Genomic DNA, 144,179 nt, shown 5'->3' with positions numbered 1-144,179 from the left:
TCGCAAAAATGCGTCTAAAGCTCTATTCTCTGCTTCTTTCAATAGAACTTCATTCGCATCTTGCGTTAACTCATACGTGTGCGCATTCGTTCTCCTAATTCTGTCTGAAAATTCTTCTACCGTTTCACCCGTTTTTTGCATCATCCTCCCCAATGTTTTCCTAAAAAATCTGGCACTGTTTTGTTTCCTAAACCTCTGCAATAATCCCTCAGCCAACTCTGTGAATGTAGTAGCATCCTTTAACCCTTTGTTGTATGCCACATAAGTCTTTGCGTCACCTACTCACCGTGACCTCGCCATTTGCAAACACATTTCATCCGACCAGCTACACAGTCTAGCCATACTACGTACGTCACCAATGAAAACATTCACATCCTCTGATGTTTTACCCGAGAAGGAAGGTATCAAATCAGCCGCTGAACAATCTGCCACACCAGAAAAACAGTACCCTTGCATTCTACACTATCGCTTCCTGAGCCTGATTGAGTATTTTGCAACAACTGTTGCTCCAACCTCTGCATGTGCTGCTTTTGCAACTTATTTTGTTCAATCAGTTTCTTAACTTGCTCTGTCAATGCGACTATGGCGTCACTTGTCCCAGTTGCAAGTGTCTCTGGCATTTTCCGTGTGGTATACCTCACCTCACAAAAATAAAATTGTATTACCCAGAAGCAAGTCAATTCCTAGCACGTCTAATGGCAAGCCATCTAGACTTACCGCATTGCCCCGTTACATGACCATAAAAGCCACACACATCACAAGTACTTGGTACAAATTTATCGCAAGGAGCGACGTGACCTGTCAATCCACACACTACACATTTAGATGGTACTAAGTTAACGTGACTATCATTCCCACGAAACTGCGATAAGTCTACGGGGCTGCTAGGCCTTTCAAATGACGCTCTCACATCCGTTAACGTTACCCTCGACATATCTATCTACACCGAAAACATGGAGAGAAGGCAGTTGCTGGACTCACCCTATTCGGTGTTTCTCGGTTGCTCCGCACGGTGCTAGTCAAAGTCGTGGCGTGGGAGCGCCTGACACCACTTGTTATGGCTCTGGGCCACTTGTTACGACTTCTGAAGTACTTGTTAGCAGCAGACACAGTGGCTGCGCCAAAGACTGAGACGGCGTGGAGTTTTACAATTATTTATTGTGCTTTCTTTACAATTTCTCCCTCGTCGTCGCAGCCCAGCCCTGCGGATCCTTCCGCCTGACTGCTGCTGTGTAGATTCTCCGACAATGCGCGTAATGCGCGCCACCAGTGCTCTGCTGATGTCAGGGTGCCCTGTGGTTGAGATGAACTCGTCGCCGCTCGGCAGCCCAGTATGGCACCCCCACGGAGCCACATCGCCGTGAGGTCAGGTGCCGCCGCCTGCTGCACCGGCGGCTGGGAAGCCGTCAGTCGCGATGTCCGCGAGCTCCCGTCATGGACGGACCACGCGCCATGGGGCCGGATTGCCGTGAAGTCTGGGCGTCAGTCCCCGGCGGCGCCTGTGACCAAGACCGCGCTGCGGCCGGTCCTGATGCAAGTTCTCGCTGTAGTTAGTCAGCCATGGTGCTGACCGGACTCGGGCCGACCCCCAGAGCTGAAGTAGACATCTGGCGGCGAACGGATGACTCCTGCGAGCTGGGACAGACTTCCGGAATAGTCACCTATGAAGACTAAACATTCGGACACGGACCACGTCCGTCCTCAGATACGAACTGCCTCCTAATGGCTTCTGTCCGTTGCTGCCTACGCTCCACTATTTATATCCAGCAGGAGGACGTCTTTTACCCTCGGTGGCAGCTTCCTGTTGTTACTCCCACAGTATATTGCAGCGTAACTTAGCGTGCTGGCCTCGCTTCCCTTACTCAGCACTCTCCAGGCTTTGCTCGGCGCTCGGTCTGCGTGCGTCCTTGCATCAGCCGGTTGGTAGAATGCAACTGTCAGCATGGCTATCTGTGCCACGCCTACTTCGCAATGCCACGATCGCCTCTGTGTTGCCATTCTCCGCTGCGTGAAGCAACGCTTACTACATGTGGCCGCAACAGTAGATAGAGAGGTACAAATTGACACATATGCTTGGAATGACATGGGGTTTTATTAGAACCAAAAGAATACAAAAGTTCAAAAAATGTCCGACAGATGGCGCTCCATCTGATCAGAATAGCAATAATTAGCATAACAAAGTAAGACAAAGCAAAGATGATGTTCTTTACAGGAAATGCTCAATATGTCCACCACCATTCCTCAACAATAGCTGTAGTCGAGGAATAATGTTGTGAACAGCACTGTAAAGGATGTCCGGAGTTATGGTGAGGCATTGGCGTCGGATGTTGTCTTCCAGCATCCCTAGAGATGTCGGTCGATCACGATACTCTTGCGATTTCAGGTAACCCCAAAGCCAACAATCGCACTGACTGAGGTCTCGGGACCTGGAAGGCCAAGCATGACGAAAGTGGCGGCTCAGCACACGATCATCACCAAATGACGCGTTCAAGAGATTGTTCACGCATCTAGCAATATGGGGTGGAGCGCCATCCTGCATAAACATCGTATGCTCCAGCAGGTGTTTATCAGCCAGGCTGGGGATGATGCGATTCTGTAACATATCGGCGTACCTCTCACCTGTCACGGTAGCAGTTACAAAACCAGAATCACGCATTTCCTCGAAGAAAAAAGGCCCGATACCGGCAGATGTGGTAAATCCAACCCATACCGCGACTTTCTCGTCGTGCAATGGAGTTTCCACGATAGTTCTAGGATTTTCGGCAGCCCAAATTCTGCAGTTGGGGGCGTTGACAGACCCTCGGAGCGTGAAATGAGTTTCGTCGGTCCACAACACGTTACTCAACCAATCGTCATCTTCCGCCATCTTTTGAAACGTCCACACCGCAGATGCCCTCCGCTTCACTAAATCGCCGGGTAACAGTTCATGATGCCGATGGATTTGGTACGGATAGCATCGGAGGGTACGCCTCAGTGCCAACCAATCAGTAGTGTATGGAATGCCGGTGCGACGTGCGACTGCACGAGCGCTGACTTCCCCGTGCATAGACGAACCCGCTACAGTCTCCATTTCTTCCTGAACTGTCTCATCAGCATTACGTCTTGTGCTCGGTTTGCCACTACGGGGTCTATCGTCTAAACAACCCGTGGCTTCGAACTTCGAAAACATTCTCGCCACAGCCGCATTTGTCAATGGACCTTTACCCGTTCCAATCCCCTTCCTATGGCGATAGGATCGCAACGCTGAACTAGCACATTCCCCATTCTGATAATACAGCGTCACTAAAAGCGCCTTTTCAGGTAACGTCAACATGCTGCGACTGCTGGCGCATCTGGTTCTCTCTCTCATTACAGCTCTTTTTTATACACGATTGTCATGTGCAGTCACTGAAGTTTTGCTGTCCAGCGCCATCTGTCGGACACTTTGTGAACTTTGTTTTGTTTTTGGTTCTAATAAAACCCCATGTCATTCCAAGCAAGTGTGTCAATTTTTACCTCTCTATCTACATTATTCCGTGGTTTATTAAGTTTTCAAATTTATACTGACTTTTTGATCACCCAGTATTTTGGCAGATTTTCACACTACTGCGTCGCCTAAATTTCTTAATTGTCTGCTCTTCTTCCTACAACAAAGCTCAAGCGTTTCCATATAATTAATAAATTTATTGATGTCCTGCCTGGAAGAAGCAATAATATCTTTAACCCAGTTAATAGGCGACTTCCGATATAGACCCTTCATTTTCTGTTCGGGCTGTAACTTATTCATCAAAGACGACAAATTCATATCTCACCTTAAAGCAAATCTTTCCACACTTTCTTTCCTGGGATTAAACTTTTGCCCCAACTATTTTACAGCTCCATCTGCGTTTGTTTACCCCAATATCCTTTGAAAAATGCTTCCATAAATTGCTCTAACGTGCCATACTGCTCAGCAGCAGTGACATATCACGTCCTGGCATTCCCCACGGATTTCTATGTAATAAAACAAATCTTTTGCCGATCAGTCTACAAACTAGGCAACACATTTTCAAAATTCAGCCGGCCGAAGTGGCCGTGCGGTTAAAGGCGCTGCAGTCTGGAACCGCAAGACCGCTACGGTCGCAAGTTCGAATCCTGCCTCGGGCATGGATGTTTGTGATGTCCTTAGGTTAGTTAGGTTTAACTAGTTCTAAGTTCTAGGGGACTAATGACCTCAGCAGTTGAGTCCCATAGTGCTCAGAGCCATTTGAACCATTTTTTTTCAAAATTCATTCGGATCGATCAAAATGTAAAAATTGTCTGTTTGTAATATCTGTCACTTCCGAGGTACTGTCACCAAATTACAACCCACATTGTTAGTTCCTATTTTAATCTTATGTTCTACCTTAGGTAGACTGTTGTCATGCTCATACAATTTACTTTCTACAGTCCCAATTTGATTAGGCAACTGATCTACATTACTTTCTGCCACTTCCACACAGTCAGACACAGCCTTCAGAGATCTTAAACAATTTGAACTTACGGCATTAATTTTTCTATCCTACGCTCTATGGTAGTTTTCGCAAATTCTACAACAGCAACGTTCCTGTACATGGTGGCAGCCAGTCAAGGAATATTTTAGGGGATTGGTTTAAAAAATTTATTTCAAAGGCCCAATGAAATCTTTACAAGTGTTCTCCCCGAGTAACTTACGCCGTTCGTACGTGTCACAAGTCGCTGGTCTTTCAAAACCGAAGTAGTTCTGTCCAGATAAAGCCGCAGACAAGAGACGCCTTGAGCCCTCTTCTGAAACTGCTAGCGAATTCACGCCGTTGATTTTAGCCAATAGCGTGCGCGGGATACCGATCACGTGTGCGGACGCTGGAGTGTTCTGCGGAGCCGAACACAGTTGCTTCTCTCTCTTGTACTCGTAATCCAGACCTCGAGCAGAACAGACGCCTTTTTGGAAGGCAGAGCCTCTGGCTCTGCTATTCACGACCGGCCACCAACGTAAGCTAACATGAACCGCTCGCTTCCCCTCCTGTTGCCCATTTCAATTAATTGTTCGACCTCCTAGACTGGCCTAAACCTGGTAACTTCCGACTACTTGTATACGTACCCGGAAATATATTCTCCTTATTGTAGCTAATTTTCTGTTTTGTCATTTAATGGCAGCCCTGGATGCCCACCCTCAAATGCTGACCGCTCGCCCTTCTGCACCCTGTCGTCACGAGGCATATGTAACAACAGCCTCCCCCCTTTCCCAAACCTTTATTTTTTGTAAGTACAGAACTCTGTTTGTGTGGCAGTTGGTCACACTGTTATGAACAGTGCTTCACGCGCTGTGTGTAAAGATGCGCACGCCGCGCTGAGGTGCCGTTGAGAATGGAGCTCCCGTTGGATGCTACAGCCAAGTGCGAAGTACGCGCAGTTATTCGGTTTTTGAAAGCAAAGGACACTGCGCCGATTGAAATCCATCGCCAGTGGACGGAAGTGTATGGTGAGTAGTGCATGGATGTCAAAAATGTTCGTAAGTGGTGTGGAGAGTTTGCAGCTGGTCGGACCGAAATTCATGACGAAGAAAGGAGCTGGAGACCGTCAATTTCTGAGGAGACAGTGTTGAAGGTTGAGCAAAGCATGCTTGAAGATCGGCGGATCACCCTGGATGATCTCTCCACGTTGGTTCCTGAGGTTTCCCGAAGCACCGCTCACAGAATTTTAACGGAAACATTGAACTACGGGAAGGCGTGGGCAACATGGGTGCCACGCATGCTGACTGAGGACCACATGCGCCAACGAGTTGATACTTCCCGCGCATTTCTTCATTCGAACAGGACAAGTTTCTGGACTCAATTGTCATTGGTGACGAAACCTGGGCATACCACTTTACACCAGAGACCAAGCAGAAGAGGTTCATAACTTTCTGAGCAGAATGGCGGCGAGCTGGTATGACATGGTCATACAAAACTGCCACAGCGTCTATAAAAATGCATCGACAGAAATGGTGATTATGTCGAAAAATAACTAAATGTTCCAGCTGTAAACTGATGTAAACCATTGTAGAAATAAAGAGGTCTATATATTTAAAAATAGGAGACCTTACTTTTGGGATTGCCCTCGTACATTTGGTGACCAAAAGTGGGATCTTATACATTTACATTCCGCTCGATTTTCTGAACATCCTTTTTAACTTGATCCATTCCTTGCTTGTTTCCAATGACTACTTTTTCGCATTCTCTGTTAACTGACCTTACACATTTTCTGAGGACTGCTTACATTTGTTCTCAACCTGAGAAATTCTCTAGTCCACTTTGGTGTCAAACAAATGCAACTTTTGCTCCCACATTTTCTTTAAGTCGACTGCCTGGCGTCCCAGTTTTACATTAGTTTCACATCTAAACTTTTTAAGCTTACCAGCCAAGCCTAGCGGCTCTAGACGCTACAGTCTGGAACCGCGCGACCGCTACGGTCGCAGGTTCGAATCCTGCCTCGGGCATGGATGTGTGTGATGTCCTTAGGTTAGTTAGGTTTAAGTACTTCTAAGTTCTATGGGACTCATGACCTCAGAAGTTAAGTCCCATAGTGCTCAGAGCCGTTTGAACCATTTTTACCAACCAAGCTATTAATACTACCAGACCGTTTCTCAGTTTCATTATGTAGATTATCAGTCAGCTGTTTAAGCTCACTAGATTGTCATGTAATTTGTTTAACCAAACTTTGTTTTGCTTCCATAAAAATTTTATTCACCTCCTTAAAACTCATTTTCGTAGTGCCCATCAGCATAGCAAACATTTCCTGCATATTCCCTACTCTACATTCTTCACAGGATACTTCCTGTTTTCTATTCTCAACAGGCATCAGGCCAAGTCTGCCATCTGCTTCCACATTTTCCTGTTCACCTACATTAAACCGACTAACATCAAACATGTGAGTAATACTAAAATCGTTTAACTAATATACTGTCAAAATTTAAACTATCTGCCATAGTTTCATTTTCTGAACTTTGTGTTCCAGTTCCAACTCGAGAGTTGGAGATAACTGAGGTACATTATTGATTGAAACATCATCGTTAACTACACCCCAGCATGTCTTTGCGGCAGGCCTTGTGGCCGAGCGGTTCTAGGCGCTTCAATCCAGAACCGTGCTGCTGCTACAGTCGCAGGTTCGAATCCTGCCTCGGGCATGGATGTGTGTGATGTCCTTAGGTTAGTTAGGTTTAAGTAGTTCTAAGTCTAGGGGAGGGATGACCTCAGATGTTAAGTCCCATAGTGCTTAGAACCATTTGAACTATGTTTGTGCTTTTTGTGCAGGACTGCTTGCCTGTCTGGTACCCGCATTAAAATGAAAGTTATCCCCTTCTTTCACAGTTACAGAAGTGTCATTCACTTCCATGCTAGCAAGTACGCCCGCCTGTATCAGAGGCCGGAGTCGTCAAGCTGACAACGTCGTAGCCTGTGACGTCAGTAGGCCGGCTAGCGTGACCAGCTAGGCCGAGACTGAAGTTTAGATTTCGTCGAATGCAGGCGACGTGTCAGATATAAATACGCAATCACTTTCTTCTTTTGTAGATTTGGTACCTATAAATAACACAGTAACCTATAAAAGCTAATTTCTCGCAGTATTACGCCGACTTTACGTCGGAATTACGCATTTTATTCTCGTTTCCTTGCAACGATGAACTTTTCAGAAACTCACATGTGCTTCATAGCAGTATATTATGACGTTTCTTACCCGAGATTTGGAGATACAAGTTCAGCAAACAATTTTGTGAGGTGCCTACTAACATTATTTGCAGACTTGCAATTATTTCAGTCTGTTATTTGAAATGTATTATTATGTTCCTTCCTATATAAATGACAAACTAATATAAAAGTTTCTGACAGCTGCAACATACCTTTCACACCTTTATATATGAGGGTGACATAATAATAATAATTTTTAACGAACGTTTTTTGTGTATTGTTCATTAGTATGTTAGATTTTTTTTTAAATCACAGGTCATACACAATCTATTTAAATACTTTCACACATCTTTCTGAGTCAGAATGAACTGGGGACCTTGCTGTGGGATTTGCATAAGAAGCATGACTGAAATTTATCAGTGCATTAAAGTTCATTTCATAGTGGCCACCTGCTCCTTGCCAGTACTAATCAGAGCATTTAAGGACTGAGGTTATGGGTAAGAAAGAAGTTTCATAATTTTTTGTCAAAAGTTGTGTAATGTTTTTAATTTTCTATTAACTCCCTCCTTCTTGTAACATATTAAATGATCATTTTGGAGTTTGGTATAATTATTTAACAATATGTTACACATAATGGAAACCAGCTTTTTGTAGATATCAGTAAGTGGCCTTCCACAGAGACATGAATCTGTTACAAATATTTGCAGAGAAACATCTGATTGAACTCCTTGGCCAACCAGATTGAGTAGTAACTGATTTTGATTTTGACAAGTGAGGAACTTTGTTTCATACTCTTCAGATATTAAAAGCTGCATAACTGTATATACAAAAGTGCCAAGTTCCACAACAATATCTGATGGCACAGTCAATCCACTTCGGACAAGGTTATCAAAATATTTATCTGTGGTGTGTGTGCCTAAAACAAAATCAGTGCATGTTGTACAACTGAGCAATTGTGTTGTTTTGTGTGCTGCATAACCACAAACATACAGAAGCACAGATTGGTGTACATCAACATTTTGATTGCCTATGTTCAAAACACAGACGTATTCACGTCAACATTCGTTGACATTACATCTGAGATGCTTACGGCATTCATTATTTCTGGAGAAAATTTTACTGGGCCATATTTGGCACACTTTATTCCCAAAACACTCATTACACGCAACTAGTTTTCAGATTCAAATACCTGGGTTACAGAAACATTTTAGTTTGCACCTGATAATTGACGATACCTACTAAACTGTGATTCCAAATTATCAGTTTGTAGTTTTCCCGTCAGAAGATACTGCACACCTACACCACTGAAAGAATATTCAACAACTTTTGAAATAACAGAAGTACTCTGATACAATGCCTGATGTGTGTCTGTGGTCAGACAACTGGTAGTGTCCAAAGCCCTCCATCTCTCTAACCAAGCCAAAAATTTGTCAAGAAATTCAAGCCTATCATCAGAAGCACTAGTGAAAGGTAGACACAATTCATTTTGTTTGTGAATTCCCTTTGTACAGTTCTTAACATTAATAATATTCCACCAACGGAGAATGATTTCAACAAAGTGTACAGTTCCTGAATTTTCATCATATCCAGCTTTGAAGCCTGCAAGTGTTGTCTCATTAAAAATATTGCACACAAGATTGACATTTTGTATTTCTAAGCTACTGGGATACACTGATTTGTGAGTCAATTGAGGAGCTAATTTCAAAAGCTGGTTGAGTTCCTTTTTGTATAGGTTCTCAATATCTGAAAATTTTGCCATTAGCAGATCATTGGATGTTGAGTCAAAATGGGGAAATTTAAATGTTATGTCACTGTCCCTCTGGTTCAACCAGTTGTTCCTAATACTTTTTAACAAACGAACAGTGTCAAACATTACAAATACAGGGAAACCACATGACAGAAAGGAATATGAACTGCTGGAATTTTTTACCAATAGTGAAAACATATTCCTGTTAATTCTGTTGTTATCAGATATAACAACAACAACAGTCAGACCACACGAGGAAAGAAACTGCAACACATTAAGTGTTAATTTATGGAGATCTGAGCCTGACAACTGTTTGACAGGAATCAAATGAACAACTTCTTTGAAACTGTCATATAAAGATGATGTGAGAAAGGCAAGCACAGATGGGGCATTATTTTCTGCATACCCATGGAGTTTTCCCCCCTTTAAACTGAATACATGGCTTAACATAAATTTCATCCACTTGTAGAATTACAAATTTTTCTCTCTCATCTAATTTACCCACAACAATTTTAAGAAAATGGGCATTTTGTGATTTATTGGTTGGACATATCTTCAGTGAAGATGAAAGCTGCTGAATGTGTTTCACATGTGGTAAGGTAAGTAGTCCACTTGACTGGAGTGCTGTATAGCATGCTGGAGATTGGTTGTAGATGATAAATGCATGCATCATCATATCAACCGAATATGTACACTTATTCATTGCCAACAGATCTATCTGTTCCAACAGAAACAAGAGTGTGGCACAGCAATTTGGATTAGCTTCTGAATGCAGAGTAAGTTTCTGTACAATATTCTTTAATTCATTTAAAAGAGAACTAAAAGCGGATGTGTAGCTATCGCAGTTGATATCTCTTCTCAAAATATTTTCTATTTGTGACCATCTGGTTACTCTAAGTGAGGAAGGTAAAATCCAACTGAGCTGCTCATGTGACAGAATGAAACCATTCACACACACACTTGAAATGAGTTTGTCATTAATTTCCATACTCACTTTGACCTGAGGAATGTCTTCAGAAAAATCTATAGTATAAAAGAATATCTTATTCTCTTTAACACTAACACTCCACTTTCCTACACTGTTTATTCTATCCTGGTACTCAGCACACAAACACTGAAAATTTGCAATAATGTCCTCATTTAGCATGGCTTCATTCTTCTCCATCTCTTCATGGCGTGAACGCTTCCTTCTTATTTCTGGGTCACACCTTCTTGGAGGCTGCACCTTACTTAAATACGATGGTAACCCAGGGAATATTTTTGGCACAGCTTCTGGTAAAAGCAATGGCCTTTGACGAAGAAACTCGTGACAGTTCCCATCAGAGTCCTTGTAAACCTCCACTCTTGATACATCACATTCTACAAAATGTTTAATGCAAACAACACTTCTATTTGATGGAGCCCAATCCTTTCTGGGGATATTTCTTGTCCATCGTTTTCTGTTTTCCTCTTCAGTAGTGAATCTGCACACTGAGATGTAACCCTCTTCCTTGCTAGATTTGTAGTTGCTGTTGCAACCAGGAACACAACATTTTTCTGGCATCTGCAAATGCAAATGATGCATTAATTGCTAAGATCTTAAATCAAAATACTATGATGTAAAAATAGCAGATGAGAATTTGAGTGGACTGGTTTTTTCTACTGCTTGGACATCACGAAACACAAGTCTACAAATAGAATCAAAAGTGTAGAAATGTTTATAATACTAACACAAAATCACTTAGGAGAAGATTCTGATACTCAACTTACGAATTCAAAACTTTATTTTCAAATTGTATCTAGAATATAGTAAAACTTTTGTTGCAATTGTGTAGACGTAAGTCGTTCACATAGCACACTTGTACATATAGATGTAAAAACACTACATACTTCACAGAATTGTATACTTACATTGTGTTATATCTTCGACTGTAGTCACGACTACTTGCTATAATTTTTGCAGAGTCCAGTATAGCATAATTACACTGTAATGTCGGATAAAACAGACACCGCGAAAGTACATAAACAACTGCTTCCGTTCGCTACCTTATAGCCGCAGCCATGCGGTAGGCCTTAACGTAACGTTGCCACATTTCAGTCCTCCGGCCTCTAAAACAGGCGGCCGTGTAGCAAGTCTTTTAATATAGGCGTACAATAAATAAAATACACTTAACTTGTCGCCAGTTGTCTGCCGTGGTCGCAGGGTGTCATATCTTGCGCTACTTCGCCTACACCGACCGCCACAGTTCTCGTATCCCAGACAGCCTGAATGCAAAGCTGCTTTCCCCAGCTAGCGGGCGAGATATATACGGATAAGCCGTCGGATCATACATTAATATTCTCCCTAGTATCAGACCGTGGGGAGGCATGGACTATGACCCGACTTACAGAGAACCATTAATTTGAATGGATCGTGGGGAAATTTGGTAGTAATCGCAAAACTGGTAAATAAAATACTTAGAATTTTGAAAGTAAACAAAGATATATTTTCTGAAACTTGAACAGAACAAGGTTCTCTTAACGGAGGGCACCCTCCACTGTCATAAGAAAAACGGTTAGAGAACGACATATAGAAAATGCGATTGACTTACAACAATACAAGCTGAAGTTGAGAACAGTTCGGAGAGAGAATACTGAACCATGAGGACTAGGTTTTGTCAACAAAAAAAGCGGATCGCCGACTTCGGTGAACCTTACCGCATGGCTGGCGCTGCTGCTCTCCCGTAGTATCGCGAAATACTCACGATCGCCCAACGACCGGAACGGCAATGGAATCCGAGGGTCATTACTGAACTGTGCCCGAAGTAACTAACCGTTAAATTTTACAGACAAGAAGCGGTCACGGGCGAGGCAGCTGCTGGTGATCCTTCCTAGAAGACGTTGCAGAATGCCCTGGCGGCAGTGCTCACAGGTTTTGTTAGCTGGCCAGTACCTCACGCTAGTATGCCTTCGGCTGAAAAAGTAGTTCTGGTGAGAAATTTTTGCGTGGTCAAGCGGCTAGCTGCCGCCTGCTGGGCCTTAGAATTGTCCCCTCGCTCCCTGCCCAGAGGTTTACTAACCTGGTGCAGCCTCGGCCTTTGGAACGTAAGTCTTTTCTCTATTGACGCGCGTCTCTAGACCAAGAATTACTTTTGAACACATTATCCGAAAACTGTCTTGAGCAGCTAAATCGACAGCCAACGCGTAATGGAAATATTTTAGATCTGGTAGCCACGAACAGACAAGACCGCATCGACGGTGTCAGTGTTGAGACAGGGATTAGTGATCATAATGTTGTCATTACGACTATGGTTACGAAAGTTAAAAAGTCGATCAATAAGGCTAGGAGAGTATTCTTACTAGAAAGAGCAGATAAGCAGTTGTTAACATCCCACTTAGTAAATGAATCGACTTCGTTTACTTCCGGTACGATGGACGTGGAAGAATTATGGGCAAATTTTAAACACATTGTAAATCACGCATTGGAGAATTATGTGCCGAGAAAGTGGGTTACGGACGGAAAAGACCCACCGTGGTTTAACGGCGCAATTCAGAGAATGCTCAGGTAGCAAAGACAGTTGCACTCACGGTACAAGAAAGATCGGGAGAATGAGGACAGGCAGAAGTTAGTAGAGATTCGTGCTGCTGTAAAAAGAGCGATGCGCGAAGCATACAACCACTACCACCGTCATACCATAGATAAAGATCTTGCTGAAAACCCAAGGAAATTCTGGTCTTACGTAAAATCGGTAAGCAGGTCGAAGGCTTCCATCCAGTCACTCACTGATCAGTCTGGCCTGGCAACGGAAGACAGCAAAACGAAAACTGAAATTTTAAATTTAGCATTTGAGAAATCTTCCACGCAGGAGGATCGTACAAACACCGCCGTTTGAGTCTCGTAAAGATTCCCGTATGGAGGACATAGTGATAGACATCCATGGGGTTGTGAAGCAGCTGAATGGGTTAAAAATAAATAAATCGCCAGGTCCTGATGGGATTCCCATTCGGTTTTACAGAGAGTACTCTACTGCATTGGCTTCTTACTTAGCTTGCATTTACCGCGAATCTCTTGCCCAACGTAAAGTCCCGAGGGACTGGAAAAAAGCGCAGATGACGCCTGTGTATAAGAAGGGTAGAAGGACGGATCCTCAAAATTACAGACCAATATCCTTAACATCGGTTTGTTGCAGGATTCTCGAACATATTCTCAGTTCGAATGTAATGAATTTCCTTGAGACAGAGAAGTTGCTGTCCATGCATCAGCACGGCTTAAGAAAGCATCGCTCCTGCGCAACGCAACTCGCCCTTTTTTCACATGATATCTTGCGAACCATGGATGAAGGGTATCAGACGGATGTCATATTCCTTGACTTCCGGAAAGCGTTTGACTCGGTGCCCCACTGCATAGTCCTAAATAAGGTACGAGCATATGGGATTGGTTCCCAAATATGTGAGTGGCTCGAAGACTTCTTAAGTAATAGAACCCAGTACGTTGTCCTCGATGGTGAGTGTTCATCGGAGGCGAGGGTATCATCTGGAGTGCCCCAGGGAAGTGTGGTAGGTGCGCTATTGTTTGCTATCTACATAAATGATCTTTTGGATAGGGTGGATAGCAATGTGCGGCTGTTTGCTAATGATGCTGTAGTGTACGGGAAGGTGTCGTCGTTGAGTGACTGTAGGAGGATACAAGATGACTTGGACAGGATTTGTGATTGGTGTAAAGAATGGCAGCTAACTCTAAATACAGATAAATGTAAATTAATGCAGATGATTAGGAAAAAGAATCCCGTAATGTTTGAATACTCCATTAGTAGTTTAGCGCTTGACACAGTCACGTCTATTAAATATCTGGGCGTAACATTGCAGAGCGATATGAAGTGAGACAAAGATGTGATGGCAGTTGTGGGGAAGGCGGATAGTCGTCTTCGGTTCATTGGTAGAATTTTGGGAAGATGTGGTTCATCTGTAAAGGAGATCGCTTATAAAACACTAATACGACCTATTCTTGAGTACTGCTTGAGTGTTTGGGATCCCTATCAGGTCGAACTGAGGGAGGACATAGAAGCAATTCAGAGACGGGCTGCTAGATTTGTTACTGGTAAGTTTGATCATCACGCGAATGTTACGGAAATGCTTCAGGAACTCAGATGGGAGTCTCTGGAGGAAAGGAGGCGTTCTTTACGTAAATCGCTACTGAGGAAATTTAGAGAACCAGCATTTGAGGCTGACTGCAGTACAATTTTACTGCCGCCAACTTATATTTCGCGGAAAGACCACAAAGATAAGACAAGAGAGATTAGGGCTCGTACATAGGCATGTAGGCAGCCATTTTTCCCTCGTTCTGTTTAGGAGTGGAACAGGGAGAGAAGATGCTAGTTGTGGTACGAGGTACCCTCCGCCACGTACCGTATAGTGGATTGCGGAGTATGTATGTAGATGCAGAAGAAGACACTCCGTTTAAACTTGAATCTTTTCAACAGCGTCCGCTGTACCGTACAATTTATTAGTTCCTTTCAAAATAACGTCAGCCATGCGATGGGGCGGTAAATAAAGAAGCGCGGTTGCAGAGTTCTCAGGAATGTGCATATGCAAATGTTCGTTAAAAATGTTAGTGCAAATTTTTGGCTCTCACGTAAGTCTCAGGGGATGATTTTCACACTTGGTACATTAGTACACTATTCCACACCTGCACATTAGTTATAGTTTTTGAATTAATATTCATGAGTACAGTTTATGCTAGGGAACAAAAATTAGGCGATTATTATAGCAAAATCAGTTTTTCACGACACAGTTCAATCACTTTTATGCTAGGGAACAAAAATAAGACGATTATTATAGCAAAATCAGTTTTTCACGACACGGCTCAATCGCTATTTATTGGCGTTGTCCTTTTCTTTCACACAAGGAAATTAGCACTGGTGAGACGGTTTACAGTTTTACTTTTATAATAATTTGACTCTGAGCCCCCAATAGCAGTAATGTAGGCTGCTATAAGCGAAAATTACTCACTCAATTCGACCATAACCACAAGTCCCACTGTCCTCTTTGTTCTGACAGTTTTGGCGCGAAATCACAGTTCGCCACATATTCACTTATGACGATGTATACCTCGTAAATCGTACTCACACAAATAATTGTAGCACTTCGAGTTCATAAAGTATATGCTTGCACACTTGCACGATTAAACAATACTCTTTGTCGAAATAAATCGGAGCGAAAAAGAATTCTCAAACGACCACATGGGCCACCCTCAAGTGGGGCTTGCTCGCCACCCACCCTCCAAAAACGACTGACCGACTGACCCCTGGCCAAGATGGCCGCTCGCTTATATAGGCTCGGATGTCCACCCCGTGGTTATGCAAGTACCAGTCTCACCAGTTAAGGTTACAAATTTTGATACATACATCCCTCGACAGATATAAGTACCCATCGGAACCGCGCTAAAAAGTACATCTTATTTAATATGTTACATTAATAGGATTATTCCATTGCCCGTAAACAAAGTTTTAGTTTTTGCAAAATTTCGCCACTTAGCACAAATTTGTTTGTTGACATCTGTGCTGCAAAGTTTTAACATAGAACTGCATATAGCACCGTTTTTATTTTGCTATGAAAGCAGTACTGATAGCCAAGAAAATCGGGTTAAAAGCTGTGAGCTGTCTGGGGAAGTTAATCTTGCATTACTGAGCAACTGTTTCACCAGGTATCCTGTCTAGCTTACCAAATTCCCAACCAGACTAACATTAATTATAATCTTTTAATAGTCATACGACAACCGGTGATATATATATATATATATATATATATATATATATATATATATATATATATAAAAGAGAATTTAAATAAAAAGAAATAAATCAGTTTATATTTGGAAATTTATTTTAACATCGATCATTGAAATTTCAGCATATTAAACATGAGTCATAACTAAGCTGGTGCCTTATTTAGGATTGTGAAAATGTGAGTTTGTAATCTTACGGAACACGTCAAATATGGAGCCAAGATTGGGAGACTGCATACAACACTGCATTCATAAAATAACACATGAAGAACGTTGAAACATATGCAAGAAGAAATTAACCACAACCAACCGATTCAATTTTCACCCAAAGAAGTTACGTTCGTAGCACAATCCTGTCCGTCATGTAATTACCACACACTGGTATAGTAAATTCATACTAACTCTCTGTGAAATCTTCCCGAAAAGAATAGCTGAGGGCTACTTTGATGATTACACCACATGCTTCACGTGGTCAACTTGGTTTACACAAAGAGTGTAACTCCACAATAATTTTGATAATTAAAATAAATTAGATCGAAAAGCAATTTACAAAAGAAAAACCTCGAACTGGTTACTAACGTCTTACTATTAACCTGATGGGTCAAACAATAGTATAAGCACGTGGTACTGGTCTCACAAAGTACACCCCACGTGGGTTGAACATAAAGAAAAGTTGCTATATTGCAAAATATTGTCAAGTCGAGACGTTATAATCTAACGCACATTCCCATTTAAGATTGATGATCTTAGTTAGAGTTACTGATCAACACGTGGTTCCACTTTACTCACAAAGTAGTGACAAAGCAACTACCGGAAAATAATCTGAACTTCACACGCGAATTACACTGTGTTGCAGTTTAAGATAACATTAGATATTTTAGAGCTAAACCTGAAATAAAGGTGATTAAATTTTCAGTTAGGCTGAACTTAAGATATACATTGTCCTACGGACTTAGCATACACGCGCTTAGCCGGAGATCTTACCACTTCAGACGCTCGCCACGGACAGCCTGTCTGGTCCCTTCCTGAGGGGTGGCTCACAAATACAAACGGAAGTGGCCAGAGGGGCAGCTTCCTATACCAACATGACAACGGACGGACAGGACCATACTAAGGATAGAAACCTCTTTGCTTTTATGAAGCGTAGCTACCTGTTCCGACGTTGGTCCTACTGTTCTCTAGCAGACAGGCTTGTCTGCTACCCTCAAGCATGCAACTAGAAATACATTTGCTCGTTCATCCTCTCACACAGAAGGGAAGGGGGATGACAGTATCTTATCATATACAGTATATAAAAGAAAGCTGATGTAGGTTCCGTATGAGACTGTGTGACATGAATTACATATATACTGTGTTTTAAAGTGTAGTAGTGTGACAGATCGTTCTCGTTTATGTGTAAAAGTAACACGTTCCACTACTCAGTCTCCTTCCAGATAGTCAGAAACGCCACAGTAAATTTAGAAGAGGAATTTATGCCGTAAATGACAACAGATTTAAGAAATCAAACATGAAAGGAATCCACCAGAGACCTTTCAAGTGTATAGTATGACTTAACTAGTTTAGAATACGTGTGATGCCAATCAAAATATTATATAGTGCCGTTCTTTACGTCCTGAATTTTCTATTGAATTTTACAAACAATTTACCATCAAACTTTGTTTATTGCTCTTTACGGGCTTAATTATTTATGAATCTTAACATATAGCTACGGCACTCGATCCGCTATGACGAAACGTTTTTAATGACTGCTCGCTCATCCCTGTAAGTTGTAATTTACTATTTTTATTAATCTTTCAATATTCGTGATATTAACCGAGTTTGAGGTTACTATAACTTTTACGTCTCGTGACTTGAAATAAAGATCGATCTTTCAGAAGGTGCATATTGCTGACCACAATCCACTGCCGCATCGCTCCTCACCGTAAGTTACATAGTTTTCGCGTAATGCGCGAGAAACCAATCAATGCCCCAAGCTGCGGGCCACGTGGCAGAGACCATCCCACCGACCGTTGCAAATCTCGCACGGGCGCGCCACGCGCTACCGCGAATCGCGCACCATGTAGCGCGCTCGCTCTCCACAAAGCAATCCTCGCATACTAGAAACATTCCTCTAGCAACGGGAGGTTTGTACCGTCACAGCCAAAATCTGTTTACAGCGGTTCTTCTGTATCTAGAACATCATTATCATAAGGTTTCTTTCCTTTCTGTAATTATTTTGGCACTTTAATTCGCACTTGTATTTTTATGTAAGTCGAAATAAGACTGATACGCAAAATATGGATACAGTAGCGGTCTGGTCCTCCCCAAAGGATCCCGAAACTGTCGCCTGATCTGATATTCATTCTTTGTTCCCGGCCTTGCGCTCGTCGCGGCACGTGGCGTCCTTGGGATAGATTGTAGTATGACGTTTTGTAGTCTGCAGATTGAATCTCCGTCTTCGACCCCTATCCCCTGCCTATGTTGTCGTCAGCTGTGGTCTGCTCAGCCGGGTGCTGACTGCAAAATCTGCCACTGTCATTTGCTCGCTGTGCTACACTTTCCTCGTTCTGAACTACTCTCGATCCGTTTCGACCTCCTACAGCTATTATATTTCCCGAACGGTTATGTACCGTGCCGATCCACCGCAGCTTCCACTCCCATGAGTCTTACCTTACCATCCAATTTACTAAAACACTGAAATATCTCGGACTAACTCTTGATCGCCGACTAACATGGAACAATTCAAAGAGAGCCCACAATTGACTAAAACTACTAAAACCATTAAACGGCTGAAGAGGGAGATTAGGGAGATTGCACCCGTGCATAATCCTCCACTCCTGTAAGACCCTGGTCCGACCCATTCCATGGCATGGAATTCCGCTCCTCCTTCCTTCTACGAGGCGCATTCAAGTTCTAAGGCCTCCGATTTTTTTTCTAATTAACTACTAACCCGAAATCGATGAAACTGGCGTTACTTCTCCACGTAATCGCCCTGCAGACGTACACATTTTTCACATCGCTGACGCCATGATTCCATGGCAGCGGCGAAGGCTTCTTTAGGAGTCTGTTTTGACCACTGGAAAATCGCTGAGGCAATAGCAGCACGGCTGATGAATGTGCGACCACGGAGAGTGTCTTTCATTGTTGGAAAAAGCCAAAAGTCACTAGGAGCCAGGTCAGGTGAGTAGGGAGCATGAGGAATCACTTCAAAGTTGTTATCACGAAGAAACTGTTGCGTAACGTTAGCTCGATGTGCGGGTGCGTTGTCTTGGTGAAACAGCACACGCACAGCCCTTCCCGGACGTTTTTGTTGTAGTGCAGGAAGGAATTTGTTCTTCAAAACATTTTCGTAGGATGCACCTGTTACTGTAGTGCCCTTTGGACCGCAATGGGTAATGATTACGCCCTCGCTGTCCCAGAACATGGACACCATCATTTTTTCAGCACTGGCGGTTACCCGAAATTTTTTTGGTGGCGGTGAATCTGTGTGCTTCCATTGAGCTGACTGGCGCTTTGTTTCTGGATTGAAAAATGGGATCCACATCTCATCCATTGTCACAACCGATGAAAAGAAAGTCCCATTCATGCTGTCGTTGCGCGTCAACATTGCTTGGCAACATGCCACACGGGCAGCCATGTGGTCGTCCGTCAGCATTCGTGGCACCCACCTGGATGACACTTTTCGCATTTTCAGGTCGTCATGCAGGATTGTGTGCACAGAACCCACAGAAATGACAACTCTGGAGGTGATCTGTTCAACAGTCATTCGGCGATCCCCCAAAACAATTCTCTCCACTTTCTCGATCATGTCGTCAGACCGACTTGTGTGAGCCCGAGGTTGTTTTGGTTTGTTGTCACACGATGTTCTGCCTTCATTAAACTGTCGCACCCACCAACATACTTTCGACACATCCATAACTCCATCACCACATGTCTCCTTCAACTGTCGATGAATTTCAATTGGTTTCACACCACGCAAATTCAGAAAACGAATGATTGCACGCTGTTCAAGTAAGGAAAACGTCGCCATTTTAAGTATTTAAAACAGTTCTCATTCTCGCCGCTGGCGGTAAAATTCCATCTGCCGTACGGTGCTGCCATCTCTGGGACGTATTGACAATGAATGCGGCCTCATTTTAAAACAATGCGCATGTTTCTATCTCTTTCCAGTCTGGAGAAAAAAAATCGTAGGCCTTAGAACTTGAATGCACCTCGTATCACGACCTACAGATCTTCAAACGCCATGCCATCCACCTAGCCTTTCGGATTCGCTTACCCTCCCCCATCTGCATCCCCTACCAATTTCCCCAGCCTTCTCTTCCTTCTTGAATGCCTCCGAATATCCAACGTAACCCATAAACTCGGCACTGCCTGACCCCTACGCCTAGTCCGTCCCCCCCTCCCCCCCCTCCTGCTTCACCCCATCACTGAAGCTGGTACTCGGAGGCTCCACAGTCCCCAGCACTTCACCTCCACACACTTCTCATCCTCTCACAATGAAACTGTAATCGCCTTCCCTTACCCGACTACGAAATCTGCCCTGATATATACGCATCCTACTAGATCTAGGAGATCCCTACTACCCACCCCTCCTCAGGGCCCCCTTCTCCCCAAATTCTCTCTATCTAGTTCCTAAGTCTTGGTTCAGAACCGCATTCCTCTCCACTCTTCCTTCATCCCTCCACCAAACATCCACCCACACAAACCTCCACGTACACAATACCTTTAAGTGCCATGTTCCCATGACACCCACTCAACTGCATCTACTCAACTTTTTACTCATCTATGTACCTATTTTAATCAGTCAACACATCGGTCTTTCTGTCTTCCTCTATGCAACCGTCTAAAAAAGAAGCACTCCGTCTTCAGGCCACAAGTGGCCCATCCTCAGTTGAGGATGCGGATAGGAGGGGCATGTGGTCAGCACACCGCTCTCCCGTCTGTCATGAGGGTTTTCATTGACCGGGGCCGCTACTATTCGGTCGAGTAGCTCCTCAATTGGCTTAATGAGGCTGAATGTACCCCGAAAAATTGCAACAGCGCATGGCGGCCTGGATGGTCACCCATCCAAGTGCCAGCCACGCCCGATAGCTCTCAACTTCGGTGATGTCACGCGAACTGGTGTACCCACTGCGGCAAAGCCGTATGCAACTGTCTATCTGTTTACATATTCGTGTGTGACACTCATTTTCCATTCCTCTGTTTCTATATTTTAACTAATCACCAAATCAACCTTTTATACAGGGTGCTACAAAAAGGTACAGCCAAACTTTCAGGAAACATTCCTCACACACAAAGAAAGAAAATATGTTATGTGGACATGTGTCTGGAAAAGCTTACTTTCCATGTTAGAGCTCATTTTATTACTTCACTTCAAATCACATTAATCATGGAATGGAAACACACAGCAACAGAACGTACCAGCGTGACTTCAAACACTTTGTTACAGGAAATGTTCAAAACGTCCTCCGTTAGCGAGGATACATGCATCCACCCTCCGTCACATGGAATCCATGATGCGCTGATGCAGCCCTGGAGGATGGCGTATTGTATCACAGCCGTCCACAATACGAGCACGAAGAGTCTCTACATTTGGTACCAGGGTTGCGTAGACAAGAGCTTTCAAATGCCCCCATAAATGAAAGTCAAGAGGGTTGAGGTCAGGAGAGCGTGGAGGCCATGGAATTGGTCTGCCTCTACCAATCCATCGGTCATCGAATCTGTTGTTGAGAAGCGTACGAACACTTCGACTGAAATGTGCAGGAGCTCAATCGTGCATGAACCACATGTTGTGTACTTGTAAAGGCACATGTTCTAGCAGCACAGGTAGAGTATCCCGTATGAAATCATGATAACGTGCTCCATTGAGCGTAGGTGGAAGAACATGGGGTCCAATCGAGACATCACCAACAATGCCTGCCCAAACGTTCACAGAAAATCTGTGTTGATGACGTGATTGCACAAATGCGTGCGGATTCTCGTCAGCCCACACATGTTGATTGCGAAAATTTACGATTTGATCACGTTGGAATGAAGCCTCATCCGTAAAGAGAACATTTGCACTGAAATGAGGATTGACACATTGTAGGATGAACCATTCGCAGAAGTGTACCCGTGGAGGCCAGTCAGCTGCTGATAGTGCCTGCACACGCTGTACATGGTACGGAAACAACTGGTTCTCCCGTAGCACTCTCCATACAGTGACGTGGTCAACGTTACCTTGTACAGCAGCAACTTCTCTGACGCTGAGATTAGGGTTATCGTCAACTGCACGAAGAATTGCCTCGTCCATTGCAGGTGTCCTCGTCGTTCTAGGTCTTCCCCAGTCGCGAGTCATAGGCTGGAATGTTCCGTGCTCCCTAAGACGCCGATCAATTGCTTCGAACGTCTTCCTGTCGGGACACCTTCGTTCTGGAAATCTGTCTCGATACAAACGTACCGCGCCACGGCTATTGCCCCGTGCTAATCCATACATCAAATGGGCATCTGCCAACTCCGCATTTGTAAACATTGCACTGATTGCAAAACCACGTTCGTGATGAACACTAACCTGTTGATGCTACGTACTGATGTGCTTGATGCTAGTACTGTAAAGCAATGAGCCGCATGTCAACACAAGCACCGAAGTCTACATTACCTTCCTTCAATTGGGCCAACTGGCGGTGAATCGAAGAAGTACAGTACATACTGACGTAACTAAAATGAGCTCTAAGATGGAAATTAAGCGTTTCCGGACACATGTCCGCATAACATCTTTTCTTTATTTGTGTGTGAGGAATGTTTCCTGAAAGTTTGGCCGTACCTTATTGTAACACCCTGTATTTTAACTTACGTAACTGACAGTTTGTCTGTTCATTGTGCAAAACGTTTAATTTTGTTAGCCGCCATGTCCTGCATTTATATTATGTTTTTAAAATTTGTACTCTCATGTGGCTGAAGAGCGGCAGGTTGTATCCGCTGACAGCCCATCCCCTACCTATATGGAGAGGAGGGCGGGGGCATGAAATAACAATAAAGAAAGAGAATTATGCGCCATGTGTTGCTTGACAGCTAAGCAATCCTATTCGAAGATAACAAACACGTCAGACGATTAACGCACCCACGGACACAATTAAATCTCAAAGCACCTAGATATCAACCAAGTGAAATTAGCACACAAGGTAAACACTGCACCCAAATCTAATTAATACATGCGGGAAGACTGCATGGCGGCCTGGCAGAGCAGGCTCCAGACACTGCTCGGTGTGGTGTCGCGTCACGTCTACAGTAAATTTCCACATACCGTGCGGTGTCCACCCCCTGTAGCTGAGTGGTAACTGGTACTGTACCTCAGAGTGTTCAGTCAGAGACCTGGCGTGTCTCTGTAATAAAAAAACTGAGAGAAAAGCTCAACAACGAACTTCAATGGATGTCATGTGACGTCCGCTTCGGCCAAATACAAAAAAAAAGTGGTCAGCGCGACAGAATGTCAATCCTAAGGGCCCGGGTTCGATTCCCGGCTGGGTCGGAGATTTTCTCCGCTCAGGGACTGGCTGTTGTGTTGTCCTAATCATCATCATTTCATCCCCATTGACGCGCAAGTCGCCGAAATGGCGTCAAATCGAAAGACTTGCACCCGGCGAACGGTCTACCCGACGGGAGGCCCAAGCCACACGAACTTGCGGTGATTTTCTGCAGCCACGCCTGCCTTGCTGGCAAACGCATAATGTCCCTAGACTGTAAAACCTGTAGAATAACCAATCGTATTAAACGTATCTAAATGGTGCAACAAAAAGTTTTTTTCAAAATGGTTCAAATGGCTCTGAGCACTATGGACTTAACTTCTGAGGTCATAACTCCCCTAGAACTGAGAACTACTTAAACCTAACTAACCTAAGGACATCACACACCTCCATGCCCAAGGCAGGATTCGAACCTGCGACCGTAGCGGTCGGTCGCGCGGTTCAAGACTGTAGCGCCTAGAACCACTCGGCCACTCCGGCCGGCAGTGTTCTCAAGTTCCAGGTTTTAACTAGCTACTGTATTACATGAGATAAAATCTTTGAATGAACATTGTGACATTTTCTTACTCCTTTAACACAAATTAATCTCTAAGTCTGTGTTAGTCTGAAATTACATTTCCGATATTCACACGCAGTCGCAATAACTCGTAATAGGCAACTTATGGTATGCACCTTAAGCTGTTAGCGAAAAAGTTTACAAACGGATGTCCGAATTCTCGCTCTGTATCCCACATTCGAATGTTCAGTACTCAGTTAACGACTTGCGCAATACGCCACGCCGGTTTTGTGTTTACAAGGACCACATCTGTAACGATAAAATCATGACTCATTTTGGCATGAAGTTACTTGCTATCGTTAAACTGCCGTAGGTGCGATGTAAAGGTGCTACGCCTCATTTGCAACCTTACTAGTGTCACAGTAAAAAAGTACGAATGTTAAGTACTCTGGCAAGAGGTGTACTCGCGTGTTTTACACTTTGTGTTGCAGGCCTAACGGGCACTGGGTGCGTAAACGTGCGACAAAGCGTCGCACGGTTTTGCACAATAATGTGCAGGTAAAACAAATACGTGCAGAGTAATGGGGGCGGTATTACTGCGAGCGAAACGATCGCCCGTTGGATTGCATTGTCGGGCGACTATGCACAGGCTTCAGATAAGTTTGACTTTCTGAGCCAGTCGCGCGACTAAGCGGTGGGCAGCGAGAAGCTAATCAGGCGGGTGCAAACACGAAGGTGCTTGTGGGATCAAAAGACGCCTCAGTATCACACGAGGAACGTGAATTACAAGTTGTGGGAGGAAGTAGCTCTGGAATGAGAATGGAGAGGTAATTTTCTTTACTCTCGCTTGATGAGCGTGTTGCCACTTCCACGTGGGGTTCCTTTGCAAAAGAAGGTGAGGATACGTACAGAACTGTTGAGCGTCCTCATATGGGAACAAGAGCAGCTGACCTTCCTTAAAAATAATCAAGTTTGTCATCTGAAAGTTTCGTGCATTCTGGACAGATCACTACAGGCGGGAACTGTACTATGCATTTGTCCTACACTTAATTTTATCCTCAGTGAAAGTTTAGTTTTTACGAATTCGCCTTTACATTATCTTTGGACTATTTCTTTTGTAAACGTCTGGTCTTTGTTGTTGTCGGCCATTTTCACGTGAAATAAGCAAAATTGGCGCATTTGGGGGACTGAGAATCCGCATTTCGCGATCGAGAAGTCTCTTCACCCTCAGCGGGTGACTGTGTTGTGTGCAATGTCCATTCACGGAGTAATAGGTGCAATACTCCTTGATGGCACAGTTGCTTGCCGAACAGTACATGAAAGTTTTGGAATTTTTAGATCATCCCCATCATAAAAAGTAACCCTGACTTCGACAAGATGTAGTTCATGCAAGACGGAGCTCGACTCCATCGAAGCAGGAGAGTGTTTGATGTCCTGGAGGAGCACTTTGGGGCTGCACTCTGGCTCTGAGGTACCCAGAGGCCACTGGCACGGGCCTCGATTGGCCGCCATATTCTCCAGATCCGAACACACGCGTTTCTTTTTTGTGGGGCTATATTAAAGAAAAGATATACAGCAATAACCCCACAACCATTGCTGAGCTGAAAACAGCCATTCAGGAGGTCATCGACAGCACTGATGTTCCGACACTTCAGCGTCTCATGCAGAATTTCGCTATTCATCTGCGCCACATCATCGCCAATAATGGCGGGCATATCAAACATGTCATTGCCTATATCCGAGTGTATGTAGTGACGTATATATGTTGAATAAGGCGTGTGCGCGCTGTAGTTCGTAACTAATTTACGTTTGTTTCATATAATTCAGTAATTGTCACCCTGTATGTACTAGTAATGAATAAAGCGCTTACCTTCAAATGAGTCTCAGAAGTTCTTCGCGTGCAGTAGCTTCTCAGAAGTTGCTATATTTCTTCATGCGATCCTTAATGTGAGACAGAAGGTATCCAGTGGCACATTTACTGATACTAAAGTAGACGAAAGAGTGCTCATCATTTTCTTGGAGCTGCTTATATAAATGAGCAAATTCTCCAGACATATTTCTTTTGTATATCGTTTACCTATTCTTGCTTCCGTCTTCTGTTTCTCCGTGTAGTAAGTCCTGGCGTGTCCTATATATATACACTCCTGGAAATTGAAATAAGAACACCGTGAATTCATTGTCCCAGGAAGGGGAAACTTTATTGACACATTCCTGGGGTCAGATACATTACATGATCACACTGACAGAACCACAGGCACATAGACACAGGCAACAGAGCATGCACAATGTCGGCACTAGTACAGTGTATATCCACCTTTCGCAGCAATGCAGGCTGCTATTCTCCCATGGAGACGATCGTAGAGATGCTGGATGTAGTCCTGTGGAGCGGCTTGCCATGCCATTTCCACCTGGCGCCTCAGTTGGACCAGCGTTCGTGCTGGATGTGCAGACCGCGTGAGACGACGCTTCATCCAGTCCCAAACATGCTCAATGGGGGACAGATCCGGCGATCTTGCTGGCCAGGGTAGTTGACGTACACCTTCTAGAGCACGTTGGGTGGCACGGGATACATGCGGACGTGCATTGTCCTGTTGGAATAGCAAGTTCCCTTGCCGGTCTAGGAATGGGAGAACGATGGGTTCGATGACGGTTTGGATGTACCGTGCACTATTCAGTGTCCCCTCGACGATCACCAGTGGTGTACGGCCAGTGTAGGAGATCGCTCCCCACACCATGATGCCGGGTGTTGGCCCTGTGTGCCTCGGTCGTATGCAGTCCTGATTGTGGCGCTCACTTGCACGGCGCCAAACACGCATACGACCATCATTGGCACCAAGGCAGAAGCGACTCTCATCGCTGAAGACGACACGTCTCCATTCGTCCCTCCATTCACGCCTGTCGCGACACCACTGGAGGCGGGCTGCACGATGTTGGGGCGTGAGCGGAAGACGGCCTAACGGTGTGCGGGACCGTAGCCCAGCTTCATGGAGACGGTTGCGAATGGTCCTCGCCGATACCCCAGGAGCAACAGTGTCCCTAATTTGCTGGGAAGTGGCAGTGCGGTCCCCTACGGCACTGCGTAGGATCCTACGGTCTTGGCGTGCACCCGTGCGTCGCTGCGGTCCGGTCCCAGGTCGACGGGCACGTGCACCTTCCGCCGACCACTGGCGACAACATCGATGTACTGTGGAGACCTCACGCCCCACGTGTTGAGCAATTCGGCGGTACGTCCACCCGGCCTCCCGCATGCCCACTATACGCCCTCGCTCAAAGTCCGTCAACTGCACATACGGTTCACGTCCACGCTGTCGCGGCATGCTACCAGTGTTAAAGACTGCGATGGAGCTCCGTATGCCACGGCAAACTGGCTGACACTGACGGCGGCGGTGCACAAATGCTGCGCAGCTAGCGCCATTCGACGGCCAACACCGCGGTTCCTGGCGTGTCCGCTGTGTCGTGCGTGTGATCATTGCTTGTACAGCCCTCTCGCTGTGTCCGGAGCAAGTATGGTGGGTCTGACACACCGGTGTCAATGTGTTCTTTTTTCCATTTCCAGGAGTATATATATATATATATATATATATATATATATATATATATATATATATATATATATATATATATATATAAAGAAAAATGAGATAAAAACGTGACAACCTCATCAGCCAAAAAGCCGACTGCACTGATTTCGTCGGACGACATCGTGAGCAAAGGACACGGTGTTGTCGCGCGGTAACATGACGCACAACAACGTGCGACCACCTGTCCCATATTTATTCATCCAGTGGACAACTGACTGACCTTAGGTTTGTTTGACGTAAGGGGAGTGTCACGGATATGTTGATAAACCTCAGCTGGCAGACATTTCAGGACAGAAGCCAATTAACCCTCTGAAGAATCTAAGAGTGTTGATATTTCACTGAAGCTCGAAGACGAGGGTTGACTTCAGTGCGAGATGCTTTTAATAGTTTCCACAACATAGCTCTGTCTCGAAATCTAGCAGAAAATCCGAAGACTGTGGTCGTTTCAAAGTATACGAGCGGCAAGACATTATCAACACTTTCGCTTCTCGATAGCAATTATAATATTACCGATGACACCAGCACTAAAGTGGAGTTACTAAACACTATTTTTCCGAAATTCTTTCACCAAAGGAGACGAAGTACACATTCTGGAATTTAAATCAAAAACAGCTGCCGACATGAATAACTTTGATGCAGATATATTTTGTATGTCAAAGCAGCTTAAATCTCTTAATAAAGGAAAGTCCTCTCGTCCAGATTGTATTCCAGTTAGATTCCTTTTAGAGTGTGCTGATAGAACAGCTCCATACTCAGAAATCATATACAACCGCTGGCTGGACGAATGATCCGTAACTTAAAGACTGGAAAGTTGTATAGGTCACACCAGTGCACAAGAAAGGAAATAGAAATAATCCGCTGAATTACAGACATACATGGTGTTTTGCAATTCATGTTGCACACTTCTAGAGATTGTAGAGGGGAATTAGTAGATCGAGTTTTACGTAGGAACCCATGTCTGCAAACGCCATCCAACGATGCTACAAAGCATCAAAGTTATAGGCGCCGGCGCCTGCAAATGTATGGATATACAGTGTGATTCCGTGATGACGTTGCAGACTTTCTAGGATGATGGAGAAGGAAAACCATGTCAATTTGAGGTAAGGGTCCTTGTAACGGAAACCGTTCTCTCATACTTCTGACAGTGGACTACGAGGGTGGTTTGAAAAGTTCTCGCAACGGAAGAGAAAAAAAGTAATTACATCTACATCTATGTGATTACTCTGCTATTCACAATAAAGTATCTGCCAGAGGGTTCAATGAACCACCTTCAAGCTGTCTCTCTACAGTTCCACTCTAGAACGGCGCGCGGGAAAAACGAGCTCTTAAATTTTCTATGCTAGCCCTGATTTCTCATATTTTATCGTGATGATCATTTCTCCCTATGTAGGTGGGTGCCAACAGAATGTTTTCGCAGTCGGAGGAGAAAACTGATGATTGAAGTTTCACGAGAAGATCCCGTCGCAACGAAAAACGCCTTTGTTTTAATTATTGCCACACCAATTCACGTATCATGTCTGTGGCACTATCTCCCCTGCTTCGCGATAATACAAAACCAGCTGCCCTTCTTTGTACTTTTTTGATGTCATCCGTCAGTCCCATCTGATGCGGATCCCACACCGCATACCAATACTCCAGAATAGGGCGTGTAGGGAAGCAGCATATTCACGCCTTATAAAATTCACATCAGTCTTTCCATTGTGTGCCAGCCTAGTCCGCTGTAACTAGCTCTGACGTCATAAATATTGCGCAATACTTTAAAATGAAGTAAATAACTTGAAACGTTTCTAGCATAACAGGAGTAATACAAAATCAATATGTGTTGGATATCAGTTCAATAACTTTAACCATTTTCGAAATTTGGATGTTTTTCTGTAAAAATCATTGGCGCAACAGAAAAGAGCTAGAAACTTAAAAATTTATATTTAGATTCCTTTTGCATAATAATTTAGTAGAAACAGTATTCTGGATCTCACAAATTACAATTTTAGTTGAAATTCATGATTTTCTGGTTTTTGTCTTAGAAATTAAGGAAGCAAGATAGATTAAGTAGGCGAACAAATAAAGCTAGGATGTTTAAATTTAAGTAGAATGGAGATCCGCTATAATCATAAAAATGTGAGAAGTTTCAACAGAATAACTATAAAACTATAGCTATAGCGTATCTCCAAAGAGCAAGTTCAGAGCTCGTCTACTGCGTGTAGTGCAATTAAATCAATTCTCTCGCCCAAAATATTTGACATAGCCACGTCAGACTTTTATTATGATTACTTACTTGTGTACTGATTGCACAATTAAATTGAAAGCTTCATCGTCCATCAGCAAAGGAAGCAATGATTTATTCGATAACTTAAAAGTGGTGCATTACTAGCCCAGCGGCTAGTCGGGAGAGCAGACTAGATCAGGCGTTCCTTTAGCCGTCCGCACCGCGGCTTTATATGTAAGAACGCTGCGCCAGGAAAGAAGGCCCCAGTTCTTTCCAGACGCTGATTAGCGCATCACCTGTGCCGGGAGTCGCGTGGAGTCGGTATCGTTGATATAAACAGCCTCGGATGCAGTAATAAGTTACTCGGGATACGCGTAACCATGAAATCGTTTTCGAGTGAAGTGTTAATTTTGGGATGACGTTAATGATCTATCTTTAGTTTGTGTATGTCGTATTTTGACGTGCCGCCGCAGGACAGACATTCTACCATTATTAGCGTGGCGTTTGATGAACATTATCATCAAATTATGGCGAGCATTCACTTAAACATTTAATTTGAACAGTTATAGTTGCATCAGCGCATTAGACTCTGAACTGCTCTGGTAGTTGGATTGTGTGGATTCTTTTTCGTCTGTGACTTTCAGAATATAGTGAACATTTTAGAGAGAATGGTTTTTGATTATGAATCTACTAATTCCTTAGAGCTATAAGCTGTAGCTATAAATGCATTTCTCAGATGAAGTGGGCACTAGGAATTCTAATTACAGGCTTCACGTTTTGCTAATCACTTTCTGGTTGCCAATATTGTAGGTAGAGAGCCAGTGTTGAGAACGGCAAACAACAGCATTAAATAAATAAGAGGAACATTAACAATTATTTCACCCTCCGCCCCACAGGCGGAAGAGAGTAGTGTAAGCAGTCTCATTAGTATATCTGTTGCACCTTCTAAGTGCTCTGCCAATGAATTGCTTTTTTTGGTTGGCTCTACCCGCAACATTATCTATGTGATCGTTCCAGTTTAGGGTATTTGTATTTGTAATCCCTAAGTATTTAGTTAAACTTACAGCCTTCAGATTTTTGTGACTTATCACGTAATCGAAATTCAGCGGATTTCTTTTAGTACTCATGTGAATAAATTCACACTTTTCTTTATTCAGGGTCAATTGCCACTTTTCGCACCATACATATACCTTATCTACATCATTTTTCAATTCGTTTTGGTCATCTGATGACTTTACAAGACAGTAAATGACAGCATCATCTGTAAACAATCTAAGACAGCTACTGAGATTGTCTCCCATGTCGTTAATATAGCTCAGGAACAATACAGGGCCTATAACACTTCCTTAGGGAAACGCCGGATTTTACTTCTGTTTTACTCAATGACTTTCCGCCTATTACTACGAACTGTGACCTTTCTGACAGGAAATCACGAATCCAGTTACACAACTGAGGCGATATTCCTTGGGCACGCAGCTTGGTTAGAAGACGCTTGTGAGGAACGGTGTCGAAAGCCTTCTGGAAATCTAAAAATATGGGATCAGTTTGACATCCCCTGTCAATAGCATTCACTACTTCACGAGTGTAAAGAGCTAGTTGTGTTTCGCAAGAACGATAGTTTCTGAATCCATGCTGACTACGTGTCAATAAGTCGTTTCCTCTGAGGAACTTCATAATGTTCGAATACAAAAAAATGGTTCAAATGGCTCTGAGCACTATGGGACTTAACAGCTGAGGTCATCAGTCCCCTAGAACTTAGAACTAATTAAACCTAACTAACCTAAGGACATCACACACATCCATGCCCGAGGCAGGATTCGAACCTGCGACCGTATCGGTCGCGCGGTTGCAGACTGAAGCGCCCAGAACCGCTCGGCCATTTGGGCCGGCTGTTCGAATACAGTTTATGTTCCAAAACCCTACTGCAAATCGATGCTAGTGAAATGGGCCTGTAATTCCAGTCTTTTGGTACGGATCTTTCTCTGAGCGAGCGGTTGTATATAATCGCTAAATATGGAGCTATTGTATCAGCATACTCTGAGAGGAACCTGACTGGTGTACAATCTGGACCGGAAGCCTTGCTTTCATTAAGTGATTTACGCTGCTTTGCGACACCGAGGATATCTGTTTCTATGTTTCTCATCTTGGCAGTTGTTCTTGATTGGAATTCGGGAGTACTTACTTCGTCTTCTTTGGTGAAGGAGTTTCGGAAATCGTGTTTAATAACTCTGCCTTAGTACTACTGTCATCAGTGACATCACCGTTGTTACCGCACAGTGAAGGTATTGATTGCGTCCTGTCACTGGTGTCCTTTCTTTTTTATGGTTGTAGGAGTTATCTATTCAGCCTAGTAGCTACTGCCTTGTGGTCGCTAATCCCTTTATTCGTCACGATACTTACTATTTGCCCAGGATTATTTGTTGTTAAGAGGTCAAGTATGCTTTCGCAACCATTTACGTTTCGAGTGGGCTCATGAACTAATTGTACAAAATAATTTTCTGAGAAAGCGTTCAGAACAATTTCGGATGACATTTTATGCCTACCGCCGGCTTTAAACGTATAATTTTTCCAGCATGTCGAGAGTAGACTAAGGTCACCACCGACTATAATTGTATGAGTGGGGTACCTATTTGAAATGAAACTCAAGTTTTCTTTGAACTGTTCAGCAACTATATCTTCTGAGTCGGGGGTGTCGGTAAAACGACCCAATTAATAGTTCAGTCCGATTGTCAAGTACAACCTCTACCCATACTATTTCGCAGGAACTATCTACTTCAATTTCACTACAAGGCAAACGACCTCTGACAGCAATAAATACTCCACCACCAAATGTATTAAAATCTATCCTTTCTGAACACTGTTAGTTCGTCTGAAAAAATTTCGGCTGAACTTATTTCCGGCTTTAGCCAGCTTTCTGTACCTATAAGTATTTCAGCTTCAGTGCTTTCTATTAAGGCTTGGAGCTCTGCTTCTTTCCCAACACAGCTACGATAATTTACAACTACAATACCGATCGTTTCTACAACTACTGTGTTTTACCTGCCCTCTTTTAGATGGACGCCCTTTCTGTGGTTCCCTGAGACTCTCTATCCTAAAAAACCGCCCAGTCCCTTCCACACAGCTCCCGCTACCCGTGTAACCGCTTCCTGTGTGTAGTGAACTCCTGACCTATTTTATATTTTTCAGTGTAGTCTCCTTGCAGATTAATGCACTTGGCCCAATGATGTTCCAATGCCTTGAACACGTCTCGAAAATGAGTTTCCTCCTGGCCTGAAAAATAGTTGTCAACTCCTGCTATCATTTCTTCGTTTGAAGTGAATCTTAGCCCACCAAGAAAAAAATTGCTCTAAGCACTTTGGGACTTAACATCTGAGGTTCAAAAATGGTTCAAATGGCTCTGAGCACAATGGGACTTAACATCTGAGGTCATTAGTCCCCTAGAACTTAGAACTACTTAAACCTAACTAACCTAAGGACATCACACCGATCCATGCCTGAGGCAGGATTCGAACCTGCGACCGTAGCAGCCGCGTGGTTCCGGACTGAAGTGCCTAGAACCGCTCGACCACAGCGGCCGGCCCATTAAGAAAAGTTTACAATTTTGGGAAGAGATGGAAATCTGACGGAGCCATATCAGGTGAATAAGGCGGGTGTGGCAACAATTCACACCTTAATGAGATTTTCACTCTGCAGCGGAGTGTGCGCTGATATGAAACTTCCTGGCAGATTAAAACTGTGTGCCAGACCGCTCCGTTGCAGAGTGAAAATCTCATTCTGGAAACAACCGCTAGGCTGTGGCTAAGCCATGTCTCCGCAATATCCTTTCTTTCAGGAGTGCTAGTTCTGCAAGGTTCGCAGGAGAGCTTCTGTAAAGTTTGGAAGGTAGGAGACGAGATACTGGCAGAAGTAAAGCTGTGAGTACCAGGCGTGAGTCGTGCTTCGGTAGCTCAGATGGTAGAGCACTTGCCCGCGAAAGGCAAAGGTCCCGAGTTCGAGTCTCGGTCCGGCACACAGTTTTAATCTGCCAGGAAGATGCAATTCATACCTTAGTTGCCGGCTGCGGTGGCCGTGCGGTTCTGGCGCTGCAGTCCGGAACCGCGGGACTGCTACGGTCGCAGGTTCGAATCCTGCCTCGGGCATGGGTGTGTGTGATGTCCTTAGGTTACTTAGGTTTAAGTAGTTCTAAGTGCTAGGGGACTTATGACCTAAGATGTTGAGTCCCATAGTGCTCAGAGCCATTTGCACCATACCTTAGTTCGTGTAATTTTGCCATGGCGACGGCAGATGTGTGCGAGCCCGCATTGCCTTGATGGAAGATGACTTTCTTCCTTGCTAAACCTCGCCTTTTTTCTCGTATCCTTTGTTGCAAATTGTCCAGGAGGTTAGCACAGTATTCTCCAGTAACTGTTTGCCCAGTGGGGAGATAATTTACAAACAGAATCCCCTTCGCCTCCCAAAACACTGATTGCATGACCTTTCCCGGCGAAATAATTGTCTTTGCTTTCTGTGGTGGCGGAGAATCAGCATGTTTCCACTGCACTGACTGTTGTTTTGTTTCTGGGGTATATTAACGCACCCAAATTTCATCTGTGGTCACAATCCGGCGCAAACAATTTTGTTCGTTTCTCCTAAAACGGGCCAAACATCGTTCTGATATGTCCATTCTCATGTGTTTTGGATCCAGCGTCAAGAGTGGCGGAACCCATCTTGCAGATAATTTTTTCATTTCTAATTCTTCAATTAAAATGTGATATACGCTTTCAGATGATATCTGGCAAGCGTGAGCAATTTCATGCACTTTCAATCGGCGATTCTCCATGATCATTTTGTGCACTTTTGCAATGATTTCTGGAGTAGTGACCCATCTTTGCGGATCATCATCTAAGCTCTGCTGATCAAATTTAAACTCATGTGTCCACTTGGCAAACAGTTGAATATGAAGGAGAAGAGTTCCCCAATGTATTCTGGAAAGCGACATGAATGTCCTTTGCTTTCTTACCTTTCTTTACGAAGTACTTAATCACAGCTCGAATCTCGATTTTTCCCGTCTTCGCAAATCGCTACGCGGGAATAATAATAGAGCCACGTCACCACCACCACAGCTCTCTGCCAGGAGAACTAATGTGGCACGTGTTTACAGGCAACAGTCCAATGAATATCACGTGAACAACTCGTTGAGCTAGCGCTAACCTCTCGTGGTGGTTCCGAGAACTTTTCAAACCACCCTCGTATGTGTACTGGTACCGCAGATTTTAGAGTATGTAACTTTCAGAGGTGCTAGCGTGGACCGAAACAAAGAAAATGTGTCCAGTATACATTGGCTCTAAAATGCATACCTGAGGAGCTTAGCACTTGTTCATCTTAGCTACTGTGAAACGCATCTCCTGTACTCAACAAGTGTTCATAGAGCTTAAGGTATGCATTTTAGAGCCCGTGCTTTCTGGACATTTTTTCTTGGTTTAGTCCGTACTACCACCTCCGAAAGTTGCCTACACTACAATCTTAGCAACAACAGTCGCTGTACATGTATTCCACCGTCATAGGTATCAGAATAGTTTTCGCGTATAACTTTCGACTCGTTCATTTCCGGTACGGGGACCCTTACCTCAAATTGATGCATTTATCATTCTCCATTATCCTAAAAAGTCTGTAACATCATATGGAATCACCCTATACATACACACATTTACAGACGCCGACGTCTATAATTTTGACGCTCTGTAGAGTCGTTGGATGACGTTTCCGGACATGGGTTCCTATTTCACACTTGATCTACTAAGCCCCCTCTACAGCCTCTAGACGTGTAACATGAATTATGAAACATCCTGTATATTACTGACATTAAGCTGCAGTAAGAGTTTGGTGCATACATTGTGTTCGAAGATGATGAATTACATCGAAGAAAATAATCCACTGACACATAGCACAAATTCAGAAAATACAGTTCTTGTGAAAGACAACTAGCTCTTTATTCTCACGTAGTAATGAGTGCTATTGATAGGGCATCTCAGATCTATTTCACACTTCTAGATTTCTAGAAGGCTTTTGATACCGTTCCTTCCATGTGGCTTCTAATGAAATTGCGTGCCTGAGAAGTATCATTGCAGTTGTGCGAATGAATTCGTGATTTCTTGTCAGGAAGCTCAGAGTTCGTAGTAGTTTACGGAAAAGCCGTCGAGTAAATCAGAAGTGCTACCTGGCGCTCCCCAAGGAAGTGTTATAGCCCAGTAGATGTATTGTGGGTGTTGGGGCATCAAAATTTGTCATCGATGACGTCATGAGATTTCCCCTCTCTCTCCCTTGTCTGACTGAAGTCAATTGCCCTATGTATAAAATGGTGCGAAATTCACACCTTGGTAGGAAATGAAAGTGGTGGGAAGTTCAGAAAATAGCCCAATTATGCTAGTGTATTTTCCAACTCCTGTGGAAGGCAGCTCTTGTTCTAAGTATAAGCTTGCGAGAAATGCAAGCTGGCACATTGTCATGCTGTCTGACTTGGAATATTGGTAAAGACTGTGACGTAAGAATCCAGCTCATTTATGGCGGTGTAGAATTTTGGTATACTGCCTCAGAGTTGAAATACTGGCCGTGGCTTTACAATGTCAGAATCTTGCTAAAACCTGCTGAGCGTTTTCCAGCAGTGTGGAATTCTAGCATACTGGCCCACACTTGAGATACTGGCGTTGCTCTACAGTGACGTCAGAATCTGATATGGGTGACCTGTAATACAAGATAGTCATCGACATGCCAACGAGGGTATACTGGGACAGTCTCTGTGTCGTCAGAATACGATTTCTGGAATACTGGCCCTGGCTCTATAGCATTAGAGATAAAGGATGGTTGTGCAGGTCCAGGCCTGTTTGCTGGACAAAGAATGTCTTGCTTGACATAGTAAGACGTGTATATTTCTATTGTCTATTGTCAAACCACAATTTATGACAGATTTTTTTAATTTATTAGTAGGATTAAGTAGGAATAATTAATATTTGTCATGTTGGAAATATTTGTGGTAGCAGGGAATGTCTGCACCAAAGTATTGTTGGCAAGAGAGACCGCACATTGATATTGTTGTGGCGTAGCAAGACAGCCACGCCACGGAAGTAGCCGAAAGGCACACGTTTAGTTCACGCAGGCAAGAGATAGGTCTGTAACAGGATACGTAATGAATGCTATAAAGAAAAGTACGTAGCTTCTGGAATACTTAACTTTAATCCATCCTTGGTACATCGCTATTGACGATATAAGTGAGACTACTAATGGCGCCTTGCTAGGTCGTAGCCATTGACTTAGCTGAAGGCTATTCTAACTATCTGCTCGGCTAATGAGCGATGCTTCGTCCGTGTAGTCGCTAGCAAAGTCGTCCGTACAACTGGGGCGAGTGCTATCCCGTATCTCGAGACCTGCCTTGTGGTGGCGCTCGGTCTGCGATCACACAGTGGCGACACGCGGGTCCGACATGTACTAATGGACCGCGGCCGATTTAAAACTACCACCTAGCAAGTGTGGTGTCTGGCGGTGACACCACAGATATAATTTTAAAAAGGGCGGGAGAGACAGCGTATGGATACATTTTAAGAAAAGAGCGGGAAAGACCGCGCATTGATACATTTTGTAATGGTAGCAGGGATTGTCTGCACCAGAAAGCATTGTTGGCAGGAGAGACCGCACTTTAGCGTTCGTAGGAAGTCAGTAGTAAGCGAGATGTGAAGCGAGTTGGTAACAGGTCTGAAGCGAGAGGTTGAGAGGAGCAGTGTGCCTGCCAGCCACCAGCTATGATTTACAAGAGATTATAAACGGATGTACAGAGACATCAGCTAACTATTATCATAAGAGGAACTAATATTATTGAATTAATTTTTTGAGAAACTAAAGACTACTGAAGGTATGTTTGCGCATTGCTAGTTGTAAGATTATTATAATAAGTAAGTACCATTTGAACGTTTGTAAAATCATTCCATTCAGAATATAATTAATTTTTGCCAGAAATATTGCATTACTGATTCTAATCCATCTCAAAAACCATCAACATAAAACTTTGCAAAAGTTTGTTGTTGTCAAGGAAAAGTTTAACGATGAATTACATAACTTCAGTCAAATTAATTGAAGAATGACTTCAGCTTTTGCTATTAAAGAATAACGTCAGCGTTGCTATTAAAGAATAACATCAGCTTTGGTAATAAATACAGCCACTTATTATGACAGCCCACCAGCAGCTAATAGAGTATAGTAAAACAGAGTAAGTATATTCATCTCGCAGTTCGATGTAGCAGTCAGATGGCGATCCGGGAACAGTAAAAAAGGTAAGGAACAGTTTTGGGTTATTGCAGGTAACGACTGAGGGCCACGACGATGACACATTCTATGTTTCGTCGAAACAATCAGAAAATCACTTTTAATAAGCAGCAATTAAATTTGTATGCGAAGATTGAGAAAAAAAATAATGGAAGATTTCATTTGTTATTATTAAGCAAGAGACAGAAATCCTAAGGAAAGTTTGAGAGGTGGCAGAAGCCCCCTCTCATATTTCTATCTTACTCTGAGTAATTCGACTTTCCAGTCTAATTGCATGCGGTGAAAAGTTGCTACTCCTTCACATGCGGACTTCCCACGCAGCGTCTCTCGTCACCCGGGTGGTCCGGTGACAGGCGGGCACTGCTGATCTTGAGAGGGTTAAGCCGACGGGTGTGAGGGAGTCGAGTGAATGCTTTCCAGACGCCGACATTGTCATAATAGTGGCGGAGACACGCCTGCAGGGGCCTGAAGGAGCGGCTGGGCTAGAGATTCCGTTACTTCGCAGAAGCTTTGCGAAAACGCTTTCTGGCGGGCTACCAGTGAGTCGTGGGAATGACTTGTGTTCCCAGGCAGTCTTGGCGGGAAAATTCCCGCGTTTTCTGCAAAATCGTAACTGTGATTGGCTTGCTTAGGGCATAGCTCCATAACGTAGCAAAATCGGCCCAGAAATTGGTAGTGCTTCGACAATAGAGTGGAATTTTCCGCCTGTTTTCGAGTTGCTGATTGGAACGTTTAACCACGGTCGCTGTTGTGGAGGCGGGAATGTTCTGTGTTCGGTTTGTATGGGTGCTCTTGTGGTAATCGGCTCTCGCCTTTCGCTCGGAGTAGGTTACAAGACTGAGCTCTCGCTGCTCTGGACAACCTGCCTTCATTTGGCTGTCTAATATACTTTTATTTAATTGTAACTGTTTGACGAAGTTGCTGAAGTTTCGACTTCAACGTACCTTTCCGAGTACATTTGGCATTTGAGCCTTCTGCGTACAAGCGGCCTATGTTGTCTGTCTTGAGCAGTTTTGGCTAAAGTTGACTGTATCAGAGTTACTGTATGACTTTACTTGTTAAATTCAATCACTGTACCGTCAGTGATTGTGTGGCGAGCCTTTTCGTCTCTCTCAGAGGCGCATTTGTATTGATAGGAAGTCTTTAGTCTGGAACAACCAGACCAGGATAATTTGTTTTGGGCTATACTTGCGACATTATCATCACCACGACGGGACGTCGAAGCAATCAGCCATCGCTTCCGGTACGCCAGATCGTGTTCTTGCAGTTAAGAAGCCAGCTTGGTAATGTATGTCCGCAGCACCGGCAGCTTAGGGAATTTTGCTAGGTGATAATCAGAGCTCAGCAGAGCGCGCCTGTTCGTCTTTTCTAACTTTGTTCTATCTTGGGTTTCATTGTCTGAGTTCTCACTACTGTAGCAGCAACTAATGTTGGGTTGGCTGTGTGTTTCTCTTAAGATTTGGGTTGCAAGGAATTGGCTCCACATACCACTTCATCATAAATATCACAATCTAGTTTATGGACAACTTCACCTTGACAGCATTTATTGGAGTATCCAATTTGATCCAATTTGATGTATTGTAAATGTTTCATGTGTTTTGTTTATTATTTTGAGTTTAGTCATATTAAATCAAATTGTTATTTTGGACAGAGCTTTCATTCTGTTAAATGGTAGAGGAAACCTTTCATTTCTCAATATGTTAATGAAACTTTCCTTTATTTACAGTCAGTTCGTGTTTCTTCTTAATCCATGTGCAACAGCAAAAGTCGGAGTTAGAATAAGGGGGGGCTTAGAGCATCATTTACATATGAAAATTCTAGAAGACTTTAGTGTTAAATACACTGCTAGCCCCGGTACCTTGCATAAAATGGCGACCCTGCCAGGATATTTCCTGTGAATCGCTGATAAGCAAGCAGTATTATCAGTAGGAACACTCAAAATTTTTTACTTAATTTTTTTTGATTAATACCCAAGTTTTTCTGTTAGTTCTGTGTTTAGTTTTTAAGTAGCGGCGCATGATTACAGTTTTTGTTTTCAGTGTATATCTTTTTTTGTTCATTGTTTTTTGTGTTTCTTTGATGTGGTGTCCATACCACATCGCACTTTTTCGGATTTGTGTGTGGTTTCTGTACCACATCAAATTGTGCTTGTAATTACAGCATTGGAACAGCGTTGTTGAAATTTTAGGTCTATGTGTAAAATACACAGAATAGATTATTTTTATTGTGCATTGTAGATAAATTAGTTTTTCATCAATGACCACGAGAAGTAAGGCACGACTATTATCGAGTGAAGCTAAAACAAAAGAGGATAGCATAATGGATAAGGGGCAATTTATTGATGGGGATAGGTTCGGAGATGAGATGGGCACATTTTTAGCACGACAGGATGACAGGGTCATTGATGAGGACGGTGATTTGGACGCGATCTTAGAGCAACGTCGCGGCCGTGATTATGATAGTGAGGTAGAGGATAAAACAGAGACAGGCACACAGGTCGAGACGCTAGCAGAAGTTTATAATCAAACGAACGAGAGCAGACAGGGGCCAGCTCGGTCACGTCAGAGCTCTAGCGCCCAGGTGTCCAGAGTTACATCGCCCATGTTTGAAGAGGATCAAAAAGATGACATAAACCCAATACTGAGCTTCCTACGATCAATGAAAGAAGAAGGTGACGAACAGCGAAAGAAGGAGAAGGAAGAAGCTGACGAACAGCGTAAGAAGGAGACTCAGGCAATAATTTCGCATATAGGAGAAATTCGAGGGGAATTACTAACAATAAAGAAAGAATGTGGACAAGTAAAACAAATGTCAATGGCTGCACAAAAAGTAGCAGGCCTGGCCAAAACGGCAGCAATAGGGGCAATGAAAGTCGCGGAAGCAACTTCTAAACTGGAAGGGCGCTTGCGACGTACAACACAATCCCACTCAAAATCCCTAGCGTTCTTAAAAACCCAAGGTAATATCGCGGTTGCGCACACCACGAAACGAATGGAAGAAGTAGAGAGTCGGATAGCAAAACTAGATCAAAATGGGCATACGAGCACTGCGCGTTCGGATACCAATGATGGAGTACACAGAATTGTGTCTCCGAGGAAAAGCCCGCCGTGCTCTAGCCCAATGACCGGGTGCGGAACTAAAAATGCACACGCAGAAACAGCGAGTAATAGCTCCAATAATTGTAGCCCACTTAGGAGAGTGAATTCTGAGTGCAACTTCCACTGTGATACAGAGGTAGCACGTCACAGTTATCAGCAAGATAGAACAGGACACTCAGCAGACGTGCAAGTATCGGAAATGAGTGACAACACCAGTGCAAGGATCAGACAGGATTTTGATCACAATCACTTCCTGTCGATACTAAAATTCCAGAAGTTCAAAGAAAGTGGAGGGTCGATGCATCCGAAGAGCTGGGTGATGCAGTTTACAAATTCATTATCGGCATCGTGGCGAACCAAGGCAAAATTAGAATTCATGTGTGGACACATCGAAGGCCAAGATGCGGGGGTGTGGCAGCGACGTGTCGGACTTATCAGGAATTTGTTGGTGCATTCCTGCGGACCTACTGGTCAAAGGAAACGCAAGACAGGATTAAAGAGGAAATAATATTTTGTCCTGAACTGGAAGTGTCCGGGCATAGGAGCGCAACCAAATTTCTTGATGATTTACTCAAGAAGAATCAATTTTTAGATAGTCCATATAGCAACGGAGAAATCATTAAATTTTGCTTTTCCAAATTGCCAGTTAGGTACCAACAGACACTTGTCGGGAAGTGTGGATCTGACATAGAAGCATTCAAGAGTCTATAGCGCGAACTCGAAGTAGTCTTTGATAAACAAGACGCAAAGGACAGGAAGAAGGGTCAAAGTAACAAATACCACGGGCCAAGAAGGGAAGACGACAACCGATCGCATAATGGCACTGGTCAGTTAGGAAACCAGGGTTACGGAAGTCAAGGTTACGCTATTCAAGGTTATGGAAACCAGAGACACGGAAACCAGAATGTCAGGGAACAGGGTCAATCTAGACAAGGAATCTGGGATAGGAGGAATAACGAACGGCAAAGCGACCGTAATTGGAGAAAGCGAAACCAAGGACAACAGTGGAGCCAGGAGATTGAAACTAGACCCGCAAATCCTAATGCACGTCGGAGGAGGGGGAGCTTAACAAGGGATTGACGCCAGACTAGTGCGAACACAGGCCAGCGGAATTTCGCACGTAATCTCTGACCTGGCCAACTACGAATGATAAATTACGAAGATTTATCAGAAATCCTGCTCGAAGAACATAAAACAACTCCTCGACAGGATCGGCAGCCTCTTATCACAGTAGCAATAGCTGAAAAGAGTATGAATGCGATAATAGATAGTGGAAGCTACATAACAGCAATATCTGAGGCAGCATACAAGAGGTGCTCTCAGGAGGTGGACTGGCCTGTGCTATCAGTTAAGAAAACCAAAATAAAAGGGGCATTAGCGGGTAAATGTACGGAGGTCACCCAACAAACAAGACTGGAATTCTCCTGCCAAGGACACAAAATAGAGTATAACTTCTGGATCGTGCCAAATCTGGCGATCGACATGATAATAGGAACGGACTTCCTAAATGAGCATGAAGCGATAGTTGATCTAGGACGAGGTGAAGTGGTTTTGAGGAAAGGGAATCCCGTCCACATTAAGTTCGACGACAAGCTGATCCCAGCTCAACTATCGTCTAACTGTGTACGGATAAACTATGCGTGTCTGAAAGACAGAAAGGAAGAACAGGTCGACGATGCGGGTAGGGGAGAGAACACGGATGAGAATGAAGTCGGAATAATAGGAGAAATAAAGGAGAAAATAGGAGAAAAAGCGGAAGCAATAAAGAATATAAGGTGCGACCACAGCAAAGAACTTCATAAATTACTAGTAGAACATGCGGAGGTTTTCATTCCCAAGACAGGATCAATAAAGAACTTCCAATATGAATTCCGTGTACGTCCGCACAACCAGTTTCGTGTGCCACCCTACCCAATCCCCTTGGCATATCGACAGAAAGTAGCAGGTGACATTACGCCAATGCTGAGTGATGGAATAATAGAACCTACGGCTTCAGCCTATAATAACCCGTTAAGAGTAGTCGAGAAGGCAGATGGTAGTATTCGTTTAGTCTTGGACTCGCGACAAATTAATACCATAATAGAACACGAAACAGACAGACCGGAACGATTAGAGGAACTCTTACATAACTTCCATGGAATCTCAATCTTCTCATCAGTTGATCTAAAATCGAGTTTCTGGCAGATCGAGCTCCACCCAAATTGCAGACAGTGCACAGCCTTTTTAGCATTTGGAAGATGTTACCGGTTTCGTCGTCTACCATTTGGTTTGAACATTTCGTCTGCCGCATTCATTCGGGGGCTGGACGGCATACTAAGCGATAATTTGAAACGTCATGTCACCAGTTATGTGAACGATTTGCTGATCGCGGAGAAATCTTGGGGAGAGCATAATGCGGTCCTCGGTGAACTCCTTGCGACATTCAAGGAATACAGAGCGACTATCAATATCGAAAAATCGAATTTTGGACGTCCTCTGTCAAATTTCTAGGACATATCATCACGGGTGAGGGCTTGCGCCAAATCCCGAAAAGATCGAAGCGATTGAAAAGTTTCCCATTCCTACGACAAAGAAGCAGTTAAGGAGGTTCTTAGGGATCATAAATTTTTACAACCGCTTTATACATGTCAAAACTCAGAGCAGTCCTAGGTTGCATCAACTTACAGGAAAGAAGATTCCTTGGGAATGGGATGAGGCGGCCGAATCCGAATGGAAAGCATTAAAATTCGCATTATTACAAGCACCCATCCTCTCACACCCTAATTTAGCAGAAGAGCTTTGCATAGTAACGGACAGTTCATACTCAGGTCTGGGTGTCATGGTGTTCCAAGACTATGTACATGAAGGAAACAGGGTGTGGAAGACAATTGCGTTTGGTAGCAGAGTACTAGCCAAGAGTGAGAGGTATTACCCAGTAACCGAGTTAGAGGCGCTGGCTATTGTATGGGCGTTTGAAAAATTCAGATACCTTCTGTTTGGTCGCAAGAAGAGGGTCTACACAGACCACAAGGCACTCGAGTTCCTGATGACTGCAAAGCTTAATCACAGGCGGCTCATTAGGTGGGCATCATATCTGCAGCAGTACAACTTTTCAATAGAATATATCCCCGGCAGTCAGAACATTATTGCAGACGCCTTATCACGGTCACCGATCGGATTTGAGCACAACGTGGAAGAAGATCTGGAGGAAAATCACTACTGCCTTTTCTATATGCAGAAAGTAGCCTTGGAAAATTTTATTACCTGTAGTACGCAGGACATCAAGAAGGAGCAAGACAAGGACCCTGCCCTAGTGTTATTGAAACAGAAATGGATAGACAGAAGACACGCCACCGTCAGGCAGTTCTACCTCTTGCGGGAAGGCATAATTTTCCACCGAAATTATGCCAATGACACTGAATGGGGGGGTATGCATCCCTGAACACCTAATAAACAGGGTTATATGGCATACTCACCTCAGCTATGGACACTTCGGACCACGCAAGTGCAATCTCAAGCTAAGGACCATGTGTTACTTTCGAAACATGGAGCGTCGAATTCGGAGGGTACTGTCGGTGTGTAAAGACTGCCAAAAGGCTAAGCACACCACTGTGAGCATGCAGGCACTATTATACCCAATCGTACTGACCAAATTAAGACAATTAGCGGCAACAGATTTGATGGGGCCTTTGCCAAGAACAAGAAGAGGATATACTTACGTATTAGTGTTTGTTGAACTAACGTCCAAATACGTTACCTTTACGACACTGAAGAGGGCGACAGGACAAACTGTATCACGAGCCCTAATCCGGGATTTCCTACCACAGGTTGGTCATGTGAGTAGAAAATGGTTCAAATGGCTCTGAGCACTATGGGACTCAACTGCTGAGGTCATTAGTCCCCTAGAACTTAGAACTAGTTAAACCTAACTAACCTAAGGACATCACACACATCCATGCCCGAGGCAGGATTCGAACCTGCGACCGAAGCGGTCTCGCGGTTCCAGACTGCAGCGCCAGAACCGCGCGGCCACTTCGGCCGGCCATGTGAGTAGAATTATTTCTGATAACGGGCCACAGTTTAAGTCAAAAACATGGAAGGAGACGTTGCGTCGATGTAAAATTGATCCCATTTTTATAGCTTCACACCATCCGAGCTCGAATGCTGCAGAACGGGTTATTAAGGAACTCGGAAACTTGTGCCGGTTGTACTGTAACAAACAGCACACGACATGGGACGTTTTCCTTAAAGACTTCGAGGAGCTGATCAATGAGGCACCCCATGGGATAACAAAATTGGCACCCATTACAGTACTGAAAAACCGGATTCCTAAGGACTTGATAACCGTGGTCGTAAACTTCTCACAAAGGGCGCGAACGCAGCACCGAACCACAGTGTATTTGGCTCTCAAGAGGATACAGGCTGCAGCAGAGGTCAGGAAGAGACGTGCCGACAGGGGAGCTCGTCTACGACACTTACAAATTGGACAAAGGGTGCTCGTGAAGTCTTTCCGACTCTCTAACAAACAAAAAATGAAATGCCAAAAATTTTATTCTGTTTACAACGGCCCGTACCGTATAAGGAGAACAGCTCACCTCAATGCTTATGAATTGGATACGCTTAAAGGAAAGAAGTCCATAGGACTCCACCACATCTCTCACATAAAGGAGTTCGTGGAGTAGCAGTAGTGTAAGTGGTGTACATAGTAGAATGGGCAAATACATGAACCTTGCTATAGTAGTAGTGTAAGTGGTGTACATAGTAGAATAGGCAAATATATGAACCTTTCTTCGGGGAACAATAATCTTTGCATTAATAGATTAAGATTGCTAAAGTATTAACACGCTGCGTTGTCTCGGATAAGAATTTACTGCTGCTATCCTTTTTTGTTTATGTTCGCGACTTCCAATGTCGATGGAGTAGGAGACACTACCTTTCCATGAGCAATGTTTTTGTCCTTTGCTGTCTGGTGTCCATGTTGAGGGATAATGATGAGTGAGGAGATGTCGCACGAACGGGCGCATACAAGAATGTGCTCTTAGAAGCGTTCTGAGAAGTCGTGATATGCTCCATAGCGGCCACAACCAGTTCGTGAGACGTTCATACCAATGCTTGCAGGTACGCCTCAGTGCACTGCAAGATTGTGGTATATTGCGCGATTTCGAGGATGAATATGGGCAGTATAGTTTTTACAGTGATGCGCCAGCATCGTTGTCTTGCAAGTCGGTGTGAACCTGTGAGCGTTTGACTCCAATGGTGCCCTAGACGGTAGAAATGCGGGCATAAAGCCTACCATGCCAATGTGCTGGTTGGGGATTTAGCGTGCTGCTTGTGACTGTCACAGATGAATAACCAAGTAATCATACTTGGAGATTCGTGACATACTGTGTAGCTGGTGTGTGGTGGGTGACGGAATCCTCAACAGGAACCAGTCCTGGCTTGGTCATATTGCGTTGCCTCTGGAAAGGTGTGCTTTGATCGCGAAAACCGCATCACATAGAAAAAGAAGTTGCAACTATAAATTTATTGTATTGTCTTGTATAGCCATGGCTAACCCAGTCTCTGGAGTTTCAGTGAGGCGTAGTGAGAACTCGGAGGCCATGTCGTACGGCGCGCACATCACTGTCGTCGTCAATAGCGGCGAGCAGCGAGACATCTCAGCGTAACAGGAATCATGTAAGAATATTGTAAAAAAAAAAAAAAAAAAAAAAAAAGGAGAGTACCATATACTAGGATTACTAGGATAAGTTAAACTTTAGGATTTAACAATAACTAGATCCTTAATAGTGTGGGGGTTTTCTACCACAAGTGTTTGGCGCGCGCCTGTTTGGATGCTATTTTTCAGGTCACCAAACCACAGACCCGAGATGGAGGGACGACGGGCGAGCGAAAGTAGAATAGTTGCATGTTCTTTATAGCACAGTAAAACTTCGACCTGCATAATAACATAATTTATTCAAAAGACATAGAATGTAGATCGTTGGCAAACGGTAGTTAATTCTTGAGCATGTCTACTGTCGATCTACATAATTAATAGTAATATTAGTGCAGGGCCTGCACATTTAGTTGTTCATTCAATATAGCATCACACACCATGTACAGTAGTGAGATCGGTCTCTACACAAATATCACGATAGATTATTTCCATGTCTATATTACATATACCAAGATTTTGTTATAATGATAGCCATAGATTGATAACTATAAAATTAAAATAAGAGTGTCTGAAATGACAGACCATCAATGTATCGTTATGTAAATTTATTATTACATAGAAGGTCATGGGAAAAAGTTAGGCATAAGATTTTTGTCAGAACTGTGCAGATGACGGGAATCGTGGCAATGCAGAGGCCGGCCGGAGCAAAAAAACAAGAGGTCATCGGCTATCTGCAAGAAGGGGAGCGTCAGCGCGTCACCTGACGAGAAGGGTGCAGCAGCATCTGGTCCTACAAGCTGGCCGTATACCTGAGGGATTAGGCAGCAGACAGCCCTCGCCGGGCCACAAGCGAAAGTGTGGCTGGCCGTTGACACTGACACGCGACCAGCACGCAACAGCCAGCTAGCTCTCCAGACGTGGCAGCCGTTTGGAGGGATTCCCTGCGGCAGTCCACGTTGTCGTGAGTACACGAAGATCACATAAGGTGTCAGAACCTGCGCCTCATGTGCCTCAGGACAGAAAGGGACGCTATATAATCACCTATTTCAGTGTTTACAACTCACTAGCATTGGCCGATCTGCATACACAAAGCAGTATCGTTCCACAAACTCTAACAAATGAATTGTCTCATTTCTAACTTCTCCTCTCACTTAGAGAGCAGTTGTAGCAATCGTCGCTCCTAGTTGGATCCTATCTGGATGACCTCACACACTTGTGGAGTCATTCCACATCCCTCGTCGAACTGCAATATTGGGAAACGTAAAGTACTGTCCAGGGAGAGAAGACACCTGGACTAGTGATGTATCCCAACTAGTAGACCTCAGAGACAATTAATATACGTGAGGAGAGCCTACCACTATGTCTTCCTACCGTACTCCTGTGATCACATGCATGGGTCTTGCTGCAATCTCAACAGAGTACTGCAGATGCTCCAGCACACCCTATTGCTGTTGCAACAACGTAGCAACAACAGCCGACGTTTAGCCCTATGTGATGTCAGTACTGTGGCCCCATCCCAAAAGCCCCCCTCTGATGCTCAAGACATGGAACCACGTGCATCAATGCATATGACTCAACTTACCAACCCCCTCAGAGAAACTAACGAATTTGTGAAGCGCTTCGAATATTTATAACAATGTGATTTAGTGCCTCATTCTCAGCACAGTTGTGAACATTGTGCAATGTGCAAGCACAACTTGACACCCCATGAACCTTGTGTTTTTCTTAAATTTATTTCTTTAGTGTTGTTTTTGTAATGTATGTTATACCTTGTAAGTGTTTGTGAATTTGCGCTGTAATTCTTATGTAAGTGATAGAGTAGGGCGCACAAATTATAAATTAATATATTGTTCTCTACACCATGTTTTTTTGTATTCTGTATTTTTTGTTGTGTGTATGCAAACAGTGTGCCTGAAGTCCCCATAAACTGAAGCAGATACCACCACAGTCATTGTGAATGGACCATCAGTTCAGGGAACATTTTGTAAAGGTTATTCTTGCTGCAGGGAGACAGAATGAATCGGAGGTTGTAATTAGATTCTGAAATCTCACAAAGAGATTGTTAACTTAAATATTATCATGTGTGATTGAGTTCAGGTCAGTTTAACGAATGAAATTGTTGTAACATCTTGGGCATTTAATTGCGGAGCACTCCAACTCTGATTGTAAAGAATAAACTGCTCCATATTTGGCTCACGTGCGCGGGCCATATTTAGAGCGTGAATGTCTGTGTGAATCGGTGTTTGGAAGGGGCTCCCTGAGTATGGATGTGTTATGTGAGTGTTAGAGTTCCATATTAAGAAGGTGAAGTTGGCTACATCATAAATAATCCTCCCTCTATGAGCTGCATTTTTCAGTTACAGTGATTTTTTTATAGAGTGCGGCATGTGGAGTCAGTTTGTAACATTGTTCTTGGGCGATTGACTCACTACCTTGCTCCTAAGTGAGCCATCCGCTCAACAATTACAAACTAAAATGGCATAGGGGCTATGAGAGGTGGCAGAAGCCCCCTCTCATATTTCTATCTTACTCTGAGTAATTAGATTTTCCTCTCTAATTGCATACGGTGAAAAGTTGCTATTCCTTCACATGCGGACTTCCCACGCAGCGTCTCCCGTCACCCGGGTGGTCCGGTGACAGGCGGGCACTGCTGATCTTGAAAGGGTTAAGCCGACGGGTGTGAGGGAGTCAAGTGAATGCTTTCCAGAATCCGACATTGTCATAATAGCGGCGGAGACACGCCTGCAGGGGCCTGAAGGAGCGGCTGGGCTAGAGACTCCGTTACTTCGCAGAAACTTAGCGAAAACACTTTCTGGCGGGCTACCAGCGAGGGATGGGAATGACTTGCGTTCCCAGGCAGTCTTGGCGGGAAAATTCCCGCGTTTTCTGCAAAATCGTAACTATGATTGGCTTGCTCAGGGCATAGCTCCATGATGTAGCAAAATCGGCGCAGAAATTGGCGCCAAGAATCTCCATTGGTGGAATGGTAGTGCTTCGGCAATAGAGTGGAATTTTCCGCCGGTTTTCGAGTTGCTGATTGGAACGTTTAACCACGGACACTGTTGTGGAGGCGGGAATGTTCTGTGTTCGGTTTGTATGGGTGCTCTTGTGGTAATCGGCTCTCGCCTTTCGCTCGGAGTAGGTTACAAGACTGAGCTCTCGCTGCTCTGGACAACCTGCCTTCCGTTGGCTGTCTAATGTACTTTTATTTAATTGTAACTGTTTGACGAAGTTGCTGAAGTTTCGACTTCAACGTAACTTTTCGAGTACAGTTGGCATTTGAGCCTTTTGCGTACAAGCGGCCTATGTTGTCTGTCTTGAGCAGTTTTGGCTAAAGTTGACTGTATCGGAGTTACTGTATGACTTCGCTTGTTAAAATCAATCACTGTACCGTCAGTGATTGTGTGGCGAGCCTTTTCGTCTCCCTCAGAGGCGCATTTGTATTGATAGGAAGTCTTTAGTCTGGAACAACCAGACCAGGATAATTTGTTTTGGGCTATACTTGCGACATTATCATCACCACGACGGGACGTCGAAGCAATCAGCCATCGCTTCCGGTACGCCAGATCGTGTTCTTGCAGTTAAGAAGACAGCTTGGTAATGTATGCCCGCAGCACCGGCAGCTTAGGAAATTTTGGTAGGTGATAGTCAGAGCTCAGCAGAGCGCGCCTGTTCGTCTTTTCTAACTTTGTTCTGTTTTGGGTGTTCATTGTCTGAGTTCTCACTACTGTAGCAGCAAGTAATGTTGGGTTGGCTATGTGTTTCTCTTAAGATTTGAGTTGCAAGGAATTGGCTCCACATACCACTTCATCATAAATATCACAATCTAGTTTATGGACAACTTCACCTTCACATCATTTATTTGAGTATCAAATTTGATCCAATTTGATGTATTGTAAATGTTTCATGTGTTTTGTTTATTATTTTGAGTTTAGCCATATTAAATCAAATTGTTATTTTGGACAGAACTTTCATTCTGTTAATCGGTAGAGCAAACCTTTCATTTCTCAATTCGTTAATGAAACTTTCCTTTATTTAGTTAATTTCTAACAAATTACATTATTGCAGGTGCCAAACTCTTTTCTTCTCCACTTGCAGGGTCGATTACAGTCAGTTCGCGTTTCTTCTTAATCCATGTGCAACAGCAAAAGTCGTAGTTAGAATAAGGGGGGGGCTTAGAGCATCATTTACATATGAAAATTCTAGAAGAATTTAGTGTTAGATGCACTGCTAGCCCCGGCACCCCGCAAGTTTTCATAGGTTGTTGTAGAAGGGAAGGTTGCGTAAAAAAAAAAGAGTTATAGAGGAGACGGGAAGGTTTCAATATATCTTCCCAGCTATTATTCACTCAGAGGTGTACGGTCAGTGGATACTCTTTCTCCTAACGCTAACTTCGAATTTGTCTATTTGCATCTTTATTTAAACAAACGCTGGTGCAGGGAAATGACACAGGTGGTGCCACGCCAACTAGAACAAACCCCCCTAAGTTAATGTGCAAACTGTATGCTGTGTAGTAGGAATACTTGCGTCTTTGTTTAAACAAATACCTTGCCAAGGAGAGCTCCCTATTTTGCGGACACAAGGTTCATTATCACCAGATCGGTCGAAAAGTCCGCCTCCACTTTGTCCGCGGTTCCTCTGCTAAGAGCCAAGCTGTCCTGGTGTCGTGCTACCGTCCACCGGTGACAGCTCCATTCAGAGGGAAACCACACGCATACTACCGATTCGATAACCTGATACAAAATGTAGCATATACGAGGGTTGGAACTTTAATAGTGGCAACTATTCATTTACAGCTCTTACAAAATAGATACGTGTTTCAAAGTTTTACTGAGCTTCAAAGTAGTCACCAGCATTGTGCATAACCCGTTGCCAGCGATGTAGAAGTCGTAGGATACTCTTAGCAGTGCCATTTGTGTTGACAGTTCGAGTGGCGCGGTCTATTGTTCGACGAATTTGTAGGAATTCTGAAGCGAATGTCGTGAAGTGTCTCCTTCAGTTTAGAAATCGAGTTGAACTCACGAGGGCAGTCAGGAGAGTGCTGTAGGTGGTATAGCACTTAGCAGCCCCATCAGTTAGACAAACCAGTAACAGCTTGCACTGTACGTGCTTGAGCGTTGTCCTGCAAAATGATGGTCAGGTCCTGCAGAAAATGTCATCACTTGCCGGCCGAAGTGGCCTTGCGGTTCTAGGCGCTGCAGTCTGGAACCGCGAGACCGCTACGGTCGCAGGTTCGAATCCTGCTTCGGGCATGGATGTGTGTGATGTCCTTAGGTTAGTTAGGTTTAATTAGTTCTAAGTTCTAGGGGACTAATGACCTCAGAAGTCGAGTCCCAAAGTGCTCAGAGCCATTTTTTTTTTTTTTTTTTTGTCATCACTTCTGTCTCTAAGCTGGTCCTAAGTTGTATTCCAAAACAGAATAGCATAGATACAGAAGTGACGACATTTTCTGCAGGACCTCACCATTATTTTGCAGGACAATGCTCAAGCACGTACAACGTTAGCTGTTACTGATTTGTTTGACTGATGGGGCTACTAAGTGCTATACCACCTACAGCACTCCCCTAAGTTAAGCCCTCTTGAGTTCAAGTCGAAGGAAATACTTCACAGCATTCGCTTCAGAACTGCTACAAATTCGTCGGACAATAGACCGCGCCACTCGAACTGTCAACACAACTGGCACTGCAAAGAGTATCCTAAGACTTCCACATCGCTGGCGACGGGTTATACACAATACTGATGACTACTTTGAAGTTCAGTAAAACTTTGAAACACGTATCTGTTTTGTACGAGCTATAAATAAATAGTTACCACTATTAAAGTTCCAACCCTCGTAAGTTCGGATTTCCGACGCTAGTATGCTGCTGTGACAGCACTGCAACCACAGACTGCATGACTCGAGTTAAAATGATTCGCATCATGAGCGCATGAGCGAACCGTCTATAGGCAAGCCGATTTCTTTCATGCCATCAATAAGAGACAGCACACGGCCGCGTCCCCTGTACTGCTATTGTGTATAGACCGGAGAAGAGATAATAGTGTTATCAGGTTCTACTTTTCCATAAATAGTCATTTACGTAACGCATTTTGTCCAGGTTACTTAGACTACGTCTTCATTTTGCTGCAACCACTTACTGATTTTTCATACTAGCCGCAGATTAGATCTTGACAGTTTTTCATATATTTTCACCTTACCAATGGATCACTATGGTGTCATTTGAATAAAATTACAATGAAATTCAGACCTTTAGCTGCTTACAGGCGTTGATAAATATCAACGGGAACAGTTGAAAAAGTGAGCCCTGACCGGGACTCGAACCCGGGATCTCCTGCTTACATGGCAGACGCTCTATCCGTCCGAGCCACCAAGGACACAGGAAACAGTGCGACTGCTGGGACTTATCTCTGGCACGCTCCCTGTGAGACCCACATTCCCAACTTACTGTCCACACACTACATTTGTAGTGCCCCTGCCCCTTATACTCATTAGACAGGGATAATTGGCAATCTTCTGTTAGACTAGGTCAAACTTCGTGCGTTATTAACTTCATAAATATTACTATTAATTCGTTCATAAGAGGTTTCACGTCCCCCGGAAACCACGGTATATTCTCCCTCTCTACGCCGACCAACCATATTTTAGTCTTTTGTAGTCCAGCACGGAAAGTTTGCGAGGAAAAAAAATGGTTCAAATGGCTCTGAGCACTATGGGATTTAACATCTGAGGTCATCAGTCCCCCAGAACTTAGAACTAATTAAACCTAACTAACCTAAGGACATCACACACATCTATGCCCGAGGCAGGATTCGAACCTGCGATCGTAGCTGTCGCTCGGTTCCAAACTGTAGCGCCTAGAACCGCACGGCCACTCCGGCCGGCTCGATTTATTACTTCGTCATATTCCTTATTTTGTTAGCTGGGTTTCTTTTACATCTACTCCTCTCATCATGTTTCGACACTCGATGAAACAGTAGTCATACGTGATCGCAGACCCACACTGCACGTGGATGTCAGATTCGAAGTCAAAATGTTACTGTTTCATGAAGATTCTGGTAAGATAGTTTCGAAGTATTCTTTTACTCTCTTTTTTTCTTTTAATTTGTTGGAATCAAGATGTGTGAGGTCAGGTGATCGTGGCGGCCACCGAAGCAACCCATTTCGCCCGATCCAACTGTGTATATATCCAAAAACTGATGGACATTAAGGGACCAGCGAGCTGGTAGGATACGATATCATGTTGCAGGTGTACCAGTTGCAGCACAGCGAACTCTTGTAACATGACCAGGCAGACATCGTTGTTGACTCCTCGAAAAGAAAGGACCAATGATGAAACTGTGCATGAGTCTGCCCCACACACTGACAGTGGGACTGACTCATTCCATTTCGCGTGTAATATGAGGACATTCTGATGTCCACATACGAACGTTATGACCGTTAAGTTTGCAGCATAGATGAAAAGTTGATTCATAGGAGAAACAAAATTTTTCCAAGAAGTCATTGTTTGCGCCAGTCTCGTCTATCATGTCTACTGCAAAGTGCAGCTTTAGTGCCTGAAAGCTTTTGCACATTGTAGGCATAAAGACATAACCTCTTATGTAAGAGCCAAAGTCCTAGCCGCAGTGGTAACACCGGTTCGGGTCAGATCACCGAATTCAAGCGCTTTCGGGTTCGAATGGGTAACCGTCCGGGTTTGCCTGGCGTTGTTGCCAAGCGGAGTGCACTCAGCCCTTGTGAGGCTAATTGAGGAGCTACTTGACTGAGAGGTAGCGGCTCCGGTCATGAAAACTAACAATGGGCGGGAAAGTGGTGTGCTGACCATATGCCCCCCATCCCCTAACGCCTATCGGCTGAGGATGACACGGTGTTCGGTAGGTACCACTGGGCCTGTTCGGACGGAGTCCTATGCAAGACTTTGTGCACCCCTTGAGCACGGTACTTCTAAATCTCTGGCCGCCGTACGCATTCGAATGCTGCAACGCTCTGTATCTGATCGGTCACGACTCGCCTTTTGAAGGGAGGACAGAGCCGCTAGTGTCCGGCCCCACATGGCTCGGCTTGGTCACATACTTGCACCAGGTCTCCAGATACGTGAATAACCAAGCATGACCGGTCTGCACTGATGTTTCGTCTCCTCTCACTTAGCCGCACTGCACAAACCCAGTGCCCTTCTTTCTCTCTTTTTTTTCTTCGTCTTTCTTTCTTTTCTCTCACACTCCCTCTCTCTCTCTCTCTCTCCCTCTCTCTCTCTTTTTTTTTTTTTTTTTAACACAAAAGTAACGTTTGCAAGAACGCTTGCGTGACCGTAATTTGGTTTTCAGTACAGCCACAGAAAAACAGTTTGAATCCAATCAGAAGATTTATTCTGCTTGTCAGTAATGAGAAACTAATACACTTTAAGTAAATACTATTCCTGAAATATAGGATACGACTATTTATATAAAGAAAACATACGAAGAACATTATACGAGGCAGCCCTGGTAGATACTTTTTACTCTGAAAAACCACTTCACACTTCATAATCATCTCCAACGTGCATTCAAATATGGATATCTACTTCACCTGCAGTGGAGATTATGTTATTATTCCAGTCCTTGAAATGATCTCTCTTTCTGGTTGGCGATGTCACTGTGCTTGAAGGCTCTGTGTTAATAAACAAAAGAGAGACAGGTGATAGAAAACTGCATGATAATGTACCCGAAAAAATATATTTTACATTGATAAAATATTATACCAATTATAGTACTTCCGCTTGGGAATAAGACACGACCGGCCGGGGTGGCCGAGCGGTTCTAGGCGCTACAGTCTGGAACCGCGCGACCGCTACGGTCGCAGGTTCGAATCCTGCCTCGGGCATGGATGTGTGTGATGTCCTTACGTTAGTTAGGATTAAGTAGTTCTAGGTTCTAGGGGACTGATGACCTCAGTAGTTAAGTCCCATAGTGCTCAGAGCCATTTGAACCATTTCATAAGACACGATGTACTAAATACACAAAATGATTACTTCAGTGATTGCACGTAGTACCTGAAAAACGAATACACTTTCAGCGCAAACTACTAAGAATTTCCTGCTTTTAATTTATATCAAGCATAATAACACCAGGGAAAGACGGCCAAACGAACGTAGCAGTTTTATGTTTGGAAGTAATTACAACATTCCCACTTAGGAAAGTCAGGTCTTGATTTTTAATCCTTTGTACCTCCTGTTAACAAATGAGTATCTATCCGTATACATTAGTTAGGCTAGTTAATAAATAATCTATTCTTTCCTCGTATCATACTGAAAAAGTATCTGTAACTACAATAACTTAACTCGTCTCACAGTCATTTTCATTGACGCTGTAGATTTGTTGTCAAACGAAAGAAGAATTAATAGTTATAGGTTCTTCTCCGTCGTCTAATTCACCTGTGGCCTCTTAAAATGGTTTCAGGAAATCCACAATTCTTCCTCAAACCTCATTATCATATCACTGTAAGCTGTAAGCAGAATTTGCCGCCCACTGGCCGAGCGGTTCTAGGCGCTTCAGTCCGGAACTACGCCGCTGCCACGGTCGCAGGTTCGAATCCTGCCTCGAGCATGGATGTGTGTGATGTCCTTAAGTTAGTTAGATTTACGTAATTCTAAGTCTAGGGGACTGATGACCTCAGATGTTAAGTCCCATAGTGCTTAGAGCCATTTTTGTAGGTAGAATTATTTCCGTCACTAAAGCAACAGATTCTTTATATCGAGTATGTAAGGACTCTAGCATAGCGTACAAGCTGTTCCAGCGTATACCAACCTATTACTTCAAAAGATGATTTCAAGGATAAGCAGATATCACTTTTCTTCACTTACCGTATAACGAATTCCGGAGTATCTATTATTGCTGCGATGTTCGGGGCATTATTTAGTACTAATCTTTCTCATCGAAATTGCAGCTCGGTACTGTTATAATGCAAAGTGCATAACAAAGAAGCTTTTCGTGATTTTCAAAAGCTTTTGTTCTGTTGACATCCTGGTCGGAGCCAAAAAAAAAAAAAAAAAAAAACGCAGCATGTCGGCCGAAATGTTCCAATCAGTCTTCTATTTCACTTTTAATAGTTGTTTTCATCTTTTTATCTTCCGTGAATTTAGTCGTAGGTAAAGCGTTATTCACAAGAGACAAAATGTTTCAAATGGCTATGAGCACTATGGGACTTAACATCTGAGGTCATCATGAGAGGCACCCACATGCCTTGCTCATACTGTGGCATCAAGCAGTCAGGCCTGCAAGATAAGTGGTCTGCCAAGCGAGTGGACTCATTCTTATTTATCGAGTAACATGAACTCTAGTACTCACAATTAAGTTACAAGTTATTCTCTTGTTTGAATATTACGCAACAGAGACGCACATCTGACTATTAGTAATTTACACAACTCTGACTGCTCACTACGCACTGGCAATACCACATTTTCTTTCTTATTTAACAGCTTTGATCAACACGTGGCCATCGCACTGAATATGAATGGCGCACACTTTATAAACTCTGGATATCATGACAACATACAATTCGAAGGAAAAGGCCACCAATCTTTTTCTTTTCACTATCTTATTTATTCCGATAAATTCTATAACCTAAACACACAAATTCTATAACCAACAACAATAACACATGAGAAATTCCGCCCAGTGGGCATGGCTTTACATTGGTGATTCTCTATCTTACGGTCTCGTAATTATTTAATGCTACAGTGCACTTTCTGGATAGGATGGTGGATCATTTGCTATATCTCACACTTCGACTCTCACAACCATCATCATGAAACTTTCCTCCAGACTGAGCGGTACAAAAAGGAACATGCATAATCCACTGCCTATGAAACTATCTTGTTACTCTCCCATGCCAACCACACATACTTACATTTCATGAAATACATCACTCTGGCAACATACAATACAAAGAATAGTCACAACGTTATAATCACATCACTTTCAGCTTTCCCACTTCAATTCATATTCATCCCAGTTTCACACGACACTGCCCCACTTTGTAACTTTTCTTTCCTACTATGAACTCTGGAGGATATATGCACGTCTTCCTGTGCAATGCAAGCCAAGTGGCATTGCTGGATAGACGGCTGACTCACCTTGCTTCACTCTCAGAGTATTATAGTTTGAATCAAGCGTCACACGGAAACATAACACGCAAAGTAATATTAAGAACATATTCGTCACACACGCGAGTCCTCAACTGATACCATGGACAAGTACTTCTCTTTATCCTTTGTGTCATACACAGATTGAGTCTCACACAGTACTCACCACGTGGAAGTAGTCGTCTCTAATTTCAAGTCCTGCACATGTCATTTCTTAAATATTTCCAACTTATAGTACACACGCTAGTGATTCAGCTTAACTTAAGCAATCAGAAGTATTTCAACTTATGGCTACACGTGGTTTCTTTGTGACCGTTGGTCACTTGCAAAGATTACTACGATCCCCTTAATATTACCTTACTGGCATTTAATTCTCCTCACAAAAGTTCCTGAAATAGAGAAATTATTATTCCAAACTACTCGTAAGTATCTCACATGCACACCATGTCTCCACTGTTTTGTCTTTACGGAGCACACCTAATACAGGTCTTACCAACACTAGATCCAACGGCAGAGTGCTGAAAACATGGCCGTTCTTCAGGTCCTCTCGCACCTCTGCCAAAGTGGGGGAGCACCTTGCTACCGTATTGGTCAGCCACATTTCAGGCGCTCAAAGCTCCAGTAAATTTCATCTCTTTGGTTCCACCAAAGGTGACCAAAGGATCTTCTCAAAGATGATCATATATTCACGTTCACTATCTGCGGTTAGCAGACGACCATACATTCGTTGATTTCACAGATCTCACCAAACTGGATGTAGGGATTTATTTTGTGGGAGTGCACATGTGATAAATTAAATAAATAAATTGTCATTCTTTCCCACACTGGCATCCGGCTTCGCTGTATTAATTGAAATTGATTTATTATTAGAAAAAATATGTTGTACTGACAAGAATAACGAAGAATGTTGTACCTATTTTCAATGTCGGGTGGTACTGTACCCTTTCACCACCGGCTACCCATGCAGAAAAAAATGGCACTGTATTATCCTTGCAATGCGAGGGTAGTTCCGAACCTTTTTTTAAGAAAGCTATATTAGAACAAACGTAGTAAGTCATCATAATAACCAGGAGACCTTAGCCCCTGGTGACCTCAAATAGATGGCCAAATGCTGTTATTTACCAAATTATTGACACAGTTGTTGCATTATTGTACTCTCCACAATCTGGAGTAACGTACACATACAAATTTACAACGATCCAAATGACAAAAAAAACATTACGTCATACAAATAAAAAATAATGGTGAGATAAAAATTGCTTAGTTACCGGGATCTCCGTTATTTTTAGGAGTAATCCAAACTTTAATAATCCTAAAACAAGTAAAAAAATACTAATTGTACTCATAAAATTTTAAATAGCTCACTGTCCAAACACAGAACAAGTAATCTGACATTCATAAACTGCGTTGTAATAATCTTTACACGGCAATGTCTAAATACAAAACAAAATCAACAAAAGAAAAAAATTGAGTACACTAGTTACATGTAGAATGTCAGGCTCCATACCATTACTCTAAAATGTACATCAAACCTACAGAGAAATTAAACTGAGAAAAAAAAACAATCTAAGACATCATGTCATACCTTATTAACTATCATCACTTAAGCAATTGCCACCACTACTCGACTGTGAGTTTAACCTTATCCTTGTCCACCAGTACAGATACCTGCTGCTGAGCTAGTCAGTACATCAACTTTGATCAATACACGCCGTAAATAGTTTAGCAATAAGTGCTTGCATCCACAAGTAGCTCTCGTATTTTACTCTACTGCTCATTTCTCTGTTGTTACATACTTAGACGACAAGAACTTGCATTTCGACTAGCCTCCGTTACACTTCAGTGTGAAATATCACCACTGTGATAATGAAAATAAGTGGCTTCAGTCAACACACCAACAAGATTATTACTGTCCACGACATCAAAATGCATCAGTTAATTCCGATATTTGTTGTGCAATGCAAACTCTTGTCCCCTGTGGCAACCTTACTAACCAATGCAACAAAGGCCGCTACGTTAGTATTACGACACTGGCTGCTAATTAAAACATTCTTGTACCAAATATTCTAATAAACATGCTACGTGAACTTGATAGCCCAGAACAAACAAACAAAAAAAACACTAACTATTCTAAATACATATGTTAATGAAATACAATTATACTTGCTGTCCCTGCAGGAATGAAACATATAAAAAATTTTACACAATTACAAATACATTATTCCCTATCTTGCAAGTCACATGGAAACATTTCATTCTGTGATTTTCTTGGGGTCAAAAAGTTGCTGATAGTTTTCCTAGAAACACTGTCTCGGTGTCAAAGCTCTCCCATGGCTACCCGGACGAAAGTCTTTAAGTCACTCAAATCGGCATTTTGAACACGCACTGAACAGTAAAGTGTATCTCACATTAAACACAAACGTCATAGTCACTCTCAGAGCACCATCCACACGAATCTGGTCGTCCAGAAATGGCCCTACAACTACTATTACCCACGGTCCTGTCCTTTCAGTTCATGGTGTAATTAAAAGTCTGAAGTTCCAACAAACAGCACTTATTCCCGCACCAATTAAAGAAATGACTCCTACTACAAATGCAAATATCAATGTCCAACTTTAGTTTCTTGCGTTCAGGCAATGATTAGTCACCAAACGACAACTGTCCTCTTTAAGTATAACAAGCGTCCCACATGCAATTTACAAAGCACACTTAACAAGTCACTGCCAAAAGTTTATGGATCCCACCGTTCAGTGGTCAAGACAAAACAAAACAATCGTCTTGTCTGCTAAAGACAAAATCTTTTCCACCACTCACACTGTGGAAACACCACTCCTTCACTTTCCAACTTATTGAGACACATGAGCAGTCATCTTGTTTCATAGCTCCACAGTCCAGTACTAGTTAATAGTTGCTGTTAAAAAATGCCCGCCGGACTCTGCCGCAAACCGTTCAGTCTGCCGTCGCGCCGCCGCCGCGCGAGCCATTGAGTAGAAAAAACCACCCACTGTTGCCTCTGTGGGATACTGTCTCCTGTCGTAAGGGTGGTAGAACTTATGAATGGCCAGTGGTACGTGCGTGTCGCCCCAGACCGTTGACCTGCTGTAGTGGGCACGTGGAGTGTACCTCGACCAGCAGTGGAGTGGGGAGTGCACCGGCTCTGTTGCCTCTCCCATGGCGACATCAGCTTGGCTTACGTGGTACAGGCGCGTTCTGTGTAGCCCCTCAGCGCTACGACACCCAATCAGTCAGACCCTTCCATGCATCTCGCAACATTACAGACAAAAGGATATTCTTACAGTATTTAAATACTCATTGATTACGTGTATGATTTATTAGATACATTGGTAATAAAAGAATCTTTGTTCTAAATAACATAAAATCATACACCCTAGTTTTCTACACATACAACATCAACATTTACCCCTTTTCTATATACAGCCCACACTTGTGCCACTGATTGTACCTGTCGTCCCTCATACATAACATGAAAGTGTTGAAACAAACAAAAAAGGAATAAGAAACAATCTATACAGCTCACAATTACAATATCAAATAGTAGACTACTTTAACATCCTATCACAGTGAAAATATTAGAAACTGCTGATTCTAAAACTACAATATACAACACACATTTGTGCTTGTGACAGACTGAAACTAATACCACTTGAAAGTGTTCTAACAAAAAAAATAAACAATCTATACAGCTCACAATCACCTACCACACAATGTTAAATAGTAAACTACTTTAACATCCTAACACACTAAACATTTTAGAAACTGATGACTCTAAATCTGCAACATACAATGCACCTTTGTGCTTGTGACAGACAGAAATTAGTACTCTTTACATATTTTACCTTTTATTATATACAACAACATTTTTAGGACATGTATGTGCCATCCACATGACGTCATATCATGACCTGCCATCGAAGTTCATCCAAATCCAACGATAAAGCACAATAATGTTTTAGTTATGGATCGGTAGCACCCCCTTTACACGAGTGTGCGCATTGATCACACTACTCTACGACTCTCACTCACCAGACATCACATTTTCCTTCTCATTCAATCCATTAATACACTAACAGAATAGGTCTAGAAGTCAGCTAAACTTCTCAGGGAAACACGAGTGCTATCTGTAGCTCCTTCTAGGAAAAGAAAGCTAACTGTCCACACTGAGTGTAGATATTATAAAACATGTTTCCTCTGCACCACTCCTCTCCCTAGCGCCACTTGCTTCACCCACAACCTGCACCCTGATTTAAAGTCAACCAAGTTACAATGTCAGCACTATACCTATTGTTTGTAAGTCACTTGATTGCTGAACTCCTTGCTTGTGAACTGACAGAAATTGGAAGACTTCTAGCTGCTAATACTCTTTGTTGACCACTCCCACTGTGGTGTCACCGCCAGTCACCACACTTGCTAGGTGGTAGCTTAAATCGGCCGCGGTCCATTTAGTACATGTCGGACCCGCGTGTCGCCACTGTGTGATCGCAGACCGAGCGCCACCACAATGCAGGTCTCGAGATACGGATTAGCACTCGGCCCAGTTGTACGACGACTTTGCTAGCGACTACACTGACGAAGCCTTCTCTCATTTGCCGAGAGACAGTTAGAATAGCCTTCAGCTAAGTCCATGGCTACGACCTAGCAAGGCGCCATTAGCCTTACATAGCAAGTGATAGTTTGATAGTTATAGTATGAAATGTCTCATCCGGAATGCTGTATTCACAACAAGGATAAATAAAAGTTAAGTATTCGAGGAGCTGCATACTTTTCTTATTAGCATTCAATACTTATCCTGTTCCAGAATTCACGCCCGTCTGCGTTAGTTAGCTTCCATTTCGGCCTCCTCTATCTACAAGGTGTTGGCACATTTACCAATACATCACCCACTAACAATAATAATCAATATACGGTATATTATAAAAGTAAGTGTACAATGTGCGTGCCGCTAAAACTCAGAACAAGTTTCGGTACGATCAAGGGAGTTACATGGTGTGGTACCCCTCTGTCCCCATCTATGAAGAAGGTTCCCTTTCTTACCACATTGACTGCCGTGATGAAATTTCGACCATGCGTTGCTATGCCACATTGAAATCACGAATATTACTTCTGAAGCTAATTGATGTTTTACATCAGATGTCTTCTTTTGAACATGTAGAATTAAGTTACTTCAGGTAAAAGACATGAGCCATATAAGGCTCACGTGGCTCAACAACAACATTTGTTGTAGAATCATGGAACATATTTTGTGTTCAGACATAATGACCTTTCTAGGCTCTGAGAAGTGATCTGCAGAAACCAGCCCGGTTTTAGGAAACAGCAGTCATGCGAGACACAGCTCGCCCTCTTTGTGCATGATATACAACAGGCTCTAGATACCGGCTCCCAGGTTGATGCCATATTTCTCGACTTTCGAAAGGCGTTCGACTCAGTTCCGCACTGTCGCTTGCTACGAAAAGTGCGCGCTTACGGCCTATCCGATGACATATGTGGTTGGATAGAAAGTTTTCTAACAGACAGGGAACAGTATGTCGTCCTGAACGGGATGACTTCAACAGAAGCAAGCGTAACTTCAGGTGTGCCCCAGGGAAGCGTAATAGGTCCTCTGCTTTTTACGATTTACATAAACGATCTGGTTGATGGTATTGACAGCGGCCTTAGACTGTTTGCCGATGATGCTGTAGCCTACAGGAAAGTAGTATCACACGAAATTGTGAACAAATCGATGAGGATTTGCAGAAAATAAATGCGTGGTGTAATGACTGGCAGTTATCTCTCAATATTAGGTAGTGTAACCTACTGCGTATAACAAGGCGAAAATCCCCATTAATGTACGAGTACAAAATAAATGCCCAGTCTTTGGAAGCGGTAACGTCCGTCAAGTATTTGGGTGTGACTATTCGAAATGATCTCAAATGGAATGATCAGATTACACAAGTAACGGGTAAGGCGAACTTTAGATTGTGGTTTATTGGTAGAATCCTGAAGCGATGCATCCTACAACGAAGGAAATAGCTTACAATACGTTAGTTCGTCCAGTCTTGGAGTATTGTTCGTCTGTATGGGACCCTTAGCAGTTGGGTCTGATTCAAGAGATTGTGAAGGTCCAAAGAAGAGCGGCAAAATTCGTGACTGGTACATTTAGCCATCGCGAGAGCGTTACAAATCTCATAGAAAGTTGGAAGTGGGACGCACTTGCAGATAGACGGCGCGCTAAACGGAAGGGGCTGCTCACTAAATCCCAAAGTCCGATCTTCACCGAGGATGTAGAGCATATATTATTACAACCAGCTTTCAAATCGGGCAACGATCACGATTTAAAGATAAGGGAAATAAGAGCTCGTACTGAGGCGTTCAGACAGTCGTTTTTCCCTCGCGTGATCCGCGAGTGGAACAGTGGGGGAGGGGGGGTGGGGAATATGACTTTGGCGCGAATTGTGCCCTCCGCCACACACTGCTTGGTGGCTAGCGGAGTATATATGTAGATGTAGGTTTTAACACAATTATAATCTGTGGCCACATGAGCCACATGTGGCCCACATGATTTAAAACCACAATAGGTAAAAAAAAAAACGTTTTTCAAGAAATGATTCAAACACTTAGTTTATTTGATTATATTTGCTACATATAATACTATTTACAAATTTTTTACTTGGTTTGACAATAATGTTCATGAATAAAGATCTTAGGATATTCTACTTCTGCAGCACAGCATTGTGAATGTCACTGAGACACTTGTTGCACATAAAACTGTCACATTTATTGCATACAGATAGTCGTTTTTCCCTCGCTCCATCTGCGTAGCCTCCGCCATGTACCGTACGGTGTGTTGCGGAGTATGTACGTACATGTAGATGCTGATGCTTTCTGAATATAGCTCTGCATTTAGTGCACACCCTCTTCACTTTCTTAGCAGCATCCTTTCTTTCTCCTGTTCTTCGCAGGCACTTATAACAGCCCGAAAGTCATCTTCCACTGCTCTGCTTTGTTCCCTCTACTGTCACAAGTCGATGGCTGTTATCTTCGTGGAACCGTTGTAGTGTTGCTCGTGGTTGTGAATCTTCGGCATCCAATAGCAGTAGAGTCATGCGCTCCCTGAAATCATCTTCGACTGCTCTGCTTTGTTCCCTCTACTGTCACAAGTCGATGGCTGTTATCTTCGTGGAACCGTTGTAGTGTTGCTCGTGGTTGTGAATCTTCGCCATCCAATAGCAGTAGAGTCAAGCGCTCCCTGAAAGGAATTATTTGTATGCGAGACTTGGATCCTTTGTTTGCCAAGTTGTACAGCACTAGAGCATATAGAACAGATGTTCCAAAAAGGATTTCAAAAACGATCTTTCTGTACCATTTAAGCTTACCCCGAAGTGTCGTTGAGTATGAGCTCATCTGAACGGATACATCAATAAATGACTTGGCGGCATTGTAGTCCACGACTACTTTGGGTTTCAAAACTTCCACGCCATTTTTACGTTTTATAGGCACCATATCATCGTTATGTTTGATAGAAATCATCAAAACATCCCGTTTACTTTCCATTTGATCACGGAGATTTTTGTGTTGCTCTGTGAACATACTGTTTGCCCTTTTTTCAGTTTGGCAGATATTACAGATTGCGGGTTACCTTTTCTGTTACTCCCAAGAGTACCAACAAGGTGGGTAGAGGTATTCATTAGTTCTTTAGCCAGTGACACACTGCTTTATCAATTCTCACACACACTGTCTTCCCATTGTGCAATAAAGGGTCAAGTAACTTCGTAACTACTTTTTATGGAACACAAACACCTTTAGTTGCTCCCTTCCCAGCACAGACTTTGAGGTTCCATGTCTAGCCAGATGGAAGGCAACGTCTGAAGACTTTTACACCATATCACTGCCTTTTGTTGGGTACATATTGCCGAAATGACAGACGTCCTCTAAAAGGGATAATAGTCTCCTCAATACAAATTTGCTCTTGAGGACAAATCGTGTCCTTGAATTTTGGTACTGTCAGGTCTAAGAGAGGTTGGACTTTGTGGAGTCTATCCCCTTCAAGTCTAGTTTCATTATTAGGAGCATGAAATAATCTGAGGAGTATTTCAAACCGATTACGTGACATAATGCAGCTAAACTTGTTAGAGTAAAGCATCGACTTGCTCCAATAGCAAGCTAAATTTGGCATTTTTACCAAGCCCATCCACATTATAATGGCACAGAAACGTTTTGTCTCTACTATATTTGTTTCTTGCCATTTCGTTAGCCTGGAATTGCAACTGAGTTCTTGAGAATCTTTTTTTGTTCTGCATATCGTTTTGTTTCAGCCACAAGAAACTCAAACACGTTATTATCAATGAAATGAAAATACGCTTCCTCTGGTGAACAATTGTTCAACATATCCAAAACATCGTTTGATAAAACAGGGGGAAAGCACGTAGGAAATATCTTTGGCTCCTCAGCACCATCTGCCGATATTAGATCTGTGACATTGGCAATATTCCCATCTGGTGTTTCATCGGCGTCATTTTCGGATTTATAGTCGTCATGTATAAAACTCACATCCACATCATTTTGCAACAATGGATGTTTTAAATAATTATGATCTATAGAACAGAAAGGGTCTTGTGGGCCTAATGTATCTTGTGGAGAGCTAGACCTGATAAGAAAAGTATTACCTGGAATAGGCGTATCACAAATATTCCATTCCTCAAAGTCACTCCCTTCGTCATCACTTTCAATAAACTTCTGTTACTTTGTACGGTTTCTAACACAAGGTTGATTGTCAGGCTCGTAATCAAAAGAAAATGTGTTATGAAAAGAAAATGGTTCTAAGCACTATGGGACTTAACATCTGAAGTCATCAGTCCCCTACACTTAGAAATACTTAAACCTAACTAATCTAAGGACATCACACACAGCCATGCCCGATGTAGGATTCGAACCTGTGACCGTAACAGCAGCGAGGTTCCGGACTGAAGCGCCTACAACCTCTCGGCCACAACAGCCTGCTGTGTTATCAAAAACATCACTTTCACGACTTGATAAGCCATCTTGCATATCCTTATTCACTAGCTGTAGTTCTTCAAAAGTTTCTCTTCTTTTGGCTACAATAACAAACTAGGAAACTAATCAAATACACAAACGTAACCTCAACTAGCATACTCGACCAATCAGCAAAACTAACAAAAGACTACTATAGCTGAGTGGTTCTTAAGTATATCTCTGACGGTTGCAGATAGGAATCACCATGGCTACCAACTGCAAAAATATTGAGTGCTGCGAACATGAGAGTGTTCAGTAGAGCCACCACTTTTAAACCCATAGTTGAAACGCATTATCTCTGAACACTATGAGTCTCACGAGGCCTCTAAAGACAACTCAGCGTGTGAGCCAGTTATGGCTCACGCGGCCCACAGTACAATGTTCACGTGAACCAAATATGGTTCACGTGGCATCACAACCCTTGTAACAATGAGCCAACATTGGCTCACGTGGCAATCAATGTGTTATATGAAGGGGGTGCTTTAGGAGATATAAGGGCTGGGAAGTTTCGCACGCTAGAAATTTTTGGAACATTCCAGAACATTCGAGAGTATTCGAGAACGTTTCAAAACGTTCGAGAGAATTCGAGAGCATTCCACAACATTCCAGAATGTTCTGGAATGTTCCAAAAATGATTTGGGATTTTCTGGAATGTTCTGGAATAGTCTGGAACATTCGGGAAGATTCCGGAATGTTCGAGAACTTCCCGGAACATCCCAGATTATTGTGGTTTCACAATGATCCAAAATACTCTCAATGTTGTGGAATGCTTTGGAACATTGTGGACCATTCGAAGCCTTTTTGGTATGTTCTAGAATTTGCCCCTGGTGGGGCTACCCATTGATAGGGGTATATAAAGCAAGACCTGTCATGAGTTCTGCTGCGTCGTCCGAACAAGACACAGCCAGGGCAAAAGCACCACAGGCGCAAAGATACGAGCTGGTGCCAGTGCCATAGAGACTTGCCACTTTCGCAAGTTCCATCCGCGCCACGGGCGGCGCTAAGAATGAAGATATCGACTTCGCCTCGGCCAATTGCCGGCCGAGTACAGTCCGCCAATGACCGGACGACAACGGACAGAAGCGTACTTGGAAGATAGAAGAGCAGCTCTCGACCACTTAGTTATGAATCATCGACCAGGCCTGACTTAGACAGGGAACGTCGTTTAGTGAACTCTTAGAAGTGAACAGGCAGTTGTAAATTGCATTTGCTACGTACTGTGAAGTTTACCTACAATTATTTGCCGTAGCCATTGAGGGCCTTTTTTGTGTTATATTACAAGCAGTGCTGCAGACTTCATTATTCAACAAGTCACAAAGATAAGTAAACCTTTTTAACTCTTTTGTGTGACTTTGTTAATCATTTGTTGGAGTGTTTAACTCTTTTGTGTGACTTTGTTAATCATTTGTTGGAGTGTTGTAGAACCTTCGTTCTCCTATTCTGTTACCTGACCCAGGGATATAGCTGTGTAATAGTGGCAGGGAGAAATTAGCGGTGTACTGCACCAGAAGCCGTTTCACGAATTCACAAACTCGGCCTACCGTAACAACAGTGGGAACTCGGCCTCCACAGCAGTGGCGACGAGGCCATCACAAAACTGACGACGAAGGTTTACAAGAGATTCTAACGTCAGTTTCTTATCAGTGACGGATGGAGGAAACGAAAAAGTTGTGCAGTGAGTGAATAAAAACAAACAGTGAAGTGCGAGTAGTCAAAGTGATACAGTGAATATAAATCGAAAATAAAGTGTGGAAAGTGTACTTAGTGTATTTGTTAGTAAAAGCTTGATTTGACATATATTTTAGACAGTGCCCAAACATAAAAGAGGAAGCGATCTTTCCAGTTCTGAAGTAAAACGGCGAAAGCAAAAATAACAGGGAAAAACGGAACAGACGAAGAACGCGAAGCACGTTTGAGTTCCCAACGAACGACAATGAGCACCGTGAGAAGCAGAGAAACCGAAAAACAATGAACTGAACGGAAAAAATCCTATCTCTGGCTACACAAACAAATACTGCGACTAACAAGAAAAATGAGAGTTGAACTATCGAAAGATGAAACAACAGCAAATTTTGCTCAACATCTTTTACGAATAGGGGAAGGCAATATCCTACTGGCCCGACAACTAACCTCATTAAACTCAACAGTGATTTCTGCAACATAGCCACTGCTGAAAACGAACTCATCGACCAAATTTATCTAAACTTTGTTCACAACTACTCCAATCTGGACAGGCTATTTTAAGGTCTTTTTTGGCAACTGAATATAATATTGTTGATGATATCAGTTTTAACATTCAGAAGAAAATTCCCCGTGAAGAGAGAATATACAGATCGATCGACACGATGGTAAACGTTGAAGAAACTGTGAACTTCCCTACAGGATTTCCGAACTGTTTACAAGTACCAGGAATTCCATTACACTACCTTTAGCTCAAAATTGGATCTCTGATCATACCACCCAGCAATCTCAACTTCACCGAAACTATGTAATGGAACACTGATGGTCGTCAAACAGCTATCAAGTAACATCATCGATGCCGAACAAATGGTTCAAATGGCTCTGAGCACTATGGGTCTTAACATCTGTGGTCATCAGTCCCCTAGAACTCAGAACTACTTAAACCTAACTAACCTAAGGACATCACAAACATCTATGCCCGAGGCAGGATTCGAACCTGCGACCGTAGCAGTCGCGCGGTTCCGGACTGAGCGCCTAGAACTGCTAGACCACCGCGGCCGCCCAAAGCCGAACAAATGACTGGAAAGTACAAAGGACACAAACTACTTATCCCCAGAGTACCACTGATCTCTGCTGAACTGCCATTCCAAATTAAAAGACTGTAGTTTGCAATCAGAGTAGCCTATAGTTTTACAATTAACAAAGCACAAGGACGAACTTTAAAATATTGCGGCATCAACCTCAAAGACTCCTGCTTCTCTCACGGCCAACTATACGTAGTACGAAATTCGAATTTTTTTACATATGTACCCCGGATAACAAAATGAAAAATGTTGTTTATAAACAAGTATTGTAAATAGCTAGAATATGTTTTCAATAAAATTCTTAAAGTTTATCCTTTTTTTCCAACTTCCACATAATCTCATACAAACTCCCTGAGCGTAGGCGGGTACCCCTGTTAGTAATAATAATAATAATAGTAATAATACTGTGTGGACCCATCAGATACTATTGTGTTGTCAATTTGTTCGTTTATCTGTTTCAAAATCAATAAAGAACCAATTTCAAGTCAATTGCATTAACTACCTACAACTCGGAGAAAGCAGTATCATGAGACATTTAAGCAAATGGATGAACTATGTTAGGAAGATGTTCACACATACGTTTGACAAGCTATAACCTCGACCACATTGTGTCACATGTTAATGATAATATTTGGAAAAAAAGTAATTACAGGTAACATACGCAATTAGTGTTTGTCTTATTAAACAGTGATAATAGTAATCACCTATTAAAATATTTAATTTCGTGGCAGAAATATACTGGAACACCCTTGGTTTCTACCCCTCGTACATTTTACTCCTCAAGGGGTAACTACTCCCTGGTTGGGAAGCGCTGTTGTGGAGGAATGTAGCATGACATCTGAAACACTGACTTCTCCATAATGAGCGCGTAGACTTTCTAGGCCTAGTTCTTTGAAACCTGCACCAGAAACAGCATTAAAATTCTAATATCTTTTGCACACATTACTACACTTCTTGCTGTTACTGCGGGTATCTCTGAAGGACCTGTGTCAGTGTGAGACTTCTTACAACCATGTTTCCTTAAATGAGTCACTATCGACTGGAAAAAAATAATGTAGCACAGTTTATTCACGATACATACCCAGTTGATTTCCTGTATTTGTCTACAACCAACAAAATTTTTTCCACAGTTCGCTATTTACACCTTCTCATTTATTTAATGTCCACGCAGTGGCTTCAGTCTTACGGCACTTACTTCCTCACTCTGTATTACAGACACGCCACGAATTAGAAGCCGCGCGGAGTGACCGCGGGATTAGAGGCGCCATGTCACGAATCGCGCGGCCCCTCCAGCCGGAGGTTCGAGTCCTCCCTCGGGCATGGGTGTGTGTGTCGTCCTTAGCATAAGTTAAAGTTTAAGTAGTGTGTAAGTCTAGGGACCGATAACGTCAGCAGTTTGGTCCCTTAGGAATTCACACACATTTGAATATTTTTTGAACTAATTAGAAACCTATGCTGGTAATAGTGGAGCACGGATAAATACACGTTTAACATCTTAGGAGTCAGACTTCACCTAAGATTCTGTCATGGCTTCTATGCTCTGCCACGATAAATTGTGAGCATGGCCTCTCCTGTTAGGCTGTGCTCGCCCCGTATCGCATGTTGAGCTTGCTTACTCGGTCATGCAGAACTCCGGTAAGCAATGATTTTGTCGGTCTCCTTGCAAACGCCTGAGGTGCCTTGTCCATGTTAGCGTGTGAAACAAATGGGCAACCCACCTCTTGATTACGGACACCGCATTTCCGTAATCGACGTATGACTTGCACGAATGACTGCTCGGGACGGTGATTTCCATACTATATCCGAAAGTTTCGTTATGCCTGAGTATCGGAGCTCGTCTCTACGAACCACGATACGCACTGAGCTCCCGTTGGTGTGTGACCATATGGAAATACAAACGATAGAGAACAGGGCTTCAGCCGCTTGCGGACATTGAAATAAATCAATGGCGAAGGCTGAAATGTTGTGCCGGAGGAGGATTAGAACCCCGATGCTCCAGACCCGGATGCTCGAGAGCGGTTGCCTTAATTGCTTTTTTTTTTTTTAACCAGCTTACTTCCGAGTCAAACCCCACCGCACAAGAATGCATTAGCGATCTTTTTTTTTCTTTTTTTGAGGTCTCTAATGTCAAAGTCAGCTAACAAACTTGCAAAAACAAAACGAAATATGCATACGGCATTTTTTGAGGGAACATGAGGACTTTATTTTCAAAAAATACAGCAAATCAGCAGATAACCTAAGGAACTGCAATTGGGGGAAAGTGACCGTTCCTTGAAAGGGGGCGGAAGATAGAGATGATGGGAGAAGAGCACGGCTGGGGCGCTTCCGGCTCGATGACGGGGCGGGGGGTGGAGTAGTCAGGGGTCGACTACACGTGGCCTGGCCACGGGGTCCCCAACACCATCAACCATCCGGAAGTCGACAAAAAGGGACAATCAATGAAGGAGATACTCAGTTGTAATTATGAAACTCCATCGTGTAATACGGCAGTCGATGTAGGGGAGAGAGCAAACGGGAAACAGAGACAATGCGGTAGCAGGCGCTGCGCCAACCAGGGCCTTGAAGTAACGCGAAGGTGTTTAGAAATGCGCCTCGATAGCAGTCGAACCAACCGCACCAGGCACATTCCACATAAGCGGCGGTAACAGACGAAACAGGGGTGTCCTGAAATTCGCACTCACTAAAATGTGCACGAAGAAAAGGTCGAGGAAAGGTCCTCTAATCTCTCCGTCCGATCTCCGCCCGCCAGGTAGAATCGCCGCTCGGCAGGTAGGAGGGTCGAAGGCCTTATTTTACGGCAATGTGTGGCCGCAATAGTGTTGTTATCAACATTGCTGCAAAGCGTCAATGCCCAGACCATGTCCGTCTCAGTTCTTGTCTGTATGTCTTTCACTCTCAGCCTCGATTCTTCTTCTTCAGCCGACAGTGCTGCTGTGTCAAGACAAGTGAAAAAGCATTATTTCGTTCTTGGAGATTAGGTTCGTCTAATGAATTACACGAACCATTGCCCCAAGAATACAGAAGCAGCTACAGGTACGTAAAATTGTGCAAATGAGACAACCAACGAGAAATCCATGAACATGATAAATGCATCTACAACTAGAGCGAAAGAAACAGAAAGTAATGTATACAAAGAGCGAATTCTGAAAAAGGGCGTTCTCACTGCCATCGTTTTAGAAGATCTGCAGTACTGAACAGAAATTTTATTCTACATCGCTTATTAGGGCGCCTGAACGTTTCTGAAGCCTCATCACGCGTTTTAAATGGGCATCAATTTGCCAACTGTTATTATTTTATTGCGATGGTTGTAAACATTACTTTGCACGCCCTGTAACTTTGGTCAACTCTGGTTTACTCTTTTAATAAATTCTTTGAGCCCTTCCACCAAAGCATTGCAAATGCCTTGTACCAAGAAGCATACGGATGAGAAATGAACTGTAAAGATACAAAATTTTTCAGTGCATCGCGTCTGGAAGCTCAAAAATGTGGGAGAAAAGACATTATTAAACATTTACAGCGAAGTTCCTAATTAATTATTTAGTGTTGGTTGACAAGTTTCGTACTCCACTCATTTTCACAAACCACTTCTTACACAGAACAAAATCTGTTAGGAGTGGATGTGTTGATTGTAGATAATAAAAGTATCATAAATAATATGGGTCATATGGTAACTACTTACGTATTTTGTATTTAGGATGTGTTTGGTGTGGACAGTTCTATTGATGTCACCACACTTGAATGTATCTCAGATCTGCGTTCGAAGATGTCACTATTGTATATGCACCCTGTTATACCGTATTATGTCAATGTATGTGCAATATGTATATATGTATTTGTGATACCTTCATTACCCAGCATGATGTGATCCACATGACAACAATATTTTATATACAGTGGAGAATTTGTTTTCATTGAATTACGCTGGCTCATTTATTGCAGGTACTATTGCAGTTTTGACAGAAACACACTCGACACCAACATCGTTTGTAAGTAGCCAAAACATGACGATGTAACTATTCTGGCAGTTAAAAAAACGAATGCAACGAATGTTGCACAGACGGTCGTTTAAGGGGACCTGGACGTGAACTAACAGAAATTTTCGAAAACATATTTCTGTCACTATCTCAAAGACAAATTATCCGGTTTCAAAAAATGTATTTTTATCTACTTTTCAATTGTTGATTTCGTCTTAAAAGCTCTTTGAACAAATGTCTGTGAACCAGCCACGCTCATGTGACAGGCAAGTAATAATGAATATCACCATAAACATTTTTTGTCTGTCACAGTCATGGAAACAATGAAGCCAATATACAGGAACTTTGCAGATACAAAATTACTTAGCAGATTTCTACACGACCGTAAACCAAACCCTAATGAGAGTTTCAACAGCTGCATGTGGAAAAGAGTACCAAAAACAGTGTTTGTTCGATTGACAGTACTCAGGTGTAATGGATACTGTCATCTGTTCCAGTGATGGTGTAATTAGCAAGACAAAACTAATGGACAAATTAGGTATCCAACCAGGAAGTAATAGCTGTGTTTAATGCCAAAGATTGACAGCAAATAGTTGAAGCTGAAAGGGTTGCGAAAGTCAGCACTAACGGTCCAGAGTAAAGAAAAGATTGCTGAAAAAGTCTACAGAGGATGAAGAAGCAGCTGGCCAGCAAGAATAACGCTGCTGGAATGTTCTGAAAGATGTATACGTTGAGTCAAAGACAATGAGAACAATCTTTTCTCATTTTCTCGAAACTACATTTTCAGGACATTAGGTACATATATCTTCACAATGATTTGAGCTATGTTCACCAATCCTTCCAGAGTGAACGGTCTATTATACAGAATGTCGTATTTCTTAAGCTATAACAGATAATTAAATAGCTTTCCTTGTACAGCTTTAGTCAATATCATTCAGTGTTGGTACAAAACCGCAACTTTCTTCGCATTGTAGGTCAAGAGTAGCACGTGATGAAAGCGAGGCGTAGATATGCAGCCATTTTAACGCCAGGTCCCCTTAAAACGAGATATACAGAATACATAAACAGGAGCGAAAATAACCTTTCAATTTTCAGCATGCACCTCAGAGAATAATATACACTGCATTGAAAATATCGAGAGAAATTTCACTACTTTACTGATGTCTCCAAAGGCCAATAGATGGACGTGCTAGAAGAAATACCTGTACAAATCTACATTCACACGATTAAGCTCCCAGAACAAATGTTAAATCAACAAACAAAATCGCGGAGCAGAGAGATTATAGAAAATTTCCTTAGCACCTTAATGAGCACATGAAAGATACTCCACCATGCATTAATCATCAGGTACGCGACTACAAACGATTCATAGAAACCTTCAAGAGTATTTTAAACAGCATATGAATTGCAATCTATATAGTGAGAATTATAACAGCAGAATGCTACTGTGTGTAGATTTCATTGAAATACAAATTAAATAATATGTATGCTTTCAAATAGTGCTGAAAGGAAATGAAATATTTATTGTACAACTGTGATGTGATGGAACACTGTCATACACTGGATATAGTCGTTGACCTTAATACAACCGCGAAGTAAACTGCATACATCAAAGATTATACAGGATGTTACAAAAAGGGCCGGCCAAACTTTCAGGAAACATTCCTCACACACAAAGAAAGGTTAGTTTAGTGTTTTTTTTTAACGTCCCGTCGACAACGAGGTCATTAGAGACGGAGCGCAAGCTCGGGTTAGGGAAGGATGAGGAAGGAAATCGGCCGTGCCCTTTCTAAGGAACCATCCCGGCATTTGCCTGAAACGACACACAAAGAAAGAAAATATGTTATGTGGACATGTGCCCGGAAACGCTTACTTTCCATGTTAGAGCTCATTTTATTACTTCTCTTCAAATCACATTAATCATGGAGTGGAAACACACAGCAACAGAACGTACCAGCGAGACTTCAAACACTTTGTTACAGGAAATGTTCAAAATGTCCTCCGTTAGCGGGAATACATGCATCCACCCTCCGTCGCATGGAATCCCTGATGCGCTGATGCAGCCCTTCAGAATGGCGCATTGTATCACAGCCGTCCACAATACGAGCACGAAGAGTTTCTACATTTGGTACCGGGGTTGCGTAGACAAGAGCTTTCAAATGCCCCCATAAATGAAAATCAAGAGGGTTGAAGTCAGGAGAGCGTGGAGGCCATGGAATTGGTCCGCCTCTACTAATTCATCGGTCACCGAATCTGTTGTTGAGAAGCGTACGAACACTTCGACTGAAATGTGCAGGAGCTCCATCGTGCATGAACCACATGTTGTGTCGTACTTGTAAAGACACATGCTCTAGCAGCACAGGTAGAGTATCCCGTATGAAATCATGATAACGTGCTCCATTGAGCGTAGGTGGAAGAACATGGGGCCCAATCAAGACACCACCAACAATGCCTGCCCAAACGTTCACAGAAAATCTGTGCTGATGACGTGATTGCACAGTTGCGTGCTGATTCTCGTCAGCCCACACATGTTGATTGTGGAAATTTACAATTTGATCACGTTGGAATGAAGCCTCACCCGTAAAGAGAACATTTGCACTGAAATGAGGATTGACACATTGTTGGATGAACCATTCGCAGAAGTGTACCCGTGGAGGCCAATCAGCTGCTGATAGCGCCTGCACACGCTGTACATGGTACTGAAACAACTGGTTCTCCTGTAGCACTCTCCATACGGTGACGTGGTCAACGTTACCTTGTACAGCAGCAACTTCTCTGACGCTGACAATAGGGTTATCGTCAACTGCACGAAGAATTGCCTCGTCCATTGCAGGTGTCCTCATCGTTCTATGTCTTCCCCAGTCGCGAGTCATAGGCTGGAATGTTCCGTGCTCCCTAAGACGCCGATCAAATGCTTCGAACGTCTTCTTGTTGGGACACCTTGGTTCTGGAAATCTGTCTCGATACAAACGTACCGCGCCACGTCTATTGCCCCGTGCTAATCCATACATCAAATGGACATCTGCCAACTCCGCATTTGTAAACATTGCACTGACTGCAAAACCACGTTTGTGATGAACACTAACCTGTTGATGCTACGTAATGATGTGCTTCATGCTAGTACTGTAGAGCAGAGTCGCATGTCAACACAAGTACCGAAGTCAACATTACGTTTTTTCAATTTGGCGGTGAATCGAGGAAGTACAGTACATACTGACGAAACTAAAATGATCTCAAACACGGAAATTAAGCGTTTCCGGACTCATGTCCACATAACATCTTTTCTTTATTTGTGCGTGAAGAATGTTTCCTGAAAGTTTGGCCGTACCTTTTTGTAACACCCTGTATAAGACATAATAAAATTCGTTGCATCAACATCCGTCAAAATTGTGATAATATTTATGATAAATAAGCCAGCGTGTCGCACAGAGTAGTTCCTTGAGGAACTTCTCCATTGTATATAAAATATCGATGTCACGTGAATCACATCATGCTGGGTAATGAAGGCACAACAGATAAGGAAAATACACTCCTGGAAATGGAAAAAAGAACGCATTGACACCGGTGTGTCAGACCCACCATACTTGCTCCGGACACTGCGAGAGGGCTGTACAAGCAATGATCACACGCACGGCACAGCGGACACACCAGGAACCGCGGTGTTGGCCGTCGAATGGCGCTAGCTGCGCAGCATTTGTGCACCGCCGCCGTCAGTGTCAGCCAGTTTGCCGTGGCATACGGAGCTCCATCGCAGTATTTAACACTGGTAGCATGCCGCGACAGCGTGGACTTGAACCGTATGTGCAGTTGACGGACTTTGAGCGAGGGCGTATAGTGGGCATGCGGGAGGCCGGGTGGACGTACCGCCGAATTGCTCAACACGTGGGGCGTGAGGTCTCCACAGTACATCGATGTTGTCGCCAGTGGTCGGCGGAAGGTGCACGTGCCCGTCGACCTGGGACCGGACCGCTGCGACGCACGGATGCACGCCAAGACCGTAGGATCCTACGCAGTGCCGTAGGGGACCGCACCGCCACTTCCCAGCAAATTAGGGACACTGTTGCTCCTGGGGTATCGGCGAGGACCATTCGCAACCGTCTCCATGAAGCTGGGCTACGGTCCCGCACACCGTTAAGCCGTCTTCCGCTCACGCCCCAACATCGTGCAGCCCGCCTCCAGTGGTGTCGCGAGAGGCGTGAATGGAGGGACGAATGGAGACGTGTCGTCTTCATCGATGAGAGTCGCATCTGCCTTGGTGCCAATTATGGTCGTATGGGTGTTTGGCGCCGTGCAGGTGAGCGCCACAATCAGGACTGCATACGACCGAGGCACACAGGGCCAACACCCGGCATCATGGTGTGGGGAGCGATCTCCTACACTGGCCGTACACCACTGGCGATCGTCGAGGGGACACTGAATAGTGCACGGTACATCCAAACCGTCATCGAACCCATCGGCCGGCCGGTGTGGCCGTGCGGTTCTAGGCGCTTCAGTCTGGAACCGCGTGACCGCTACGGTCGCAGGTTCGAATCCTGCCTCGGGCATGGATGTGTGTGGTGTCCTTAGGTTAGTTAGGTTTAAGTAGTTCTAGGTTCTAGGGGACTGATGACCACAGCAGTTAAGTCCCATAGTGCTCAGAGCCATAGTGCTCAGAGCCATTTGAACCCATCGTTCTACCATTCCTAGACCGGCAAGGGAACTTGCTTTTCCAACAGGACAATGCACGTCCGCATGTATCCCGTGCCACCCAACGTGCTCTAGAAGGTGTAAGTCAACTACCCTGGCCAGCAAGATCTCCGGATCTGTCCCCCATTGAGCATGTTTGGGACTGGATGAAGCGTCGTCTCACGCGGTCTGCACGTCCAGCACGAACGCTGGTCCAACTGAGGCGCCAGGTGGAAATGGCATGGCAAGCCGTTCCACAGGACTACGTCCAGCATCTCTACGATCGTCTCCATGGGAGAATAGCAGCCTGCATTGCTGCGAAAGGTGGATATACACTGTACTAGTGCCGACATTGTGCGTGCTCTGTTGCCTGTGTCTATGTGCCTGTTGTTCTGTCAGTGTGATCATGTGATGTATCTGACCCCAGGAATGTGTCAATAAAGTTTCCCCTTCCTGGGACAATGAATTCACGGTGTTCTTATTTCAATTTCCAGGAGTGTATATATTATGCAAATGTGTTAACATAATAGAGTAAGGTGTGTAAGTAGGCTGTTTAGGGTTTTTTTATTGGTAACGCCACGTAGCGTTCTGTATGAGAATCACTGGCTGTGCTGTGTGCAGTCTGTGGCTGGTTTGCTTTGTTGTCAGCTATTGTAGTGTTGGGCAGCTGGATGTGAAAGCGCGTAGCGTTGCGCAGTTGGAGGTCAGCCGCCAGCAGTGGTTGATGTGGAGAGAGAGATGGCGGAGTTTTGAGAGCGGATGATCTGGACGTGTGTCCATCAGAGACAGTAAATTTGCAACACTGGATGTCATGAACTGATATATATATTATGACTTTTGAACACTATTAAGGTAAATACATTGTTTGTTCTCTATCAAAATCTTTCATTTGCTGACTATGCCTGTCAGTAGTTAGTGCCTTCAGTAGTTAGAATCTTTTATTTAGCTGGCAGTAGTGGTGCTCGCTGTATTGCAGTAGTTCGAGTAACGAAGATTTTTGTGAGGTAAGTGATACATGAAAGGTATAGGTTATTGTTAGTCAGGGCCATTCTTTTGTAGGGATTATTAAAAGTCAGATTGCGTTGCGCTAAAAATATTGTGTGTCAGTTTATTGATGATCGGAATAAGTAAAGAGGAAACTGTTTGAGCACTTTGAGCTTTGCTGAGCTGTTTGTAAATCAAATAACGTAGAAGTTCACTGACACAGTCATTCATCATTTTTCCAAGGGGACGTTTCAGGTGTAACTACAATTGTGACATATTTTAACGCAGCTCTAAGATACGTGTAAGTGTTACAACATAAATAGAACTGTCCACACCAAACACATCTTAAATACAAAATATGCAAGCAATTTCCATATGAGCCATACTATTACTGACAGGCTACATTTACTATCCACATTCGACGCATCGACTCAATACAAATTTTATTCTCTATGGCAGGTGGTATCTGAAAATAGGCAAAGCCCGAAACTTGTCAGCCAACAATAAATAACTAGCGGCTCTGGTGTAAACTTTTAAAAATGTATTTTTTCAGCTCTTGAAAGAAGAATATCAGACCTCTGTATCAACCCCCACGAGCCGAAAACTGAACGGTTGCAACTCGTATATAGTAGATAGTAGTGGTATTGGTTTTACCAATTCTCGGACGAGTTACTTTTAAACGATATATTCGAAATCGGATTTCAGCATTCTGGAAAAGGATGTTCCCAGTATCAGTTTAAGAAGCGGTTCGCCTGCTTTAAAAAAGAACGCGTCCATGATGCCTTATTTCTTTTGTTCTTCCTAATTTTTTCCCTTGTAGAATGGAAATGTAGGAGAGCTCCACTCACATCCACTATCTTGCTTTTGTTCATTACGCGGCCATAGTGTGGCTCATGTAAATACATTTGGCCCGGAAATGTTTTGTTGCAAACATTGCCGGGCAACAGTGGCCGACAATGTTTCCGTAAATTTGGCTGTAATTCGTGTAGCCGTGATATTGCCATACAACACTGCCGGCCTATATTATCAGCCGGAGCCAATTTTTACAGTCCGTGTAAACGTACTTTTACAAGGTGTACAGGTGAAGGGGACTAGTGATGATCGAATAAGATTGGTAATGCCACATTACTCATTATGAGAAGTGATCACATTTCTGTGTGATGATTTTTACTTAGTACTGCGTCTTCAGCGACTACATTCGAAAACAGAAAAACCAATTTACGAACACAGAATTTAAAGGTATAACCACTTCTACTTCACAAAGAATACTTTAAAATAAACATAAAGTAAAATAAGGTCCACAGCCGTGCATCAGCATATGGTACATGTAATGTAACTAAGACGCGTTGTCATACTAACTAAAAGTCCAGGGTTTGGCACGAAGATAGGTGAAATTAGCTGCACACGGTTTCTCACGTCACACCTAGAGCTACATACGCACAGCTCTTGTACAGGGCGCCTTCGTCTTCGCACATTATGCGAAAACGCATGTTACGTAATTAACATTACGTATACATGATATACCATCCGCTGTTATGAGCCATACTTTATTTTAAAGTATGCTTTTGACAGGTAGAAGACATATGATTTTTAAATTATAAAAAAATGTTCAAATGTGTGTGAAATCTTATGGGACTAAATTGCTATGGTCATCAGTCCCTAAGCTTACACACTACTTAACCTAAATTATCCTAAGGACAAACACACACACCCATGCCCGAGGGAGGACTCGAACCTCCGCCGGGACCTTTAAATTATATGTTTGCAATTTTGTACATGTCTTTTACATTTTTTCTGGAGATGGACGACGTTGGCCGATACAGGCCATACATGAAAATTTTGTGATTGCGTCAGAGAGGAAATAAAAAAAAAAATCAAACAGTCAATCATAGTACTCCGTACATGAAACGTCGTTTCCTATAGGAAGTGATAATGTTGTGTCTATGGATTTTTCGTAATAAACAGACTCCCATCACACTTTATCCAGGCTTTTAACTTGCTAAATGGCAAGAGCAAACTGTCGTTTAGGCGTGTTTAAAGTCAGTTTTTTGTATTTTTTATTTTTTTTATTTTTTTGTATTTTAATTTTTTAACTTTATAAATTATTTTTAAACTAGTAAGTCGCTGTCAATATTTACGTTTTGTTTATTCTTTTCATATACAGGGTGCTCCATGGATCGTGAGCAGGCCACATATCTCACGAAATAAGCGCCAAACGAAAAAACTACAAAGAACGAAACTTGTCTAGCTTGAAGTGGGAAACCAGATGGCGCTATGGTTGGGCCGCTAGGTGGAGCTGCAATAGGTCAAACGGATATCAACTGCGTTTCTTTAAATAGGAACCCCCATTTTATTACATATTCGTGTAGTACGAGAAGAAATATGAATGTTTTTCTTGGACCACTTTTTGGCTTTGTGATAGATGGCGCTGTAATAGTCACAAACATATAGTTCACAATTTTAGACGAACAGTTGGTAACAGGTAGGTTTTTTAAATTAAAATACAGAATGTAGGTACGTTGGAACATTTTATTTCGGTTGTTCCAATGTGATACATGTACCTTTGTGAACTTATCATTTCTGAGAACGCATGCTGTTACCGCGTGATTACCTGTAAATACCACATTATTGCAATAAATGCTCAAAATGATGTCCGTCAACCTCAATGCATTTGGCAATACGTGTAACGACTTTCCTCTCAACAGCGAGTAGTTCGCCTTCCGTAATGTCCACACATGCATTGACAATACGCTGACGCATGTTGTCAGGCGTTGTCGGTGGATCAAGATAGCAAATATCCTTCAACTTTCCCCACAGAAAGAAATCCGGGGACGTCAGATCCGGTGAACGTGCGGGCCATGGTATTGTGCTTCGACGACCAATCCACCTGTCATGAAATATGCTATTCAATACCGCTTCTACCGCACGCGAGCTATGTGCCGGACATCCATCATGTTGGAAGTACATCGCCATTCTGTCATGCAGTGAAACATCTTGTAGTAACATCGGTAGAACATTACGTAGGAAATCAGCATACATTGCACCATTTAGATTGCCATCGATGAAGTGGGGGCCAGTTATCCTTCCTCCCATAATGCAGCACCATACCTTAACACGCCAAGGTCGTTGATATTCCACATGTCGCACCCATCGTGCATTTTCCGTGGCCCAGTAGTGCATATTATGCCGGTTTACGTTACCGCTGTTGGTGAATGACGCTTCGTCGCTAAATAGAACGCGTGCAAAAAATCTGTCTTCGTCCCGTAATTTCTCTTGTGCCCAGTGATAGAACTGTACACGACGTTCAAAGTGATCGCCATGCAATCCTGGTTCATAGAAATATGGTACGGGTGCAATCGATGTTTACGTACCATTCTCAACACCGACGTTTTTGAGATTCCCGATTCTCACGCAATTTGTCGGCTACTGATGTGCAGATTAGCCGCGACAGCAGCTAAAACACCTACTTGGGCATCATCATTTGTTGCAGGTCGTGGATAATGTTTCACATATGGCTGAACACTTCCTGTTTCCTTAAATAACGTAACTTACCGGCGAACGGTCCGGACACTTGGATGATGTCGTCCAGGATACCGAGCAGCGTACGTAGCACACGCCCGTTGGGCATTTTGATCACAATAGCCATACATCAACACGATATCGATCTTTTCCGCAATTGGTAAACGGTCCATTTTAACACGGGTAATGTACCACGAAGCAAATACCGTCCACACTGGCGGAATGTTACGTGATACCGCGTACTTATACGTTTGTGACTATTAAAGCGCCATCTATCACAAAGCGAAAAAAGTGGTCCAACTGAAACTTTCATATTTCTACAAGTACTACACGAATATGTAATAAAAAATGGGGGTTCCTATTTAAAAAAACGCAGTTGATACCCGTTTAACCAATGGCAACGCCACCTAGCAGGCCAACCATAGCGCCATCTAGTTTCCCCCTTCAAGCTAGACAAGTTTTGTTCTTTGTAGTTTTTTTGTTTGATGCTTATTTCGTGAGATATTTGATCCGGTCACTATCAATGGACCACCCTGTATATCGTCCAACACTAACATATGGCTTCATTCAAATTTCTGGACATACGAGATTGCTTTCAAACAGGCCCTGATGTCACCATCCTCTTCATACTTTTCTCTCCAGCCTTTCATTAAGTTTCGTATAAGTTGTTTTCTTTTGTTTGCCCTCCCTACTGAATTCTGACCTCATTAATTCACATGCCGAGTTCTCTGCTTCTGTCTTCATACACTCGATCACGTATTTAATTTTAGGATTCGGGTTTTCGAGAAGATTATTAACTTTTTGTGCCAACCTTCTACATCGTTGGTGGTACGATGGCACCGCCTGTAACAGTTCGAAAGACTGATCGGGTTTCCGTCATTTTCTAACCGTCTATCCAAAAAATAGTTGAAAAACTGAGAAAGATTGGCGCCATCCGGTGCTTGTGAATGTATCACGAGCCAGCCATCGCAGACATCTTCAGGTCGAAGGAACGCCGGAGCAGCACACATGTGAATTTGCAGCCATACTTCTTCGTTTTCTCTGTATTCCCAAGTCTTGCACTTTCCTCCAGAGAGGTTTCTACATATGGAAGTGGCAGCCATGCACTTGAACCGTCGAGATCACAACTTTTATGGAAAAACTTGTAGAAGCCGACCTCGGGAAAGGTCAGTTTGGATTCCGTAGAAATATTGGAACACGTGAGGCGATACTGACCCTACTACTTCTCTTAGAAGCTAGATTAAGGAAAGGCAAACCTACGTTTCTAGCATTTTTAGACTTAGAGAAAGCTTTTGACAGTGTTGACTGGAATACTCTCTTTCAAATTCTGAATGTGGCAGGGGTAAAATACAGGGAGCGAAAGGCTGTTTACAATTTGTACACAAACCAGATTGGAGTTATAAGAGTCGAGGGACATGAAAGGGAAGCAGTGGTTGGGAAGGGAGTGAGACAGGGTTGTAGCCTCTCCCCGATGTTATTCAATCTGTATATTGAGCAAGCAATGAAGGAAAAAAAAGAAAAATTCGGTGTAGGTATTAGAATCCATGGAGAAGAAATAAAAACTTTGAGGTTCGCTGATGACATTGTAATTCTGTCAGAGACAGCAAAGGACTTGGAAGAGCAGTTGAACGGAATGGATAGTGTCTTGAAAGGAGGATATAAGATGAACATCAACAAAAGCAAAACGAGGATAATGGAATGTAGTCAAATTAAGTCGGGTGATGCAGCGGGAATTAGATTAGGAAATGAGACACTTAAAGTAGTAAAGGAGTTTTGCTATTTGGGGAGCAAAATAACTGACGATGGTCGAAGTAGAGAGGATGTAAAATACAGACTGGTAATGGCAAGGAAAGCGTTTCTGAAGAAGAGAAGTTTGTTAACATCGAGTATGGGTTTGAGTGTCAGGAAGTCGTTTCTGAAAGTATTTGTATGGAGTGTAGCCATGTATGGGAGTGAAACATGGACGATAAATAGTTTGGACAAGAAGAGAATAGAAGCTTTTGAGATGTGGTGCTACAGAAGAATGCTGAAGATTAGATGGGTAGATCACATAACTAATGAGGAGGTATTGAATAGAATTGGGGAGAAGAGGAGTTTGTGGCACAGCTTGAGTAGAAGAAGGGATCGGTTGGTAGGACATGTTCTGAGGCATCAAGGGATCACAAATTTAGCATTGGAGGGCAACGTGGAGGGTAAAAATCGTAGAGGGAGACCAAGAGATGAATACACTAAGCAGATTCAGAAGGATGTAGGTTGCAGTAGGTACTGGGAGATGAAGGAGCTTGCACATGATAGAGTAGCATGGAGAGCTGCATCAAACCAGTCTCAGGACTGAAGACCACAACAACAACAGCGCAGAAATCGCAGCTGCTTCGAAATCAACGATGACATTATTGGGTTTCAATTCTGGTACGTTATCCACAACATTGTGGAAAAGACGGATATATGTTTCTTTTCTTGTGTTTGGTAAGAATACAAAAGCCACTGGATAGATGATTGTTTCGTATTTTGAACTTCCGAAATCTGCATCAATAATACATATTTGTCAAAACTGCTTGCTACAGCATTTGAAGGTCCCATCCATAAAAGAGTCTTGTTTAGTCTTTACAGCCTCTCTTCCTGCTTTTCCTCAAAAAACTACGATCCTATCTCCAAAGCTTTCATCACTTAAGAGGAAATTGCTAACGTCATTCATGGTTAGTAACTCTGGTTGAAGGTCAACTTCTTGTCGTGTTTCTGGCTTCTTCTGACTGTCGTGTGATTTGGCTCTGTGCATGTATAATATCCTCTTCATTGCTTGTTATTTTGGCATTTCGGTAACAAACTCATACTGTCGATCGTGCAAGTCGCCTAACTCTTCAGTATATATTTCAGAAATCGAAGTCTCTTCCTTTCGTGATCTCTTCTTAGCCTCATTAAACGTCTTTTTTACTTCTAAGCGAGTGTCATCCGGTGCCCCACATTGATGCTCGTTTGAACTAAGCAAGATACAGCCTTTGGTCTTAAGCATTCCTCGGCAATATGTTGTTCCACGTTTCGAACAGTGCCATATCACAGTCCCATCTGCTTTGTTCTCTTTACGATGTACGAGTGCCCATCATAGTGGGCACATGGTTTACTGTGGGTGGTTGTTGACAGTTCAGTATTGAACGCATAAGCACACAGAGACACAAGGCGAACGAGCAGAACACTCCGAAAGTTAGACTCACACTGCTAGTGATTACTCAAGCGGTCAGTCACTTGAGTGGACGAGGACTTCCCGAGTGCAGGTAGGCCGTGACGCACAGGGATCATTTCCGGTGGACGAGAACTCTCGGGGGCGCAGGTAGCTTCCAACAAAACTGGGTGCGAATTTCACAGATTTCTGACCGAGTGCGATTTTCAAATATTCGAAATAGGCACGGTAGCGTAGACGTCGTCCAGTCACCGCTTGTGCATTCTGCAGGAAGGTCCAAGGACCGAGCCGCGATTTGTCCCCGTCTCTATAAAGGTAGGCGACCGTTTGTCCTTTACCTAGGCTATCGCATGAGTCTTGGCTGCAGAAAAATACACGTCCTCTGGGTGAATGAAAGAATACGGTTCGACGACGGATCGAGGGGCGCGGAAGAAACAGGTGACCATTTGGCGCCCCAGCGTCCAGCATTCACGGACTCCGGCGTAATCGTCCACCGAGTGACAGGTGGAGCATAAAGGAAAGTGTATCAAACCAATCGCATGTAAACACTGGTTAGTGGAGAATATCTGTCAAGTGACGTGATACCATGGCGCTCTGACTGGTGTCGGGAGGCACGGCTGATGAAGGTTGCGCCATACCGCAGTCCACCTCGTTAACGGTTTCTTGATCTCAACATTATTACTAGGTAATCTGCGCAGTAACTGAACTTAGAAATCTTCCTGGCGTGGGTGAGGGAGGGCGGGGGGGGGGGGGGGGGCGTGCATGGGAGGCATGCGCGTACATAGCTAAGGTTCACAAAGAAGACAGACAGATGCACGAATAGAGACATAACGTGTCCACCGACACCATTGGGGAGATGGTAGCCGGCGTGTAAATTTCCAAGAGTTACTGCGTGAATGAGTTCCTTGTGCTCAACCATTGTCTATTCACAGTGTTCTGATATATGGCCGCCGCGCCGCACTAGGAGTAGCTGAGTCCAAGTCCTGTGGTCTTCCACGAGAGGTTGTGTGTGTCTCATTTGACCTTAAAAATGTTACTTGCAGTCAGGAAGTAGCCCAACGCGGCCTGTAAGCTGCGAGCAATCGCCGGCGACATCGGAAAGACCTGCTCTACGTGGGTCACCTGGGAAACCACATAGACATTACACGTTGCAATGCATCAACGCAACGGAGGCGTAGTTGCTGACTGGTCGCGCGGATGAATCTGAACGCAGGGTAGAGGCGCCAGTTCTCGAGTGATGCTGCGGCCAATTGGTATCGCCGTAGACTTGGCCAAGCTCAAAGCACTTCCCAACACGTCCCCGCACGTGGAAATCAGATCAAGAATGCGCGTGGTCTCTTAGAGTGATCGTGCCAGCAGCAAAAGATCGTCTGACTGGCCACGACAGCGGAACGTGTATTACCGTTGATGCAAGTGCTTTGTGAGACTGCCGGCGAGCGGTCATTCGGACACGCTTCACAACCGACCCAGATTTTCAACACCTTTCGCGCAGTTAGCGTCTCCTTCCATTCGCCCCACTGTTCGTGGCATTCGCTAAGTCCCACAGGGGTTCAGAAGATAGGGTGCACCCGCACTGAAAGCAACTAGAGTCGTCCTCGTTCATGTATATACTGAAATATGGTTTCTATTCTGTACAACACGACCGACAGAACAAACACCATAGTTCATTATACTGAATATAAAATTGATAAGAAATTAAAAAACTGATTTCATTTGCAAGGATCATAATATGCACCACGATAAAAGACCTTCGTCTGTTTTAAGGCGCAAGACTGAGTACGACCGACGAATTATGGCTCAACTGTTCACATGTTATACAGACACTTCTGAAACTATAAACCATTTTACTCACCATAATATTGTTCACCTGAAGAATTAACAATATATTTCAAACAGCTGTAAGGTATTACACAGCTTTTAAATGTGGAGAAAATTTTTTTATAAACTTTGCACAACACACAACCTCATGGCTAAGAACAACAAAAACTGTAGGAAATAGTGGAAACTACTTATGGTGGTGTCTAGCGCGCATTCCTTTATATGATTCTAAAGTCAGTCTCTAGACTGAAGTACCTACCAAAAACCATCGTGTTTTCCTATGTACACTATCCTCTATATACAACATCCTACCCTGCTGCTCCAGTGCACTGGTGCCTCATCACGTACGCTTGGCTGTCACGGCAGCTGAATTCAGCGTCCTGCAAACATCGTGTCAAGTTGATAGATCACATAAGTAAGTATAACTGAACTTAAAATACGAATCTTTGAAAGAAAGCGACATTGTTCTCGCAAAATTCGGTTAGGAAAATTAAAAACACCTGTAGTCCAGCGTGTGCAACAATTCTGCTGTCTCCATCGTATACATTGATGAGACAAAACATTGGTCAACCTGCTTGATAGCGTGTTGGCAATATGAGAGCGAGTCTGCGATGCACGGATTCGACTAGTCCCTTCTAGGTTTCCGGAGCTATGTGGAAGGAGATGCCGGCCGGGGTGGCCGGTCGGTTCTAGGCGCTACAGTCTGGAACCGCGTAACCGCTCCGGTCGCAGGTACGAATCCTGCCTCGGGCATGGATGCTTGTGATGTCCTTAAGTTAGTCAGGTTTAAGTAGTTCTAAGTTCTAGGGGACTGATGACCTCTGAAGTTAAGTCCCATAGTGCTCAGAGCCATTTGAACCATTTTCTTTGGAACGAGATGTTTACGCATAGGTCAGGCAGTTCCCGTAAATAACCGGCCGGTGATTTGTGCGTGCGGATGTGATCCACCAGGTTCAGATCAGGCCAGTTTGGTGGCCAAGACATCAACGGGAATTCACTATCACACTTCTCAAACCTATGTAGCACTGACTTTATGCCACGGACTGTTATCCTGCTGGAAGATGTAATCGCCGCTGGGTAAGGCATCAACCATGGAGGGATGCAGGCGGTCCGTAATAATATTCACGTAGTCCAAGGCTGTAAAGGCGTCTTCGGCAACTACCACACGTTCCATGGAAGCCCAGGTGAATATCTCTCACCTCATAACACTGCCCGTGTCGCTGTGCATCTCACCAGCAGCCGTTCGGCAGGGTAACGGCGTATCCAGGCATGACCCGCGACTTGGTGTAGAAACGTGATTCATCCGACCAGGCGACACATTTACAACGATCCACAGTCCAATATTGATGATCCCGTACTAAAACCAAAGTTCTGTCAACTGACCCTTTCGGGCCATTCAGTACCGACCGGCCGCTTTCTCATCGTCTACCAGTTGCGTGATTTGGATATGGTAACATATTAACACCTTTTCATAATAACAATCAGAACACAGCATGTCTCCTTAACATCGGAAATTCCATGAGGCTCTTTTCGAAGGATGCACTTACATACAAAGAAGTTGCAACGCTATAAAACTCTGGTGAAATTTCAAAATGTTTAAATGGCTCTAAGCACTATGGGACTTAACATCTGAGGTCATCAGTCCCCAATACATACAAATACTTAAACCTAACCAACCTAAAGACATTGCACGCATCCATGCCCGAGGCAGGATTCGAGCCTGCGACCGTAGCAGCAGCGCGGTTCCGGACTGAAGCGCCTAGAACCGCTCGGCCACATCGGCCGGTTGGTGATATTTAGAAAGACCTGGGGAAGACCTTGGTGTAGGGATTGGCAATTGACACTCAACGTAAAAAAATGTAACGTATTGTGCAGAAATAGGCAGAAAGAGTTTTTAATGCTCGAGGAGCGTACAACACATTTTTTCGCGGGCAGTTGCAGTCGAAAAATCGCATAATTCGCTGTGGAACATCGTGGAATATTCACGCTTCAGCCCATGCAGTATCACTGAATTGCTGTAGGTGACGGCGCTGTAAGTACACTACTGGCCATTAAAATTGCTACACCAAGAAGAAATGCAGATGATAAACGGGTATTCACTGGACAAATATATTATACTAGAACTGACATGTGATTACATTTTCACGCAATTTGGGTGCATAGATCCTGAGAAATCAGTACCCAGAACAACCACCTCTGGCCGTAATAAGGGCCTTGATATGCCTGGGCATTGAGTCAAACAGAGCTTGGATGGCGTGTACAGGTACAGCTGCCCATTCAGCTTCAACACGATACCACAGTTCATCAAGAGTAGTGACTGGCGTATTGTGACGAGCCAGTTGCTCGGCCACCACTGACCAGACGTTTTCAATTGGTGAGAGATCTGGAGAATGTGCTGGTGAGGGCAGCAGTTGAACATTTTCTGTATCCAGAAAGGCCCGTACAGGACCTGCAACATGCGGTCGTGCATTATCCTGCTGAAATGTAGGGTTTCGCAGGGATCGAATGAAGGATAGAGCCACGGGTCGTAACACATCTGAAATGTAACGTCCACTGTTCAAAGTGCTGTCAATGCGAACAAGAGGTGACCGAGACGTGTAACCAATGGCACCCCATACCGTCACGCCAGAATGGCGATGACGAATACACACTTCCAATGTGCGTTCACCCCTATGTCGCCAAACACGGATGCGACCATAGTGATGCTGTAAACAGAACGTGGATTCATCCGAAAAAATTACGTTTTGCCATTCGTGCACCCAGGTCCGTCGTTAAGTACACCATCGCAGGCGCTCCTGTCTGTGATGCAGCGTCAAGGGTAACCGCAGCCATGACCTCCGAGCTGATAGTCCATGATGCGTCAAACGTCGTCGAACTGTTAGTGCAGATGGTTGTTGTCTTGCAAACGTCCCCATCTGTTGACTCAGGGATTGAGACGTGGCTGCACGATCCGTTACAGCCATGCGGATAAGATGCCTATCATCTCGACTACTAGTGATACAAGGCCGTTGGGATCCAGCACGGCGTTCCGCATTACCATCCTGAACCCACCGATTTCATATTCTGCTAACAGTCATTGGATCTCGACCAACGCGAGGAGCAATGGCGCGATACGATAAACCGCAATCGCGATGGGCTACAATCCGACCTTTATCAAAGTCGGAAACGTGATGGTACGCATTTCTCCTCATTTCACGAGGCATCACAACAACGTTTCACTAGGCAACTCCGTTCAACTGTTGTTTGTGTATGAGAAATCGGTTGGAAACTTTCCTCACGTCAGCACGTTGTAGGTGTCGCCACCGGAGCCAACCATGTGTGAATGCTCTGAAAAGCTAATCATTTGCATATCACAGCATCTTCCTCCCGTCGGTTAAATTTCGAGTCTGTAGCACGTCATCTTCGTGGTGCAGCAATTTTAGTGGCCAGTAGTGTAGGTTTCAAAATGGTGTCTGTGCAGAGGTGCGTTCCAAGCAGAGAGCTGTTATTGAGTTTATTTTAGCGGAAAACCAGAGCATCTCAGATATTCATAGGCGCTTGCGGGATGTCTACGGAGACAAGGCACTGAACAAAAAGCACGGTGAGTAGTTGGGCGAGATGTCTTTCATCATTGATACAAGGTCGCGCAGACCTGTCCCATCTTCCGCGTGCTGACCGGCCACACACGGCTGTGACTCCTGCAGTGTTGGAAAGTGTGGACACTCTCACTCGAAGTGATCGTCGGATCGAAGATTCCTTTCTCCATGAAAACGCAAAGCGCCACACAAGTCTGCGTATCCGAAAGGAGCTCACAAAACTACATTGGATTGCTTGTTCGTTATCCACCCTACAACCCGGATCTCACGCTTTCCGACTTCCATGTCTTTGGCCCAATGAAGTACGCACTTTGCGGGAAGCAGTACGTGGATCATGGGGAGATTTTTGATGCAGTAAAATGTTGGCTCCAACGTCGAGTAGTAGAGTCGTAACATGCGGGCATACGGGCCTTTCGGGTAAGGTGTCGTAAGGCCGTCGCATTGAACGGACAATATGTTGAAAAATAGGGTTTTGTAGCCAAAAGAGTGGGGAATAATATTGTGTATTGAAATTCTGAGTAAAACCAAGCTGCTTTCAGAAAAAAATGTATTGCATTACTTATTGAAGGGCTCTCGTATGAGCCGGCTGGAGTGGCCGAGCGGTTCTAGGCGCTACAGTCTGGAACCGCACGACTGCTACGGTCGCAGGTTCGAATCCTGCCTCGGGCATGGATGTGTGTGATGTCCTTAGGTTAGTTAGGTTTAAGTAGTTCTAGTTTCTAGGGGACTGATGACCTCAGATGTTAAGTCCCACAGTGCTCAGAGCCATTTGAACCATTTGACAATCACTCTATGCAGTCACATCTACTAAATATCTGGGAGTACGCATACGGTGCGACTTAAAGTGGAACTATCACGTAAAACTAATCGCAGGTGTGACAGATATCAAGCTAAGATTCACTGGAAGAGGTCTCAGGAAATGTAGTCCATCCACGAAGGAGGTAGCTTACAAAACTCTCCTCGTATTTCATGGCTGAAATGTGGGTACTGAAAAATGAAAAAGTGAGTAGCGGGCGCTGGGAATCGAAGTCGGTAATAAATAGCGGTAACACCAACTATCTGATCCCAAAAATTAACTTCGAAGTGGAGCTAGAAAAACAGGGAAACATAATCTTTTTGGAACTTGTAGTCACAAGCAATGTCGGTGGGCGTAAAATATGTACACACAAGAAACCATGTAACACAAATGTTGTCGTAAACGCTAAGTCAGATTTTATGTCTTAAAGGGAAGGTCCTTGCACAAGGGCTGTTCGGAAAGTAAGGTCCGATCGGTCGTGAAATGAAGACCACAGTTTATTCACAACAGTTAGCCACACTAAGTTTTCGTTAATTTACGTCTATGTTCAAACTTTTTGTTAACAGATTACCGGTTTCGGTCTATAATGATCATCATCAGATCTGTTTTATAAAAACAAAGTCCTAATGTACTTTAGCCATAGTGGCACGTCAAATGTTAAATGCAGAATCAGCACCAGCATCGCCAAATATATATAAATAACATCATACGCATGAGTCATGTTGTCAGTAGCACTACTCTGAGTAGTGTTACTACCGGTAATCAATTAACAAAAAGTTTGTGGCCATAGACGTAAATTAAAGGAAACGTATTGTATATACGGGTCACTGTTTTATTCGCGACAATGTCGCAGCTTGTGAGTTAGCCACACCATCCAGCTACCTCTCTAAATAGTCGCCGCTCCGAATTAGACATTTGTCGTGGCGTTATGCAAACTTTCCAGTACCCTCGTCACAGAAAGCAGCCATCTGCGCTTTCGCCAATTCTCTACCTTCCTTTGTCTGTGCAAAATGTTGTCTTCGAAGCCAGTGGTTCATGTGAGCAGAGATGAACAACAGAGGGAATCAATTCAGGACTGTGTTGTGGGTGATCAAACATTTCCCATCGAAAACGCTACAGGAGCGTTTTCATTGCCCCTGCGGAATGCGGCTGAAAATTCTCTTGAAGAAAGAAACGCACATTTATGTTATGCTGCTTAGCTTCAGGCGAAATCTCTCACCAGATCCACATATTTGGCGGGAGACACTGTTGTTTTAAGCATTTCTACGTGATCACGTTGCGCTCTGAACTGAAAAGAGCGACGTGAAGCTATCGACAGGCACACTAAAGACACTGCCCAACACATCGCATTTTGACAGTGGTTTCCATTCCGCGCCCAATCGGATCTTACTTTCCCAATACACCTCGTAGTACACACCAGTTTTACAGCACATGTTGGATGCTGGCGGATTTATGGCGACAGTCAGTGTTTGTAATGAGTAGTGGCCGACAGGCAATGTATGTGGAAGCTGCTAGGAGGATTTTAACACGGGTACTGCACGTAATGACGGAGTAAACAAAAAACTTCGTTATTTGACACAACTTGACAATAACTGATACTCGAGGCGATACTGTAAAGAGTTTCCTTTACTTCTTGTCATCGACCCTCCATCCGGCATCATATTCCATCTGTGGATAAGCCTGAAAAGCTTTGAAAATCTGTTTAAGGACATAAACATTTCGTAAGTGACCAGTCGCAGTTATCTGTATTTATATGCATTTAACACCAGTCACGTATTCGATAATATCCATAATGGATAATCTTAATAAGTTGATATTTGACAGGGCCAGTAAAACAGTTTCAGGGCAAACAAGTGAACCCGATATTCGGTTTTCATCTTCCGCAGGATGTATAGCACGCAAACGTGGGCATAAGTCAAGAGACTGTAGAAACCTGATCGTGTCAGTTAAGCAATGTGCAATTTTAGCACGTGTAGACCCAGTGCTTAAGGCTGAAATCTAAATATCTAAACCCTTAGTTCACAAGCCACCTTATAGTACCTGGCGGAGGTATTTTGTGTACACTGTCAATTCCTCCCATTCCTGTTCTATTCGCGAATGGTCTGGGGAAAGAACGATTGTTGGCAAATTTCCGTGAGAGCTCGAGTCTATCTAAATTTACCTTCATGGTCTTTTCCCGTGACATAAGCCTACATGGGAGGAAACAATATATTGGTTAACACTTCCGGGAACATACGTTCTGCCGACCAGTGTCGCCGAGCGATTCTAGGCGCTTCAGTCCGGAACCGCGCGACCGCTACGGTCGCGGGTTCGAAACCTGCCTCGGACATGGATGTGTGTGATGTCCTCAAGTTAGTTAAGTTTAAGTAGTTCTAAGTTCTAGGGGACTGATGGCCTCAGATGTTAAGTCCTATAGTGCTCAGGGCCATTTGACCCATTTCTGAACATACGTTCTCGGAATTTTAATAATAAACTACACCGTGGCGCGCAACACCTTTGTTGCCTCTGCTACTGAAATTGGAAGAGCATTCCCACGATATTTTTGCGCTTATTAAATGAACCTGTGATGGAACGCGACATGATTTCCCTAAATTTTTGTGGTAAGTTCCTGTGGGACCAAACTGCTAAGGTCATCGCTCCCTAGGCTTACACATTACTTAATCTAACTTAAACTAACTTACGCTAAGGACAACACACACATCCATGCCCGACGGAGGACTCGAACCTCCGTCGGGGGGAGCCGCGCGAACCGTGGTAAGGCTCCCGAGACCGTGCGGCTACCCCGCCCGGCATTTCCCTAAATCGTTTCGGGCAAATGCAGAGATGGTTCCTTTGAAAGGCTATGGCCGGTTTCCTTCCCCATCCTTCCCTAATCCGAGCTTGTTCTCCGTCTCTGATGACCTCGTTGTCGACAGGACGTTAAACACTAATCTCCTCCTCCTCCTCCTCCTCCCTCCTCGAAACGTGCGTTTTTTTTATCTTCTCTCTTTCCTACATCAATCTCATCTGGTTTATATCCTAGACTAATGATCAGTATTCAAATATTGGTCGAACGTGAGTTTTGTAGGCTACCTTCTTCGTTGGTGGACTGCATTTTCTGAAAATTCTTTCAGTGAATCTCAGTGTGGTATCCGTCTTAGCTGCGATTAGTTTTATGTGGTCACTCCATTGTCATTCACACTGTAATCATACTCGCAGCAATTTGATGGGTGTGATTGTTTCCAGTGATTATCTTGCAATCGTGTAATTATGCAATAAAGACTCTTTCTACCCATTTCTGCAACTCCGTGAAGGGAGGAAGGAAGAAACATCATGGTTTAACGTATTTGACTCCGTTAAGGAAACGTGCTGTGTTCGTTTGTTATTACGAAAAGTTTCTAATATGTTTTCTGATGAACAGAAATTCTAGAACGCATATGATGGACGTCTGTTAGTAAAGCCGAGAAACACCGCTAGCGCGTGTCGTTTGATAACTGCGGGCAAACTGTAATTTCCACTTGTGGCGACGCTAGCGCTCTTTGCGGCCGCCGGCGAACTACGTGAGGACGGCTGCCTGTAGCGAAGCGCTGTGGGTGGCAAACGCGTGAACTGCTTGGACATGCCGTTCGTGCCCCTATCGATTGTTATCCGGCGTCAGCTGGTGCATATCCGAGCAGCTCACATTCGAGGACAATGACCCACCCATAGCCGTCTCGGCATCTGGGCTCCGTCACATCGTGGGTGAAATGTAACTATATTGTCGTATGTCCATTAAATTCGTCGAGTTCTGGATTGGCCGAATAGCTACTTTACTAATTCTCAAAGAAAAAGGAAAGCGTTGCTCTACAATCACTATGACTTTTAATTTGACTTTGTGTCAGTATCGTTAAAGCAACAAAGATCGCAATACATCTGATTTCCATCTCTGTCGTACGACGGTAAACATACCAAAATTTTCCAACACGATACTAAGCGCGATTGAAGAGCTAGCAAATTTTTACAGAGTAGTATTTAATTAGAGGAGTGACACACATGTGAAAGTGTTCACCATCTCGCCAGTTCCGCTGTATTTATGAAACACACGGCCATTTGCTGTATCTGTTATGAGGAATCATGCAGTTACTGTGAATTCCACCTCCTAAGAACGCTTAGTAGTTTGGTATTCCTGGCTTATAATGTAACAATAATATAACAAAAAATGGTTCAAATGGCTCTGAGCACTATGGGACTCAACTGCTGTGGTCATAAGTCCCCTAGAACTTAGAACTACTTAAACCTAACTAACGTAAGGACATCACACACATCCTTGCCCGAGGCAGGATTCGAACCTGCGACCGTAGTGGTCGTGCGGTTCCAGACTGTAGCGCCTTTAACCGCTCGGCCACTCCGGCCGGCAATAATATAACAATAACAATAATAATGGAATTAGCAGAGCCGCTCAAAAAAGGCAACGACAAGTAATCAGAAAAACTTCTAGGTCCAAATTTTACTGAAGAAAGAATATATATACAAAGAGCAAATTAAGAAAGTGAAAACTATACCGACATTTATTTGGATATGGAAAAACGCTAGCTAAAATTCTGTGGGTATGTTATAAGAATGAAACCAACCAGACTAACTGGACAGGTTACGGTTTTCTATGAAAGTCGTAATTAAGGATAAAACTCAAATAATAAAATGGATCAGTGAAGTAAAAGAAGTAATGAAGGAAGCAGGAATACTGCAACTTGACGCGTCGGATGGAAATATTTTAGGCAGAAAATTCACAACTAGACACTTGACCTGGCAGAGAAACGCGATTCTACGTGGGACGACTTGGTCTGAGAAGCGTACCAGATCACATTCTGAAAGAATCAGAGTAGTACGGGCACAAAGAAAATCTAAAACAAAATTCTAAAAATGCCCTTTTTTCTACATCGCACGGTCAATTAAGGCACAAGCTTGAATAATAGGGTCTAGGGTCTAATAATAATAATGATGCGCTGAAAGTGTTGGCCTCCATATATGCGATATCCTTGAATCTACAGGGGGAGAGAAAATAATGGCAGAGAATAATCGGATGCAAAAAAACTTAGGAAATCTTACGGTAAAAATCTACATCTACAACAAAAAATGTATATTGATACACCCGAAAATCAGGCACTATAATACAGTTATCAAGCCTGAAGTCTTGTACGCAGCCGAAGCGCTTACATTCCACAGTAAAGGTGATCTGGTAAATATCGTAAAAGAAGAAAGCAAAATCTAAGTAAGATGCTACGCCCGAAGAGAACAAAAGATGGATACTGACTAAAATCCCGAGAAAGTGTCGAATCTCATGGCAGATGTCAGAAAAAGAAGACTGAAATTTTATGTGTATATCGATACACTCCCAATAACAACACTCACTCAAAAAATTGCGAAATACGTAGAACAATTCAAAAGCATACTCTTCATCCAACAGCTCAAAAGGGATTTAGAAAAGGCCCGTCTAAGTCTACATCTATATCTACATCTACGTCTACATGGATACTCTGCAAATCACATTTAAGTGCCTGGCAGAGGGTTCATCGAACCACCATCGGACATTTTGAACACAAACCTCTACAAACAAAAACATGGCAAATGGGAAGTGCCAAAGGATGAAGTCATGACTAGGACAGGGACAAAGTGGACTGAAGAAAGAAAAAAATCCACACAGAAGAATGAGAGATTCTTGGAAGCTCCGAAGATTGAAACATAATAGCTTTGCGTGATCAGATAGGGTCCAATCGCACTTAATAACAAAAATAATAAACGCGCTAGTGGAACATTCGTCGTTCTGCAGTAGCTGTTTACTCGAGTGTTTGTTTGGTTGTTCCTTTTCAGGAATTCTTTGATTCTTTGCGGTGTGTTGCTTAATGAGTATCATTCTGCGTCTACGTCGCTGGAATATCTGTGTATATTGAACATTACTACGTCATAAATGCAGGACAGTAATCGACTAATAGCAAGCGGTCTCACTAATGAGGTGTTAAACACTACAATTTGTGGTTGTTCATTGACCAGTCTTTCAGTTTCTACATTAAGATGTGTAGGCCTATGTAGCAGCGAACTTAGATCTGTACACAAAATACTTCTTCAGTCTTTGTTCTTAGATGGTTGTCGTCCCAAAGCTGTATTTCTTTAAAATCTGTATTTAGTTGTTCATCATACCTGCACTGCATCCGTCTACACAGTTATCTTACACTACCACACAATTCGTTCCTTAATAATTACATTAGACAAGAGTGGGACAGAAAATCTGAAGAGACACATTGCTAACCACCCCAGTGTTCTCTGGAGCAGTTTAGAAGCACCACTAAGAGTGAGTCATAGTAATGGATCGATTGTGATACAGAAATTTACTCGTTACAAGAACTGAGGCCGCCTTCTTCAATCGAAAACCATTTCACGCAAAGCAAATGGGAACATTGCGTTATACTGAAAGCACAGCAAAAAGTGACATGTGCGTGTGTTTAGATCGTATTGACAAGCTGTGTATTAAATGTGCAACGATATCATGTTTCGTAGTGCGGAGTACTGTTCTGCAATTGCGATGGAGTAACGCGTCAGCTACAGATCACGTTCCGTGCGGGCAGTTTTGCTAGCACAGCTGCGTTACGGCAAAGCCAGTTGCCGATGCTTGCCAGTCTGCTAGGGGCCAACGATTTGTGTTCACAGCCGTTTGTAGGTCGTTGCCGGTCGATAATTTGGACTTGCGTGTGGGGAAGCCACAGCCTTGGTCGCGTGGTGGGGGTAAACCACTCCTCTTGTGGGCGGGGCTTGGCGGCTGCGGCACTTCCCCTTTTCGCCCAGTTGGCCGGCGCCGTTGGTATGGGCGTCGCTTGTTGCCTGCCTCTCCCTCATTCGTAGGCCGCGAGATCGCTGCCAGAACGGGATTGCGCGTCCGCTCTTCGTGGAATATTCCATTACGAAGACAAGGAGCGTCGAATTTAAGTAGACTGGTGTCACCGCAAAATACTCGGTGAGGTATTTCCGTATAGTTGCAACCGAAATCATCAGCTGTAAGCGAGTTTCAGAGGGAAGAGAAAGGAAATTGCTCACCAACAGCCAGCTGCTGCTGCCATCTGAGCGCAGCGACCCGGTAGGCAGCGCCGCGTAGCGGAGAGCCTGGAAGCGCGGGCCAGGAAGGGGGCTTCCGCTTTTAGAAGGGCTATTTACGTCGCTAGCGACGACAGCTGCGCCACGGCATTCACTGCTTCGCGTCTGTTCCAGACCGTGTCCGCAGCACTGCTTCCAGACCTCCAGCTCGGCACACATTTGTAACGTAGCGATGTTAGCCGTTATCCGGCTGTCCACCATTCTGACTGACTTGGGCTTGTAATTTGTGACGCAGAGAATGACTTACGACAGCAGAATTAACTTGCAGCGTCGGGTCGGCTCACCACTGTAGCGGTTACGAACGCTGTATTTGTCACAGAGAAAAGACATTCCCTGAGCTACAACGAGGATCAGAGGAACGCTATATCTCTCACAGTAACGAGATTCTCTGAACTAAAATACGAAACATAATATGAGAAAAGACAATGCTCTTGAGACGTCTCGCCGTGAGACCCAGAGACACGAATCTGTAGTTAGCCTCTCTACAATTAGCAGCGTAGTAGTTCACCTCCTCATTCGTGGTCAAGAAGGGCCATCGGACAGATGCACAAATTTATAGTCGCATATCGGTGACATCAGTCTGTTGCAGAACTATTAAACATGTCTTATTTCACGCATGATGTCTTTAAAGGGAAAATCTCTTATAACATTTACGTGGGTTCTGCAGACAGAGATCTAGTGAAACACGGCTCGCCCTGTTCGTCCATGAAATCCAGAGCACAGCAGACAACGGCGCCAAGGTTGATGCTGTGTTCCTTGAATTCAGGAAGGCATTTGGTACAGCTTCGCAGTGCGGTTTAGTAAACAAAATGCAATCTAACCGACTATCGGACCAGAGTTGTGATTGGATTCAGGACTTCCCTGCAGACAGAATTCAACACGTCGCTCTTGACGGATCAAGTAGACAAATGTCGATTTCAGGATTACCCCAGGGATGAGTGATAGGACCGTTACTGTTTGGAGAATATTACATAAACGATCTCGTATAGACCCTCAAGAGCTTTGTGAGGATGTTGGCAGGTGATTCAGTTGTCTATAAGAAGATAGCAACGCCAGAAGACTGTAGAGGGTCACGTGAATACCGGCACAGGATCGTTAAAATAAAGGCGTTTTTCGTTGCGACGGAATCTTCTCACGAAATTCCAATCAGAAACTTTCTCCTCCGAACGTGAAAATACAGGGAGAAACGATCACCACGATAAAATAAGGGAAATCAGAGCTCGTACGGAAAGATATAGGTGTTCATTCTTTCCGCGCGCTACACGAGATTGGAATAATAGATAATTGCGAAGGTAGTTCGATGAACCCTCTGCCAGGCACTTAAATGTCATTTGCACAGTATCCATGTAGATGTACATGTTCCGGATCTCTGTACATATTTCAAGAACCATCCCACAAATATGCAGAGCTGTGATACATCTTTTCCATGATTTTGGACAGGAGATTAGGAAAATATTGCTATTCCAAATTGTTTCATACATGTACCAGGTCATATGGAAATAACTTCCCCATTCAGTAGAGGCTGTACCACTCCACTTTCACTGTTGAAGGATTTTACGTTCGCGAAAGAATTCTGTCCGAAAATTCGTGATGTTCTTCTTTGGTTGCAAAACGTATGGTCATATTTCTTGGCAAGACGTCCCAACTTATCATTTCTTCATTTACTACCTTTCTAGTCACTACTTCCAATGTCCCACATCTCAAATAAATTCGATAATTTTCAATAAATGAGGTCGTTCTCTCAATCTTACACTCGGCATCGCACAAAGTAGTGAGTTTTAGTGACAGGGGAACTCAAACTGATTCCGTATTTCTAGATTTCCATAATGCTTTTGACCCATTCCTCATAACATGCTTCAAACGAAACTGCGTGTCTATAGAGTAGCGTCGCGGCTCTGCAGCTGTATTCGTGACTTCCTGTCAGAAAGGACGTGATCTCTGGCGTTCCCCAAGGAAGTGTTATAGACCGTCTGTTATTCCTGATCTATGTTTTTGTTGTTGTGGTCTTCAGTCCAAAGATTGGTTTGATGCAGCTCCCCATGCTACTATATCTTGTGCAAGCTTTTTCATCTTCTGATCTATGTAAACGATTTAGAAGACGGTTTAAGTAGCCCTCATTAATTGTTTGCACACAGTGTTACCAAATGGTTCAAATGGCTCTGAGCACTATGGCACTTTACATCTGAGGTCATCCGTCCCCTGCAACTTAGAACTATTTAATCCTAACTAACCTAAGGACATTACACACATCCACGCCCGAGGCAGGATTCGAACCTGCGACCGTAGCGGTCGCGCGGTTCCAGACTGAAGCGCCTAGAACCGCTCGGCCACACCGGCCGGCACAGTGTTACCATTTACTGTCCAGTAAAGTCACCAAAAGATCAAAACCAATTGCAAAATTATTTAGACAAGATATATGTATGTTGCGAAAAGTGGCAAGTAGCTCTAAACAATAAAAATCTTTAGGTTATCCGCATGAGGACTACAAAGAGTCCATTAAATTTCGGTCACACTATAAATCACACGAATTCAAGGGTTGTCGATTGAACTGAGTACCTCGGGATTAAACTACGTGCAGCTTAAACTTGAGCCATCCTGTCGAAAACGCTGTGGAGAAGGCGAAACAAGGATCGCGTTTTACTGGCAGAACATTTAGTAGATGTAACGCACCTACCAAAGAGACAGCCCACAATACGCTTGCCCGTCCTCTTCTGGCCGGCCGCGGTGCCAGAGCGGTTCTAGCCACTTCAGTCCGGAACCGCGCGAATGCTACTGTCGCAGGTTCGAATCCTGCCTCGGGCATGGATGTGTGTGATGTCCTTAGGTTAGTTAGATTTAAGTAGTTCTAAGTTCTAGGGGACTGATGAGCTCAGATGTTAAGTCCCATAGCGCTCAGAGCCATTTGAACCATATGAACCGTCCTCTTCTGGCCTTTTGCTGTGCGCTGTGGGATTCTTACTAGATACAACTGACGGAGGACATTGAAAAAGTTCAAAGAAGGGCATCTTGTTTTGTATTACCGCGAAATTGGGGAGAGAGTTTCACAAATATAACACACGAGTTGGCGTGCAATCGATTTCACATAATTTCAACCACCAACTTTCTCCGAATGCAAAAATATTTTGTTACTTCCCACCTGCATAAGGAGGACTATCGTAGGAAAATACGAGAAATCGGAGTTCGCACGAAACATTTAGATGTTCGTTTTGTCCCACGTGCTATTCAAGAGTGAAACGGTAGAGAAACATGGTTCGATTAAACGTAGGCCATGCACTTCAGTGTGAAAGGCATAGTATTCATATAGATGTAGTAGATGCGACAAGCCGCGCGGATCCGCTGACAGACAACAGCTGGCGCATGCGCCTGCCAACAATGCTATGTGCTATTACCTCGGTGGAATTGCGCTTTAAAGACGACTCGTCCTGCATTTCCTATAGAAATCTGGCACTGAAATCTCTTGCATTTCTGCGACGCTCTACCACTGCCTAAATAAACACGTGGCACAGAGGGCTGGTTTTAGAATCTTCTTTATCTTTTACTTTACTCCTCCCTGACAGATAAACAATATTCGAGAATTCGCCGACCGTCGATTTTGTAAGTGACCTCCCTCCTAGGTGTTAGACACTTTCATAGATTTCATGTGTGTAATTGTTTTGTGTGGGGCGCCAACACGTGACACCTGCGAAGAATTCCATAGATAGATCACCAGTCCTGTAATCAAATGGAATCGGCTCTCTTCTTCTGTTTAGGCACGCTACGGTACATTTCTAAATGTTGAGGATCAGATACCAATCTCTGTATTCAGCCTCCATATTTTGAACTCTTCTTTCCAGAATCTTTGGTGATGCTTTAGCCCTGCGGACTGTTCTTTCAGTCATTAGATGTCCATCACCATTTTCTTTTATTCTTGACCGGTCGCGGTGACCGAACGGTTCTAGGCGCTTCACTCCGGAACCGTGCGACTGCTACGTTCGCAGGTTAGAATCGTGCCTCAGGCATGGATGTGTGTGATGTCCTTAAGTTAGTTAGGTTTAAGCAGTTCTTTGCTCTAGGGGACTGATGACCTCAGATGTTAAGTCCCGTAGTGCTCAGAGCCATTTGAACCATTTTTTTCTTTTTTTTTAATTCTTCGGCAGTCCTTTCTGGTGTCTATCTGAAACGGACGAAAGAAGTTCCAAGTTGCTATGCAGGAGGGTGTTAAATGAATGCGCGCAACGGAAAATAATAAACGCTAAAATGAAGATTTGGCCTTGTCTGACTACCCCCTGAAGCAGATCTTAGGATCTCTTAATCTACACTCCTGGAAATGGAAAAAAGGAACACATTGACACCGGTGTGTCAGACCCACCATACTTGCTCCGGACACTGCGAGAGGGCTGTACAAGCAATGATCACACGCACGGCACAGCGGACACACCAGGAACCGCGGTGTTGGCCGTCGAATGGCGCTAGCTGCGCAGCATTTGTGCACCGCCGCCGTCAGTGTCAGCCAGTTTGCCGTGGCATACGGAGCTCCATCGCAGTCTTTAACACTGGTAGCATGCCGCGACAGCGTGGACGTGAACCGTATGTGCAGTTGACGGACTTTGAGCGAGGGCGTATAGTGGGCATGCGGGAGGCCGGGTGGACGTACCGCCGAATTGCTCAACACGTGGGGCGTGAGGTCTCCACAGTACATCGATGTTGTCGCCAGTGGTCGGCGGAAGGTGCACGTGTCCGTCGACCTGGGACCGGACCGCAGCGACGCACGGATGCACGCCAAGACCGTAGGATCCTACGCAGTGCCGTAGGGGACCGCACCGCCACTTCCCAGCAAATTAGGGACACTGTTGCTCCTGGGGTATCGGCGAGGACCATTCGCAACCGTCTCCATGAAGCTGGGCTACGGTCCCGCACACCGTTAGGCCGTCTTCCGCTCACGCCCCAACATCGTGCAGCCCGCCTCCAGTGGTGTCGCGACAGGCGTGAATGGAGGGACGAATGGAAACGTGTCGTCTTCAGCGATGAGAGTCGCTTCTGCCTTGGTGCCAATGATGGTCGTATGCGTGTTTGGCGCCGTGCAGGTGAGCGCCACAATCAGGACTGCATACGACCGAGGCACACAGGACCAACACCCGGCATCATGGTGTGGGGAGCGATCTCCTACACTGGCCGTACACCACAGGTGATCGTCGAGGGGACACTGAATAGTGCACGGTACATCCAAACCGTCATCGAACCCATCGTTCTACCATTCCTAGACCGGCAAGGGAACTTGCTGTTCCAACAGGACAATGCACGTCCGCATGTATCCCGTGCCACCCAACGTGCTCTAGAAGGTGTAAGTCAACTACCCTGGCCAGCAAGATCTCCGGATCTGTCCCCCATTGAGCATGTTTGGGACTGGATGAAGCGTCGTCTCACGCGGTCTGCACGTCCAGCACGAACGCTGGTCCAACTTAGGCGCCAGGTGGAAATGGCATGGCAAGCCGTTCCACAGGACTACATCCAGCATCTCTACGATCGTCTCCATGGGAGAATAGCAGCCTGCATTGCTGCGAAAGGTGGATATACACTGTACTAGTGCCGACATTGTGCATGCTCTGTTGCCTGTGTCTATGTGCCTCTGGTTCTGTCAGTGTGATCATGTGATGTATCTGACCCCAGGAATGCGTCAATAAAGTTTCCCCTTCCTGGGACAATGAATTCACGGTGTTCTTATTTCAATTTCCAGGAGTGTATTTATGGTCGATTTAAAAAAAAAACCTTTATATTACAAACTTACATTTCCTAATTACAGTTACTGATGAACTGCCCAACTCTGCCCCTTATTATGACTGCGTGGTTTAATATCAATAACGCGGAATGACTGACATCATCTACGTAACAAACACTAGAAGACACTACTTTCAAAGATGATCTACGGTGGTGTGGAACCTCAGTGGAAATAAACTAACGTGATCACAGCTATTTAGCTTATATAGCCCTAATAACCCGAAGCACTTTGCGATATCACCGTATATACTGCGTCCGCTGCGTCGAACTGATGGTTCTCGTACTCGTCTCCGACGATGGAAGAACTGCAGCCACAAATAAACTCTTTCAGACACTAGGACGGCAAAAGGCGGTTCTCTGACTAATATACTCTAATACTGTCCTCTCCTCTCTGTGTTCTACAGACAGAAACGTGAACTCCCAACCACAAGGACGGAGTTCATATAACGTCTCAACGTAAGTATAGGCAGAGGAAGTGCTCTCTATCACTGAACGCTTCGTACTCAACGACGACTTCCAACCCGGAAGTGAAGTCCAGAATCGTATAGGTTCGCAACAGTACAGTACCTAACTGTACTAACTATAACCTCTTCTGAGAGCAAAGACAGCAAGTCCGTCCGTACCAACAAAGCTGATATCGGGCAACCGTTACATACGGGCGCTCACAACGGAAGACTGCGTCTCTCCAGCTCTGGCTTCCCAGCAAGGCTTGGCTCCCCACCCTCGTAATTCCGAAAACGAATCATATTCCCTAAACCATGGAATATTCTCCCTCTCTACAGATTCTTCCGAACGCCGACCAACCATATTTTAGACTTTTGTCGTCCAGCGCGGAAAGTTTGCGAGGAAAAACCTATACTCGTACAATGGTACGCTTATGAGTAAACAACACTGGAGATAACCCAGCCTGCGTGGTTTCCGAGGTGCCGCTTCTTCGTTCTTCTCATCTGCGTCCAAGATTTTCGTAGTTTCCGAAGTATAGTTCTTCTGGTTCGGCTACAAAACTGGTCGGTCGCGATTCTATTGTGCTCCAGCGCTTAGGTGCTACTACGTCCATCTTGCTATTTCCTGTGTTTAAACAGAACCAACACACCTGTGTGGGCCTTCCATCCAGGGCTTCAGTTCCGCCAGCCGTTTCATTTCCACTGGCGTTCCAGCCTCTACTAGTATAGGCAATCATTCATTGCGCCGTTTTTATAATAAAGACACTCCGTCACCATTCGTACAATAAGTGTTAACAATTATTTACAAGACGTACGTGACAATGTCAGTCTCCTTTATATATTCATATATACGATGTACACTCTATCACATGATACCTAATTGTGCTTGTAGAACACGGCAAAGTATGTGGATGAGTGCTTGTAAGGTGCGAAATTATAGCCACCTTACAAAGTTACATCACTATGTTACAAGAATATATTATTCCGCCAGCAAGTGTGGCCCGCTGGTGCTGCCCAGGTTGCAGGTGTGTCTGATCTGTGGCGTCGAACATTTCCCATGGTTTTTGGTCGCACCTCTCTGTCGGGCTCTACATGAGATCGAATAATTTTCCATGACTCATGATTTCTACCAAGAGTGCCTGCATGGCTAGCTAAAATAATGACGTAAAGTACGATCGTTAGATTAATGTTACTCAGCGATTCCTCTGAAAGAGTAATCGCGCACATCAGTTGAAATAGAAATGCTCTGGATCAAGAGGCATCAATTGGATCCTACTTACAGTGCTTAACAGCAGTATTGTGGCTGTGGATCGATTCCAGAGGTGCAAAATGTATGGGGATTGCAATGCATCATTTCTGTTTCTACATCTACACTCCGCAAGTCACCTTGAGGCGCGTGGCGAAGGGTAGTTCGTGAACCGCTGTCACTTCCCCCCTTTCCTGATCCAGTAGCGAATAATTTGAGGGATGAACAATTGCCGGAAAGCCTCCATGTGGGTTCGAGTCTCCCTAATTTTTCCTTCATTGTCTTTTCGCGAGATATACGTAGGTCTAGGAACGTATGCTCTCGGAACTCCAACAGTGAAACCCACTTTGATACAGAACGCCTCTGTTGCAGCGTCTGCCATTGGAATTGGATGATCATCTCCGTGAAACGAAACACGCTACTCTTCTTTGGGTTTTCTCTGTTTCCTCCATCAACCCTATCTGGTACGAATCCGATACTGACGAGCAATATTCAAGTATTGGTCACAGGAGTTTTGTGAGCTATCTCCTTTGCTGACGGACTACATTTCCTGAGGGCGGGCTCTTCCAGCGCAGCTCAGTCTGGCATTGCCTTTCCTACGGTATGTTTTATTTGATCGTTCCACTTTAAATTGTTTCGCACGCATACAGCTAGATACTTTACGGAAGTAACTGCTTCTAGTGATTGTTCTGCAATCACGTAATCGTACAATGAAATGTTCCCCTATCTGTATATACGCAATACGTTACATTTGCTTATGTAGAGGGTTAATTTCAACTCCCTGCACCATGCGTCTATGTTCTGCAGTTATTCCTGCATTTTCCTACAATTTCCCAGCGTTGCGGGTAGTCTGTTTACAACAGCGTCATCCGGGAAAAGCCTCATGGATCGTCGGCTGGCACATAAAAGAAGTTTTATGAACACAGGAATCCTGCTACAAATGTCCATATAGACCTCAGAGTGTCCAAGGAGGAATGGTCAGTATTCAGGGCTGTGACAGGAAAGATCATTCGACGCAAAAAAGTCTGCATGAGCACCTGTTCAGCAGAAGAGATGTGTTTGATAGTAATAGATGAACAAGTACTCATATCTCTTAAGTTCTGCACTTTCTAGCCCTTGTTACTGCATTTTTTGTTGTTGTGTTGGTCCATATTACATCGTCCCATAATATAGAAAACAAAGAGCTTGCAGTAGCATAGACTGGTTCCAGAGTATCGAAAATGAAAATCCCATGTTTATTAGACTGTTCCTATCGCATCCCTGAACATTGAGCACTGCACCTGCGACACCCTATATTCCTTATGCGTTTCAGTTCACAAGCTATAATGATAACTACGGACAGAAAACTGAAGGGCGTTGCAGACATCAGAGGGACAGTTACTCCAGGGTTTTGCTATCTACGTCTCATCTACATAAATACTCCACAAGCTATCATACAGTGAATGACGAAGAGTGCCATGTACCACTAGTAGTCATTTCCTGTACTGTTTCACTCGCAAATGGAGCAAGGGAAAACGTCTGTCTGTATGCTTCCGTACGAGCCCTAATTGTTCTTATCTTGTCTTCACGGTCCTCACGCGAAATGTACGTTGGCAACAGTAGAACTGGCTGCAGTCAGCCTCAAATGCCAGTTCTCTAAATTCTCTCAACAATGTTTCGGAAAAGAACTTCGTCTTCCTCTCCAGGGATTCCCATTTGAGTTCACGACACTCGCGTGCCGATCGAACCTGTGGTGTCACCGCCAGACACCACACTTGCTAGGTGGTAGCCTTTAAATCGGCCGCGGTCCGTTAGTATACGTCGGACCCGCGTGTCGCCACTATCAGTGATTGCAGACCGAGCGCCGCCACACGGCAGTTCTAGAGAGACTTCCTAGCACTCGCCCCAGTTGTACAGCCGACTTTGCTAGCGATGGTTCACTGACAAAATACGCTCTCATTTGCTGAGACGATAGTTAGCATAGCCTTCAGCTACGTCGTTTGCTACGACCTAGCAAGGCGCCATTACCAGTTACTATTGATGCTGTAAAACATGTACCGTCAAGAGCGATGTTCACCAACTATAGATTAAAGTTAAGAATTCCAGCAGCTACGTACGATTTTTGTTAGTCTCATTTCCTTGACCTGTTCCAGACCTCACGCCAGCCTGCGTGAGCTAAAAGCGTGCCTTTCGGCTTCCTCCCGTAGTGGGTTGGCTCTCTTGCCAATCCACAACAGAACCTACCGATAACAAATCTAGCAGCACAGCTCTGAATTGCTTCGATGTCTTCCTTTCATGCGACTTGGTGGGGATCCCAAAAACTCGAGCAGTACTCACGAATGGGTGAGACTAGTGCCTTGTACGCGGTGCCCTTTATAGGTGAACAACACTTTCCTAAAATTCTCCCAGTAAACTAAAGACGAACATTCGCCTTCTCTACTGCCGACCTTACGTGTTTGGTCCATTTCATTTCGTTTTACAATGTTACTCCTAGTTATTTAATCGACGTGACTTGGGAGTGTCTGTTGAGACTGTGCGTCGGGACGAGACGTGCTGGCTGGGCCGCGACAAGACGGGATATCAAACCCATCGTTTTGCGTTGCGGTGTTCACACTGGCGGCCGGGCCGCAGCGGCATGGTGAGAGCTGGGCCGCGCCAGCGATATCCGTAATGTATAATGCTCGTATTACTGGCGCGAGCCTACGGCCGGCGCAAGGCGGTAGCGCAGCGCTTCAGCTTCCGCACGACACTGATCAGGCGTTTCCCGTCTCAGTAGTGTCACTCCACAAGTGCATTACTTTTTTTTTTTTTTGCGCCTGTTGAGCCGTGCAAGGCTCGTGTTCGTGCCATTTATTGTTTGTCATCTTCTATTACCGTACTGCCACCTCGTTTTCTTATTCCATTTACTGACGTTACTAACTTCCTGCCCTACTTGCCCGTGAGCGGCAGCAGCAGCGCGTATCGATAAGTGCACTTTCGTACCATCTCTGGAGCGACCGATAGTATTTCCGGGTCGTTGTGTTTCTGGCAGTCAGCTGGAGACGGACCAACAGTGCAGTCGGGACGCAGTAGCAGTGAAGTGGGGGACGGAGCGCCAGTGAGACGCCGACAGCCAGTTCTCGCCGACCGCTGGCGACACACATGAACTCTCCGATGGAGGGAGATTGGAGCGGGACGACCGTGCTTGGTCGTTCGGTTGGTCTCTTCATCGGCCGACGTATATTTGGTCCTTTCGCCGTTTGCGGGGTCGGTTGGCGTGGAGCAGTGAGGAAATCTCCGCGATGCGAAGTTTGGCCAAGCCCGCTGGCGGCCTCTATGCGGTGTCGGAGTGTGTGGTGCTGTTCCCATTGCTACGAGGTTCGTCGCTCACCGATCCTGGAGATGAAAGTTGAGTTTTGATTTGATCTACCAGCAATTCACGACTGTTCACATTGTGTCGTTTGGAGTTCGTTGTCGGCTGTTGGGATAATCCCGTGAACAACAACTTGTGTTTTCAAGTTGGCAAATTGTAGCCACCTTCCTGGTTATTTGAATTCAAGTGCACCAACGGAAGTTGTCTGCGTTGTGGCCGTTAACGTTCCGGTCGCCTGCCCTAACCGTTGACATAAATTCTGGCAGTGTATTTTCCTCATCTTGTTGGCGCTGTCCAGCACAGTGTGTAGTTTGACAGCTCAATGTATAATTGGTTGTGGGCGCCAATACCTTCTACGTTGTTCCACTGAACTCTCTGTTGTGTGCTGGTCCGGTGAAGTGGAGGTTACCCTGTTGGTGGGTCCTTGGACTGTCTGTCGGTTGGGTTATCGTTGGATCGACAATGGTTGGGCCGACTGCCCGTCTCACCTAAGCGAGCGTTAGTGTTTGAATTCCAGGCCGACCCTCGGAACTTCTGAGCGCCCTTGGATGCACTGCCTTGTCTTGTTTGTTCTTGTTGTTTGTACTTGTATAGCTTCTAGCCGTTTTTTTTTTTTTTTTTTTTTTAGATTAAGGTTGTTTTGGCCTTGAGGCGTCAGATTCTTTGGGCCTTCAGCCTAATTAAGGAACTGTTCTAAGATAAGGCTTTGTCTTTTAAATTTCTGATTTTGGTTGAGCTTTAAGTTACGGGTTTTCAGCCGTTTTTAAATTAAAATGGTCTTGCCCTTAAGGCATGAGACTGTACAGCTCATTCAGCCGCTAATTAAGTTTCAAAACTAAAGCTGTGCTTTTTGTAATTTTCTTGGCTCTTGTAATGTTTGATCAAATAAAAGGTTGTATATTCGAGCGTGACTGACAGCCGCTTATTTTGGCCCCTTTTCACGACTTAAACTACCTGCCCTGTCCTGCACATTTAGCAGGGCGTTTCACCTGTTTACGATACTTCCAATTAGAATAGTGAAATCGGAATAGAAACACCTTAGAGGCAATTACAGAGTAAAACTTGGCAAAATCAGGCCAGGTGATCCAGGCAAAAGACTGTCGAAAAGTAGTTCCACTTGTCCTCGATTTCATCACAGTTTCTTAAAAGCTGTCTTAATTCCAAGAGCAATGCATAGTTTCTTGTCCGTGGAAACAGAGCCAGCGAGCCTAATGGCATTATCTCGAGAATTTTCGCCTGTCAATCTGTCTGTCACAAAACAAAGAAAATCATTCTGAGAGATCATCGCTGGCTCCTGTCGATTACTATCACCATTGCCAACTACCGCATCATCAAGGAAAAAGAAAAAAACTAGTGGGAAAGATAATAAAGAATTTTTGCAACATGAAAACGCCAAAATAACTGTGATAACTATGATGCAGGCACAGCAAAATTTTACTGAATATGACGGCGCTAATTGCGTCCTGATGGGACTCAGGTCTTGAGTGTTCTGCAGCGCATACTGAAAGTTTTTTTTTTCAGAATTTGGCTAATTATAAACCGCTTAGAACCTAAGATACAGATAGAGTGTTTTCTACATCAACATCTACGTGATTACCCTGCTATTCATAATGAAGTGCCTGGCAGAGGCCCTGATTTCTCTTATTTTATCGTGATGATCATTTCTCCCTATGTAGGTGGGTGCCAACAGAATGTTTTCGCAATTGGAGGAGAAAACTGGTGATTGAAATTTCATGAGAAGATCCCGTCGCAACGAAAAACGCCTTTGTTTTAATGATTGCCACTGCAATTCACGTATCATGTCTGTGGCACTATCTCCCATATTTCGTGATCCGACACCGCACAGCAATACTCCAGAATAGGGCGGAGAAGCGTGGTGTAAGCAGCCTCTTTAGTAGATCTGTTGCACCCTCTAACTGTTCTCCCAACGAATCACAGTCTTTGATTTGCTCTACCCACAACATTATCTATGTGATCGTTCCAATTGAGATTGTCTGTAAGCCCTAAGTGTCCGCCCCTGGGAGCTGAGTGGCCGCCGGCACGGTAGCTCAGCGTGTTCGGTCAGAGGGTTAGATGCCCTCTGTAACAAAAAAAAAAAAAAATTGAGTTAATGGATCAACGACGAACTTAAACGGATGTCTTCCGAAGTCCGCCCCGAGCAGATGCAACGAACGAAAACGAACAAAATGAGCCTAAGGAAAAAAAAAGAAGAAGAAAAGTGGTCAGCGAGACGGAATGTCATGCCTAACGGCCTGGGTTCGATTCCCGGCTGGGTCGGAGATTTTCTCCTCTCAGGGACTAAGTGTTGTGTTGTCCTTATCATCATCATTTCATCCCCATCGATACACAAGTTGCCGAAGTGGCGTCAACTCGAAAGACTTGCAGCAGGTGAACGGTCTATGCCGCCCGGAGTGGCCGTGCGGTTCTAGGCGCTACAGTCTGGAGCCGAGCGACCGCTACGGTCACAGATTCGAATCCTGCCTCGGGCATGGATGTGTGTGATGTCCTTAGGTTAGTTGGGTTTAATTAGTTCTATGTTCTAGGCGACTAATGACCTCAGAAGTTAAGTCGCATAGTGCTCAGAGCCATTTGAACGGTCTACCCGACGGGAGGCCGTAGCCACACGGCATTTACTTATCCCTAAGTATTTAGTTGAATTTACAGCCTTCAGAATTGTGTGACTTGTCGCGTAATCGAAATTCAGCGGATTTCTTTTAGTACTCATGTGAATAACTTCACACTTTTCTTTATTTAGGATCAGTTGCCACTTTTGGCACCACAAATATACCTTATCTGAATCATTTTGCAATTTATTTGGGTTATCTGATGACTTTACAAGACGGTAAATGACAGCATCATCTGCAAATAATCTAAGAGGGCTAATGACATTGTTTCCTATGTCGCTCATATAGATCAGGAACAATAAAGGGCCTATAACACTTCCCTGGGGAACGCCGGATATTACTTCTGTTTTACTCGATGACTTTCCGTCTGCTACTACGGACTGTGCCCTTTCTAACAGGAAATCAAGAATCCAGTAGCACAACTGAGGCGATATTCCATAGGCACGCAGTTTGGTTAGAAGACGCTTGTGAGGAACGGTGTCGAAAGCCTTCTGGAAATCGAAAAATAGGGAATCAATTTGACATCCCCTGTCGATAGCACTTAATACTTCATGATTATAAAGAGCTAGTTGTGTTTCACAAGAACGATGTTTCCTGAATCCATGCTGACTATGTGTCAATCAATCGTTTTCTTCGAGGTAATTCATAATGTTCGAATACAGTACCGGTATATGTTGCAAAACCCTACTGCAGATCGATGTTAGTGAAAATGGGCCCGTAATTCAGCGGATTACTCCTGTTTCCTTTTTTGGGTATTGGTGTGACTTCAGCGATTTTCCAGTCTTTAGGTACGGAACTTTCTGTGAGCGAGCGGTTCTATATAATTGCTAAATATGGAGCTATTGCATAAGCATACTCTGAAAGGAACCTGACTGGTATACAATCTGGACCGGAGGCCTTGCCTTTATTAAGTGATTTTAGCTGCTTTGCTACCCCGAGGATATCTACTTCTATGTTTCTCATCTTTGCAGTTGTTCTTGATTGGAATTCAGGAATACTTACTTAGTCATCTTTGGTGAAGGAATCTCGGAAAACCGTGTTTAATAACTCTGCTTTATTGGCACTGTCATCAGTGACTTCACCGTTGTTGTCGCGCACTGAAGGTAATTATTGCGTCTTGCCACTTGTGTGGTTTATATGTGACCAGAATCTCTTTGGATTTTTCTGCCAGATTCCGAGACAGAGTTTCGTTATGGAAATTATTAAAAGCATCTCTCATTGAAGCACGCGCTATATTTCGAACTTCTGCAAAACGTTGCCAGTCATGGTGATTTTGCGCTCTTTTAAATTTGGCATGCTTTTTTCGTTGCTTCTGCAACAGCGATCTGACCCGTTTTGTGTACCATGGGGGATCAGTACCATCACTTGTTAATTTATGTAGTATATGTCTCTCATTTGCCGTCGATACTATCTCTTTGAAATAATTCCACATCTTTTCTACGCTTATGTGATCAGATCGGAAGAAGTGGAGACTGTCTCTTAAAAAGGCGTTAAGAGCATTTTTATCAGCTTTTTTAAACAGATGTACTTTGCGTTTCTTTTTGGTGGTTGTGGGTGTTACGGTATTCAGCCTAGCAGCAACTGCCTTGTGGTCGCTAATCCCTGTATTCGTCATGATACTCCCTATTTGTCCAGGATTATTTGTTGCTAAGAGGTCAAGTATGCTTTCGCAACCATTTAGGCTTCGAGTGGGCTCTTGAACCAATTATTCAAAATAATTTCTGAGAAAGCATTCAGTACAATTTCGGATGACGTTTTATGCCTGCCGCTGGCTTTAAGCGTATAATTTTTCCAGCATATCGATGGTAGATTGAAGTTGCGCCGGCCAGTGTGGCCGAGTGGTTCTAGGCGCTTTAGTCTGGAACCGCGCGACGGCTACGGTCGCAGGTTCGAATCCTGCCTCGGGCATGGATGTGTGTGATGTCCTTAGGTTAGTTAGGTTTAAGGAGTTCTAAGTTCTAGGGGACTGATGACCTCAGATGTTAAGTCCCATAGTGCTCAGAGCCATTTTTGAAGTTGCCACCGACTATAATTGTATGAGTGGGAAACCTGTTTGAAATGAGACTCAAGTTTTCCTTGAACTGCTCAGCAACTATATGTTATGAGTCGGGGGGTCAGTAAAACGATCCAATTAGTAGTTTAGTCCGATTGTCAGGTATAACCTCTACCCATACTATTTCGCAGGAACTATCTAACTCAATTTCACTAAAAGGTAAACTACTTCTGACAGCAATAAATACTGTAACGTTGTTACTTTAATTTGCTATGAAAGCGGTGCTGATAGACAATAAAAGCGGGTTAAAAGCTGTGAGCTGTCTGGGGAAGTTAATCTTGCATTACTGAGCAACTGTTTGACCAGGTATCCTGTCTAGCTTACCAAATTCCCAACCAGACGTACATTAATTATAATCTTTTAATAGTCATACGACAACCGGTAATATATATATATATATATATATCTTCTTCTTCTTCGGTTATCAACCCACAGGTTGGTTGGCAGCAGCACGCCATTCCGTTCTTTTGTCAACTTTCTTCTTCATATCTGCATAGGTCTGGCACCCGATGTCATTTATTACTTGTTGAATGTAGCTTAATCTAGGTCGTCCTCGGCGAGTTCTTCCTTCAATGATTCCTTCTAATATTCTCTTAATGAAATTGTTATGCCGTAAAATGTGACCTATGAAGGTTATTCTTCTTTTCTGTATATTTCGCCAAAGAGATCTGTTTTCTTTCACTCTTCTGAGGACATCTTCGTTTGTAGCCTTGTCTCGCCAGCTGATTTTTTCCATTCTCCGGTAGCACCACATTTCGAATGCCTCTAATCTTCTCTTTTCTTCTTTTCCACTAGTCCAAGTTTCACATCCGTAAAGGGCTGTACTCCACACATAGGTTTTCATGACTCTCTTTCTTACGTCTAAACTAACATTTCTACTCGTCAGTAAGTTTCTTTTTCCATTGAATGCTATTTTGGCAAGTTGTATTCTGTTTTTAATGTCACTTTTGCTCCTTCCATCTGCTGTTATTTTGCTACCTAAGTAGTTAAATTCTGTAACCTGCCCTAGTTTCTCTCCCTTTATTGTTATTCGTATGGGTTCATTGTAGTTCAGGGCGCCACTCACCATCACTTTAGTCTTTTTCTTATTTATTTTCATTCCATACTGTTCTTTTAAGGTGTTTTCCATTTCATTGAGTGCGGCTTCTAAATCTTCTTTCCTTTCTGTAATTATGGCGATATCATCTGCATATCGCAACATATCTATTTTCATTCCGTTAAGTTTTATTCCTACTTCAATATTCTCTCTTATTTTGTCTATTGCTTCTTGGATATATGCGTTGAAAATTACTGGAGATAGTGGGCATCCCTGTCTCACTCCTTTCCTTATTCTTGCTGTTTCTTCTTTGTTTTCCTTCTTAACTAAGGCTGTTTCATTTTGGTATATTTTAAAGATTATCCTTCTATCATTATATTTCAGACCAGCCTTCTTCAGAATTCTAAACATTTCTGGCCATACAACATTGTCAAATGCCTTTTCGAGGTCTACGAAGGCTATAAATACTTGTTTGTTTTTGGAAATTTGTTTCTCAATTATTAGTCTTAAAGATAAGATTGCTTCCCTCGTCCCTACACCGCTTCTAAAACCGAATTGGTCTTCACTTAGAGTGCTATTCAATTGGTTTTCAACTCTTTTCAAAATTATTCTTATTAGAATTTTTGATGCGTGTGAAAGAAGACTGAGTGTTCGATGGTTTTCACAGTCCATAGTAGATGCTTTCTTAGGTATGGGGAATATGATGCATTTCTGATAGTCTTCAGGAACTTCACCTGTTTTGTATATTTTCTGTATGAGTTGCAGTAATGTAGCTTTCATTTTGTCTCCTGATTTCTTAATTAGTTCAGAAGGTATATCATCAACACCTGCCGCTTTCTTATCTGGTAGTTCTTTTAGTGCTTTTTCAAATTCATCTTTCAGAATTGTGTCCCCTAGTTCTTCTTTCTCTACTTCTTCGCTTAATTCTATCATATTATCTGTTAGAGGGTCTCCTTGATATAGCTCTTCAATGTATTCTTGCCATCTCTTCAGCGTGTCATATCCAAATAGTACCTTGCCCTCTTTGTTCTTTATAGTTCCTGAAGATTTTACTTTCCGTTTAGCAAAGTTTTGTTTTATTGTTCTGTAGGCCAAGTCAGTTTTTCCTTTAACCATGTTTTCCTCCACCTCTTTACAAATGCTGTTGAGGTAATTTTCTTTTGCTTTCCTAGATTCTCTGTTTATTTGGTTTCTAAGCTTTCTATATTTGTTTTCGCTTTGCTCGTCAGAGGCATTTTTGTATAGTCTTCTTTCTTCCATTAGACAAATTATTTCAGGTGTTATCCACTCTTTCCTGTTTACAGGTTTGGCTTTCCCAATAAATTCTTCTGCTGCTTTATGTATGCCTTCTTTGATTTGTTTCCACTCCTCGTTAGTACTCCCGGGAATAATGTTTGATGCCATCTCATCAGTTTTCCGTGCATAAGGGATCACTAGTTCTTCAGACTTTAGGTTATCTCTGTTCCATACTTTGTTCGTTTTTCTCTCTAATCGCTTGAGTTTGAGTAAGCATTTCATCATTACAAGGTTGTGATCACTATTAATATCCGCAGACGGGTAGCTTCTGCAATCCTTGATTTGGTTTTTAAAACGCGATTTTACTAATATATAGTCGATTTGGTGTCTTCTAGTATCTCCTGGGGCTTTCCACGTGTACCTTCTTCTTTTATGGTGGTTGAAAAGGGAGTTCGCTATGACCAACTTGTTTTTGGCACAAAATTCAATTAGCCGGCTTCCTCTTTCGTTTCTATCTCCTAGACCATATTTCCCTACAATTCCGTCAACTTTCTCTTCTCCAACACTAGCATTCCAATCTCCCATTATAATTAAGTTCTCTTCACCTTTAACATAATTTATAACTTTGTTGATGTCTTCATACACTGTTTCTATTACATCGTCTTCTTCTGCCGATGTCGGCATATAGACTTGTACTATTACCGTGTTCTTTGGTTTGGTTCCAATTTTGACTAGTATTATCCTAGAGTTAAATTGCACATATCCTGTGACTAGATTCCCGAGTTTTCCTTTTAGAATTATTCCAACTCCACCGATTCCAGTTGTTCCTTGGTTAGTACCTGTATGAATGATACGATAATTTCCTGATCTGAAGTCTCCTGGTTCAGGCCATCGCATCTCAGATATTCCTATTATGTCTGTTCCCATTCTGTCCATCTCTAGTTTGAGGTTCTCTAATTTCCCGCATTGGAGGAGTGTTCTTACATTCCATGTTGCTATTTTTAGTGTATTCTTCAACTTTGCCTGACCTTCCATTGTCCCCACCCGGAGATCCGATTGGGGGACTATTACTCCGGATTTATGTTTAACAGAAGATTCTGGCATGGTGCGCTACTGATTCTTGGGATATCTTGAGTGATCTTTAATGGAGTGGTTTCCCGTTGCCTTCTCCATCCTATGCCGTTGACTGTGAAGTTCTTCCGCCTTTAGGAGCAATTTCTCACTCCAAGGACAAGAGAGTGCCCTGCCTCTATCCGCTCATCCGCTCTCTTTGAGACCGTTGGCACTTGATAGGGGGCGTTTCCTTATCCCGGGAAACACTCGGTCGTCAGAGCCTCGTTAGCAATAACAGGGTGTACCGTGCAGCAATCCTTAGCTGCAACTCGGGTAGGTGAGGTTGACATTTGTACAGGAGAGGCTGTTAGAGTCGCTTCACTGTACCTTACACCCCCCATATATATATATATATATATATATATATAATAGAATTTAAATAAAAAGAAATAAATCAGTTTATATTTGGAAATTTATTTTAACATTGATCATTGAAATTTCAGCATATTAAACGTGAGTCATAACTAAGCTGGTGCCTTATTTAGGACTGTGAAAATGTGAGTTTGTAATCTTACGGAACACATCAAATATGGAGCCAAGATTGGGAGACTGCATACAACACTGCATTCATAAAACAACACACAAAGAACGTTGAAACATATGCAAGAGAAAATTAACCACTACCAAACGATTCAATTTTCACCCAAAGAAGTTACGTTCATAGCACAATCCTGTCCGTCATGTAATTACCACACACTGGTATACTAAATTCATACTAACTGTGTGAAATCTTCCCGAAAAGAATAGCTGAGGGCTACTTTGATGAATACACCACATGCTTCACGTGGTCAACTTGGTTTACACAAAGAGTGTAACTCCACAATAATTTTGATAGTTAAAATAAATTAGATCGAAAAGCAATTTACAAAAGAAAAACCTCAAACTGGTTACTATCGTCTTACTATTAACCTGATGGGTCAAACAATTGTATAAGCACGTGGTACTGGTCTCACAAAGTACACCCCACGTGGTTTGAACATAAAGAAAAGTTGCTATATTGAGGAATATTGTGAAGACAAGACGTTATAATCTCACGCACATTCGCATTTAAGATTGATGAACTTAGTTAGAGTTACTGATCAACACGTGGTTCCACTTTACTCACAAAGTAGTGACAAAGCAACTACCGGAATATATTCTGAACTTCACACGAGAATTACAGTGCGCTGCAATTTAAGATAACATTAGATATTTTAGAGCTAAACCTGAAATAAAGGTGATTAAATTTTTAGTTAGGCTGAACTTAAGAAATCCATTGTCCTACGGACTTAGGAGACACGCGCTTAGCCGGAGATCTTACCACTTCAGACGCTCGCCACGGACAGACTGACCTGCGCTCCTACCGAGCGTGCTTCCTGAGAGTGGCTCACAAATACAAACGGAAGTGGCCAGAGGGGCAGCTTCCTATACCAACATGACAAGCGACGGACAGGACCATACTAAGGATAGAAACCTCTTTGCTTTTAGAAAGCGTAGCTACCTGTTCCGACGTTGGTCCTACTGTTCTCTAGCAGACAGGCTTGTCTGCTACCCTCAAGCATGCAACTAGAAATACATTTGCTCATTCATCCTCTCACACAGAAGAGAAGGGGGATGACAGTATCTTATCATATACAGTATATAAAAAAAAGCTGATATAGGTTCCGTATGAGACTGTGTGACATGAATTACATATAAACTGTGTTTTAAAGTGTAGTAGTGTAACAGATCGTTCTTGTTTATGTGTAAAAGTAACACGTTCCATTACTCAGTCTCCTCCCAGATAGTCAGAAAGGCCACAGTAAATTTAGAAGAGGAATTTATGCCGTAAATGGCAACATATTTCAGAAATTAACATGAAAGGAATCCAACAGAGACCTTTCATAACCCCAACGCTCCGGGAAAAGACAGTGCAGGGAATTTTCTGGCCATGCTAGGACATTCCCAAGCAGGCTTCTCACACCCTACTTAAACCAAAAATGTAAAGAAAAGGCAAAAGGTCACCAGCTGCTTGCTAAAACACAATAATTTCAACACATCTGTAGAATCTACCAATTTCAAAGAGAAAAACACCACAATCTGTGACACCTATTTAAAAGGTAGTGTAGACCTAATTCGGTCAGCAAGTAAAAACAATGGTTCCTGTGTCATTAATATGAAAACAATTTCTGGTTGTTACCCTTATGGAGTTCACCAGTATTTGCTCATTGCAGGAGCCAACTGATCACAGGAAAATTTATGTCTGTTTATCAACAAGTAAAATTTATGAAAATAGCAACGGTGCCACAGCAATTTAAAAAAAAACATGAAAATAACGTCAGTATTATAAAGCAGAACATTACAATGGACAATCCGCAAAAACAAAAATAAGATAAGAGAAAAAACATGTTTTACAAAGTGGTTATCACAAAAAAATTCTGTATCTTATAAAACTAATAATTTGTAGAATTAAAATAACTATGTGGCACTAATTTAATCACTCTACTATATTTCAGTTAATTAGCAAACAATGATCACTGTGTCGATATACTGAAACCACAATTAATTATGTGATTGTTACCCTTAAGGGGTTCCTCACAATAAATATGCCCCATGCAAAGGCTAATCGATCACAGTCCAATGAAAATGAATAGCTATCTGACTGATAAACGAAGCAATGCCACTTGAATGAATTTACGAAACAAAATATCACAAATCTAATACATCACACAAGCACAAACATTGATCAATAAAACAGTACAATAGTCAACAACTAAAAAAAAACACCAATAAATAAAACACCTGCAAAATACAAGAGTCAAAGTGTAAAAAAAAAAACAATAAATAGAACATCTGCAAGATACAAGAGTCAGTCTAATAAACACCAATAAATCGAACCCCTGCAAAACACACGAGTCAAAGTTTCTCTGACAGAAACACACGTATATGCATTGAACTAAGAACCGTATAATCACTGTTCACTGACACACTCAGTAGTTCCACTGTTTTGAGGCACAATATAAGAGGAGGGGGGGGGGGGGGGGTTCGTCGCCGCAGCTGTCAGTAGGGATTTTTTTTGTCCATCTGTTGCGTGCAATCCCGCCGTCTCTGCCCTCTCATGAAGTTTCTCTTGGTGGCCCGTGTCACGTACATCTCGATTTGGTCCATGTTTGTGTTGTCAAATTCGTGCGGTATCCTCGATTGACACGCCAGGTTGATATTCCTGGGCAAGGATGACACTTAATGGCTCTTCTTTGTGCCACCCTTAGCTACCAGAGAACATCGAACTATGATTTACTGTCGCTTGACAGTGGGGATCCGCCAGGAAATGTTGATAGGCGTCGTTGAAGTCTGCCAGTTTCTCTGGACAGTATCTTATCGTATACAGTATATAAAAGGAAGCTGATGTAGGTTCCGTATGAGACTGTGTGACATGAATTACATATAAACTGTGTTTTAAAATGTAGTAGTGTGACAGATCGTTCTTGTTTATGTGTAAAAGTAACACGTTCCACTACTCAGTCTCCTCCCAGATAGTCAGAAACGCCACAGTAAATTTAGAAGAGGAATTTATGCCGTAAATGGCAACATATTTCAGAAATTAACATGAAAGGAATCCAACAGAGCTCTTTCAATACTCCACCACCAACTGTATTAATATCTATTCTTTCTGAACACTGTTAGTTCGTTTGAAAAGATTTCGGCTGAACTTATTTCCGGCTTTAGCCAGCTTTCCGTACTTATAACTATTTGAGCTTCAATATATTCTATTAGGGCTTGGAGCTATGGTTCTTTCCCAATACAGCTACGACAATTTACAACTACAATACCGATCGTTTCTACAAGTACATTACTGCGCTTTACCTGCCCCTTTCAGACGGACGCCCTTTCTGTGGTTTGCTGAGACCCTCTAACCTAAAAAACCGCCAAGTCCCTTCCACACAGCCCCCGCTACCCGTGTAGCCGCTTCCTGTGTGTAATGGACGCCTGACCTATTAAGCAGAACCCGGAAATTCACCACCCGATGGCGCAAGTCAAGGAATCTGCAACCTACACGGTCACGCCTGAGCCTCTGATTCAGACCCTCCACTCGACTCTGCACCAAAGGACCACAGTTGGTTCTGTCGATGATGCTGCAGATGGTGAGTCCGCCTTAATCTCGCAAGCGAGACTGGCAGTCTTTACCATTTCCGCTAGCCGTCCGAAACCATAGAGAATCTCCGATCCAAAGCAACACACGTCATTCGTACCGACGTGGGCCACCACCTGCAGTTGGCTGCACCCTGTACTCTTCATGGCATGCGGAAGCACCCTTTCCACATCCGGAATGACTCCCCCCGGTACGCACACTGTGTGCACACTGGCTTCCTTTCCCTCCTTGGCAGCCATGTTCCTAAGGGGCCCCATTACGCGCCTAACGTTGGACCTCCCAACTACCGGCAAACCCAACGATCGGGCCCTCGGAAAGTCTTTCGCTGCCTGCCAGACTTTGGAATGATCTCCAACTCTTCTTATCTTGCCAGAACTTCTTCATGCGTTGACTAGTGGCCTGCCTCTTTCATTTGACATCACCCTCCTGGATTGTGAATTTTGTTGTTGGACAGGAAATTTTGTAGTATTGATCAGTAGCGTGAAACGTTCCCTGTCCTATATGATGTCTTGTGTGACATTAGTTTTCTCAAGTCTTCCAGCCAGCCCGTGATGTTTTTTTTTAATTTACAAACGAAATTAAAATTTTTCGTCGTTAGGTTATTGTCATTGATTCTGTAAATATACCGTAAAACTTAAATATTCTCTTTCTTATTGTGTCTGTGAATGTTTCTATGTTTCTATATAGACCTTCAATTTTCCTCTTCGTCCAGTTGTTATCTTTGTTCTTTTGTGGTGCTAAAAGTTTTCTGAATATCTTGCTTTCTTTCTTTTACAGTTATTCTTCGTCACCCTTTTATTCAGTGTTAGGTATTCAGATTCGTGAAGTGCTTCCTGTTTGGTTACTGTTTCCTAATGTTTAATTTTTGCCTGGAATGATAAAGATCTTTTATTATGTAGATTTCGAGAGAGTTTGTGTGCTAAATCCATTTTCTTCGCTTGTTTTTTACTTGTGGTGTTATCTAACCCATTTGATTGTATCCATTGTCACAGATACTTAAACGTATCAACGCTTTTGATGCTTACGTGCTGTGTTCGTATATATTTTTCTCTTTTGTGTTTATGTTCAGCGTTCCGTTTGCTCATATGATATTTGTTGGCTCTGAGCACTATGGGACTTAACATCTATGGTCATCAGTCCCCTAGAACTTAGAACTACTTAAACCTAACTAACCTAAGGACATCACACAACACCCAGCCATCACGAGGCAGAGAAAATCCCTGACCCCGCCGGGAATCGAACCCGGGAACCCGGGCGTGGGAAGCGAGAACGCCACCGCACGACCACGAGATGCGGGCTGATATTTGCAATCCGGTTTTAGCTGCAATTTCGTGAAGTGTTTCTACCATTATCTTTGCATCTGTTTTGGCCTTAGAAACTACTTCAATATCGTCAGCAAAAGCGAGACATTTCACCTCAAATCTTCCTCTTCTTTGTCCTAGACAGAGTCTTTCGACGTTTTTCTCTTGTAGTACTTTATCTCATTCTCTCATAACCTTGTCTAAGACCAGTTTGAAGAGAATCTGTGAAAACCCATCGCACTGCCGAGCACCTGTATTAATTCTGAACGGTTCAGAAACTTCTCCTAGAAATTTAACTTTTGAAGTTGTGTTTGTGAGTGTCTGTTCGACTAATCGTCTGTTGGTTTTGTCAATACCTGCTTCTTGCAGTGATAGAAATACTGTCTGGGTGCCTGTCTACAGGCTCGTAGGATTTTTTGAAAAAAATGAATGCGAAAACTGTGTCCAGGTTCCGCACTCTGCTCATCCTGAGAATAGCTTTCAAGTTAAAAATTTGCTCTGTGCGAGATCCATTCTTCCTGAACCCCTCTTGGTATTTGCCAATTGTGTATTCTGCTTGATCTTCTGTCTTATTCAGTATATATAGATTAACGCTTACAGAGAAGATAACAGCAACCAGCCACTTTTTATAATGCTATTTATTTATTTAAATAGCGCCATAACCGGATTAAAACCGACAGGTTCATCTTCAGACGGCTCGTTCGCGTTAAGATACATTTTACATTAGCTTTCACTTTTTGTTTTCCCAAACGATGAAATTGCCTTGGGGTGGTGGTGCTCTACAATCAAAACAAGACGTGACAGTTTTAACTGTAATTGTGTCCCACAAAGATTTTAAACGATGTAAATAAATTACAAAAGTCACGATGTTTTGGTTACCTATGTTGAAAACTCCGCGCCATTACGTTCCAGTACTGACTACTTGGTGATCATGCAGCAGCGAAGAATGTATGGAGCACTTTCTTTATGTATATATAGACACATAATCTAAAGCACCACTCACACACCAACAAGTTTCACCGCGTGAAAGTGTGTATACAGAGATGGCGGTATCACATCCATAACAATGCCAAAGAGTTTCATACTCAGACGATTTCGATATATACCTAGGTGTGACAGTAGGAACTTACAAACTGCTAATGTTCCATTACTTACTGTTTATATTTAAAGAGAACTGATTAAAATTAAGATAAACAAATAAAGCAGCCAGTTTGTTATAAAGTGTTACTGCAGTAATATTATGCAAATATTATGGTATACATTGGAACCAAACCAAATGATAAGGAATAGATGTACATAAATAAATATTAGAGGTAAATATTGTGGTATACATTGGAAGCAAAGTAAATGATATGGAATGGATCTACATAAATAAATATTACAGCAGTAGATATTAAAATATATAGTTGAAGATACTGTATGACAAAGCAAGCTGTTGTATATTATGCACTGTTTCATGTCGGGTTAGTATCTGCATGTTGTTATTGTTGGAGGGAGTAGCGTTTATTTTATAGTGGAAAGTAGGTGTATGAAACTTTCAAGAAACGCTGCATTGGCTAACTCGGCCTGTTCGTTGTGGATATTTTGTGATGGTTTGCTTTTATGTACATATATATCAATCTCTTCCAGGAAATAATCTTCCTTTCTCGGCATGATGCAATACGTGGACGTGGTCTTCAATGCTCTTTATTCCATGATTACTAGCAGTTATGTGCCTGGCGAATCTGAATTTTGATATGGCGTTCAAACGTATGGTACCTATATGCTCTATGAACCGAGTCTCAGTGCTTCTCCCAGTTTGTCCTATATGGTAGGAGGGGCAACTTCGACACCTGAGTGTGTATACACCTGATATTTTGTATGGAGGGTTATTATTCCTTAAGTTGTGAACTGCCTTGTGCTGAAGTTAGTTGTTTGTGTTTAAGTTTACCTTAATGTTTCTGTTTTTAAACAGATTGCCTATTTTATAGAACATGCTTCCTAAGAAAGGTACTGCTACTTATTTTCTGCTGTTTTTGTCGGTGATTTTCATGTCTAAGAAACTGATGCTGTTGCTGGTCCCATGTTCAACAGTGAATTTAATGTTTTGGTGCATGCTGCTCGAATTTGTTGCTAATGTATATTTTCTCATTTATGCCATCAAAAAGTATAATTGTATTGTATCATCAATATATCTTTTATAGTAGATGATTTTGCTGTTGATGTGACTGTTAGCTTCAAAAAATGTCTGGTCTAAGTGATTTATGTAAATATCTGCCAGGCTGCATCTCATTGTCAACCCATCTCTCTGTTTCTATATTTTTTTACTAAAACTGAAGTAATTTTATGTCAGTACCAAGATAAAAAAAACTCAGTGGACTCTCAGATCTCTACCATGTTTACTTTGAGTAGATTGTTTCTGATTATGTTTGTGGTGTCCCCTATAGGGGTGTTAGTATAAAGGTTTACTATGTCTAGCGATGCAAATTTGGTTGTCGGTGGAGTGCAAACCGCTTTAAATTTGTCAATGAGTTTGTATGTATTCTGAACGGAGAATTTGTTTCAAAACCATATTGGGTATTAAGCAAAGCAAGCAGTTTGTTATTTAATCTATTTGAAGGGCTGTTCCTAGAGTTAATAATCGGCCTGACAGGACAGTTTTCTTTATGGGTCTTAGGCTGTGATCGGAGCTGAAGAGCAGTGGGGTTCAGGGAAATGCAGTCACGCACTTCCCATTTAATTACAAGGAAATTACAATTCCTAAGTGTTTTCTTAATTCTGGGCTGAAATTTAGAAGTAGGATCAAAATATAATTCGGTTATGTTGTTACTATTGAAGAATTCGATGGTTTTGTCAACACAGTCATTTTCATCCATTATGACTACACAGTTACTTTTATCGGCTTTAACTACTAAAGCTTTACTCTTAGAAAGTTTGGAATTCATTAATTTAGAACGTTTAGGTCACTGTTTTTGCGTGAAATGTTGTTTTTGAGGTGTCTTATTCTTTTATTGTCTTTGAAGGCTAACGCATTCGTTTCCCTGAAATTTAATTTTGCAGCATCACAAGCAAGCAAAGTGGATGCAGTAAGGCTCTTCAAGTTATTGGCATTGAGTTTGGGCCTTATATTATGCTTTAGAAAATTGTTCATGAGAGGAAGTTCATTATTTGTGAAACAGATTTTAGTTGAGTTAATAATTCTTTTACGAAACTGATCTTGGCTATCATGTTAGTTTTTTGTGGGTGTTACCTCGTTTCATTTTCAAAGCATCAGTGGTTCAAAAAATGGCTCTAAGCACTATGGGACTTAACATCTGAGGTCATCAGTCCCCTAGACTTGAACAACTTCAACCTAAGGACGTCACACACAACCATGTCCGAGGCAGAATTCGAACGTGCGACTGTAGCAGCAGCGCGGTTTCGGCTGAAGCGCCTAGAACTGCTCGGCCACAGCGGCCGGCAAAGCATCAATGTATGGTAAGATTCAGGAGAGTTTTAGGTTGGAGACGCAGTTTCCAGATTGCAAGTGTGAACAACACAGTTGCTTGTTGAGAATTTCTTTCCTTTTTTATTGCATTTTTATCTCTGTATTGAGCCACATCATTTCACATTTTGCTTTAACTGTTTTGGCGGTATTGGTTTTAGGATTGATCTTCTCTTTTATGTAGTTTGGTCTTATCTGTGCTGACAGGGATTGCTTGTTATATTTGGTGTTGAGGTTGGTCTTGGTTAGGTTTCATTTTCAAAGCATCAATGTATTGTAAGATGCAGGAGAGTTTTGGGTTGGAGAGGTAGTTTCCAAGTTGCAAGTGTACATGTATACCACTGTCAGAGGCATCAGAACGATTTTCGCCTATAACTTTCGATTCGTTCTTTTCCGGTACAGGGAAGTACCTTAAACTGATATGTTTATCCTTCTCTATCGTCCTTGAAAGTTTGTAAGCATCACGGAATCGTCTTGTATGTACACACATTTACAGGTGCCGGCGCCTAAAACTTTGACGCTCTTAAGCGTCGCTGGATGACGTTTCCGGACATGGATTCCTGTTCAAAATATCATGTACTCACTTTCCTCTGTAAGTTCTAGTAGTCTGTAACGGGAATTTCCGAACAGATTGTACAGGGTGTTTCAAAAAGGTACGGCCAAACTTTCAGGAAACATTCCTCACACACAAAGCAAGAAAATATGTTATGTGGACATGTGTCCGGAAACTCTTACTTTCCATGTTAGAGCTCATTTTATTACTTCTCTTCAAATCACATTAATCATGGAATGGAAACACACAGCAACAGAACGTACCAGCGTGGCTTCAAACACTTTGTTACAGGAAATGTTCAAAATGTCGTCCGTTAGCGAGGACACATGCATCCACCCTCCGTCGCATGGAATCCCTGATGCGCTGATGCAGCCCTGGAGAATGGCGTTTTGTATCACAGCCGTCCACAATACGAGCACGAAGAGTCTCTACATTTGGTACCGGGGTTGCGTAGACAAGAGCTTTCAAATACCCCCATAAATGAAAGTCAAGAGGATTGAGGTCAGGAGAGCGTGGAGGCCATGGAATTGGTCCACCTCTACCAATCCATCGGTCACCGGATCTGTTGTTGAGAAGCGTACGAACACTTCGACTGAAATGTGCAGGAGCTCCATCGTGCATGAGCCACATGTTGCGTCGTACTTGTAAAGGCACATGTTCTAGCAGCACAGGTAGAGCATCCCGTATGAAATTATGATAACGTGCTCCACTGAGCGTAGGTGGAAGAACATGGGGCCCAATCAAGACATCATCAACAATGCCTGCCCAAACGTTCACAGTACTGTAGAGCAACGAGTCGCATGTCAACACAAGCACCGAAGTCAACATTACCTTCCTTCAATTGGGCCAACTGGCGGTGAATCGAGGAAGTACTGTACATACTGACGAAACTAAAATGAGCTCTAACATGGAAATTAAGCGTTTCCGGACACATGTCCACATAACATCTTTTCTTTCTTTGTGTGTGAGGAATGTTTCCTGAAAGTTTGGCCGTACCTTTTTGTAACACCCTGTATACCGCCAAGGTAAATATGGGGGAAGTGGATTTTCCCCCTTTTGCCCGTCCCGGCCCGGCGCACGGCGTGAACACTCTGGACGGCGGCTTGCGCCGGCTAGGTGCTGGCCGCTCCAGGAAATCCCACCCCGGCGCGCAGTGTGAACGGAACTATCTAGAAGTGGGCTCTCGTTCCTTCCTGAAAACCGTTGGCCTTTCTGCAGCGGTTGGTTTCAGAGAATGTGGTACACTGGCTCTTCCCAGGCTGCCAGCCCCATTAATCCCTAAGGCACGCTCCTCCACAGGATCGACAGAAGAATTTTTCTTCTTTCAGTTTCTTGGTAAGGTCGAATTTCCACACTGCCTGAGACTGACAATACTGCACCTCTATCTTCTTCGCCGAGTTTGAAGTTAGCGGCCTGGCTTTTACTTCCTATCGCACGCAAGAAGCGGCCATCACAAAACATTCCCCCACCCCCACCCCCGCCCCCCCTCATAAAACGTGACTAAGAGCTACACAGTTCCTTTGTCATCTCCCTCGCTCACGTTATTGACAGTTTTAAAAAATATCCGTAATTACCTAATGCTGTTTCTGTATCACGAATCTAGCTTTGCAACGACGAATCAGAATATTTATGTAACTACAAAATCAGCAGTCGATAACTGGAACCTCTCCTGGCTAGTTGATGGCGTTCCGTCGGGGTATATGGAAACTACGCACACTGAAATTTCTACCTATGAAAAAATCTGTGAAATTTGCATCCTGTATTACTGGAAACTACCTGCTCACTAGGTCCTACCTCCACCCACAGTGTCCTCGGGCAGACTGTTAATGGCAGCTCTCTAACTTCTCTGCAGAATCGCATAATTTTTCGTTGTGTAATTCAAGTTAGCCATCGCAGCGAAAAATATGGCACAAAGTCACGTTTTGCAACTTGTTTTTATTGGTATGGTAATACACTCCGACATTTAGCATGCGGTGGTTGTAAATTCAAACCTTACAGAAGAGTTGTAGGAACAGAATAGCGTGGATGGCGATGCTGTGGCAGAAATTTGTGATGTTTTGTTTAATTATTTACAGTAGTGAGCGAAAACTTTTTTTCACGTTTGGAGGGCACTCATGATCACACACCAGTTCCGGATGTCACGGATTGCGCAGCCCCTCCCACCGGAGGTTCGAGTCCTCCCTTGGGCATGGGTGTGTGTGTTGTTCTTAGCGTAAGTTACTTTAAGTTAGTTTAAGTAATGTGTAAGTCTAGGGACTGATGACCTCAGCAGTTTGGTTCCTTAGGAATTCACACACACACCAATTCCGGAACGCCTTTTAATAGGATAGTGTTATTGAATTCTGTTAAAACAAAAGGCGAAGCTTTAGATGAAAACCATCAAAGCTTAAACGCAAAGAAGTACATGACACATTGACGATGATGGATGTACAGGTAAGGTACATTCGCAACAGTATTACTCCCCCTCGTTCTAAGACTATGCCGAAAGTGGAAATATCCGCGATGGAAATTCAGGTTGCCTTATCGCAGATGGCAACTACAAAAGACGAAGCATTTGTCGTTAATATCAATGTGGAAAATAGCCATGTGTTTTTTCTTCAGCCAACTACAATCTATGATGTCAGCAAGAAACAAATTGATGGATGATTCTTTTCAATACGAACCGAAACACTTTCTCCAATTATTCAAGATCCGTATTTACTACCATTAGTGTTCAGACTTATAAAGGATAAGAAGAAGGAAACATATTTGAATAGTATGAATTATACAGCGTGCTCAAGATGAGTGTCGGAAGAGGCAACTGAATTTTAATTGAAAAACGGTGGTTATTGATTTCTAACAGTTCATCCATGAGATTATGAAGATTGCCTTCTCACCAGGAAAGATTACTAGTTGTCATTTCACCTGGCTCTAGCTTGATAAGTGCAGTTGTAACTGTTATCACGAGCAAACCGCAATACTGTCGAACGATAAACGGTCATTATTAGTATAGAATGTAATTTATCTTTTTTTTTTTAAAACACAGTAGAATACAGTTATTCCTAAAATTACCTACACACCATTCACGCTACCAAGGGTTGTGTACAAAGCATAAGTAACAGACCTTAAAAAAACTTCTGCCGCTTAAATTTCCACAAATATTATTTTTTCTACATTTTTCAGCTGATGAAAAATACAAACACTTGATCTGACTTCAATGTATAAAGACCAGTGGCTGCATAAATCTTTGAGCCTAACTCCTTAGCACGTTCCATATGTTTCTGCTCAACTTGTCCGGACACACCCACAAGACCAAAAACTCACAAAATTTGCCCACTATGTAACTGAAAATTACACTGATGAGGAAGGAGATGCAAGCTTTCCCACAGAAAAGTTAGATTTACTCATAAATGGTGAACTGACAAATCAGAATTTGTGAAGTGTGTTTCATACAAAGCAGCCGTGAGCAAAATATAAGATAAAAGAAATACAGCCGTTTCCAGGGAATATTTCTGTATGTGTAGTTTGTAATAAAATCTTTGTGTTTATGTACAACTTTTTTATACAGGGTGTTACAAAAAGGTACGGCCAAACTTTCAGGAAACATTCCTCACACACAAAGAAAGAAAAGATGTTATGTGGACATGTGTCCGGAAACGCTTAATTTCCATGTTAGAGCTCATTTTAGTTTCGTCAGTATGTACAGTACTTCCTCGATTCACCGCCAGTTGGCCCAATTGAAGGAAGGTAATGTTGACTTCGGTGCTTGTGTTGACATGCGACTCATTGCTCTACAGTACTAGCATCAAGCACATCAGTACGTAGCATCAACAGGTTAGTGTTCATCACGAACGTGGTTTTGCAGTCAGTGCAGTGTTTACAAATGCGGAGTTGGCAGATGCCCATTTGATGTATGGATTAGCACGGGGCAATAGCCGTGGCGCGGTACGTTTGTATCGAGACAGATTTCCAGAACGACGGTGTCCCGACAGGAAGACGTTCGAAGCAATTGATTGGCGTCTTAGGGAGCACGGAACATTCCAGCCTATGACTCGCGACTGGGGAAGTTATAGAATGACGAGGACACCTGCAATGGACGAGGCAATTCTTCGCGTAGTTGACGATAACCCTAATGTCAGCGTCAGAGAAGTTGCTGCTGTACAAGGTAACGTTGACCACGTCACTGTATGGAGAGTGCTACTTGAGAACCAGTTGTTTCCGTACCATGTACAGCGTGTGCAAGCACTATCAGCAGCTGATTGGCCTCCACGGGTACACTTCTGCAAATGGTTCATCCAACAGTGTGTCAATCCTCATTTCAGTGCAAATGTTCTCTTTACTGATGAGGCTTCATTCCAACGTGATCAAATTGTAAATTTTCACAATCAACATGTGTGGGCTGACGAGAATCCGCACGCAATTGTGCAATCACGTCATCAACAGAGATTTTCTGTGAACGTTTGGGCAGGCGTTGTTGGTGATGTCTTGATTGGGCCCCATGTTCTTCCACCTACGCTCAATGGAGCACGTTATCATGAATTCATACGGGATACTCTATCTGTGCTACTAGAACATGTGCCTTTACAAGTGCGACACAACATGTACGGCTGTGATACAATACGCCATTCTCCAGGGCTGCATCAGCGCATCAGGGATTCCATGCGACGGAGGGTTGATGCATGTATTCTCGCTAACGGAGGACATTTTGAACATTTCCTGTAACAAAGCGTTTGCAGTCACGATGGTACGTTCTGTTGCTGTGTGTTTCCATTCCATGAGTAATGTCATTTGAAGAGAAGTAATAAAATGAGCTCTAACATGGAAAGTAAGAGTTTCCGGACACATGTCCAGATAACATATTTTCTTTCTTTGTGTGTGAGGAATGTTTCCTGAAAGTTTGGCCGTACCTTTTTGTAACAACCTGTATATTGTTCTTCGGTCCAGTATTTACAATATCCTTTCAGAAAGCTGTAAATAATAGCGGAGGTCCGTTCAGATTCGGAAGAGTTTGTGCAGTTGCTTTGCCACGAGCAGGTATAAGTTGCCAAATTCGTGTGTGGCGCTGAGGAAGCGCTCTGGGAAGAGTTGTGGAATTTGAGTGTTTCGTTTTGCACCAGCAGGTGGAAGTTGGCGAGTTCGGGCTAGCCGAAGTTCTCGTCCACCGGAAACGTTCGCTATGATTAACGATCTACCTGCACTCCGAGATTCCTTTGCGTTCCGGATCCCTTCAGAGTATTAGCCTTATTTGGTTACAATACAGACCATTAGCTGAAGTCTGCACTGGACAGTAATAAGTCTCTTATACAGCCTACAATCACTCTGCCTTCCATTTAAAATGGTAAAAAATGAAAAACGAAGACCGTATTTTCGTAAAACATTGACGGAATGTAATACTGGTAATGATTCGAAATAGGCAATCGATTTATGGACGATCGGGACCCACACACAATCGCTGAAAATGTATCCGCATTCTAGGCTTGCTGTATTATTGCGAACATGTCATTGTGTCTGTAGACGTAGCAGACTACACAATTAGTGTAACAAACTGATTTTTGAGCGACTGTTACTCAAAATGTTGTTCTTAACGAGAGAAACTAGACAGATGTAAAGGTAATTCCTGGAGTAGCCCAAGCGGGTGTTGCAGAGCCGTCGCTGTTTACAGGTTTTAGCAGATAACGTCGGAAGCTCCGCGAGGCTTTTAGGATACGATGCTGTGATCTATAGGAAGATTGTAAGTGTGATTGCCAGGTGTCCGGCTTTAGTCGGGCATGCCCGGCGAAATATATACACGCCCGGTCTGTCTGACTTTTCTTAGGCTTCTTAGCGATGAAGTAGGGAACGCACAAATAGGCTCAGGCCCGTTCCAATGTAATGATGTTAGCGCGAGGAGTAAGTTTAAAGAGGGATATAAAGATATACTATAAGCATATACAGATATACGCTATGTGATAAAAAGTATCTGGACACCCCCAAAAACATACGTTTTTAATATTAGGTGCATTGTGGTCCACCTACTGCCAGATACTCCATATCAGCTACCTCAGTAGTCATCAGACATCGTGAGAGAGCAGAATGGGGGGTCCCGCGGAACTCATGGACTTCGAACGCAGTCAAGTGATTCGATGTCACTTGGGTCATACGCCTGTACGCGAGATTTCCACACTCCTAAACATCCCTAGGTCCACTGTTTCCGATGTGATTGTCAAGTGGAAACGTGAAGGGACACGTACAGCAAAAAAGCGTACAGGCCGGCCTCGTTTGTTGACTGACAGAGACCACCGACAGATGAAGAGGGTCGCAATGTGTAATAGGCAGATATCTACCCAAACAATCACACAGGAATTCCAAACTGCATCAGGATCCACTGCAAGTACTATGACTTTCAGGTGGGAGGTGAAAAACTCGGATTTCATGGTCGAGCGGCTGCTCATACGCCACACATCACGCCGGTAAATGCCAAAAGACGCCTCGCTTGCTGTAAGGAGCGTAAACACTGGACGATTGAACAGTGGAAAAACGTTGTGTGGAGTGACGAATCACGGTACACATTGGGGCGATCCGATGGCAGTGTTTGGGTATGGCGCACGCCCGGTGAACGTCATCTGCCAACGTGTGTAGTGCCAACAGTAAAATTCGGAGGCGGTGGTGTTGTGGTGTGGTTGTGTTTTTCAAGGAGGGGTCTTGCACTCCGAGTTGTTTTTCGTGGCACTATAACAGCACAGGCCTACTCTGATGTTATAAGCACCTTCTTGCTTCCCACTGTTGAAGAGCAATTCGGGGATGGCGATTGCATCTTCCAGCACGATCGAGCACCTGTTCATAATGCACGGCTTGTGGCGTAGTGGTTACACGACAATAACATCCCTGTAAGGGACTGGCCTGCACAGAGTCCTGACCTGAATCCAATATAACACCTTTGGCATGTTTTGGAACGGCGACTTCGTGCCAGGCCTCCCCGACCGACATCGATACCTCTCCTCAGTGCAGCACTCCGTGAAGAATGAGTTGCCATTCCTCAAGAAACCCTCCAGAACCTACTAGAGTAGAAGCTGTTATCAAGGCTAAGGCTGGGTCAACATCATATTGAATTCCAGCATTAGCGGTGGAGTGCGCCACGAACTTGTAAGTCATCTTCAGCCAAGTGTCCGGATGCTTTTGATTTTGTTAAATAATTAATTTTTAAAACTTCCTGGCAGATTAAAACTGTGTGCCGGACCGAGACTCGAATTCGGGACCTTTGCCTTCCGCGGGCAAGTGCTCTACCAACTGAGCTACCCAAGCACGTCTCACGCACCTTCCTCACAGCTTTACTTCTGCCAGTACCCCGTCTCCTACCTTCCAAACTTTACAGAAGCTCTCCTGCGAACCTTGCAGAACTAGCACTCCTGAAAGAAAGGATATTGCGGAGACATGGCTTAGCCACAGCCTAGGGGATGTTTCCAGAATGAGATTTTCACTCTGCAGTGGAGTGTGCACTGATATGAAACTTCCTGGCAGATTAAAACTGTGTGCCGGACCGAGAGTCGAACTCGGGACCTTTGCCTTTCGCGGACAAGTGCTCTACCCAAGCACGACTCACGCCCCCTCCTCACAGCTCTACTTCTACCAGTACTGGTAGAAGTAGAGCTGTGAGGAGTACTGGTAGAAGTAGAGCTGTGAGGAGGGGGCGTGAGTCATGCTTGGGTAGCTCAGTTGGTCTAGAGCACTTGCCCGCGAAAGGCAAAGGTCCCGAGTTCGACTCTCGGTCCGGCACACAGTTTTAATCTGCCAGGAAGTTTCATATCAGCGCACACTCCGCTGCAGAGTGAAAATCTCATTCTGATTAACTTTTAGTTTATTTCGACATAAGATTATCTTTGGAAGAAGACTGAGCAGTTTTTTGCTATCACAGTTGGGACTGCCAATTGACTCTCAACGTAAATAAATGTGACGTATGACACATAAAACTATGGTTTCGTTACACTACTGGTGAAAAACACTGAAAACCGCAACTACCAGAAAATAGTAAGAGTAACAGTCCCGAGCAACCAAAAGTGGAACGATCGTGTAAAACAATTTGTATGGAAAGCAGATGTCCGGCTGAGGTTCGTTGGAAGAATCCGAGGAAATGTACTACGTCTTCGAAGGAAGTGTCTTAATGAAGTAAAAATAAAAAAAGCATTTGTTCGACCAATTCTTAAGTATTGCTCATCACTCTGGGACCGTTGCCACCTTGGAGTAATAGAAGAGAGAGAGAGAGAGAGAGAAGATTTCGTCACGGGATGGCTTAATCGGCTCGAGAGCGTTACAAAGATACTCAACAAACTATAGTGGTAGACACAAGAGAGGCGTTAGTCATCACGAAAGGGTTTACTGTTGAAATTCCGAGAGCGTACGTTCGAAGAAGAGTAGTGTGAAATGTGTCTCGAGAAATGGCCTCGACGATAAAATCAAAGAAATTAGAGCTCATACGAAGGTTTATCGACAGTTTCTTTTCCCAGGCACCAGTCGCGAATGGATCAGTGAAAGGGTGAGGAGGGGGGGGGGGGGGGGGATGCTAGAGGTGCCAGATGTAAGCTTCATGACACCCTGTAAAGTGGCTAGAGGAGTATAGATTTAGACGGACGTGCGGGAGGCTCCATGTTGCTTTCTACCAGCTACCCACAACTTGAAGTATCGGCCGTGGGCCACTGCTAGCGCACAACTGCACGTGGCCACCCGGGTAGTGATACGCACCGGTCTGTCTGGTCCCAGCTGTTGTTCCTTATAGAACAGAGTGTGGCGCAGTAAAGTGCATCGCCCGTACAAGGTGAGACGGTTACTATCTTCATAGCCGCACTCAGTCATATCTTCACTGTGATATATGTACGCGCGTAAGTCAGCTAGGGTCTCAAGCTGCGCTGCTTAAAATCACATTAATAGCGACTGAATATCGCTTTCATTACCCTAAATTAAAACAGACCTTTGCCAGATGCCGTCCGCCTCTGTAGCTCAGTGGTCAGCGTGTGCGGAGGACCCAGGTTCGATTCCCGGTACTGCCAGGGATTTTTCATTGGAAGGAGGACTGGCTCAGGCAGTCCTCAGCCTCGTGAAGCCAACTGAATGAGAAGTAGCTACCTGAACGAGAAGCGGCGGCTCCAAGGTCAAGAAAACTGACAACGGTCGGGAGAGCGGTGTGTTGATCGTACGCCCCTTCTACATCCCATCCGATGACGCTGCTGGTGAAGGATGACATGGCGATCGATAGGTCCCGATTGCCCATCAGGGTCAGAAAGCGGAGCTTTGCTTTTACCTACCTTTCCCGTACACCAAATGAGATGAAACTTCGTATAACCTTTTGTAATAATAATAATAATAATAATAATAATAATTAAAGACAGTACCAATTTATCTAAAACACCGAATTTCAGACCTCACTTCCTGACATATTAATATGTTTTGTGAAGAAGTCAATGAAGGTGGTTGATCAACTATCTGATCCTTCAGCCATGGAGTAAACCACTTTTCTGGGAAAACAGTCAGATTTAAACAAAAATAATTTCATTTTACTGACATGATCATTTCTGCAAAACAATGTTACTTGCGTTTGTAATGTTGCCTAGGTGAATGAGGTGATTCATGTAGCATTTATATGACGTATGAATCTTTGCACTCGTGAGTAACAATATGTATATGACCGTCGGAATTTGATTGTGTAGTTTTCATATTGTTGTTGTTGTGGTCTTCAGTCCTGGGACTGGTTTGATGCAGCTCTCCATGCTAATCTATCCTGTGCAAGCTCCTTCATCTCCCAGTACCTACTGCAACCTACATCCTTCTGAATCTGCTTAGTGTATTCATCTCTTGGTCTCCCTCTACGATTTTTACCCTCCACGTTGCCCTCCAATGCTAAATTTGTGATCCCTTGATGCCTCAGGACATGTCCTACCAACCGATCCCTTCTTCTACTCAAGCTGTGCCACAATCTTCTCTTCTCCCCAATCCTATTCAATACCTCCTCATTAGTTACGTGATCTACCCACCTAATCTTCAACATTCTTCTGTAGCACCACATTTCGAAAGCTTCTATTCTCTTCTTGTCCAAACTATTTATTGTCCATGTTTCACTTCCATACATGGCTACATTCCATACAAATACTTTCAGAAACGACTTCCTGACACTTAAATCTATACTCGATGTTAACAAATTTCTCTTCCTCAGAAACGCTTTCCTTGCCATTGCCAGTCTACATTTTATATCCTCTCTACTTCGACCATCATCAGTTATTTTGCTCCCCAAATAGCAAAACTCCTTTACTACTTTAAGTGTCTCATTTCCTAATCTAATTCCCTCAGCAGCACCCGACTTAATTCGACTACATTCCATTATCCTCGTTTTGCTTTTGTTGATGTTCATCTTATATCCTCCTTTCAACACACTGTCCATTCCGTTCAACTGCTCTTCCAGATCCTTTGCTCTCTCTGACAGAATTACAATGTCATCGGCGAACCTCAAAGTTTTTATTTCTTCTCCATGGATTTTAACACCTACTCCAAATTTTTCTTTTGTTTCCTTTATTGCTTGCTCAATGTACAGATTGAATAACATCGGGGAGAGGCTACAACCCTGTCTCACTCCCTTCCCAACCACTGCTTCCCTTTCATGCCCCTCTACTCTTATAACTGCCATCTGGTTTCTGTACAAATTGTAAATAGCCTTTCGCTCCCTGTATTTTATCCCTGCCACCCCCAGAATTTGAAAGAGAGTATTCCAGTCAACATCGTCAAAAGCTTTCTCTAAGTCTACAAATGCTAGAAACGTAGGTTTGCCTTTCCTTAATCTTTCTTCTAAGATAAGTCGTAAGGTCAGTATTGCCTCACGTGTTCCAACATTTCTACGGAACCCAAACTGATCTTCCCCGAGGTCGGCTTCTACCAGTTTTTCCATTCGTCTGTAAATAATTCGCGTTAGTATTGATAGTTCGGTAATTTTCACATCTGTCAACACCTGCTTTCTTTGGGATTGGAATTATTATATTCTTCTTGAAGTCTGAGGGTATTTCGCCTGTCTCGTACATCTTGCTCACCAGATGGTAGAGTTTTGTCAGGACTGGCTCTCCCAAGGCCGTCAGTAATTCTAATGGAATGTTGTCTACTCCCGGGGTCTTGTTTCGACTCAGGTCTTTCAGTGCTCTGTCAAACTCTTCACGCAGTATCGTATCTCCCATTTCATCTTCGTCTACATCCTCTTCCATTTCCATAAAATTGTCCTCAAGTACATCGCCCTTGTATAGACCCTCTATATACTCCTTCCACCTTTCTGCTTTCCCCTCTTTGCTTAGAACTGGGTTTCCATCTGAGCTCTTGATATTCATACAAGTGGCTCTCTTTTCTCCAAAGGTCTCTTTAATTTTCCTGTAGGCTGTATTATCTTACCCCTAGTGAGATAAGCCTCTACATCCTTAATTTGTCCTCTAGCCATCCCTGCTTAGCCATTTTGGACTTCCTGTCGATCTCATTTTTGAGACGTTTGTATTCCTTTTTGCCTGCTTCATTTATTGCATTTCTATACTTTCTCCTTTCATCAATTAAATTCAATATTTCTTCTGTTACCCAAGGATTTCTACTACCCCTCGTCTTTTTACCTACTTGATCCTCTGCTGCCTTCACTACTTCATCCCTCAGAGCTACTCATTCGTCTTCTACTGCATTTCTTTCCCCCATTCCTGTCAATTGTTCCCTTATGCTGTCCCTGAAACTCAGTACAACCTCTGGCTTAGTCAGTTTATCCAGGTCCCATCTCCTTAAATTCCCACCTTTTTGGAATTTCTTCAGTTTTAATCTACAGTTCATAGCCAATAGATTGTGGTCAGAGTCCACATCTGCCCCTGGAAATGTCCTACAATTTAAAACCTGGTTCCTAAATCTCTATCTTACCATTATATAATCTATCTGATACCTTTTAGTATCTCCAGGATTCTTCCTTGTATACAACCTTCTTTTATGATTCTTGAACCAGTGCTATGATTAAGTTATGCTCTGTGCAAAATTCTAACAGACGGCTTCCTCTTTCATTTCTTAGCCCCAATCCATATTCACCTACTATGTTTCCTTCTCTCCCTTTTCCTACTGTCGAATTCCAGTCACCCATGACTATTAGATTTTCGTCTCCCTTCACTGCCTGAATAATTTCTTTTATTTCATCATACATTTCTTCAATTTCTTCGTCATCTGCAGAGCTAGTTGGCATATAAACTTGTACTACTGTAGTAGGCATGGGCTTCGTGTCTATCTTGGCCACTATAATACGTTCACTATGCTGTTTGTAGTAGCTTACCCGCACTCCTATTTTTTTATTCATTATTAAACCTACTCCTGCATTACCCCTATTTGATTTTGTATTTATAACCCTGTATTCACCTGACCAAAAGTCTTGTTCCTCCTGCCAGCGAACTTCAGTAATTCCCACTATATCTAACTTTATCCTATCCATTACCCTTTTTAAATTTTCTAACCTACCTGCCCGATTAAGGGATCTGCCATTCCACGCTCCGATCCGTAGAATGCCAGTTTTCTTTCTCCTGATAACGACGTCCTCTTGAGTAGTCCCCGCCCGGAGATCCGAATGGGGGACTATTTTACCTCCGGAATATTTTACCCAAGAGGACGCCATCATCATTTAACCATACAGTAAAGCTGCATGCCCTCGGGAAAAATTACGGCTGTAGTTTCCCCTTGCTTTCAGCCGTTCGCAGTACCACAACAGCAAAGCCGTTTTGGTTAATGTTACAAGGCCAGATCAGTCATTCATCCAGACTGTTGCCCCTGCAACTACTGAAAAGGCTGCTGCCCCTATTCAGGAACCACACGTTTGTCTGGCCTCTCAACAGATACCCCTTCGTTGTGGTTGCACCTACGGTACGGCTATCTGTATCGTTGAGGCACGCAAGCCTCGCCACCAACGGCAAGGTCCATGGTTCATTGGGGGGGGGGGGGGGGGGAGTTTTTATATGAGTGACATATATGGAGGGAAATGTGAAGTGTAAGCAGCCAGTGTACACTACTATCATCTGCATCTACATGACTACTCTGAAATTTTCTCTTAAGTGCCTGACAGAGGGTGCGTCGAATCGCTGTCACACTATTTCTCTATCGTCAACTATCGAACAGCGCTAGAGAAAAACGAACACAAATCTTTTTGTGAGAGTTCTGACTTATTTTCTTTGTTACGGTGGCAGTACCTCCCTACGTAGGTCGGCGTCAACAGAATATTTTCGCATTCAGAGGAAAAAGTTGGTAGTTGAAATTTCGTGAAAAGAGCTCGCTGCAACGAAAGACGCTTTTATTTTAATGATTGTCACACCGAATTGCATATCATATCCGCGACACCCATTTCTCGTTAGTACAAAACGAAGTGCTCTTCTTTCAACTTTTTTGATGTCATCCGTCAGTCACATCTGATAAAGATCCCATATCTCACAGTAATACTCTATCAGACGACGGACAAGCGCAGCGTAAGCAGTGTCCTTAGAGGATTTGTTGCATCTTCTAAACGTTCTGCCAATAAAACAGTCTTCGGTTCACCTTACCCGCAACATTATCTAAGGGATCGTTTGAATTTAAGTAGCTCGTAATTGTAATGCCTATGTATCTAGTTGAATTGACAGCCTATAGATTTGTGTGATTTGTCGATTAACCGAAATTTAACTGATTCTTTTTAGCACTTAAGTGGATGACCTCACACTTTTCATTATTTAGAGTTCAAAAATAGTTCAAATGGCTCTGAGCACTATGGGACTAAACATCTGTGGTCATCAGTCCCCTAGAACTTAGAACTACTTAAACCTAACTAACCTAAGGACATCACACACATCCATGCCCGAGGCAGGATTCGAACCTGCCACCGTAGTAGTCGCGCGGTTCCGGACTGAGAGCCTAGAACCACTAGACCACCGCGGTCGGCTATTTAGAGTCGATTGCCACTTTTCACACCATACACATATCTTGCCTAAATCATTTTGCAAGTGGTTTTGACATACAAGGCGATAAATGACAGCATCCTGCAAACAATATAAGACGACTGCTTAGGTTGTCCCCTAAATTATTTTTTATAGGTTAGTAGCAGGAGACGCCATGTAACATTCCCTTGAGGAATGCCAGATATCACTTCTGTTTTACTCGGTAACTTTTCGTCAGTTACTACGAACTGTGATATTTGTAACAGGAAATGACGAATCCAGATGCACAACTGCGACGATTCTCCACAGGCATCAATGTGATTGGAAACTGCTAGTGAGAAACGGTATGAAAAGCCTTCTCAAAATCTAGAAATATGGAATGTATTTGACAGTCCCTGACGACAGTACTCATTACTTCATGAGAATAAAGCGCTACTTGTGTTACACACGAGAGATATTTTCTGAATCCGTGCTGTGTGTCAATCGATAGTTTTCTTCGAGGTAATTCGCAATGTTCGAACACAGTATATGTTCCAAAATCCTACTGCAAATCGACTTGAGTGATATAGATAAGTCTGTAATTCAGTGGATTACTGCTACTTCCTTTCTTGTATATTGGTGCGACCTGTGCAGCTTTGCAGTCGTTAGGTGCGGATCTCTCGTCGAGCGAGCCGTTGTATATGATTGCTAAATGCGGAGCTATTACATCAGCATACTCTGAAAGGCACCTAATTTGTATACAGTCTGGATCGGAACACTTGCGTTTATTAAGTGATCTGAGGTGCTTCGCTGCACCGAGTATATCCAGTTTTGTTATTAATGTTGAAGGTGTTCTTGTTCGAATTCCTGAATATTTAATTCATCTTTATTGGTGAAGGAATTTCGGATTACCATGTTTATTAATTCCGCTTTAGTGGCACTGTCATCGGTAACATTACCGTTGCTTCAGCGCAGCGAGGGTATTGATTGTTATGCCTCTGGTGAATTTTACATAGGACCAGAATTTCTCTGAATTTTCTGTCGTATTTCGATTCAGAGTTTCGCTGTGGAAATTGTTAAAAGCATCTCGCATCATTAGATTACAATCATAAAACTTATTTCTTTCTTTTTATTTCCTTGTCTATGTTGAATGATCTCATAATTTCGTCTGAAATGGCTACAGAAAAGGTTTGGTCGAAGACGGGAAAGTACCGTGTTGAATGGATCACAATGGTTAGCTGATTGGCTACACTGGTATTCAACCAATCATAAGAGAGATCTTTCGTGTGTACTGGGACCGGGAAAGTGATTTACCATATGAGTTGCGAACTATTTAACACTGCGTGTCTTTTCAGAATCAGTCGGGATGAAAACCTTAAACTCCCTACTAAAGAGATCGTGCTATTAAGTGCGAGTGGATTAGTACAGGCTATATTCGGTTTCGTGCTTCTATGGCGTGTTGGTTGGTCAGTTGGTTGGTTGACTTTGGGGAGGGGACCAAACAGCAAAGTCATCAGTCTCATCGGATTAGAGAAGGATGGAGAAGGAAGTCGACTGTGCCGTTTCATTGGAACCATCACGGAATTTGCCTGAGGCGATTTAGGAAAATCACGGAAAACCTAAATCATGATGGCCGGACGCGAGTTTGAACCGTCATCCTGCCGAATGCGAGTCCAGTGTGCTAACCACTGTGCTACTTCGCTCGGTCTTATGACGAGTTCTGTGTACCAGTACGGACTTGGTAGCTAACAACTGTACAGAAAGGAGACAATATAACGGAATTTACATTCACTGATTTTCGCTCATTTAGTAGTTTGGTCAGACATGTTCAATTAAATTACTACGCATCTTGTCGACATATGCAATGCAACTAAGTTCTTACGGTTTTTCTCAGCTGAGGATCATTACTAATCACTCCAGTGCAAGCGTGTTTCTGTAGAGACGGTCAAGATGAATGCTTTTCACTGTTAGTAGACAGCTTGACAGTAAGCCATATCGTCGCAAGGATGATGCGGTTAACACAGGCCACCGCAAATAAATCCGGAACCAGTAAGTAAAGATCTTTCAGGAGGCATCTACAAGGTGATTCAGTGTTGATGTTACAAACTTTCAGGGATGATGGAGGACAGTAAATGCATCAATTTGAAGTAAGGATTCTGGTCCGTAGATAACCGGGTCGATGAAATTTAAAAGCAAATATCTTTTTGGTGCCTCTGACAGTGGAATACATGTACCGGTACTGATGTTGCTATGAATGTGGGGTAGGCGGCTTGCAGAGGTGAGAGTATGGACAAAAACAAGAAAAAATGTCCAGTAAATAGGAGCTCTAAAATGCATACCTTAAGAGCTATAGTCAGTTGTTAATTAGAAGTGCTTCACAGAAGTGAAGATGAACAAGTACTCACAGCACTTAAGGTAAGTATTTTAGGGTCCATGTTTATCAGACCGGTGTGTCCGAGCGGTTCTAAGGGTTTCAGTCTGGAACCGCGCGACCGATACGGTCGCAGGTTCGAATCCTGCCTCGGGCATGGATGTGTGTGATGTCCTTAGGTTAGTTAGGTTTAAGTAGTTCTAAACTCCAGGGGACTGATGACCTTGGATGTTAAGTCCCAC

Source organism: Schistocerca americana, chromosome X, assembly GCF_021461395.2.
Source record: "Schistocerca americana isolate TAMUIC-IGC-003095 chromosome X, iqSchAmer2.1, whole genome shotgun sequence".
Taxonomy (NCBI): domain Eukaryota; kingdom Metazoa; phylum Arthropoda; class Insecta; order Orthoptera; family Acrididae; genus Schistocerca; species Schistocerca americana.
Note: the sequence above shows the minus strand (reverse complement) of the source record.